This window comes from Bombus affinis, unplaced genomic scaffold (assembly GCF_024516045.1).
Source record: "Bombus affinis isolate iyBomAffi1 unplaced genomic scaffold, iyBomAffi1.2 ctg00000085.1, whole genome shotgun sequence".
In the NCBI taxonomy this organism is placed as follows: Eukaryota; Metazoa; Arthropoda; class Insecta; order Hymenoptera; family Apidae; genus Bombus; species Bombus affinis.
The window spans coordinates 739,254-883,432 of NW_026108833.1; positions in this window are offsets into that span (position 1 = coordinate 739,254).

A 144,179-nucleotide genomic window follows, 5' to 3' on the forward strand; every position below is an offset into this window, starting at 1 on the left:
GGAAGTATTTATCCTATTGCCTACCGACACATGTTTACAGCTTATGAATAGTTTCACATAAATAGTACTATTTCCACATAGTACAGTGCAATGTGATGTCCGAAATGGCTGACAAAATTAGGTAATAACACGAAATATATGCAAAGCAATATATGGTATATGTATAGCTTGGAAGTTGTGACCGTTGCTCGCTCGCTCCGCTCGCTCGTAAAAATCTAGTCCAACCTCACAACCGATCCGACACGTTCGCAAATTTGAAATATGTCGCCACCATATCGAATAATGAACGTAAGATGGATTGGTTTTAGGTTAGGCTATAGCTTTCGTGCGAGCGCAGCGAGCCAGAGGCGCTTAAAGGTGTGTCACAAACCAACGGTTTGGCACATACGGACATTGAAATAATCGCAACAGCCCGAGCAGCCGGAAGTCTTTATCCTGTTGCCTACCGACACATGTTTACAGTTTATGAATAGTTTCTACGTAAATAGTACTATTTCCACATAGTACAGTGCAATGTGATGTCCGAAATGGATGACAAAATTAGGTACTAGCACGAAATATATGCAAGGCAATATATGGTATATGTATAGCTTGGAATTTGTGACCGTTGCTCGCTCGTTCCGCTCGCTCGTAAAAATCTAGTCCACCCTCACAACCGATCCGACACGTTCGCAAATTTGAAATATGTCGCCACCATATCGAATAATGAACGGAAGATGGATTGGTTTTAGGTTAGGCTATAGCTTTCGTGCGAGCGCAGCGAGCGAGAGACGCGTAAAGGTGTGTCACAAACCAACGGTTTGGCACATACGGACATTGAAATAATCGCACCAGCCCGAGCAGCCGGAAGTCTTTATCCTGTTGCCTACCGACACATGTTTACAGTTTATGAATAGTTTCTACATAAATAGTACTATTTCCACATAGTACAGTGCAATGTGATGTCCGAAATGGATGACAAAATTAGGTACTAGCACGAAATATATGCAAGGCAATATATGGTATATGTATAGCTTGGAAATTGTGACCGTTGCTCGCTCGCTCCGCTCGCTCGTAAAAATCTAGTCCAACCTCACAACCGATCGGACACGTTCGCAAATTTGAAATATGTCGCCATCATATCGAATAATGAACGCAAGGTGGCTTGGTTTTTGGTTAGGCTATAGTTTTCGAGCGAGCGCAGCGAGCGAGAGACGCGTAAAGGTGTGTCACAAACCAACGGTTTGGCACATACGGACATTGAAATATTCGCACCAGCCCGATGAGCCGGAAGTATTTATCATATTGCCTACCGACACATGTTTACAGTTTATGAATAGTTTCTACATAAATAGTACTATTTCCACATAGTACAGTGCAATGTGATGTCCGAAATGGCTGACAAAATTATGTAATAACACGAAATATATGCAAGGCAATATATGGTATATGCATAGCTTGGAATTTGTGACCGTTGCTCGCTCGTTCCGCTCGCTCGTAAAAATCTAGTCCACCCTCACAACCGATCCGACACGTTCGCAAATTTGAAATATGTCGCCACCATATCGAATAATGAACGGAAGATGGATTGGTTTTAGGTTAGGCTATAGCTTTCGTGCGAGCGCAGCGAGCGAGAGACGCGTAAAGGTGTGTCACAAACCAACGGTTTGGCACATACGGACATTGAAATAATCGCACCAGCCCGAGCAGCCGGAAGTCTTTATCCTGTTGCCTACCGACACATGTTTACAGTTTATGAATAGTTTCTACATAAATAGTACTATTTCCACATAGTACAGTGCAATGTGATGTCCGAAATGGATGACAAAATTAGGTACTAGCACGAAATATATGCAAGGCAATATATGGTATATGTATAGCTTGGAATTTGTGACCGTTGCTCGCTCGTTCCGCTCGCTCGTAAAAATCTAGTCCACCCTCACAACCGATCCGACACGTTCGCAAATTTGAAATATGTCGCCACCATATCGAATAATGAACGGAAGATGGATTGGTTTTAGGTTAGGCTATAGCTTTCGTGCGAGCGCAGCGAGCGAGAGACGCGTAAAGGTGTGTCACAAACCAACGGTTTGGCACATACGGACATTTATATATACGCACCAGCCCGATGAGCCGGAAGTCTTTATCCTGTTGCCTACCGACACATGTTTACAGTTTATGAATAGTTTCAATTAAATAGTACTATTTCCACATAGTACAGTGCAATGTGATGTCCGAAATGGCTGACAAAATTAGGTAATAACACGAAATATATGCAAAGCAATATATGGTATATGTATAGCTTGGAAGTTGTGACCGTTGCTCGCTCGCTCCGCTCGCTCGTAAAAATCTAGTCCAACCTCACAACCGATCGGACACGTTCGCAAATTTGAAATATGTCGCCATGATATGAAATACTGAACGCAATATGGATTGGTTTTAGGTTAGGCTATAGCTTTCGTGCGAGCGCAGCGAGCGAGAGACGCGTAAAGGTGTGTCACAAACCAACGGTTTGGCACATACGGACATTGAAATATTCGCACCAGCCCGAGGAGCCGGAAGTATTTATCCTGTTGCCTACCGACACATGTTTACAGTTTATGAATAGTTTCACTTAAATAGTACTATTTCCACATAGTACAGTGCAATGTGATGTCCGAAATGGATGACAAAATTAGGTACTAGCACGAAATATATGCAAAGCAATATATGGTATATGTATAGCTTGGAAGTTGTGACCGTTGCTCGCTCGCTCCGCTCGCTCGTAAAAATCTAGTCCAACCTCACAACCGATCCGACACGTTCGCAAATTTGAAATATGTCGCCATCATATCGAATAATGAACGCAAGGTGGCTTGGTTTTTGGTTAGGCTATAGCTTTCGTGCGAGCGCAGCGAGCGAGAGACGCGTAAAGGTGTGTCACAAACCAACGGTTTGGCACATACGGACATTGAAATAATCGCACCAGCCCGAGCAGCCGGAAGTCTTTATCCTGTTGCCTACCGACACATGTTTACAGTTTATGAATAGTTTCTACATAAATAGTACTATTTCCACATAGTACAGTGCAATGTGATGTCCGAAATGGATGACAAAATTAGGTACTAGCACGAAATATATGCAAGGCAATATATGGTATATGTATAGCTTGGAATTTGTGACCGTTGCTCGCTCGTTCCGCTCGCTCGTAAAAATCTAGTCCACCCTCACAACCGATCCGACACGTTCGCAAATTTGAAATATGTCGCCACCATATCGAATAATGAACGGAAGATGGATTGGTTTTAGGTTAGGCTATAGCTTTCGTGCGAGCGCAGCGAGCGAGAGACTCGTAAAGGTGTGTCACAAACCAACGGTTTGGCACATACGGACATTTATATATACGCACCAGCCCGATGAGCCGGAAGTCTTTATCCTGTTGCCTACCGACACATGTTTACAGTTTATGAATAGTTTCAATTAAATAGTACTATTTCCACATAGTACAGTGCAATGTGATGTCCGAAATGGCTGACAAAATTAGGTAATAACACGAAATATATGCAAAGCAATATATGGTATATGTATAGCTTGGAAGTTGTGACCGTTGCTCGCTCGCTCCGCTCGCTCGTAAAAATCTAGTCCAACCTCACAACCGATCGGACACGTTCGCAAATTTGAAATATGTCGCCATGATATGAAATACTGAACGCAATATGGATTGGTTTTAGGTTAGGCTATAGCTTTCGTGCGAGCGCAGCGAGCGAGAGACGCGTAAAGGTGTGTCACAAACCAACGGTTTGGCACATACGGACATTGAAATATTCGCACCAGCCCGAGGAGCCGGAAGTATTTATCCTGTTGCCTACCGACACATGTTTACAGCTTATGAATAGTTTCACTTAAATAGTACTATTTCCACATAGTACAGTGCAATGTGATGTCCGAAATGGATGACAAAATTAGGTACTAGCACGAAATATATGCAGGGCAATATATGGTATACGTATAGCTTGGAAATTGTGACCGTTGCTCGCTCGCTCCGCTCGCTCGTAAAAATCTAGTCCAACCTCACAACCGATCGGACACGTTCGCAAATTTGAAATATGTCGCCATGATATGAAATACTGAACGCAATATGGATTGGTTTTAGGTTAGGCTATAGCTTTCGTGCGAGCGCAGCGAGCAAGAGACGCGTAAAGGTGTGTCACAAACCAACGGTTTGGCACATACGGACATTGAAATATTCGCACCAGCCCGCGGAGCCGGAAGTATTTATCCTATTGCCTACCGACACATGTTTACAGCTTATGAATAGTTTCACATAAATAGTACTATTTCCACATAGTACAGTGCAATGTGATGTCCGAAATGGCTGACAAAATTAGGTAATAACACGAAATATATGCAAAGCAATATATGGTATATGTATAGCTTGGAAGTTGTGACCGTTGCTCGCTCGCTCCGCTCGCTCGTAAAAATCTAGTCCACCCTCACAACCGATCCGACACGTTCGCAAATTAGAAATATGTCGCCACCAAATCGAATAATAAACGGAAGATGGATTTGTTTTAGGTTAGGCTATAGCTTTCGTGCGACCGCAGCGAGCGAGAGACGCATAAAGGTGTGTCACAAACCAAGGGTTTGGCACATACGGACATTGAAATATTCGCACCAGCCCGAGGAGCCGGAAGTATTTATCCTATTGCTACTGACAAATGCTTACAGTTTACCAATAGTTTCACATAAATAGTACTATTTCCACATAGTACAGTGCAATGTGATGTCCGAAATTGCTGACAAAATTAGGTAATAACACGAAATATATGCAAGGCAATATTTTGTATATGTATAGCTTGGAAATTGTGACCGTTTCTCGCTCGCTCCGCGCGCTCGTAAAAATCTAGTCCAACCTCACAACCGATCCGACACGTTCGCAAATTTGAAATATGTCGCCATCATATCGAATAATGAACGCAAGGTGGATTGGTTTTAGGTTAGGCTATAGTTTTCGAGCGAGCGCAGCGAGCGAGAGACGCGTAAAGGTGTGTCATAAACCAACGGTTTGGCACATACGGACATTGAAATATTCGCACCAGCCCGATGAGCCGGAAGTATTTATCATATTGCCTACCGACACATGTTTACAGTTTATGAATAGTTTCTACATAAATAGTACTATTTCCACATAGTACAGTGCAATGTGATGTCCGAAATGGATGACAAAATTAGGTACTAGCACGAAATATATGCAGGGCAATATATGGTATACGTATAGCTTGGAAATTGTGACCGTTGCTCGCTCGCTCCGCTCGCTCGTAAAAATCTAGTCCAACCTCACAACCGATCGGACACGTTCGCAAATTTGAAATATGTCGCCATGATATGAAATACTGAACGCAATATGGATTGGTTTTAGGTTAGGCTATAGCTTTCGTGCGAGCGCAGCGAGCAAGAGACGCGTAAAGGTGTGTCACAAACCAACGGTTTGGCACATACGGACATTGAAATATTCGCACCAGCCCGCGGAGCCGGAAGTATTTATCCTATTGCCTACCGACACATGTTTACAGCTTATGAATAGTTTCACATAAATAGTACTATTTCCACATAGTACAGTGCAATGTGATGTCCGAAATGGCTGACAAAATTAGGTAATAACACGAAATATATGCAAAGCAATATATGGTATATGTATAGCTTGGAAGTTGTGACCGTTGCTCGCTCGCTCCGCTCGCTCGTAAAAATCTAGTCCACCCTCACAACCGATCCGACACGTTCGCAAATTAGAAATATGTCGCCACCAAATCGAATAATAAACGGAAGATGGATTTGTTTTAGGTTAGGCTACAGCTTTCGTGCGACCGCAGCGAGCGAGAGACGCATAAAGGTGTGTCACAAACCAAGGGTTTGGCACATACGGACATTGAAATATTCGCACCAGCCCGAGGAGCCGGAAGTATTTATCATATTGCCTACCGACACATGTTTACAGTTTATGAATAGTTTCTACATAAATAGTACTATTTCCACATAGTACAGTGCAATGTGATGTCCGAAATGGATGACAAAATTAGGTACTAGCACGAAATATATGCAGGGCAATATATGGTATACGTATAGCTTGGAAATTGTGACCGTTGCTCGCTCGCTCCGCTCGCTCGTAAAAATCTAGTCCAACCTCACAACCGATCCGACACGTTTGCAAATTTGAAATATATCGCCATCATATCGAATAATGAACGCAAGATGGATTGGTTTTAGGTTAGGCTATAGTTTTCGAGCGAGCGCAGCGAGCGAGAGACGCGTAAAGGTGTGTCATAAACCAACGGTTTGGCACATAAGGACATTGAAATATTCGCACCAGCCCGATGAGCCGGAAGTATTTATCCTATTGCCTACCGACACATGTTTACAGTTTATGAATAGTTTCACATAAATAGTACTATTTCCACATTGTACAGTGCAATGTGATGTCCGAAATGGATGACAAAATTAGGTACTAGCACGAAATATATGCGAGGCAATATATGGTATATGTATAGCTTGGAAATTGTGACCGTTGCTCGCTCGCTCCGCTCGCTCGTAAAAATCTAGTCCAACCTCACAACCGATCGGACACGTTCGCAAATTTGAAATATGTCGCCATGATATGAAATACTGAACGCAATATGGATTGGTTTTAGGTTAGGCTATAGCTTTCGTGCGAGCGCAGCGAGCAAGAGACGCGTAAAGGTGTGTCACAAACCAACGGTTTGGCACATACGGACATTGAAATATTCGCACCAGCCCGCGGAGCCGGAAGTATTTATCCTGTTGCCTACCGACACATGTTTACAGCTTATGAATAGTTTCACATAAATAGTACTATTTCCACATAGTACAGTGCAATGTGATGTCCGAAATGGCTGACAAAATTAGGTAATAAAACGAAATATATGCAAAGCAATATATGGTATATGTATAGCTTGGAAGTTGTGACCGTTGCTCGCTCGCTCCGCTCGCTCGTAAAAATCTAGTCCACCCTCACAACCGATCCGACACGTTCGCAAATTAGAAATATGTCGCCACCAAATCGAATAATAAACGGAAGATGGATTTGTTTTAGGTTAGGCTATAGCTTTCGTGCGACCGCAGCGAGCGAGAGACGCATAAAGGTGTGTCACAAACCAAGGGTTTGGCACATACGGACATTGAAATATTCGCACCAGCCCGAGGAGCCGGAAGTATTTATCCTATTGCTACTGACAAATGCTTACAGTTTACCAATAGTTTCACATAAATAGTACTATTTCCACATAGTACAGTGCAATGTGATGTCCGAAATTGCTGACAAAATTAGGTAATAACACGAAATATATGCAAGGCAATATTTGGTATATGTATAGCTTGGAAATTGTGACCGTTTCTCGCTCGCTCCGCGCGCTCGTAAAAATCTAGTCCAACCTCACAACCGATCCGACACGTTCGCAAATTTGAAATATGTCGCCATCATATCGAATAATGAACGCAAGGTGGATTGGTTTTAGGTTAGGCTATAGTTTTCGAGCGAGCGCAGCGAGCGAGAGACGCGTAAAGGTGTGTCATAAACCAACGGTTTGGCACATACGGACATTGAAATATTCGCACCAGCCCGATGAGCCGGAAGTATTTATCATATTGCCTACCGACACATGTTTACAGTTTATGAATAGTTTCTACATAAATAGTACTATTTCCACATAGTACAGTGCAATGTGATGTCCGAAATGGATGACAAAATTAGGTACTAGCACGAAATATATGCAGGGCAATATATGGTATACGTATAGCTTGGAAATTGTGACCGTTGCTCGCTCGCTCCGCTCGCTCGTAAAAATCTAGTCCAACCTCACAACCGATCCGACACGTTTGCAAATTTGAAATATATCGCCATCATATCGAATAATGAACGCAAGATTGATTGGTTTTAGGTTAGGCTATAGTTTTCGAGCGAGCGCAGCGAGCGAGAGACGCGTAAAGGTGTGTCATAAACCAACGGTTTGGCACATACGGACATTGAAATATTCGCACCAGCCCGATGAGCCGGAAGTATTTATCCTATTGCCTACCGACACATGTTTACAGTTTATGAATAGCTTCACATAAATAGTACTATTTCCACATTGTACAGTGCAATGTGATGTCCGAAATGGATGACAAAATTAGGTACTAGCACGAAATATATGCGAGGCAATATATGGTATAGGTATAGCTTGGAAATTGTGACCGTTGCTCGCTCGCTCCGCTCGCTCGTAAAAATCTAGTCCAACCTCACAACCGATCGGACACGTTCGCAAATTTGAAATATGTCGCCATCATATGAAATACTGAACGCAATATGGGTTGGTTTTAGGTTAGGCTATAGTTTTCGAGCGAGCGCAGCGAGCGAGAGACTCGTAAAGGTGTGTCACAAACCAACGGTTTGGCACATACGGACATTTATATATACGCACCAGCCCGAGGAGCCGGAAGTCTTTATCCTGTTGCCTACCGGCAAATGTTTACAGTTTATGAATAGTTTCAGTTAAATAGTACTATTTCCACATAGTACAGTGCAATGTGATGTCCGAAATGGATGACAAAATTAGGTACTAGCACGAAATATATGCAGGGCAATATATGGTATACGTATAGCTTGGAAATTGTGACCGTTGCTCGCTCGCTCCGCTCGCTCGTAAAAATCTAGTCCAACCTCACAACCGATCGGACACGTTCGCAAATTTGAAATATGTCGCCATCATATGAAATACTGAACGCAATATGGGTTGGTTTTAGGTTAGGCTATAGTTTTCGAGCGAGCGCAGCGAGCGAGAGACGCGTAAATGTGTGTCATAAACCAACGGTTTGGCACATACGGACATTGAAATATTCGCACCAGCCCGAGGAGCCGGCAGTCTTTATCCTATTGCTACTGACAAATGTTTACAGTTTACCAATTGTTTCACATAAATAGTACTATTTCCACATAGTACAGTGCAATGTGATGTCCGAAATGGCTGACAAAATTATGTAATAACACGAAATATATGCAAGGCAATATTTTGTATATGTATAGCTTGGAAATTGTGACCGTTTCTCGCTCGCTCCGCGCGCTCGTAAAAATCTAGTCCAACCTCACAACCGATCCGACACGTTCGCAAATTTGAAATATGTCGCCATCATATCGAATAATGAACGCAAGGTGGATTGGTTTTAGGTTAGGCTATAGTTTTCGAGCGAGCGCAGCGAGCGAGAGACGCGTAAAGGTGTGTCATAAACCAACGGTTTGGCACATACGGACATTGAAATATTCGCACCAGCCCGATGAGCCGGAAGTATTTATCATATTGCCTACCGACACATGTTTACAGTTTATGAATAGTTTCTACATAAATAGTACTATTTCCACATAGTACAGTGCAATGTGATGTCCGAAATGGATGACAAAATTAGGTACTAGCACGAAATATATGCAGGGCAATATATGGTATACGTATAGCTTGGAAATTGTGACCGTTGCTCGCTCGCTCCGCTCGCTCGTAAAAATCTAGTCCAACCTCACAACCGATCGGACACGTTCGCAAATTTGAAATATGTCGCCATGATATGAAATACTGAACGCAATATGGATTGGTTTTAGGTTAGGCTATAGCTTTCGTGCGAGCGCAGCGAGCAAGAGACGCGTAAAGGTGTGTCACAAACCAACGGTTTGGCACATACGGACATTGAAATATTCGCACCAGCCCGCGGAGCCGGAAGTATTTATCCTGTTGCCTACCGACACATGTTTACAGCTTATGAATAGTTTCACATAAATAGTACTATTTCCACATAGTACAGTGCAATGTGATGTCCGAAATGGCTGACAAAATTAGGTAATAAAACGAAATATATGCAAAGCAATATATGGTATATGTATAGCTTGGAAGTTGTGACCGTTGCTCGCTCGCTCCGCTCGCTCGTAAAAATCTAGTCCACCCTCACAACCGATCCGACACGTTCGCAAATTAGAAATATGTCGCCACCAAATCGAATAATAAACGGAAGATGGATTTGTTTTAGGTTAGGCTATAGCTTTCGTGCGACCGCAGCGAGCGAGAGACGCATAAAGGTGTGTCACAAACCAAGGGTTTGGCACATACGGACATTGAAATATTCGCACCAGCCCGAGGAGCCGGAAGTATTTATCCTATTGCTACTGACAAATGCTTACAGTTTACCAATAGTTTCACATAAATAGTACTATTTCCACATAGTACAGTGCAATGTGATGTCCGAAATTGCTGACAAAATTAGGTAATAACACGAAATATATGCAAGGCAATATTTGGTATATGTATAGCTTGGAAATTGTGACCGTTTCTCGCTCGCTCCGCGCGCTCGTAAAAATCTAGTCCAACCTCACAACCGATCCGACACGTTCGCAAATTTGAAATATGTCGCCATCATATCGAATAATGAACGCAAGGTGGATTGGTTTTAGGTTAGGCTATAGTTTTCGAGCGAGCGCAGCGAGCGAGAGACGCGTAAAGGTGTGTCATAAACCAACGGTTTGGCACATACGGACATTGAAATATTCGCACCAGCCCGATGAGCCGGAAGTATTTATCATATTGCCTACCGACACATGTTTACAGTTTATGAATAGTTTCTACATAAATAGTACTATTTCCACATAGTACAGTGCAATGTGATGTCCGAAATGGATGACAAAATTAGGTACTAGCACGAAATATATGCAGGGCAATATATGGTATACGTATAGCTTGGAAATTGTGACCGTTGCTCGCTCGCTCCGCTCGCTCGTAAAAATCTAGTCCAACCTCACAACCGATCCGACACGTTTGCAAATTTGAAATATATCGCCATCATATCGAATAATGAACGCAAGATGGATTGGTTTTAGGTTAGGCTATAGTTTTCGAGCGAGCGCAGCGAGCGAGAGACGCGTAAAGGTGTGTCATAAACCAACGGTTTGGCACATACGGACATTGAAATATTCGCACCAGCCCGATGAGCCGGAAGTATTTATCCTATTGCCTACCGACACATGTTTACAGTTTATGAATAGTTTCACATAAATAGTACTATTTCCACATTGTACAGTGCAATGTGATGTCCGAAATGGATGACAAAATTAGGTACTAGCACGAAATATATGCGAGGCAATATATGGTATATGTATAGCTTGGAAATTGTGACCGTTGCTCGCTCGCTCCGCTCGCTCGTAAAAATCTAGTCCAACCTCACAACCGATCGGACACGTTCGCAAATTTGAAATATGTCGCCATCATATGAAATACTGAACGCAATATGGGTTGGTTTTAGGTTAGGCTATAGTTTTCGAGCGAGCGCAGCGAGCGAGAGACTCGTAAAGGTGTGTCACAAACCAACGGTTTGGCACATACGGACATTTATATATACGCACCAGCCCGAGGAGCCGGAAGTCTTTATCCTGTTGCCTACCGGCAAATGTTTACAGTTTATGAGTAGTTTCACATAAATAGTACTATTTCCACATAGTACAGTGCAATGTGATGTCCGAAATGGATGACAAAATTAGGTACTAGCACGAAATATATGCAGGGCAATATATGGTATACGTATAGCTTGGAAATTGTGACCGTTGCTCGCTCGCTCCGCTCGCTCGTAAAAATCTAGTCCAACCTCACAACCGATCGGACACGTTCGCAAATTTGAAATATGTCGCCATCATATGAAATACTGAACGCAATATGGGTTGGTTTTAGGTTAGGCTATAGTTTTCGAGCGAGCGCAGCGAGCGAGAGACGCGTAAATGTGTGTCATAAACCAACGGTTTGGCACATACGGACATTGAAATATTCGCACCAGCCCGAGGAGCCGGCAGTCTTTATCCTATTGCTACTGACAAATGTTTACAGTTTACCAATTGTTTCACATAAATAGTACTATTTCCACATAGTACAGTGCAATGTGATGTCCGAAATGGCTGACAAAATTATGTAATAACACGAAATATATGCAAGGCAATATATGGTATATGCATAGCTTGGAATTTGTGACCGTTGCTCGCTCGTTCCGCTCGCTCGTAAAAATCTAGTCCACCCTCACAACCGATCCGACACGTTCGCAAATTAGAAATATGTCGCCACCAAATCGAATAATAAACGGAAGATGGATTTGTTTTAGGTTAGGCTATAGCTTTCGTGCGACCGCAGCGAGCGAGAGACGCGTAAAGGTGTGTCACAAACCAAGGGTTTGGCACATACGGACATTGAAATATTCGCACCAGCCCGAGGAGCCGGAAGTATTTATCCTATTGCTACTGACAAATGTTTACAGTTTATGAATAGTTTCACTTAAATAGTACTATTTCCACATAGTACAGTGCAATGTGATGTCCGAAATTGCTGACAAAATTAGGTAATAACACGAAATATATGCAAGGCAATATTTGGTATATGTATAGCTTGGAAATTGTGACCGATGCTCGCTCGCTCCGCTCGCTCGTAAAAATCTAGTCCAACCTCACAACCGATCGGACACGTTCGCAAATTTGAAATATGTCGCCATGATATGAAATACTGAACGCAATATGGATTGGTTTTAGGTTAGGCTATAGCTTTCGTGCGAGCGCAGCGAGCGAGAGACGCGTAAAGGTGTGTCACAAACCAACGGTTTGGCACATACGGACATTGAAATATTCGCACCAGCCCGCGGAGCCGGAAGTATTTATCCTATTGCCTACCGACACATGTTTACAGCTTATGAATAGTTTCACATAAATAGTGCTATTTCCACATAGTACAGTGCAATGTGATGTCCGAAATGGCTGACAAAATTAGGTAATAACACGAAATATATGCAAAGCAATATATGGTATATGTATAGCTTGGAAGTTGTGACCGTTGCTCGCTCGCTCCGCTCGCTCGTAAAAATCTAGTCCAACCTCACAACCGATCCGACACGTTCGCAAATTAGAAATATGTCGCCACCAAATCGAATAATAAACGGAAGATGGATTTGTTTTAGGTTAGGCTATAGCTTTCGTGCGACCGCAGCGAGCGAGAGACGCGTAAAGGTGTGTCACAAACCAAGGGTTTGGCACATACGGACATTGAAATATTCGCACCAGCCCGAGGAGCCGGAAGTATTTATCCTATTGCTACTGACAAATGTTTACAGTTTATGAATAGTTTCACTTAAATAGTACTATTTCTATATAGTACAGTGCAATGTGATGTCCGAAATTGCTGACAAAATTAGGTAATAACACGAAATATATGCAAGGCAATATTTGGTATATGTATAGCTTGGAAATTGTGACCGTTGCTCGCTCGCTCCGCTCGCTCGTAAAAATCTAGTCCAACCTCACAACCGATCCGACACGTTCGCAAATTTGAAATATGTCGCCATCATATCGAATAATGAACGCAAGGTGGATTGGTTTTAGGTTAGGCTATAGTTTTCGAGCGAGCGCAGCGAGCGAGAGACGCGTAAAGGTGTGTCATAAACCAACGGTTTGGCACATACGGACATTGAAATATTCGCACCAGCCCGAGGAGCCGGAAGTATTTATCCTGTTGCCTACCGACACATGTTTACAGTTTATGAATAGTTTCACTTAAATAGTACTATTTCCACATAGTACAGTGCAATGTGATGTCCGAAATGGATGACAAAATTAGGTACTAGCACGAAATATATGCAGGGCAATATATGGTATACGTATAGCTTGGAAATTGTGACCGTTGCTCGCTCGCTCCGCTCGCTCGTAAAAATCTAGTCCAACCTCACAACCGATCGGACACGTTCGCAAATTTGAAATATGTCGCCATCATATGAAATACTGAACGCAATATGGGTTGGTTTTAGGTTAGGCTATAGTTTTCGAGCGAGCGCAGCGAGCGAGAGACTCGTAAAGGTGTGTCACAAACCAACGGTTTGGCACATACGGACATTTATATATACGCACCAGCCCGAGGAGCCGGAAGTCTTTATCCTGTTGCCTACCGACACATGTTTACAGTTTATGAATAGTTTCAGTTAAATAGTACTATTTCCACATAGTACAGTGCAATGTGATGTCCGAAATGGCTGACAAAATTAGGTAATAACACGAAATATATGCAAAGCAATATATGGTATATGTATAGCTTGGAAGTTGTGACCGTTGCTCGCTCGCTCCGCTCGCTCGTAAAAATCTAGTCCAACCTCACAACCGATCGGACACGTTCGCAAATTTGAAATATGTCGCCATGATATGAAATACTGAACGCAATATGGATTGGTTTTAGGTTAGGCTATAGCTTTCGTGCGAGCGCAGCGAGCGAGAGACGCGTAAAGGTGTGTCACAAACCAACGGTTTGGCACATACGGACATTGAAATATTCGCACCAGCCCGAGGAGCCGGAAGTATTTATCCTGTTGCCTACCGACACATGTTTACAGTTTATGAATAGTTTCACTTAAATAGTACTATTTCCACATAGTACAGTGCAATGTGATGTCCGAAATGGATGACAAAATTAGGTACTAGCACGAAATATATGCAGGGCAATATATGGTATACGTATAGCTTGGAAATTGTGACCGTTGCTCGCTCGCTCCGCTCGCTCGTAAAAATCTAGTCCAACCTCACAACCGATCGGACACGTTCGCAAATTTGAAATATGTCGCCATGATATGAAATACTGAACGCAATATGGATTGGTTTTAGGTTAGGCTATAGCTTTCGTGCGAGCGCAGCGAGCGAGAGACGCGTAAAGGTGTGTCACAAACCAACGGTTTGGCACATACGGACATTGAAATATTCGCACCAGCCCGCGGAGCCGGAAGTATTTATCCTATTGCCTACCGACACATGTTTACAGCTTATGAATAGTTTCACATAAATAGTGCTATTTCCACATAGTACAGTGCAATGTGATGTCCGAAATGGCTGACAAAATTAGGTAATAACACGAAATATATGCAAAGCAATATATGGTATATGTATAGCTTGGAAGTTGTGACCGTTGCTCGCTCGCTCCGCTCGCTCGTAAAAATCTAGTCCAACCTCACAACCGATCCGACACGTTCGCAAATTAGAAATATGTCGCCACCAAATCGAATAATAAACGGAAGATGGATTCGTTTTAGGTTAGGCTATAGCTTTCGTGCGACCGCAGCGAGCGAGAGACGCGTAAAGGTGTGTCACAAACCAAGGGTTTGGCACATACGGACATTGAAATATTCGCACCAGCCCGAGGAGCCGGAAGTATTTATCCTATTGCTACTGACAAATGTTTACAGTTTATGAATAGTTTCACTTAAATAGTACTATTTCTATATAGTACAGTGCAATGTGATGTCCGAAATTGCTGACAAAATTAGGTAATAACACGAAATATATGCAAGGCAATATTTGGTATATGTATAGCTTGGAAATTGTGACCGTTGCTCGCTCGCTCCGCTCGCTCGTAAAAATCTAGTCCAACCTCACAACCGATCCGACACGTTCGCAAATTTGAAATATGTCGCCATCATATCGAATAATGAACGCAAGGTGGATTGGTTTTAGGTTAGGCTATAGTTTTCGAGCGAGCGCAGCGAGCGAGAGACGCGTAAAGGTGTGTCATAAACCAACGGTTTGGCACATACGGACATTGAAATATTCGCACCAGCCCGAGGAGCCGGAAGTATTTATCCTGTTGCCTACCGACACATGTTTACAGTTTATGAATAGTTTCACTTAAATAGTACTATTTCCACATAGTACAGTGCAATGTGATGTCCGAAATGGATGACAAAATTAGGTACTAGCACGAAATATATGCAGGGCAATATATGGTATACGTATAGCTTGGAAATTGTGACCGTTGCTCGCTCGCTCCGCTCGCTCGTAAAAATCTAGTCCATCCTCACAACCGATCGGACACGTTCGCAAATTTGAAATATGTCGCCATCATATGAAATACTGAACGCAATATGGGTTGGTTTTAGGTTAGGCTATAGTTTTCGAGCGAGCGCAGCGAGCGAGAGACTCGTAAAGGTGTGTCACAAACCAACGGTTTGGCACATACGGACATTTATATATACGCACCAGCCCGAGGAGCCGGAAGTCTTTATCCAGTTGCCTACCGACACATGTTTACAGTTTATGAATAGTTTCAATTAAATAGTACTATTTCCACATAGTACAGTGCAATGTGATGTCCGAAATGGCTGACAAAATTAGGTAATAACACGAAATATATGCAAAGCAATATATGGTATATGTATAGCTTGGAAGTTGTGACCGTTGCTCGCTCGCTCCGCTCGCTCCGCTCGCTCGTAAAAATCTAGTCCAACCTCACAACCGATCGGACACGTTCGCAAATTTGAAATATGTCGCCATGATATGAAATACTGAACGCAATATGGATTGGTTTTAGGTTAGGCTATAGCTTTCGTGCGAGCGCAGCGAGCGAGAGACGCGTAAAGGTGTGTCACAAACCAACGGTTTGGCACATACGGACATTGAAATATTCGCACCAGCCCGAGGAGCCGGAAGTATTTATCCTGTTGCCTACCGACACATGTTTACAGTTTATGAATAGTTTCACTTAAATAGTACTATTTCCACATAGTACAGTGCAATGTGATGTCCGAAATGGATGACAAAATTAGGTACTAGCACGAAATATATGCAGGGCAATATATGGTATACGTATAGCTTGGAAATTGTGACCGTTGCTCGCTCGCTCCGCTCGCTCGTAAAAATCTAGTCCAACCTCACAACCGATCGGACACGTTCGCAAATTTGAAATATGTCGCCATCACATGAAATACTGAACGCAATATGGGTTGGTTTTAGGTTAGGCTATAGTTTTCGAGCGAGCGCAGCGAGCGAGAGACGCGTAAATGTGTGTCATAAACCAACGGTTTGGCACATACGGACATTGAAATATTCGCACCAGCCCGAGGAGCCGGAAGTATTTATCCTATTGCCTACCGACACATGTTTACAGCTTATGAATAGTTTCACATAAATAGTACTATTTCCACATAGTACAGTGCAATGTGATGTCCGAAATGGCTGACAAAATTAGGTAATAACACGAAATATATGCAAAGCAATATATGGTATATGTATAGCTTGGAAGTTGTGACCGTTGCTCGCTCGCTCCGCTCGCTCGTAAAAATCTAGTCCAACCTCACAACCGATCCGACACGTTCGCAAATTAGAAATATGTCGCCACCATATCGAATAATGAACGGAAGATGGATTGGTTTTAGGTTAGGCTATAGCTTTCGTGCGAGCGCAGCGAGCGAGAGACGCGTAAAGGTGTGTCACAAACCAACAGTTTGGCACATACGGACATTGAAATATTCGCACCAGCCCGAGGAGCCGGAAGTATTTATCCTGTTGCCTACCGACACATGTTTACAGTTTATGAATAGTTTCACTTAAATAGTACTATTTCCACATAGTACAGTGCAATGTGATGTCCGAAATGGATGACAAAATTAGGTACTAGCACGAAATATATGCAAGGCAATATTTGGTATATGTATAGCTTGGAAATTGTGACCGTTGCTCGCTCGCTCCGCTCGCTCGTAAAAATCTAGTCCAACCTCACAACCGATCCGACACGTTCGCAAATTTGAAATATGTCGCCATCACATGAAATACTGAACGCAATATGGGTTGGTTTTAGGTTAGGCTATAGTTTTCGAGCGAGCGCAGCGAGCGAGAGACGCGTAAATGTGTGTCATAAACCAACGGTTTGGCACATACGGACATTGAAATATTCGCACCAGCCCGATGAGCCGGAAGTATTTATCATATTGCCTACCGACACATGTTTACAGTTTATGAATAGTTTCTACATAAATAGTACTATTTCCACATAGTACAGTGCAATGTGATGTCCGAAATGGATGACAAAATTAGGTACTAGCACGAAATATATGCAGGGCAATATATGGTATACGTATAGCTTGGAAATTGTGACCGTTGCTCGCTCGCTCCGCTCGCTCGTAAAAATCTAGTCCAACCTCACAACCGATCCGACACGTTTGCAAATTTGAAATATATCGCCATCATATCGAATAATGAACGCAAGATGGATTGGTTTTAGGTTAGGCTATAGTTTTCGAGCGAGCGCAGCGAGCGAGAGACGCGTAAAGGTGTGTCATAAACCAACGGTTTGGCACATACGGACATTGAAATATTCGCACCAGCCCGATGAGCCGGAAGTATTTATCCTATTGCCTACCGACACATGTTTACAGTTTATGAATAGTTTCACATAAATAGTACTATTTCCACATTGTACAGTGCAATGTGATGTCCGAAATGGATGACAAAATTAGGTACTAGCACGAAATATATGCGAGGCAATATATGGTATATGTATAGCTTGGAAATTGTGACCGTTGCTCGCTCGCTCCGCTCGCTCGTAAAAATCTAGTCCAACCTCACAACCGATCGGACACGTTCGCAAATTTGAAATATGTCGCCATCATATGAAATACTGAACGCAATATGGGTTGGTTTTAGGTTAGGCTATAGTTTTCGAGCGAGCGCAGCGAGCGAGAGACGCGAAAATGTGTGTCATAAACCAACGGTTTGGCACATACGGACATTGAAATATTCGCACCAGCCCGAGGAGCCGGAAGTCTTTATCCTATTGCTACTGACAAATGTTTACAGTTTACCAATAGTTTCACATAAATAGTACTATTTCCACATAGTACAGTGCAATGTGATGTCCGAAATGGCTGACAAAATTAGGTAATAACACGAAATATATGCAAGGCAATATATGGTATATGTATAGCTTGGAATTTGTGACCGTTGCTCGCTCGCTCCGCTCGCTCGTAAAAATCTAGTCCACCCTCACAACTGATCCGACACGTTCGCAAATTTGAAATATGTCGCCACCATATCGAATAATGAACGGAAGATGGATTGGTTTTAGGTTAGGCTATAGCTTTCGTGCGAGCGCAGCGAGCGAGAGACGCGTAAAGGTGTGTCACAAACCAACGGTTTGGCACATACGGACATTGAAATATTCGCACCAGCCCGAGGAGCCGGAAGTATTTATCCTGTTGCCTACCGACACATGTTTACAGTTTATGAATAGTTTCACTTAAATAGTACTATTTCCACATAGTACAGTGCAATGTGATGTCCGAAATGGATGACAAAATTAGGTACTAGCACGAAATATATGCAGGGCAATATATGGTATACGTATAGCTTGGAAATTGTGACCGTTGCTCGCTCGCTCCGCTCGCTCGTAAAAATCTAGTCCAACCTCACAACCGATCGGACACGTTCGCAAATTTGAAATATGTCGCCATCACATGAAATACTGAACGCAATATGGGTTGGTTTTAGGTTAGGCTATAGTTTTCGAGCGAGCGCAGCGAGCGAGAGACGCGTAAATGTGTGTCATAAACCAACGGTTTGGCACATACGGACATTGAAATATTCGCACCAGCCCGAGGAGCCGGAAGTATTTATCCTGTTGCCTACCGACACATGTTTACAGTTTATGAATAGTTTCACTTAAATAGTACTATTTCCACATAGTACAGTGCAATGTGATGTCCGAAATGGATGACAAAATTAGGTACTAGCACGAAATATATGCAGGGCAATATATGGTATACGTATAGCTTGGAAATTGTGACCGTTGCTCGCTCGCTCCGCTCGCTCGTAAAAATCTAGTCCAACCTCACAACCGATCCGACACGTTTGCAAATTTGAAATATATCGCCATCATATCGAATAATGAACGCAAGATGGATTGGTTTTAGGTTAGGCTATAGTTTTCGAGCGAGCGCAGCGAGCGAGAGACGCGTAAAGGTGTGTCAGAAACCAACGGTTTGGCACATACGGACATTGAAATATTCGCACCAGCCCGATGAGCCGGAAGTATTTATCCTATTGCCTACCGACACATGTTTACAGTTTATGAATAGTTTCACATAAATAGTACTATTTCCACATTGTACAGTGCAATGTGATGTCCGAAATGGATGACAAAATTAGGTACTAGCACGAAATATATGCGAGGCAATATATGGTATATGTATAGCTTGGAAATTGTGACCGTTGCTCGCTCGCTCCGCTCGCTCGTAAAAATCTAGTCCAACCTCACAACCGATCGGACACGTTCGCAAATTTGAAATATGTCGCCATCATATGAAATACTGAACGCAATATGGGTTGGTTTTAGGTTAGGCTATAGTTTTCGAGCGAGCGCAGCGAGCGAGAGACGCGAAAATGTGTGTCATAAACCAACGGTTTGGCACATACGGACATTGAAATATTCGCACCAGCCCGAGGAGCCGGAAGTCTTTATCCTATTGCTACTGACAAATGTTTACAGTTTACCAATAGTTTCACATAAATAGTACTATTTCCACATAGTACAGTGCAATGTGATGTCCGAAATGGCTGACAAAATTAGGTAATAACACGAAATATATGCAAGGCAATATATGGTATATGTATAGCTTGGAATTTGTGACCGTTGCTCGCTCGCTCCGCTCGCTCGTAAAAATCTAGTCCACCCTCACAACTGATCCGACACGTTCGCAAATTTGAAATATGTCGCCACCATATCGAATAATGAACGGAAGATGGATTGGTTTTAGGTTAGGCTATAGCTTTCGTGCGAGCGCAGCGAGCGAGAGACGCGTAAAGGTGTGTCACAAACCAACAGTTTGGCACATACGGACATTGAAATATTCGCACCAGCCCGAGGAGCCGGAAGTATTTATCCTGTTGCCTACCGACACATGTTTACAGTTTATGAATAGTTTCACTTAAATAGTACTATTTCCACATAGTACAGTGCAATGTGATGTCCGAAATGGATGACAAAATTAGGTACTAGCACGAAATATATGCAGGGCAATATATGGTATACGTATAGCTTGGAAATTGTGACCGTTGCTCGCTCGCTCCGCTCGCTCGTAAAAATCTAGTCCAACCTCACAACCGATCCGACACGTTCGCAAATTTGAAATATGTCGCCACCATATCGAATAATGAACGGAAGATGGATTGGTTTTAGGTTAGGCTATAGCTTTCGTGCGAGCGCAGCGAGCGAGAGACGCGTAAAGGTGTGTCACAAACCAACGGTTTGGCACATACGGACATTGAAATAATCGCACCAGCCCGAGCAGCCGGAAGTCTTTATCCTGTTGCCTACCGACACATGTTTACAGTTTACCAATAGTTTCACATAAATAGTACTATTTCCACATAGTACAGTGCAATGTGATGTCCGAAATGGCTGACAAAATTAGGTAATAACACGAAATATATGCAAGGCAATATATGGTATATGTATAGCTTGGAAGTTGTGACCGTTGCTCGCTCGCTCCGCTCGCTCGTAAAAATCTAGTCCAACCTCACAACCGATCCGACACGTTCGCAAATTAGAAATATGTCGCCACCATATCGAATAATGAACGGAAGATGGATTGGTTTTAGGTTAGGCTATAGCTTTCGTGCGAGCGCAGCGAGCGAGAGACGCGTAAAGGTGTGTCACAAACCAACAGTTTGGCACATACGGACATTGAAATATTCGCACCAGCCCGAGGAGCCGGAAGTATTTATCCTGTTGCCTACCGACACATGTTTACAGTTTATGAATAGTTTCACTTAAATAGTACTATTTCCACATAGTACAGTGCAATGTGATGTCCGAAATGGATGACAAAATTAGGTACTAGCACGAAATGTATGCAAGGCAATATTTGGTATATGTATAGCTTGGAAATTGTGACCGTTGCTCGCTCGCTCCGCTCGCTCGTAAAAATCTAGTCCAACCTCACAACCGATCCGACACGTTCGCAAATTTGAAATATGTCGCCATCATATCGAATAATGAACGCAAGGTGGATTGGTTTTAGGTTAGGCTATAGTTTTCGAGCGAGCGCAGCGAGCGAGAGACGCGTAAAGGTGTGTCATAAACCAACGGTTTGGCACATACGGACATTGAAATATTCGCACCAGCCCGATGAGCCGGAAGTATTTATCATATTGCCTACCGACACATGTTTACAGTTTATGAATAGTTTCTACATAAATAGTACTATTTCCACATAGTACAGTGCAATGTGATGTCCGAAATGGATGACAAAATTAGGTACTAGCACGAAATATATGCAGGGCAATATATGGTATACGTATAGCTTGGAAATTGTGACCGTTGCTCGCTCGCTCCGCTCGCTCGTAAAAATCTAGTCCAACCTCACAACCGATCCGACACGTTTGCAAATTTGAAATATATCGCCATCATATCGAATAATGAACGCAAGATGGATTGGTTTTAGGTTAGGCTATAGTTTTCGAGCGAGCGCAGCGAGCGAGAGACGCGTAAAGGTGTGTCATAAACCAACGGTTTGGCACATACGGACATTGAAATATTCGCACCAGCCCGATGAGCCGGAAGTATTTATCCTATTGCCTACCGACACATGTTTACAGTTTATGAATAGTTTCACATAAATAGTACTATTTCCACATTGTACAGTGCAATGTGATGTCCGAAATGGATGACAAAATTAGGTACTAGCACGAAATATATGCGAGGCAATATATGGTATATGTATAGCTTGGAAATTGTGACCGTTGCTCGCTCGCTCCGCTCGCTCGTAAAAATCTAGTCCAACCTCACAACCGATCGGACACGTTCGCAAATTTGAAATATGTCGCCATCATATGAAATACTGAACGCAATATGGGTTGGTTTTAGGTTAGGCTATAGTTTTCGAGCGAGCGCAGCGAGCGAGAGACGCGAAAATGTGTGTCATAAACCAACGGTTTGGCACATACGGACATTGAAATATTCGCACCAGCCCGAGGAGCCGGCAGTCTTTATCCTATTGCTACTGACAAATGTTTACAGTTTACCAATAGTTTCACATAAATAGTACTATTTCCACATAGTACAGTGCAATGTGATGTCCGAAATGGCTGACAAAATTAGGTAATAACACGAAATATATGCAAGGCAATATATGGTATATGTATAGCTTGGAATTTGTGACCGTTGCTCGCTCGCTCCGCTCGCTCGTAAAAATCTAGTCCACCCTCACAACTGATCCGACACGTTCGCAAATTTGAAATATGTCGCCACCATATCGAATAATGAACGGAAGATGGATTGGTTTTAGGTTAGGCTATAGCTTTCGTGCGAGCGCAGCGAGCGAGAGACGCGTAAAGGTGTGTCACAAACCAACAGTTTGGCACATACGGACATTGAAATATTCGCACCAGCCCGAGGAGCCGGAAGTATTTATCCTGTTGCCTACCGACACATGTTTACAGTTTATGAATAGTTTCACTTAAATAGTACTATTTCCACATAGTACAGTGCAATGTGATGTCCGAAATGGATGACAAAATTAGGTACTAGCACGAAATATATGCAGGGCAATATATGGTATACGTATAGCTTGGAAATTGTGACCGTTGCTCGCTCGCTCCGCTCGCTCGTAAAAATCTAGTCCAACCTCACAACCGATCCGACACGTTTGCAAATTTGAAATATATCGCCATCATATCGAATAATGAACGCAAGATGGATTGGTTTTAGGTTAGGCTATAGTTTTCGAGCGAGCGCAGCGAGCGAGAGACGCGTAAAGGTGTGTCAGAAACCAACGGTTTGGCACATACGGACATTGAAATATTCGCACCAGCCCGATGAGCCGGAAGTATTTATCCTATTGCCTACCGACACATGTTTACAGTTTATGAATAGTTTCACATAAATAGTACTATTTCCACATTGTACAGTGCAATGTGATGTCCGAAATGGATGACAAAATTAGGTACTAGCACGAAATATATGCGAGGCAATATATGGTATATGTATAGCTTGGAAATTGTGACCGTTGCTCGCTCGCTCCGCTCGCTCGTAAAAATCTAGTCCAACCTCACAACCGATCGGACACGTTCGCAAATTTGAAATATGTCGCCATCATATGAAATACTGAACGCAATATGGGTTGGTTTTAGGTTAGGCTATAGTTTTCGAGCGAGCGCAGCGAGCGAGAGACGCGAAAATGTGTGTCATAAACCAACGGTTTGGCACATACGGACATTGAAATATTCGCACCAGCCCGAGGAGCCGGAAGTCTTTATCCTATTGCTACTGACAAATGTTTACAGTTTACCAATAGTTTCACATAAATAGTACTATTTCCACATAGTACAGTGCAATGTGATGTCCGAAATGGCTGACAAAATTAGGTAATAACACGAAATATATGCAAGGCAATATATGGTATATGTATAGCTGGGAATTTGTGACCGTTGCTCGCTCGCTCCGCTCGCTCGTAAAAATCTAGTCCACCCTCACAACTGATCCGACACGTTCGCAAATTTGAAATATGTCGCCACCATATCGAATAATGAACGGAAGATGGATTGGTTTTAGGTTAGGCTATAGCTTTCGTGCGAGCGCAGCGAGCGAGAGACGCGTAAAGGTGTGTCACAAACCAACAGTTTGGCACATACGGACATTGAAATATTCGCACCAGCCCGAGGAGCCGGAAGTATTTATCCTGTTGCCTACCGACACATGTTTACAGTTTATGAATAGTTTCACTTAAATAGTACTATTTCCACATAGTACAGTGCAATGTGATGTCCGAAATGGATGACAAAATTAGGTACTAGCACGAAATATATGCAGGGCAATATATGGTATACGTATAGCTTGGAAATTGTGACCGTTGCTCGCTCGCTCCGCTCGCTCGTAAAAATCTAGTCCAACCTCACAACCGATCCGACACGTTCGCAAATTTGAAATATGTCGCCACCATATCGAATAATGAACGGAAGATGGATTGGTTTTAGGTTAGGCTATAGCTTTCGTGCGAGCGCAGCGAGCGAGAGACGCGTAAAGGTGTGTCACAAACCAACGGTTTGGCACATACGGACATTGAAATAATCGCACCAGCCCGAGCAGCCGGAAGTCTTTATCCTGTTGCCTACCGACACATGTTTACAGTTTATGAATAGTTTCTACATAAATAGTACTATTTCCACATAGTACAGTGCAATGTGATGTCCGAAATGGATGACAAAATTAGGTACTAGCACGAAATATATGCAAGGCAATATATGGTATATGTATAGCTTGGAAATTGTGACCGTTGCTCGCTCGCTCCGCTCGCTCGTAAAAATCTAGTCCAACCTCACAACCGATCGGACACGTTCGCAAATTTGAAATATGTCGCCATGATATGAAATACTGAACGCAATATGGATTGGTTTTAGGTTAGGCTATAGCTTTCGTGCGAGCGCAGCGAGCGAGAGACGCGTAAAGGTGTGTTACAAACCAACGGTTTGGCACATACGGACATTGAAATATTCGCACCAGCCCGCGGAGCCGGAAGTATTTATCCTATTGCCTACCGACACATGTTTACAGCTTATGAATAGTTTCACTTAAATAGTACTATTTCCACATAGTACAGTGCAATGTGATGTCCGAAATGGATGACAAAATTAGGTACTAGCACGAAATATATGCAAAGCAATATATGGTATATGTATAGCTTGGAAGTTGTGACCGTTGCTCGCTCGCTCCGCTCGCTCGTAAAAATCTAGTCCAACCTCACAACCGATCCGACACGTTCGCAAATTAGAAATATGTCGCCACCAAATCGAATAATAAACGGAAGATGGATTTGTTTTAGGTTAGGCTATAGCTTAAGTGCGACCGCAGCGAGCGAGAGACGCGTAAAGGTGTGTCACAAACCAAGGGTTTGGCACATACGGACATTGAAATATTCGCACCAGCCCGAGGAGCCGGAAGTATTTATCCTATTGCTACTGACAAATGTTTACAGTTTACCAATAGTTTCACATAAATAGTACTATTTCCACATAGTACAGTGCAATGTGATGTCCGAAATTGCTGACAAAATTAGGTAATAACACGAAATATATGCAAGGCAATATTTGGTATATGTATAGCTTGGAAATTGTGACCGTTGCTCGCTCGCTCCGCTCGCTCGTAAAAATCTAGTCCAACCTCACAACCGATCCGACACGTTCGCAAATTTGAAATATGTCGCCATCATATCGAATAATGAACGCAAGGTGGCTTGGTTTTTGGTTAGGCTATAGTTTTCGAGCGAGCGCAGCGAGCGAGAGACGCGTAAAGGTGTGTCACAAACCAACGGTTTGGCACATACGGACATTGAAATATTCGCACCAGCCCGATGAGCCGGAAGTATTTATCATATTGCCTACCGACACATGTTTACAGTTTATGAATAGTTTCTACATAAATAGTACTATTTCCACATAGTACAGTGCAATGTGATGTCCGAAATGGATGACAAAATTAGGTACTAGCACGAAATATATGCAGGGCAATATATGGTATACGTATAGCTTGGAAATTGTGACCGTTGCTCGCTCGCTCCGCTCGCTCGTAAAAATCTAGTCCAACCTCACAACCGATCCGACACGTTCGCAAATTTGAAATATGTCGCCATCATATCGAATAATGAACGCAAGGTGGATTGGTTTTAGGTTAGGCTATAGTTTTCGAGCGAGCGCAGCGAGCGAGAGACGCGTAAAGGTGTGTCACAAACCAACGGTTTGGCACATACGGACATTTATATATACGCACCAGCCCGAGGAGCCGGAAGTCTTTATCCTGTTGCCTACCGACACATGTTTACAGTTTATGAATAGTTTCACTTAAATAGTACTATTTCCACATAGTACAGTGCAATGTGATGTCCGAAATGGCTGACAAAATTATGTAATAACACGAAATATATGCAAGGCAATATATGGTATATGTATAGCTTGGAATTTGTGACCGTTGCTCGCTCGTTCCGCTCGCTCGTAAAAATCTAGTCCACCCTCACAACCGATCCGACACGTTCGCAAATTTGAAATATGTCGCCATGATATGAAATACTGAACGCAATATGGATTGGTTTTAGGTTAGGCTATAGCTTTCGTGCGAGCGCAGCGAGCGAGAGACGCGTAAAGATGTGTCACAAACCAACGGTTTGGCACATACGGACATTGAAATATTCGCACCAGCGCGCGGAGCCGGAAGTATTTATCCTATTGCCTACCGACACATGTTTACAGCTTATGAATAGTTTCACATAAATAGTACTATTTCCACATAGTACAGTGCAATGTGATGTCCGAAATGGCTGACAAAATTAGGTAATAACACGAAATATATGCAAAGCAATATATGGTATATGTATAGCTTGGAAGTTGTGACCGTTGCTCGCTCGCTCCGCTCGCTCGTAAAAATCTAGTCCAACCTCACAACCGATCCGACACGTTCGCAAATTAGAAATATGTCGCCACCATATCGAATAATGAACGGAAGATGGATTGGTTTTAGGTTAGGCTATAGCTTTCGTGCGAGCGCAGCGAGCGAGAGACGCGTAAAGGTGTGTCACAAACCAACAGTTTGGCACATACGGACATTGAAATATTCGCACCAGCCCGAGGAGCCGGAAGTATTTATCCTGTTGCCTACCGACACATGTTTACAGTTTATGAATAGTTTCACTTAAATAGTACTATTTCCACATAGTACAGTGCAATGTGATGTCCGAAATGGATGACAAAATTAGGTACTAGCACGAAATATATGCAAGGCAATATTTGGTATATGTATAGCTTGGAAATTGTGACCGTTGCTCGCTCGCTCCGCTCGCTCGTAAAAATCTAGTCCAACCTCACAACCGATCCGACACGTTCGCAAATTTGAAATATGTCGCCATCATATCGAATAATGAACGCAAGGTGGATTGGTTTTAGGTTAGGCTATAGTTTTCGAGCGAGCGCAGCGAGCGAGAGACGCGTAAAGGTGTGTCATAAACCAACGGTTTGGCACATACGGACATTGAAATATTCGCACCAGCCCGATGAGCCGGAAGTATTTATCCTGTTGCCTACCGACACATGTTTACAGTTTATGAATAGTTTCACTTAAATAGTACTATTTCCACATAGTACAGTGCAATGTGATGTCCGAAATGGATGACAAAATTAGGTACTAGCACGAAATATATGCGAGGCAATATATGGTATATGTATAGCTTGGAAATTGTGACCGTTGCTCGCTCGCTCCGCTCGCTCGTAAAAATCTAGTCCAACCTCACAACCGATCGGACACGTTCGCAAATTTGAAATATGTCGCCATCATATGAAATACTGAACGCAATATGGGTTGGTTTTAGGTTAGGCTATAGTTTTCGAGCGAGCGCAGCGAGCGAGAGACGCGAAAATGTGTGTCATAAACCAACGGTTTGGCACATACGGACATTGAAATATTCGCACCAGCCCGAGGAGCCGGCAGTCTTTATCCTATTGCTACTGACAAATGTTTACAGTTTACCAATAGTTTCACATAAATAGTACTATTTCCACATAGTACAGTGCAATGTGATGTCCGAAATGGCTGACAAAATTAGGTAATAACACGAAATATATGCAAGGCAATATATGGTATATGTATAGCTTGGAATTTGTGACCGTTGCTCGCTCGCTCCGCTCGCTCGTAAAAATCTAGTCCACCCTCACAACTGATCCGACACGTTCGCAAATTTGAAATATGTCGCCACCATATCGAATAATGAACGGAAGATGGATTGGTTTTAGGTTAGGCTATAGCTTTCGTGCGAGCGCAGCGAGCGAGAGACGCGTAAAGGTGTGTCACAAACCAACAGTTTGGCACATACGGACATTGAAATATTCGCACCAGCCCGAGGAGCCGGAAGTATTTATCCTGTTGCCTACCGACACATGTTTACAGTTTATGAATAGTTTCACTTAAATAGTACTATTTCCACATAGTACAGTGCAATGTGATGTCCGAAATGGATGACAAAATTAGGTACTAGCACGAAATATATGCAGGGCAATATATGGTATACGTATAGCTTGGAAATTGTGACCGTTGCTCGCTCGCTCCGCTCGCTCGTAAAAATCTAGTCCAACCTCACAACCGATCCGACACGTTTGCAAATTTGAAATATATCGCCATCATATCGAATAATGAACGCAAGATGGATTGGTTTTAGGTTAGGCTATAGTTTTCGAGCGAGCGCAGCGAGCGAGAGACGCGTAAAGGTGTGTCAGAAACCAACGGTTTGGCACATACGGACATTGAAATATTCGCACCAGCCCGATGAGCCGGAAGTATTTATCCTATTGCCTACCGACACATGTTTACAGTTTATGAATAGTTTCACATAAATAGTACTATTTCCACATTGTACAGTGCAATGTGATGTCCGAAATGGATGACAAAATTAGGTACTAGCACGAAATATATGCGAGGCAATATATGGTATATGTATAGCTTGGAAATTGTGACCGTTGCTCGCTCGCTCCGCTCGCTCGTAAAAATCTAGTCCAACCTCACAACCGATCGGACACGTTCGCAAATTTGAAATATGTCGCCATCATATGAAATACTGAACGCAATATGGGTTGGTTTTAGGTTAGGCTATAGTTTTCGAGCGAGCGCAGCGAGCGAGAGACGCGAAAATGTGTGTCATAAACCAACGGTTTGGCACATACGGACATTGAAATATTCGCACCAGCCCGAGGAGCCGGAAGTCTTTATCCTATTGCTACTGACAAATGTTTACAGTTTACCAATAGTTTCACATAAATAGTACTATTTCCACATAGTACAGTGCAATGTGATGTCCGAAATGGCTGACAAAATTAGGTAATAACACGAAATATATGCAAGGCAATATATGGTATATGTATAGCTGGGAATTTGTGACCGTTGCTCGCTCGCTCCGCTCGCTCGTAAAAATCTAGTCCACCCTCACAACTGATCCGACACGTTCGCAAATTTGAAATATGTCGCCACCATATCGAATAATGAACGGAAGATGGATTGGTTTTAGGTTAGGCTATAGCTTTCGTGCGAGCGCAGCGAGCGAGAGACGCGTAAAGGTGTGTCACAAACCAACAGTTTGGCACATACGGACATTGAAATATTCGCACCAGCCCGAGGAGCCGGAAGTATTTATCCTGTTGCCTACCGACACATGTTTACAGTTTATGAATAGTTTCACTTAAATAGTACTATTTCCACATAGTACAGTGCAATGTGATGTCCGAAATGGATGACAAAATTAGGTACTAGCACGAAATATATGCAGGGCAATATATGGTATACGTATAGCTTGGAAATTGTGACCGTTGCTCGCTCGCTCCGCTCGCTCGTAAAAATCTAGTCCAACCTCACAACCGATCCGACACGTTCGCAAATTTGAAATATGTCGCCACCATATCGAATAATGAACGGAAGATGGATTGGTTTTAGGTTAGGCTATAGCTTTCGTGCGAGCGCAGCGAGCGAGAGACGCGTAAAGGTGTGTCACAAACCAACGGTTTGGCACATACGGACATTGAAATAATCGCACCAGCCCGAGCAGCCGGAAGTCTTTATCCTGTTGCCTACCGACACATGTTTACAGTTTATGAATAGTTTCTACATAAATAGTACTATTTCCACATAGTACAGTGCAATGTGATGTCCGAAATGGATGACAAAATTAGGTACTAGCACGAAATATATGCAAGGCAATATATGGTATATGTATAGCTTGGAAATTGTGACCGTTGCTCGCTCGCTCCGCTCGCTCGTAAAAATCTAGTCCAACCTCACAACCGATCGGACACGTTCGCAAATTTGAAATATGTCGCCATGATATGAAATACTGAACGCAATATGGATTGGTTTTAGGTTAGGCTATAGCTTTCGTGCGAGCGCAGCGAGCGAGAGACGCGTAAAGGTGTGTTACAAACCAACGGTTTGGCACATACGGACATTGAAATATTCGCACCAGCCCGCGGAGCCGGAAGTATTTATCCTATTGCCTACCGACACATGTTTACAGCTTATGAATAGTTTCACTTAAATAGTACTATTTCCACATAGTACAGTGCAATGTGATGTCCGAAATGGATGACAAAATTAGGTACTAGCACGAAATATATGCAAAGCAATATATGGTATATGTATAGCTTGGAAGTTGTGACCGTTGCTCGCTCGCTCCGCTCGCTCGTAAAAATCTAGTCCAACCTCACAACCGATCCGACACGTTCGCAAATTAGAAATATGTCGCCACCAAATCGAATAATAAACGGCAGATGGATTTGTTTTAGGTTAGGCTATAGCTTAAGTGCGACCGCAGCGAGCGAGAGACGCGTAAAGGTGTGTCACAAACCAAGGGTTTGGCACATACGGACATTGAAATATTCGCACCAGCCCGAGGAGCCGGAAGTATTTATCCTATTGCTACTGACAAATGTTTACAGTTTACCAATAGTTTCACATAAATAGTACTATTTCCACATAGTACAGTGCAATGTGATGTCCGAAATTGCTGACAAAATTAGGTAATAACACGAAATATATGCAAGGCAATATTTGGTATATGTATAGCTTGGAAATTGTGACCGTTGCTCGCTCGCTCCGCTCGCTCGTAAAAATCTAGTCCAACCTCACAACCGATCCGACACGTTCGCAAATTTGAAATATGTCGCCATCATATCGAATAATGAACGCAAGGTGGCTTGGTTTTTGGTTAGGCTATAGTTTTCGAGCGAGCGCAGCGAGCGAGAGACGCGTAAAGGTGTGTCACAAACCAACGGTTTGGCACATACGGACATTGAAATATTCGCACCAGCCCGATGAGCCGGAAGTATTTATCATATTGCCTACCGACACATGTTTACAGTTTATGAATAGTTTCTACATAAATAGTACTATTTCCACATAGTACAGTGCAATGTGATGTCCGAAATGGATGACAAAATTAGGTACTAGCACGAAATATATGCAGGGCAATATATGGTATACGTATAGCTTGGAAATTGTGACCGTTGCTCGCTCGCTCCGCTCGCTCGTAAAAATCTAGTCCAACCTCACAACCGATCCGACACGTTCGCAAATTTGAAATATGTCGCCATCATATCGAATAATGAACGCAAGGTGGATTGGTTTTAGGTTAGGCTATAGTTTTCGAGCGAGCGCAGCGAGCGAGAGACGCGTAAAGGTGTGTCACAAACCAACGGTTTGGCACATACGGACATTTATATATACGCACCAGCCCGAGGAGCCGGAAGTCTTTATCCTGTTGCCTACCGACACATGTTTACAGTTTATGAATAGTTTCACTTAAATAGTACTATTTCCACATAGTACAGTGCAATGTGATGTCCGAAATGGCTGACAAAATTATGTAATAACACGAAATATATGCAAGGCAATATATGGTATATGTATAGCTTGGAATTTGTGACCGTTGCTCGCTCGTTCCGCTCGCTCGTAAAAATCTAGTCCACCCTCACAACCGATCCGACACGTTCGCAAATTTGAAATATGTCGCCATGATATGAAATACTGAACGCAATATGGATTGGTTTTAGGTTAGGCTATAGCTTTCGTGCGAGCGCAGCGAGCGAGAGACGCGTAAAGATGTGTCACAAACCAACGGTTTGGCACATACGGACATTGAAATATTCGCACCAGCGCGCGGAGCCGGAAGTATTTATCCTATTGCCTACCGACACATGTTTACAGCTTATGAATAGTTTCACATAAATAGTACTATTTCCACATAGTACAGTGCAATGTGATGTCCGAAATGGCTGACAAAATTAGGTAATAACACGAAATATATGCAAAGCAATATATGGTATATGTATAGCTTGGAAGTTGTGACCGTTGCTCGCTCGCTCCGCTCGCTCGTAAAAATCTAGTCCAACCTCACAACCGATCCGACACGTTCGCAAATTAGAAATATGTCGCCACCATATCGAATAATGAACGGAAGATGGATTGGTTTTAGGTTAGGCTATAGCTTTCGTGCGAGCGCAGCGAGCGAGAGACGCGTAAAGGTGTGTCACAAACCAACAGTTTGGCACATACGGACATTGAAATATTCGCACCAGCCCGAGGAGCCGGAAGTATTTATCCTGTTGCCTACCGACACATGTTTACAGTTTATGAATAGTTTCACTTAAATAGTACTATTTCCACATAGTACAGTGCAATGTGATGTCCGAAATGGATGACAAAATTAGGTACTAGCACGAAATATATGCAAGGCAATATTTGGTATATGTATAGCTTGGAAATTGTGACCGTTGCTCGCTCGCTCCGCTCGCTCGTAAAAATCTAGTCCAACCTCACAACCGATCCGACACGTTCGCAAATTTGAAATATGTCGCCATCATATCGAATAATGAACGCAAGGTGGATTGGTTTTAGGTTAGGCTATAGTTTTCGAGCGAGCGCAGCGAGCGAGAGACGCGTAAAGGTGTGTCATAAACCAACGGTTTGGCACATACGGACATTGAAATATTCGCACCAGCCCGATGAGCCGGAAGTATTTATCATATTGCCTACCGACACATGTTTACAGTTTATGAATAGTTTCTACATAAATAGTACTATTTCCACATAGTACAGTGCAATGTGATGTCCGAAATGGATGACAAAATTAGGTACTAGCACGAAATATATGCAGGGCAATATATGGTATACGTATAGCTTGGAAATTGTGACCGTTGCTCGCTCGCTCCGCTCGCTCGTAAAAATCTAGTCCAACCTCACAACCGATCCGACACGTTTGCAAATTTGAAATATATCGCCATCATATCGAATAATGAACGCAAGATGGATTGGTTTTAGGTTAGGCTATAGTTTTCGAGCGAGCGCAGCGAGCGAGAGACGCGTAAAGGTGTGTCATAAACCAACGGTTTGGCACATACGGACATTGAAATATTCGCACCAGCCCGATGAGCCGGAAGTATTTATCCTATTGCCTACCGACACATGTTTACAGTTTATGAATAGTTTCACATAAATAGTACTATTTCCACATTGTACAGTGCAATGTGATGTCCGAAATGGATGACAAAATTAGGTACTAGCACGAAATATATGCGAGGCAATATATGGTATATGTATAGCTTGGAAATTGTGACCGTTGCTCGCTCGCTCCGCTCGCTCGTAAAAATCTAGTCCAACCTCACAACCGATCGGACACGTTCGCAAATTTGAAATATGTCGCCATCATATGAAATACTGAACGCAATATGGGTTGGTTTTAGGTTAGGCTATAGTTTTCGAGCGAGCGCAGCGAGCGAGAGACGCGAAAATGTGTGTCATAAACCAACGGTTTGGCACATACGGACATTGAAATATTCGCACCAGCCCGAGGAGCCGGAAGTCTTTATCCTATTGCTACTGACAAATGTTTACAGTTTACCAATAGTTTCACATAAATAGTACTATTTCCACATAGTACAGTGCAATGTGATGTCCGAAATGGCTGACAAAATTAGGTAATAACACGAAATATATGCAAGGCAATATATGGTATATGTATAGCTTGGAATTTGTGACCGTTGCTCGCTCGCTCCGCTCGCTCGTAAAAATCTAGTCCACCCTCACAACTGATCCGACACGTTCGCAAATTTGAAATATGTCGCCACCATATCGAATAATGAACGGAAGATGGATTGGTTTTAGGTTAGGCTATAGCTTTCGTGCGAGCGCAGCGAGCGAGAGACGCGTAAAGGTGTGTCACAAACCAACAGTTTGGCACATACGGACATTGAAATATTCGCACCAGCCCGAGGAGCCGGAAGTATTTATCCTGTTGCCTACCGACACATGTTTACAGTTTATGAATAGTTTCACTTAAATAGTACTATTTCCACATAGTACAGTGCAATGTGATGTCCGAAATGGATGACAAAATTAGGTACTAGCACGAAATATATGCAGGGCAATATATGGTATACGTATAGCTTGGAAATTGTGACCGTTGCTCGCTCGCTCCGCTCGCTCGTAAAAATCTAGTCCAACCTCACAACCGATCCGACACGTTTGCAAATTTGAAATATATCGCCATCATATCGAATAATGAACGCAAGATGGATTGGTTTTAGGTTAGGCTATAGTTTTCGAGCGAGCGCAGCGAGCGAGAGACGCGAAAATGTGTGTCATAAACCAACGGTTTGGCACATACGGACATTGAAATATTCGCACCAGCCCGAGGAGCCGGAAGTCTTTATCCTATTGCTACTGACAAATGTTTACAGTTTACCAATAGTTTCACATAAATAGTACTATTTCCACATAGTACAGTGCAATGTGATGTCCGAAATGGCTGACAAAATTAGGTAATAACACGAAATATATGCAAGGCAATATATGGTATATGTATAGCTTGGAATTTGTGACCGTTGCTCGCTCGCTCCGCTCGCTCGTAAAAATCTAGTCCACCCTCACAACTGATCCGACACGTTCGCAAATTTGAAATATGTCGCCACCATATCGAATAATGAACGGAAGATGGATTGGTTTTAGGTTAGGCTATAGCTTTCGTGCGAGCGCAGCGAGCGAGAGACGCGTAAAGGTGTGTCACAAACCAACAGTTTGGCACATACGGACATTGAAATATTCGCACCAGCCCGAGGAGCCGGAAGTATTTATCCTGTTGCCTACCGACACATGTTTACAGTTTATGAATAGTTTCACTTAAATAGTACTATTTCCACATAGTACAGTGCAATGTGATGTCCGAAATGGATGACAAAATTAGGTACTAGCACGAAATATATGCAGGGCAATATATGGTATACGTATAGCTTGGAAATTGTGACCGTTGCTCGCTCGCTCCGCTCGCTCGTAAAAATCTAGTCCAACCTCACAACCGATCGGACACGTTCGCAAATTTGAAATATGTCGCCATCATATGAAATACTGAACGCAATATGGGTTGGTTTTAGGTTAGGCTATAGTTTTCGAGCGAGCGCAGCGAGCGAGAGACTCGTAAAGGTGTGTCACAAACCAACGGTTTGGCACATACGGACATTTATATATACGCACCAGCCCGAGGAGCGGGAAGTCTTTATCCTGTTGCCTACCGACACATGTTTACAGCTTATGAATAGTTTCACATAAATAGTACTATTTCCACATAGTACAGTGCAATGTGATGTCCGAAATTGCTGACAAAATTAGGTAATAACACGAAATATATGCAAGGCAATATTTGGTATATGTATAGCTTGGAAATTGTGACCGTTGCTCGCTCGCTCCGCTCGCTCGTAAAAATCTAGTCCAACCTCACAACCGATCCGACACGTTCGCAAATTTGAAATATGTCGCCATCATATCGAATAATGAACGCAAGGTGGATTGGTTTTAGGTTAGGCTATAGTTTTCGAGCGAGCGCAGCGAGCGAGAGACGCGTAAAGGTGTGTCATAAACCAACGGTTTGGCACATACGGACATTGAAATATTCGCACCAGCCCGATGAGCCGGAAGTATTTATCATATTGCCTACCGACACATGTTTACAGTTTATGAATAGTTTCTACATAAATAGTACTATTTCCACATAGTACAGTGCAATGTGATGTCCGAAATGGTTGACAAAATTAGGTACTAGCACGAAATATATGCAGGGCAATATATGGTATACGTATAGCTTGGAAATTGTGACCGTTGCTCGCTCGCTCCGCTCGCTCGTAAAAATCTAGTCCAACCTCACAACCGATCCGACACGTTGGCAAATTTGAAATATGTCGCCATCATATCGAATAATGAACGCAAGATGGGTTGGTTTTAGGTTAGGCTATAGTTTTCGAGCGAGCGCAGCGAGCGAGAGACGCGAAAATGTGTGTCATAAACCAACGGTTTGGCACATACGGACATTGAAATATTCGCACCAGCCCGAGGAGCCGGAAGTCTTTATCCTATTGCTACTGACAAATGTTTACAGTTTACCAATAGTTTCACATAAATAGTACTATTTCCACATAGTACAGTGCAATGTGATGTCCGAAATGGCTGACAAAATTAGGTAATAACACGAAATATATGCAAGGCAATATATGGTATATGTATAGCTTGGAAATTGTGACCGTTGCTCGCTCGCTCCGCTCGCTCGTAAAAATCTAGTCCAACCTCACAACCGATCTGACACGTTCGCAAATTTGAAATATGTCGCCATCATATCGAATAATGAACGCAAGGTGGATTGGTTTTAGGTTAGGCTATAGTTTTCGAGCGAGCGCAGCGAGCGAGAGACGCGTAAAGGTGTGTCATAAACCAACGGTTTGGCACATACGGACATTGAAATATTCGCACCAGCCCGATGAGCCGGAAGTATTTATCATATTGCCTACCGACACATGTTTACAGTTTATGAATAGTTTCTACATAAATAGTACTATTTCCACATAGTACAGTGCAATGTGATGTCCGAAATGGATGACAAAATTAGGTACTAGCACGAAATATATGCAGGGCAATATATGGTATACGTATAGTTTGGAAATTGTGACCGTTGCTCGCTCGCTCCGCTCGCTCGTAAAAATCTAGTCCAACCTCACAACCGATCCGACACGTTTGCAAATTTGAAATATATCGCCATCATATCGAATAATGAACGCAAGATGGATTGGTTTTAGGTTAGGCTATAGTTTTCGAGCGAGCGCAGCGAGCGAGAGACGCGTAAAGGTGTGTCATAAACCAACGGTTTGGCACATACGGACATTGAAATATTCGCACCAGCCCGATGAGCCGGAAGTATTTATCCTATTGCCTACCGACACATGTTTACAGTTTATGAATAGTTTCACATAAATAGTACTATTTCCACATTGTACAGTGCAATGTGATGTCCGAAATGTATGACAAAATTAGGTACTAGCACGAAATATATGCGAGGCAATATATGGTATATGTATAGCTTGGAAATTGTGACCGTTGCTCGCTCGCTCCGCTCGCTCGTAAAAATCTAGTCCAACCTCACAACCGATCGGACACGTTCGCAAATTTGAAATATGTCGCCATGATATGAAATACTGAACGCAATATGGATTGGTTTTAGGTTAGGCTATAGCTTTCGTGCGAGCGAAGCGAGCGAGAGACGCGTAAAGGTGTGTCACAAACCAACGGTTTGGCACATACGGACATTGAAATATTCGCACCAGCCCGAGGAGCCGGAAGTATTTATCCTGTTGCCTACCGACACATGTTTACAGTTTATGAATAGTTTCACTTAAATAGTACTATTTCCACATAGTACAGTGCAATGTGATGTCCGAAATGGATGACAAAATTAGGTACTAGCACGAAATATATGCAGGGCAATATATGGTATACGTATAGCTTGGAAATTGTGACCGTTGCTCGCTCGCTCCGCTCGCTCGTAAAAATCTAGTCCAACCTCACAACCGATCGGACACGTTCGCAAATTTGAAATATGTCGCCATCATATGAAATACTGAACGCAATATGGGTTGGTTTTAGGTTAGGCTATAGTTTTCGAGCGAGCGCAGCGAGCGAGAGACGCGTAAATGTGTGTCATAAACCAACGGTTTGGCACATACGAACATTGAAATATTCGCACCAGCCCGAGGAGCCGGAAGTCTTTATCCTATTGCTACTGACAAATGTTTACAGTTTACCAATTGTTTCACATAAATAGTACTATTTCCACATAGTACAGTGCAATGTGATGTCCGAAATGGCTGACAAAATTATGTAATAACACGAAATATATGCAAGGCAATATATGGTATATGTATAGCTTGGAATTTGTGACCGTTGCTCGCTCGTTCCGCTCTCTCGTAAAAATCTAGTCCACCCTCACAACCGATCCGACACGTTCGCAAATTTGAAATATGTCGCCACCATATCGAATAATGAACGGAAGATGGATTGGTTTTAGGTTAGGCTATAGCTTTCGTGCGAGCGCAGCGAGCGAGAGACGCGTAAAGGTGTGTCACAAACCAACGGTTTGGCACATACGGACATTGAAATAATCGCACCAGCCCGAGCAGCCGGAAGTCTTTATCCTGTTGCCTACCGACACATGTTTACAGTTTATGAATAGTTTCTACATAAATAGTACAATTTCCACATAGTACAGTGCAATGTGATGTCCGAAATGGCTGACAAAATTATGTAATAACACGAAATATATGCAAGGCAATATATGGTATATGTATAGCTTGGAATTTGTGACCGTTGCTCGCTCGTTCCGCTCTCTCGTAAAAATCTAGTCCACCCTCACAACCGATCCGACACGTTCGCAAATTTGAAATATGTCGCCACCATATCGAATAATGAACGGAAGATGGATTGGTTTTAGGTTAGGCTATAGCTTTCGTGCGAGCGCAGCGAGCGAGAGACGCGTAAAGGTGTGTCACAAACCAACGGTTTGGCACATACGGACATTGAAATAATCGCACCAGCCCGAGCAGCCGGAAGTCTTTATCCTGTTGCCTACCGACACATGTTTACAGTTTATGAATAGTTTCTACATAAATAGTACAATTTCCACATAGTACAGTGCAATGTGATGTCCGAAATGGATGACAAAATTAGGTACTAGCACGAAATATATGCAAGGCAATATATGGTATATGTATAGCTTGGAAATTGTGACCGTTGCTCGCTCGCTCCGCTCGCTTGTAAAAATCTAGTCCAACCTCACAACCGATCGGACACGTTCGCAAATTTGAAATATGTCGCCATGATATGAAATACTGAACGCAATATGGATTGGTTTTAGGTTAGGCTATAGCTTTCGTGCGAGCGCAGCGAGCGAGAGACGCGTAAAGGTGTGTCACAAACCAACGGTTTGGCACATACGGACATTGAAATATTCGCACCAGCCCGCGGAGCCGGAAGTATTTATCCTATTGCCTACCGACACATGTTTACAGCTTATGAATAGTTTCACATAAATAGTACTATTTCCACATAGTACAGTGCAATGTGATGTCCGAAATGGCTGACAAAATTAGGTAATAACACGAAATATATGCAAAGCAATATATGGTATATGTATAGCTTGGAAGTTGTGACCGTTGCTCGCTCGCTCCGCTCGCTCGTAAAAATCTAGTCCAACCTCACAACCGATCCGACACGTTCGCAAATTAGAAATATGTCGCCACCAAATCGAATAATAAACGGAAGATGGATTTGTTTTAGGTTAGGCTATAGCTTTCGTGCGACCGCAGCGAGCGAGAGACGCGTAAAGGTGTGTCACAAACCAAGGGTTTGGAACATACGGACATTGAAATATTCGCACCAGCCCGAGGAGCCGGAAGTATTTATCCTGTTGCCTACCGACACATGTTTACAGTTTATGAATAGTTTCACTTAAATAGTACTATTTCCACATAGTACAGTGCAATGTGATGTCCGAAATGGATGACAAAATTATGTACTAGCACGAAATATATGCAGGGCAATATATGGTATACGTATAGCTTGGAAATTGTGACCGTTGCTCGCTCGCTCCGCTCGCTCGTAAAAATCTAGTCCACCCTCACAACTGATCCGACACGTTCGCAAATTTGAAATATGTCGCCACCATATCGAATAATGAACGGAAGATGGATTGGTTTTAGGTTAGGCTATAGCTTTCGTGCGAGCGCAGCGAGCGAGAGACGCGTAAAGGTGTGTCACAAACCAACGGTTTGGCACATACGGACATTGAAATATTCGCACCAGCCCGAGGAGCCGGAAGTATTTATCCTATTGCTACTGACAAATGTTTACAGTTTACCAATAGTTTCACATAAATAGTACTATTTCCACATAGTACAGTGCAATGTGATGTCCGAAATTGCTGACAAAATTAGGTAATAACACGAAATATATGCAAGGCAATATTTGGTATATGTATAGCTTGGAAATTGTGACCGTTGCTCGCTCGCTCCTCTCGCTCGTCAAAATCTAGTCCAACCTCACAACCGATCCGACACGTTCGCAAATTTGAAATATGTCGCCATCATATCGAATAATGAACGCAAGGTGGATTGGTTTTAGGTTAGGCTATAGTTTTCGAGCGAGCGCAGCGAGCGAGAGACGCGTAAAGGTGTGTCATAAACCAACGGTTTGGCACATACGGACATTGAAATATTCGCACCAGCCCGATGAGCCGGGAGTATTTATCATATTGCCTACCGACACATGTTTACAGTTTATGAATAGTTTCTACATAAATAGTACTATTTCCACATAGTACAGTGCAATGTGATGTCCGAAATGGATGACAAAATTAGGTACTAGCACGAAATATATGCAGGCCAATATATGGTAAACGTATAGCTTGGAAATTGTGACCGTTGCTCGCTCGCTCCGCTCGCCCGTAAAAATCTAGTCCAACCTCACAACCGATCCGACACGTTTGCAAATTTGAAATATATCGCCATCATATCGAATAATGAACGCAAGATGGATTGGTGATAGGCTATAGTTTTCGAGCGAGCGCAGCGAGCGAGAGACGCGTAAAGGTGTGTCATAAACCAACGGTTTGGCACATACGGACATTGAAATATTCGCACCAGCCCGATGAGCCGGAAGTATTTATCCTATTGCCTACCGACACATGTTTACAGTTTATGAATAGTTTCACATAAATAGTACTATTTCCACATTGTACAGTGCAATGTGATGTCCGAAATGGATGACAAAATTAGGTACTAGCACGAAATATATGCGAGGCAATATATGGTACATGTATAGCTTGGAAATTGTGACCGTTGCTCGCTCGATCCGCTCGCTCGTAAAAATCTAGTCCAACCTCACAACCGATCGGACACGTTCGCAAATTTGAAATATGTCGCCATCATATGAAATACTGAACGCAATATGGGTTGGTTTTAGGTTAGGCTATAGTTTTCGAGCGAGCGCAGCGAGCGAGAGACGCGAAAATGTGTGTCATAAACCAACGGTTTGGCACATACGGACATTGAAATATTCGCACCAGCCCGAGGAGCCGGAAGTCTTTATCCTATTGCTACTGACAAATGTTTACAGTTTACCAATAGTTTCACATAAATAGTACTATTTCCACATAGTACAGTGCAATGTGATGTCCGAAATGGCTGACAAAATTAGGTAATAACACGAAATATATGCAAGGCAATATATGGTATATGTATAGCTTGGAATTTGTGACCGTTGCTCGCTCGCTCCGCCCGCTCGTAAAAATCTAGTCCACCCTCACAACTGATCCGACACGTTCGCAAATTTGAAATATGTCGCCACCATATCGAATAATGAACGGAAGATGGATTGGTTTTAGGTTAGGCTATAGCTTTCGTGCGAGCGCAGCGAGCGAGAGACGCGTAAAGGTGTGTCACAAACCAACAGTTTGGCACATACGGACATTGAAATATTCGCACCAGCCCGAGGAGCCGGAAGTATTTATCCTGTTGCCTACCGACACATGTTTACAGTTTATGAATAGTTCCACATAAATAGTACTATTTCCACATAGTACAGTGCAATGTGATGTCCGAAATTGCTGACAAAATTAGGTAATAACACGAAATATATGCAAGGCAATATTTGGTATATGTATAGCTTGGAAATTGTGACCGTTGCTCGCTCGCTCCGCTCGCTCGTAAAAATCTAGTCCAACCTCACAACCGATCCGACACGTTCGCAAATTTGAAATATGTCGCCATCATATCGAATAATGAACGCAAGGTGGATTGGTTTTAGGTTAGGCTATAGTTTTCGAGCGAGCGCAGCGAGCGAGAGACGCGTAAAGGTGTGTCATAAACCAACGGTTTGGCACATACGGACATTGAAATATTCGCACCAACCCGATGAGCCGGAAGTATTTATCATATTGCCTACCGACACATGTTTACAGTTTATGAATAGTTTCTACATAAATAGTACTATTTCCACATAGTACAGTGCAATGTGATGTCCGAAATGGTTGACAAAATTAGGTACTAGCACGAAATATATGCAGGGCAATATATGGTATACGTATAGCTTGGAAATTGTGACCGTTGCTCGCTCGCTCCGCTCGCTCGTAAAAATCTAGTCCAACCTCACAACCGATCCGACACGTTCGCAAATTTGAAATATGTCGCCATCATATCGAATAATGAACGCAAGGTGGATTGGTTTTAGGTTAGGCTATAGTTTTCGAGCGAGCGCAGCGAGCGAGAGACGCGTAAAGGTGTGTCATAAACCAACGGTTTGGCACATACGGACATTGAAATATTCGCACCAGCCCGATGAGCCGGAAGTATTTATCATATTGCCTACCGACACATGTTTACAGTTTATGAATTGTTTCTACATAAATAGTACTATTTCCACATAGTACAGTGCAATGTGATGTCCGAAATGGTTGACAAAATTAGGTACTAGCACGAAATATATGCAGGGCAATATATGGTATACGTATAGCTTGGAAATTGTGACCGTTGCTCGCTCGCTCCGCTCGCTCGTAAAAATCTAGTCCAACCTCACAACCGATCCGACACGTTTGCAAATTTGAAATATATCGCCATCATATCGAATAATGAACGCAAGATGGGTTGGTTTTAGGTTAGGCTATAGTTTTCGAGCGAGCGCAGCGAGCGAGAGACGCGAAAATGTGTGTCATAAACCAACGGTTTGGCACATACGGACATTGAAATATTCGCACCAGCCCGAGGAGCCGGAAGCCTTTATCCTATTGCTACTGACAAATGTTTACAGTTTACCAATAGTTTCACATAAATAGTACTATTTCCACATAGTACAGTGCAATGTGATGTCCGAAATGGCTGACAAAATTAGGTAATAACACGAAATATATGCAAGGCAATATATGGTATATGTATAGCTTGGAAATTGTGACCGTTGCTCGCTCGCTCCGCTCGCTCGTAAAAATCTAGTCCAACCTCACAACCGATCCGACACGTTTGCAAATTTGAAATATATCGCCATCATATCGAATAATGAACGCAAGATGGATTGGTTTTAGGTTAGGCTATAGTTTTCGAGCGAGCGCAGCGAGCGAGAGACGCGTAAAGGTGTGTCATAAACCAACGGTTTGGCACATACGGACATTGAAATATTCGCACCAGCCCGATGAGCCGGAAGTATTTATCCTATTGCCTACCGACACATGTTTACAGTTTATGAATAGTTTCACATAAATAGTACTATTTCCACATTGTACAGTGCAATGTGATGTCCGAAATGGATGACAAAATTAGGTACTAGCACGAAATATATGCGAGGCAATATATGGTATATGCATAGCTTGGAAATTGTGACCGTTGCTCGCTCGCTCCGCTCGCTCGTAAAAATCTAGTCCAACCTCACAACCGATCCGACACGTTCGCAAATTTGAAATATGTCGCCATCATATCGAATAATGAACGCAAGGTGGATTGGTTTTAGGTTAGGCTATAGTTTTCGAGCGAGCGCAGCGAGCGAGAGACGCGTAAAGGTGTGTCACAAACCAACGGTTTGGCACATACGGACATTTATATATACGCACCAGCCCGAGGAGCCGGAAGTCTTTATCCTGTTGCCTACCGACACATGTTTACAGTTTATGAATAGTTTCACTTAAATAGTACTATTTCCACATAGTACAGTGCAATGTGATGTCCGAAATGGCTGACAAAATTATGTAATAACACGAAATATATGCAAGGCAATATATGGTATATGTATAGCTTGGAATTTGTGACCGTTGCTCGCTCGTTCCGCTCGCTCGTAAAAATCTAGTCCACCCTCACAACCGATCCGACACGTTCGCAAATTTGAAATATGTCGCCATGATATGAAATACTGAACGCAATATGGATTGGTTTTAGGTTAGGCTATAGCTTTCGTGCGAGCGCAGCGAGCGAGAGACGCGTAAAGATGTGTCACAAACCAACGGTTTGGCACATACGGACATTGAAATATTCGCACCAGCGCGCGGAGCCGGAAGTATTTATCCTATTGCCTACCGACACATGTTTACAGCTTATGAATAGTTTCACATAAATAGTACTATTTCCACATAGTACAGTGCAATGTGATGTCCGAAATGGCTGACAAAATTAGGTAATAACACGAAATATATGCAAAGCAATATATGGTATATGTATAGCTTGGAAGTTGTGACCGTTGCTCGCTCGCTCCGCTCGCTCGTAAAAATCTAGTCCAACCTCACAACCGATCCGACACGTTCGCAAATTAGAAATATGTCGCCACCATATCGAATAATGAACGGAAGATGGATTGGTTTTAGGTTAGGCTATAGCTTTCGTGCGAGCGCAGCGAGCGAGAGACGCGTAAAGGTGTGTCACAAACCAACAGTTTGGCACATACGGACATTGAAATATTCGCACCAGCCCGAGGAGCCGGAAGTATTTATCCTGTTGCCTACCGACACATGTTTACAGTTTATGAATAGTTTCACTTAAATAGTACTATTTCCACATAGTACAGTGCAATGTGATGTCCGAAATGGATGACAAAATTAGGTACTAGCACGAAATATATGCAAGGCAATATTTGGTATATGTATAGCTTGGAAATTGTGACCGTTGCTCGCTCGCTCCGCTCGCTCGTAAAAATCTAGTCCAACCTCACAACCGATCCGACACGTTCGCAAATTTGAAATATGTCGCCATCATATCGAATAATGAACGCAAGGTGGATTGGTTTTAGGTTAGGCTATAGTTTTCGAGCGAGCGCAGCGAGCGAGAGACGCGTAAAGGTGTGTCATAAACCAACGGTTTGGCACATACGGACATTGAAATATTCGCACCAGCCCGATGAGCCGGATGTATTTATCATATTGCCTACCGACACATGTTTACAGTTTATGAATAGTTTCTACATAAATAGTACTATTTCCACATAGTACAGTGCAATGTGATGTCCGAAATGGATGACAAAATTAGGTACTAGCACGAAATATATGCAGGGCAATATATGGTATACGTATAGCTTGGAAATTGTGACCGTTGCTCGCTCGCTCCGCTCGCTCGTAAAAATCTAGTCCAACCTCACAACCGATCCGACACGTTTGCAAATTTGAAATATATCGCCATCATATCGAATAATGAACGCAAGATGGATTGGTTTTAGGTTAGGCTATAGTTTTCGAGCGAGCGCAGCGAGCGAGAGACGCGTAAAGGTGTGTCATAAACCAACGGTTTGGCACATACGGACATTGAAATATTCGCACCAGCCCGATGAGCCGGAAGTATTTATCCTATTGCCTACCGACACATGTTTACAGTTTATGAATAGTTTCACATAAATAGTACTATTTCCACATTGTACAGTGCAATGTGATGTCCGAAATGGATGACAAAATTAGGTACTAGCACGAAATATATGCGAGGCAATATATGGTATATGTATAGCTTGGAAATTGTGACCGTTGCTCGCTCGCTCCGCTCGCTCGTAAAAATCTAGTCCAACCTCACAACCGATCGGACACGTTCGCAAATTTGAAATATGTCGCCATCATATGAAATACTGAACGCAATATGGGTTGGTTTTAGGTTAGGCTATAGTTTTCGAGCGAGCGCAGCGAGCGAGAGACGCGAAAATGTGTGTCATAAACCAACGGTTTGGCACATACGGACATTGAAATATTCGCACCAGCCCGAGGAGCCGGAAGTCTTTATCCTATTGCTACTGACAAATGTTTACAGTTTACCAATAGTTTCACATAAATAGTACTATTTCCACATAGTACAGTGCAATGTGATGTCCGAAATGGCTGACAAAATTAGGTAATAACACGAAATATATGCAAGGCAATATATGGTATATGTATAGCTTGGAATTTGTGACCGTTGCTCGCTCGCTCCGCTCGCTCGTAAAAATCTAGTCCACCCTCACAACTGATCCGACACGTTCGCAAATTTGAAATATGTCGCCACCATATCGAATAATGAACGGAAGATGGATTGGTTTTAGGTTAGGCTATAGCTTTCGTGCGAGCGCAGCGAGCGAGAGACGCGTAAAGGTGTGTCACAAACCAACAGTTTGGCACATACGGACATTGAAATATTCGCACCAGCCCGAGGAGCCGGAAGTATTTATCCTGTTGCCTACCGACACATGTTTACAGTTTATGAATAGTTTCACTTAAATAGTACTATTTCCACATAGTACAGTGCAATGTGATGTCCGAAATGGATGACAAAATTAGGTACTAGCACGAAATATATGCAGGGCAATATATGGTATACGTATAGCTTGGAAATTGTGACCGTTGCTCGCTCGCTCCGCTCGCTCGTAAAAATCTAGTCCAACCTCACAACCGATCCGACACGTTTGCAAATTTGAAATATATCGCCATCATATCGAATAATGAACGCAAGATGGATTGGTTTTAGGTTAGGCTATAGTTTTCGAGCGAGCGCAGCGAGCGAGAGACGCGAAAATGTGTGTCATAAACCAACGGTTTGGCACATACGGACATTGAAATATTCGCACCAGCCCGAGGAGCCGGAAGTCTTTATCCTATTGCTACTGACAAATGTTTACAGTTTACCAATAGTTTCACATAAATAGTACTATTTCCACATAGTACAGTGCAATGTGATGTCCGAAATGGCTGACAAAATTAGGTAATAACACGAAATATATGCAAGGCAATATATGGTATATGTATAGCTTGGAATTTGTGACCGTTGCTCGCTCGCTCCGCTCGCTCGTAAAAATCTAGTCCACCCTCACAACTGATCCGACACGTTCGCAAATTTGAAATATGTCGCCACCATATCGAATAATGAACGGAAGATGGATTGGTTTTAGGTTAGGCTATAGCTTTCGTGCGAGCGCAGCGAGCGAGAGACGCGTAAAGGTGTGTCACAAACCAACAGTTTGGCACATACGGACATTGAAATATTCGCACCAGCCCGAGGAGCCGGAAGTATTTATCCTGTTGCCTACCGACACATGTTTACAGTTTATGAATAGTTTCACTTAAATAGTACTATTTCCACATAGTACAGTGCAATGTGATGTCCGAAATGGATGACAAAATTAGGTACTAGCACGAAATATATGCAGGGCAATATATGGTATACGTATAGCTTGGAAATTGTGACCGTTGCTCGCTCGCTCCGCTCGCTCGTAAAAATCTAGTCCAACCTCACAACCGATCGGACACGTTCGCAAATTTGAAATATGTCGCCATCATATGAAATACTGAACGCAATATGGGTTGGTTTTAGGTTAGGCTATAGTTTTCGAGCGAGCGCAGCGAGCGAGAGACTCGTAAAGGTGTGTCACAAACCAACGGTTTGGCACATACGGACATTTATATATACGCACCAGCCCGAGGAGCGGGAAGTCTTTATCCTGTTGCCTACCGACACATGTTTACAGCTTATGAATAGTTTCACATAAATAGTACTATTTCCACATAGTACAGTGCAATGTGATGTCCGAAATTGCTGACAAAATTAGGTAATAACACGAAATATATGCAAGGCAATATTTGGTATATGTATAGCTTGGAAATTGTGACCGTTGCTCGCTCGCTCCGCTCGCTCGTAAAAATCTAGTCCAACCTCACAACCGATCCGACACGTTCGCAAATTTGAAATATGTCGCCATCATATCGAATAATGAACGCAAGGTGGATTGGTTTTAGGTTAGGCTATAGTTTTCGAGCGAGCGCAGCGAGCGAGAGACGCGTAAAGGTGTGTCATAAACCAACGGTTTGGCACATACGGACATTGAAATATTCGCACCAGCCCGATGAGCCGGAAGTATTTATCATATTGCCTACCGACACATGTTTACAGTTTATGAATAGTTTCTACATAAATAGTACTATTTCCACATAGTACAGTGCAATGTGATGTCCGAAATGGTTGACAAAATTAGGTACTAGCACGAAATATATGCAGGGCAATATATGGTATACGTATAGCTTGGAAATTGTGACCGTTGCTCGCTCGCTCCGCTCGCTCGTAAAAATCTAGTCCAACCTCACAACCGATCCGACACGTTTGCAAATTTGAAATATGTCGCCATCATATCGAATAATGAACGCAAGATGGGTTGGTTTTAGGTTAGGCTATAGTTTTCGAGCGAGCGCAGCGAGCGAGAGACGCGAAAATGTGTGTCATAAACCAACGGTTTGGCACATACGGACATTGAAATATTCGCACCAGCCCGAGGAGCCGGAAGTCTTTATCCTATTGCTACTGACAAATGTTTACAGTTTACCAATAGTTTCACATAAATAGTACTATTTCCACATAGTACAGTGCAATGTGATGTCCGAAATGGCTGACAAAATTAGGTAATAACACGAAATATATGCAAGGCAATATATGGTATATGTATAGCTTGGAAATTGTGACCGTTGCTCGCTCGCTCCGCTCGCTCGTAAAAATCTAGTCCAACCTCACAACCGATCTGACACGTTCGCAAATTTGAAATATGTCGCCATCATATCGAATAATGAACGCAAGGTGGATTGGTTTTAGGTTAGGCTATAGTTTTCGAGCGAGCGCAGCGAGCGAGAGACGCGTAAAGGTGTGTCATAAACCAACGGTTTGGCACATACGGACATTGAAATATTCGCACCAGCCCGATGAGCCGGAAGTATTTATCATATTGCCTACCGACACATGTTTACAGTTTATGAATAGTTTCTACATAAATAGTACTATTTCCACATAGTACAGTGCAATGTGATGTCCGAAATGGATGACAAAATTAGGTACTAGCACGAAATATATGCAGGGCAATATATGGTATACGTATAGTTTGGAAATTGTGACCGTTGCTCGCTCGCTCCGCTCGCTCGTAAAAATCTAGTCCAACCTCACAACCGATCCGACACGTTTGCAAATTTGAAATATATCGCCATCATATCGAATAATGAACGCAAGATGGATTGGTTTTAGGTTAGGCTATAGTTTTCGAGCGAGCGCAGCGAGCGAGAGACGCGTAAAGGTGTGTCATAAACCAACGGTTTGGCACATACGGACATTGAAATATTCGCACCAGCCCGATGAGCCGGAAGTATTTATCCTATTGCCTACCGACACATGTTTACAGTTTATGAATAGTTTCACATAAATAGTACTATTTCCACATTGTACAGTGCAATGTGATGTCCGAAATGTATGACAAAATTAGGTACTAGCACGAAATATATGCGAGGCAATATATGGTATATGTATAGCTTGGAAATTGTGACCGTTGCTCGCTCGCTCCGCTCGCTCGTAAAAATCTAGTCCAACCTCACAACCGATCGGACACGTTCGCAAATTTGAAATATGTCGCCATGATATGAAATACTGAACGCAATATGGATTGGTTTTAGGTTAGGCTATAGCTTTCGTGCGAGCGAAGCGAGCGAGAGACGCGTAAAGGTGTGTCACAAACCAACGGTTTGGCACATACGGACATTGAAATATTCGCACCAGCCCGAGGAGCCGGAAGTATTTATCCTGTTGCCTACCGACACATGTTTACAGTTTATGAATAGTTTCACTTAAATAGAACTATTTCCACATAGTACAGTGCAATGTGATGTCCGAAATGGATGACAAAATTAGGTACTAGCACGAAATATATGCAGGGCAATATATGGTATACGTATAGCTTGGAAATTGTGACCGTTGCTCGCTCGCTCCGCTCGCTCGTAAAAATCTAGTCCAACCTCACAACCGATCGGACACGTTCGCAAATTTGAAATATGTCGCCATCATATGAAATACTGAACGCAATATGGGTTGGTTTTAGGTTAGGCTATAGTTTTCGAGCGAGCGCAGCGAGCGAGAGACGCGTAAATGTGTGTCATAAACCAACGGTTTGGCACATACGAACATTGAAATATTCGCACCAGCCCGAGGAGCCGGAAGTCTTTATCCTATTGCTACTGACAAATGTTTACAGTTTACCAATTGTTTCACATAAATAGTACTATTTCCACATAGTACAGTGCAATGTGATGTCCGAAATGGCTGACAAAATTATGTAATAACACGAAATATATGCAAGGCAATATATGGTATATGTATAGCTTGGAATTTGTGACCGTTGCTCGCTCGTTCCGCTCTCTCGTAAAAATCTAGTCCACCCTCACAACCGATCCGACACGTTCGCAAATTTGAAATATGTCGCCACCATATCGAATAATGAACGGAAGATGGATTGGTTTTAGGTTAGGCTATAGCTTTCGTGCGAGCGCAGCGAGCGAGAGACGCGTAAAGGTGTGTCACAAACCAACGGTTTGGCACATACGGACATTGAAATAATCGCACCAGCCCGAGCAGCCGGAAGTCTTTATCCTGTTGCCTACCGACACATGTTTACAGTTTATGAATAGTTTCTACATAAATAGTACAATTTCCACATAGTACAGTGCAATGTGATGTCCGAAATGGCTGACAAAATTATGTAATAACACGAAATATATGCAAGGCAATATATGGTATATGTATAGCTTGGAATTTGTGACCGTTGCTCGCTCGTTCCGCTCTCTCGTAAAAATCTAGTCCACCCTCACAACCGATCCGACACGTTCGCAAATTTGAAATATGTCGCCACCATATCGAATAATGAACGGAAGATGGATTGGTTTTAGGTTAGGCTATAGCTTTCGTGCGAGCGCAGCGAGCGAGAGACGCGTAAAGGTGTGTCACAAACCAACGGTTTGGCACATACGGACATTGAAATAATCGCACCAGCCCGAGCAGCCGGAAGTCTTTATCCTGTTGCCTACCGACACATGTTTACAGTTTATGAATAGTTTCTACATAAATAGTACAATTTCCACATAGTACAGTGCAATGTGATGTCCGAAATGGATGACAAAATTAGGTACTAGCACGAAATATATGCAAGGCAATATATGGTATATGTATAGCTTGGAAATTGTGACCGTTGCTCGCTCGCTCCGCTCGCTTGTAAAAATCTAGTCCAACCTCACAACCGATCGGACACGTTCGCAAATTTGAAATATGTCGCCATGATATGAAATACTGAACGCAATATGGATTGGTTTTAGGTTAGGCTATAGCTTTCGTGCGAGCGCAGCGAGCGAGAGACGCGTAAAGGTGTGTCACAAACCAACGGTTTGGCACATACGGACATTGAAATATTCGCACCAGCCCGCGGAGCCGGAAGTATTTATCCTATTGCCTACCGACACATGTTTACAGCTTATGAATAGTTTCACATAAATAGTACTATTTCCACATAGTACAGTGCAATGTGATGTCCGAAATGGCTGACAAAATTAGGTAATAACACGAAATATATGCAAAGCAATATATGGTATATGTATAGCTTGGAAGTTGTGACCGTTGCTCGCTCGCTCCGCTCGCTCGTAAAAATCTAGTCCAACCTCACAACCGATCCGACACGTTCGCAAATTAGAAATATGTCGCCACCAAATCGAATAATAAACGGAAGATGGATTTGTTTTAGGTTAGGCTATAGCTTTCGTGCGACCGCAGCGAGCGAGAGACGCGTAAAGGTGTGTCACAAACCAAGGGTTTGGAACATACGGACATTGAAATATTCGCACCAGCCCGAGGAGCCGGAAGTATTTATCCTGTTGCCTACCGACACATGTTTACAGTTTATGAATAGTTTCACTTAAATAGTACTATTTCCACATAGTACAGTGCAATGTGATGTCCGAAATGGATGACAAAATTATGTACTAGCACGAAATATATGCAGGGCAATATATGGTATACGTATAGCTTGGAAATTGTGACCGTTGCTCGCTCGCTCCGCTCGCTCGTAAAAATCTAGTCCACCCTCACAACTGATCCGACACGTTCGCAAATTTGAAATATGTCGCCACCATATCGAATAATGAACGGAAGATGGATTGGTTTTAGGTTAGGCTATAGCTTTCGTGCGAGCGCAGCGAGCGAGAGACGCGTAAAGGTGTGTCACAAACCAACGGTTTGGCACATACGGACATTGAAATATTCGCACCAGCCCGAGGAGCCGGAAGTATTTATCCTATTGCTACTGACAAATGTTTACAGTTTACCAATAGTTTCACATAAATAGTACTATTTCCACATAGTACAGTGCAATGTGATGTCCGAAATTGCTGACAAAATTAGGTAATAACACGAAATATATGCAAGGCAATATTTGGTATATGTATAGCTTGGAAATTGTGACCGTTGCTCGCTCGCTCCTCTCGCTCGTCAAAATCTAGTCCAACCTCACAACCGATCCGACACGTTCGCAAATTTGAAATATGTCGCCATCATATCGAATAATGAACGCAAGGTGGATTGGTTTTAGGTTAGGCTATAGTTTTCGAGCGAGCGCAGCGAGCGAGAGACGCGTAAAGGTGTGTCATAAACCAACGGTTTGGCACATACGGACATTGAAATATTCGCACCAGCCCGATGAGCCGGGAGTATTTATCATATTGCCTACCGACACATGTTTACAGTTTATGAATAGTTTCTACATAAATAGTACTATTTCCACATAGTACAGTGCAATGTGATGTCCGAAATGGATGACAAAATTAGGTACTAGCACGAAATATATGCAGGCCAATATATGGTAAACGTATAGCTTGGAAATTGTGACCGTTGCTCGCTCGCTCCGCTCGCCCGTAAAAATCTAGTCCAACCTCACAACCGATCCGACACGTTTGCAAATTTGAAATATATCGCCATCATATCGAATAATGAACGCAAGATGGATTGGTTTTAGGTTAGGCTATAGTTTTCGAGCGAGCGCAGCGAGCGAGAGACGCGTAAAGGTGTGTCATAAACCAACGGTTTGGCACATACGGACATTGAAATATTCGCACCAGCCCGATGAGCCGGAAGTATTTATCCTATTGCCTACCGACACATGTTTACAGTTTATGAATAGTTTCACATAAATAGTACTATTTCCACATTGTACAGTGCAATGTGATGTCCGAAATGGATGACAAAATTAGGTACTAGCACGAAATATATGCGAGGCAATATATGGTATATGTATAGCTTGGAAATTGTGACCGTTGCTCGCTCGATCCGCTCGCTCGTAAAAATCTAGTCCAACCTCACAACCGATCGGACACGTTCGCAAATTTGAAATATGTCGCCATCATATGAAATACTGAACGCAATATGGGTTGGTTTTAGGTTAGGCTATAGTTTTCGAGCGAGCGCAGCGAGCGAGAGACGCGAAAATGTGTGTCATAAACCAACGGTTTGGCACATACGGACATTGAAATATTCGCACCAGCCCGAGGAGCCGGAAGTCTTTATCCTATTGCTACTGACAAATGTTTACAGTTTACCAATAGTTTCACATAAATAGTACTATTTCCACATAGTACAGTGCAATGTGATGTCCGAAATGGCTGACAAAATTAGGTAATAACACGAAATATATGCAAGGCAATATATGGTATATGTATAGCTTGGAATTTGTGACCGTTGCTCGCTCGCTCCGCCCGCTCGTAAAAATCTAGTCCACCCTCACAACTGATCCGACACGTTCGCAAATTTGAAATATGTCGCCACCATATCGAATAATGAACGGAAGATGGATTGGTTTTAGGTTAGGCTATAGCTTTCGTGCGAGCGCAGCGAGCGAGAGACGCGTAAAGGTGTGTCACAAACCAACAGTTTGGCACATACGGACATTGAAATATTCGCACCAGCCCGAGGAGCCGGAAGTATTTATCCTGTTGCCTACCGACACATGTTTACAGTTTATGAATAGTTTCACATAAATAGTACTATTTCCACATAGTACAGTGCAATGTGATGTCCGAAATTGCTGACAAAATTAGGTAATAACACGAAATATATGCAAGGCAATATTTGGTATATGTATAGCTTGGAAATTGTGACCGTTGCTCGCTCGCTCCGCTCGCTCGTAAAAATCTAGTCCAACCTCACAACCGATCCGACACGTTCGCAAATTTGAAATATGTCGCCATCATATCGAATAATGAACGCAAGGTGGATTGGTTTTAGGTTAGGCTATAGTTTTCGAGCGAGCGCAGCGAGCGAGAGACGCGTAAAGGTGTGTCATAAACCAACGGTTTGGCACATACGGACATTGAAATATTCGCACCAACCCGATGAGCCGGAAGTATTTATCATATTGCCTACCGACACATGTTTACAGTTTATGAATAGTTTCTACATAAATAGTACTATTTCCACATAGTACAGTGCAATGTGATGTCCGAAATGGTTGACAAAATTAGGTACTAGCACGAAATATATGCAGGGCAATATATGGTATACGTATAGCTTGGAAATTGTGACCGTTGCTCGCTCGCTCCGCTCGCTCGTAAAAATCTAGTCCAACCTCACAACCGATCCGACACGTTCGCAAATTTGAAATATGTCGCCATCATATCGAATAATGAACGCAAGGTGGATTGGTTTTAGGTTAGGCTATAGTTTTCGAGCGAGCGCAGCGAGCGAGAGACGCGTAAAGGTGTGTCATAAACCAACGGTTTGGCACATACGGACATTGAAATATTCGCACCAGCCCGATGAGCCGGAAGTATTTATCATATTGCCTACCGACACATGTTTACAGTTTATGAATTGTTTCTACATAAATAGTACTATTTCCACATAGTACAGTGCAATGTGATGTCCGAAATGGTTGACAAAATTAGGTACTAGCACGAAATATATGCAGGGCAATATATGGTATACGTATAGCTTGGAAATTGTGACCGTTGCTCGCTCGCTCCGCTCGCTCGTAAAAATCTAGTCCAACCTCACAACCGATCCGACACGTTTGCAAATTTGAAATATATCGCCATCATATCGAATAATGAACGCAAGATGGGTTGGTTTTAGGTTAGGCTATAGTTTTCGAGCGAGCGCAGCGAGCGAGAGACGCGAAAATGTGTGTCATAAACCAACGGTTTGGCACATACGGACATTGAAATATTCGCACCAGCCCGAGGAGCCGGAAGTCTTTATCCTATTGCTACTGACAAATGTTTACAGTTTACCAATAGTTTCACATAAATAGTACTATTTCCACATAGTACAGTGCAATGTGATGTCCGAAATGGCTGACAAAATTAGGTAATAACACGAAATATATGCAAGGCAATATATGGTATATGTATAGCTTGGAAATTGTGACCGTTGCTCGCTCGCTCCGCTCGCTCGTAAAAATCTAGTCCAACCTCACAACCGATCCGACACGTTCGCAAATTTGAAATATGTCGCCATCATATCGAATAATGAACGCAAGGTGGATTGGTTTTAGGTTAGGCTATAGTTTTCGAGCGAGCGCAGCGAGCGAGAGACGCGTAAAGGTGTGTCATAAACCAACGGTTTGGCACATACGGACATTGAAATATTCGCACCAGCCCGATGAGCCGGAAGTATTTATCCTATTGCCTACCGACACATGTTTACAGTTTATGAATAGTTTCACATAAATAGTACTATTTCCACATTGTACAGTGCAATGTGATGTCCGAAATGGATGACAAAATTAGGTACTAGCACGAAATATATGCGAGGCAATATATGGTATATGCATAGCTTGGAAATTGTGACCGTTGCTCGCTCGCTCCGCTCGCTCGTAAAAATCTAGTCCAACCTCACAACCGATCGGACACGTTCGCAAATTTGAAATATGTCGCCATGATATGAAATACTGAACGCAATATGGATTGGTTTTAGGTTAGGCTATAGCTTTCGTGCGAGCGAAGCGAGCGAGAGACGCGTAAAGTTGTGTCACAAACCAACGGTTTGGCACATACGGACATTGAAATATTCGCACCAGCCCGAGGAGCCGGAAGTATTTATCCTGTTGCCTACCGACACATGTTTACAGTTTATGAATAGTTTCACTTAAATAGTACTATTTCCACATAGTACAGTGCAATGTGATGTCCGAAATGGATGACAAAATTAGGTACTAGCACGAAATATATGCAGGGCAATATATGGTATACGTATAGCTTGGAAATTGTGACCGGTGCTCGCTCGCTCCGCTCGCTCGTAAAAATCTAGTCCACCCTCACAACCGATCCGACACGTTCGCAAATTTGAAATATGTCGCCACCATATCGAATAATGAACGGAAGATGGATTGGTTTTAGGTTAGGCTATAGCTTTCATGCGAGCGCAGCGAGCGAGAGACGCGTAAAGGTGTGTCACAAACCAACGGTTTGGCACATACGGACATTGAAATAATCGCACCAGCCCGAGCAGCCGGAAGTCTTTATCCTGTTGCCTACCGACACATGTTTACAGTTTATGAATAGTTTCTACATAAATAGTACAATTTCCACATAGTACAGTGCAATGTGATGTCCGAAATGGCTGACAAAATTATGTAATAACACGAAATATATGCAAGGCAATATATGGTATATGTATAGCTTGGAATTTGTGACCGTTGCTCGCTCGTTCCGCTCTCTCGTAAAAATCTAGTCCACCCTCACAACCGATCCGACTCGTTCGCAAATTTGAAATATGTCGCCACCATATCGAATAATGAACGGAAGATGGATTGGTTTTAGGTTAGGCTATAGCTTTCGTGCGAGCGCAGCGAGCGAGAGACGCGTAAAGGTGTGTCACAAACCAACGGTTTGGCACATACGGACATTGAAATAATCGCACCAGCCCGAGCAGCCGGAAGTCTTTATCCTGTTGCCTACCGACACATGTTTACAGTTTATGAATAGTTTCTACATAAATAGTACAATTTCCACATAGTACAGTGCAATGTGATGTCCGAAATGGATGACAAAATTAGGTACTAGCACGAAATATATGCAAGGCAATATATGGTATATGTATAGCTTGGAAATTGTGACCGTTGCTCGCTCGCTCCGCTCGCTTGTAAAAATCTAGTCCAACCTCACAACCGATCGGACACGTTCGCAAATTTGAAATATGTCGCCATGATATGAAATACTGAACGCAATATGGATTGGTTTTAGGTTAGGCTATAGCTTTCGTGCGAGCGCAGCGAGCGAGAGACGCGTAAAGGTGTGTCACAAACCAACGGTTTGGCACATACGGACATTGAAATATTCGCACCAGCCCGCGGAGCCGGAAGTATTTATCCTATTGCCTACCGACACATGTTTACAGCTTATGAATAGTTTCACATAAATAGTACTATTTCCACATAGTACAGTGCAATGTGATGTCCGAAATGGCTGACAAAATTAGGTAATAACACGAAATATATGCAAAGCAATATATGGTATATGTATAGCTTGGAAGTTGTGACCGTTGCTCGCTCGCTCCGCTCGCTCGTAAAAATCTAGTCCAACCTCACAACCGATCCGACACGTTCGCAAATTAGAAATATGTCGCCACCAAATCGAATAATAAACGGAAGATGGATTTGTTTTAGGTTAGGCTATAGCTTTCGTGCGACCGCAGCGAGCGAGAGACGCGTAAAGGTGTGTCACAAACCAAGGGTTTGGCACATACGGACATTGAAATATTCGCACCAGCCCGAGGAGCCGGAAGTATTTATCCTGTTGCCTATCGACACATGTTTACAGTTTATGAATAGTTTCACTTAAATAGTACTATTTCCACATAGTACAGTGCAATGTGATGTCCGAAATGGATGACAAAATTATGTACTAGCACGAAATATATGCAGGGCAATATATGGTATACGTATAGCTTGGAAATTGTGACCGTTGCTCGCTCGCTCCGCTCGCTCGTAAAAATCTAGTCCACCCTCACAACTGATCCGACACGTTCGCAAATTTGAAATATGTCGCCACCATATCGAATAATGAACGGAAGATGGATTGGTTTTAGGTTAGGCTATAGCTTTCGTGCGAGCGCAGCGAGCGAGAGACGCGTAAAGGTGTGTCACAAACCAACGGTTTGGCACATACGGACATTGAAATATTCGCACCAGCCCGAGGAGCCGGAAGTATTTATCCTATTGCTACTGACAAATGTTTACAGTTTACCAATAGTTTCACATAAATAGTACTATTTCCACATAGTACAGTGCAATGTGATGTCCGAAATTGCTGACAAAATTAGGTAATAACACGAAATATATGCAAGGCAATATTTGGTATATGTATAGCTTGGAAATTGTGACCGTTGCTCGCTCGCTCCTCTCGCTCGTCAAAATCTAGTCCAACCTCACAACCGATCCGACACGTTCGCAAATTTGAAATATGTCGCCATCATATCGAATAATGAACGCAAGGTGGATTGGTTTTAGGTTAGGCTATAGTTTTCGAGCGAGCGCAGCGAGCGAGAGACGCGTAAAGGTGTGTCATAAACCAACGGTTTGGCACATACGGACATTGAAATATTCGCACCAGCCCGATGAGCCGGGAGTATTTATCATATTGCCTACCGACACATGTTTACAGTTTATGAATAGTTTCTACATAAATAGTACTATTTCCACATAGTACAGTGCAATGTGATGTCCGAAATGGATGACAAAATTAGGTACTAGCACGAAATATATGCAGGCCAATATATGGTAAACGTATAGCTTGGAAATTGTGACCGTTGCTCGCTCGCTCCGCTCGCCCGTAAAAATCTAGTCCAACCTCACAACCGATCCGACACGTTTGCAAATTTGAAATATATCGCCATCATATCGAATAATGAACGCAAGATGGATTGGTTTTAGGTTAGGCTATAGTTTTCGAGCGAGCGCAGCGAGCGAGAGACGCGTAAAGGTGTGTCATAAACCAACGGTTTGGCACATACGGACATTGAAATATTCGCACCAGCCCGATGAGCCGGAAGTATTTATCCTATTGCCTACCGACACATGTTTACAGTTTATGAATAGTTTCACATAAATAGTACTATTTCCACATTGTACAGTGCAATGTGATGTCCGAAATGGATGACAAAATTAGGTACTAGCACGAAATATATGCGAGGCAATATATGGTATATGTATAGCTTGGAAATTGTGACCGTTGCTCGCTCGATCCGCTCGCTCGTAAAAATCTAGTCCAACCTCACAACCGATCGGACACGTTCGCAAATTTGAAATATGTCGCCATCATATGAAATACTGAACGCAATATGGGTTGGTTTTAGGTTAGGCTATAGTTTTCGAGCGAGCGCAGCGAGCGAGAGACGCGAAAATGTGTGTCATAAACCAACGGTTTGGCACATACGGACATTGAAATATTCGCACCAGCCCGAGGAGCCGGAAGTCTTTATCCTATTGCTACTGACAAATGTTTACAGTTTACCAATAGTTTCACATAAATAGTACTATTTCCACATAGTACAGTGCAATGTGATGTCCGAAATGGCTGACAAAATTAGGTAATAACACGAAATATATGCAAGGCAATATATGGTATATGTATAGCTTGGAATTTGTGACCGTTGCTCGCTCGCTCCGCCCGCTCGTAAAAATCTAGTCCACCCTCACAACTGATCCGACACGTTCGCAAATTTGAAATATGTCGCCACCATATCGAATAATGAACGGAAGATGGATTGGTTTTAGGTTAGGCTATAGCTTTCGTGCGAGCGCAGCGAGCGAGAGACGCGTAAAGGTGTGTCACAAACCAACAGTTTGGCACATACGGACATTGAAATATTCGCACCAGCCCGAGGAGCCGGAAGTATTTATCCTGTTGCCTACCGACACATGTTTACAGTTTATGAATAGTTTCACTTAAATAGTACTATTTCCACATAGTACCGTGCAATGTGATGTCCGAAATGGATGACAAAATTAGGTACTAGCACGAAATATATGCAGGGCAATATATGGTATACGTATAGCTTGGAAATTGTGACCGTTGCTCGCTCGCTCCGCTCGCTCGTAAAAATCTAGTCCAACCTCACAACCGATCGGACACGTTCGCAAATTTGAAATATGTCGCCATCATATGAAATACTGAACGCAATATGGGTTGGTTTTAGGTTAGGCTATAGTTTTCGAGCGAGCGCAGCGAGCGAGAGACGCGTAAAGGTGTGTCATAAACCAACGGTTTGGCACATACGGACATTGAAATATTCGCACCAGCCCGATGAGCCGGAAGTATTTATCCTATTGCTACTGACAAATGTTTACAGTTTACCAATAGTTTCACATAAATAGTACTACTTCCACATTGTACAGTGCAATGTGATGTCCGAAATGGATGACAAAATTAGGTACTAGCACGAAATATATGCGAGGCAATATATGGTATATGTATAGCTTGGAAATTGTGACCGTTGCTCGCTCGCTCCGCTCGCTCGTAAAAATCAAGTCCAACCTCACAACCGATCGGACACGTTCGCAAATTTGAAATATGTCGCCATCATATGAAATACTGAACGCAATATGGGTTGGTTTTAGGTTAGGCTATAGTTTTCGAGCGAGCGCAGCGAGCGAGAGACGCGAAAATGTGTGTCATAAACCAACGGTTTGGCACATACGGACATTGAAATATTCGCACCAGCCCGAGGAGCCGGAAGTCTTTATCCTATTGCCTACCGACACATGTTTACAGCTTATGAATAGTTTCACATAAATAGTACTATTTCCACATAGTACAGTGCAATGTGATGTCCGAAATGGCTGACAAAATTAGGTAATAACACGAAATATATGCAAAGCAATATATGGTATATGTATAGCTTGGAAGTTGTGACCGTTGCTCGCTCGCTCCGCTCGCTCGTAAAAATCTAGTCCAACCTCACAACCGATCCGACACGTTCGCAAATTAGAAATATGTCGCCACCAAATCGAATAATAAACGGAAGATGGATTTGTTTTAGGTTAGGCTATAGCTTTCGTGCGACCGCAGCGAGCGAGAGACGCGTAAAGGTGTGTCACAAACCAAGGGTTTGGCACATACGGACATTGAAATATTCGCACCAGCCCGAGGAGCCGGAAGTATTTATCCTATTGCTACTGACAAATGTTTACAGTTTACCAATAGTTTCACATAAATAGTACTATTTCCACATAGTACAGTGCAATGTGATGTCCGAAATGGCTGACAAAATTATGTAATAACACGAAATATATGCAAGGCAATATATGGTATACGTATAGCTTGGAAATTGTGACCGTTGCTCGCTCGCTCCGCTCGCTCGTAAAAATCTAGTCCAACCTCACAACCGATCCGACACGTTTGCAAGTTTGAAATATGTCGCCACCATATCGAATAATGAACGGAAGATGGATTGGTTTTAGGTTAGGCTATAGCTTTCGTGCGAGCGCAGCGAGCGAGAGACGCGTAAAGGTGTGTCACAAACCAACGGTTTGGCACATACGGACATTGAAATATTCGCACCAGCCCGAGCAGCCGGAAGTCTTTATCCTGTTGCCTACCGACACATGTTTACAGTTTATGAATAGTTTCTACATAAATAGTACTATTTCCACATAGTACAGTGCAATGTGATGTCCGAAATGGATGACAAAATTAGGTACTAGCACGAAATATATGCAAGGCAATATATGGTATATGTATAGCTTGGAATTTGTGACCGTTGCTCGCTCGTTCCGCTCGCTCGTAAAAATCTAGTCCACCCTCACAACCGATCCGACACGTTCGCAAATTTGAAATATGTCGCCACCATATCGAATAATGAACGGAAGATGGATTGGATTTAGGTTAGGCTATAGCTTTCGTGCGAGCGCAGCGAGCGAGAGACGCGTAAAGGTGTGTCACAAACCAACGGTTTGGCACATACGGACATTGAAATAATCGCACCAGCCCGAGCAGCCGGAAGTCTTTATCCTATTGCTACTGACAAATGTTTACAGTTTACCAATTGTTTCACATAAATAGTACTATTTCCACATAGTACAGTGCAATGTGATGTCCGAAATGGCTGACAAAATTATGTAATAACACGAAATATATGCAAGGCAATATATGGTATATGTATAGCTTGGAATTTGTGACCGTTGCTCGCTCGTTCCGCTCGCTCGTAAAAATCTAGTCCACCCTCACAACCGATCCGACACGTTCGCAAATTTGAAATATGTCGCCACCATATCGAATAATGAACGGAAGATGGATTGGTTTTAGGTTAGGCTATAGCTTTCGTGCGAGCGCAGCGAGCGAGAGACGCGTAAAGGTGTGTCACAAACCAACGGTTTGGCACATACGGACATTGAAATAATCGCACCAGCCCGAGCAGCCGGAAGTCTTTATCCTGTTGCCTACCGACACATGTTTACAGTTTATGAATAGTTTCTACATAAATAGTACTATTTCCACATAGTACAGTGTAATGTGATGTCCGAAATGGATGACAAAATTAGGTACTAGCACGAAATATATGCAAGGCAATATATGCTATATGTATAGCTTTGAAATTGTGACCGTTGCTCGCTCGCTCCGCTCGCTCGTAAAAATCTAGTCCAACCTCACAACCGATCGGACACGTTCGCAAATTTGAAATATGTCGCCATGATATGAAATACTGAACGCAATATGGATTGGTTTTAGGTTAGGCTATAGCTTTCGTGCGAGCGCAGCGAGCGAGAGACGCGTAAAGGTGTGTCACAAACCAACGGTTTGGCACATACGGACATTGAAATATTCGCACCAGCCCGCGGAGCCGGAAGTATTTATCCTATTGCCTACCGACACATGTTTACAGCTTATGAATAGTTTCACATAAATAGTACTATTTCCACATAGTACAGTGCAATGTGATGTCCGAAATGGCTGACAAAATTAGGTAATAACACGAAATATATGCAAAGCAATATATGGTATATGTATAGCTTGGAAGTTGTGACCGTTGCTCGCTCGCTCCGCTCGCTCGTAAAAATCTAGTCCAACCTCACAACCGATCCGACACGTTCGCAAATTAGAAATATGTCGCCACCAAATCGAATAATAAACGGAAGATAGATTTGTTTTAGGTTAGGCTATAGCTTTCGTGCGACCGCAGCGAGCGAGAGACGCGTAAAGGTGTGTCACAAACCAAGGGTTTGGCACATACGGACATTGAAATATTCGCACCAGCCCGAGGAGCCGGAAGTATTTATCCTATTGCTACTGACAAATGTTTACAGTTTACCAATAGTTTCACATAAATAGTACTATTTCCACATAGTACAGTGCAATGTGATGTCCGAAATTGCTGACAAAATTAGGTAATAACACGAAATATATGCAAGGCAATATTTGGTATATGTATAGTTTGGAAATTGTGACCGTTGCTCGCTCGCTCCGCTCGCTCGTAAAAATCTAGTCCAACCTCACAACCGATCGGACACGTTCGCAAATTTGAAATATGTCGCCATGATATGAAATACTGAACGCAATATGGATTGGTTTTAGGTTAGGCTATAGCTTTCGTGCGAGCGCAGCGAGCGAGAGACGCGTAAAGGTGTGTCACAAACCAACGGTTTGGCACATACGGACATTGAAATATTCGCACCAGCCCGCGGAGACGGAAGTATTTATCCTATTGCCTACCGACACATGTTTACAGCTTATGAATAGTTTCTACATAAATAGTACTATTTCCACATAGTACAGTGCAATGTGATGTCCGAAATGGATGACAAAATTAGGTACTAGCACGAAATATATGCAGGGCAATATATGGTATACGTATAGCTTGGAAATTGTGACCGTTGCTCGCTCGCTCCGCTCGCTCGTAAAAATCTAGTCCAACCTCACAACCGATCCGACACGTTTGCAAATTTGAAATATATCGCCATCATATCGAATAATGAACGCAAGATGGATTGGTTTTAGGTTAGGCTATAGTTTTCGAGCGAGCGCAGCGAGCGAGAGACGCGTAAAGGTGTGTCATAAACCAACGGTTTGGCACATACGGACATTGAAATATTCGCACCAGCCAGATGAGCCGGAAGTATTTATCCTATTGCCTACCGACACATGTTTACAGTTTATGAATAGTTTCACATAAATAGTACTATTTCCACATTGTACAGTGCAATGTGATGTCCGAAATGGATGACAAAATTAGGTACTAGCACGAAATATATGCAGGGCAATATATGGTATACGTATAGCTTGGAAATTGTGACCGTTGCTCGCTCGCTCCGCTCGCTCGTAAAAATCGAGTCCAACCTCACAACCGATCGGACACGTTCGCAAATTTGAAATATGGCGCCATCATATGAAATACTGAACGCAATATGGGTTGGTTTTAGGTTAGGCTATAGTTTTCGAGCGAGCGCAGCGAGCGAGAGACTCGTAAAGGTGTGTCACAAACCAACGGTTTGGCACATACGGACATTTATATATACGCACCAGCCCGAGGAGCCGGAAGTCTTTATCCTGTTGCCTACCGACACATGTTTACAGTTTATGAATAGTTTCACTTAAATAGTACTATTTCCACATAGTACAGTGCAATGTGATGTCCGAAATGGCTGACAAAATTAGGTAATAACACGAAATATATGCAAAGCAATATATGGTATATGTATAGCTTGGAAGTTGTGACCGTTGCTCGCTCGCTCCGCTCGCTCGTAAAAATCTAGTCCAACCTCACAACCGATCCGACACGTTCGCAAATTAGAAATATGTCGCCACCATATCGAATAATAAACGGAAGATGGATTTGTTTTAGGTTAGGCTATAGCTTTCGTGCGACCGCAGCGAGCGAGAGACGCGTAAAGGTGTGTCACAAACCAACGGTTTGGCACATACGGACATTGAAATAATCGCACCAGCCCGAGCAGCCGGAAGTCTTTATCCTATTGCTACTGACAAATGTTTACAGTTTACCAATTGTTTCACATAAATAGTACTATTTCCACATAGTACAGTGCAATGTGATGTCCGAAATGGCTGACAAAATTATGTAATAACACGAAATATATGCAAGGCAATATATGGTATATGTATAGCTTGGAATTTGTGACCGTTGCTCGCTCGTTCCGCTCGCTCGTAAAAATCTAGTCCACCCTCACAACCGATCCGACACGTTCGCAAATTTGAAATATGTCGCCACCATATCGAATAAGGAACGGAAGATGGATTGGTTTTAGGTTAGGCTATAGCTCTCGTGCGAGCGCAGCGAGCGAGAGACGCGTAAAGGTGTGTCACAAACCAACGGTTTGGCACATACGGACATTGAAATAATCGCACCAGCCCGAGCAGCCGGAAGTCTTTATCCTGTTGCCTACCGACACATGTTTACAGCTTATAAATAGTTTCACATAAATAGTACTATTTCCACATAGTACAGTGCAATGTGATGTCCGAAATGGCTGACAAAATTAGGTAATAACACGAAATATATGCAAAGCAATATATGGTATATGTATAGCTTGGAAGTTGTGACCGTTGCTCGCTCGCTCCGCTCGCTCGTAAAAATCTAGTCCAACCTCACAACCGATCCGACACGTTCGCAAATTAGAAATATGTCGCCACCAAATCGAATAATAAACGGAAGATGGATTTGTTTTAGGTTAGGCTATAGCTTTCGTGCAACCGCAGCGAGCGAGAGACGCGTAAAGGTGTGTCACAAACCAAGGGGTTGGCACATACGGACATTGAAATATTCGCACCAGCCCGAGGAGCCGGAAGTATTTATCCCATTGCTACTGACAAATGTTTACAGTTTACCAATAGTTTCACATAAATAGTACTATTTCCACATAGTACAGTGCAATGTGATGTCCGAAATTGCTGACAAAATTAGGTAATATCAAGAAATATATGCAAGGCAATATTTGGTATATGTATAGCTTGGAAATTGTGACCGTTGCTCGCTCGCTCCGCTCGCTCGTAAAAATCTAGTCCAACCTCACAACCGATCCGACACGTTCGCAAATTTGAAATATGTCGCCATCATATCGAATAATGAACGCAAGGTGGATTGGTTTTAGGTTAGGCTATAGTTTTCGAGCGAGCGCAGCGAGCGAGAGACGCGTAAAGGTGTGTCATAAACCAACGGTTTGGCACGTACGGACATTGAAATATTCGCACCAGCCCGATGAGCCGGAAGTATTTATCATATTGCCTACCGACACATGTTTACAGTTTATGAATAGTTTCTACATAAATAGTACTATTTCCACATAGTACAGTGCAATGTGATGTCCGAAATGGATGACAAAATTAGGTACTAGCACGAAATATATGCAGGGCAATATATGGTATACGTATAGCTTGGAAATTGTGACCGTTGCTCGCTCGCCCCGCTCGCTCGTAAAAATCTAGTCCAACCTCACAACCGATCCGACACGTTTGCAAATTTGAAATATATCGCCATCATATCGAATAATGAACGCAAGATGGATTGGTTTTAGGTTAGGCTATAGTTTTCGAGCGAGCGCAGCGAGCGAGAGACGCGTAAAGGTGTGTCATAAACCAACGGTTTGGCACATACGGACATTGAAATATTCGCACCAGCCCGATGAGCCGGAAGTATTTATCCTATTGCCTACCGACACATGTTTACAGTTTATGAATAGTTTCACATAAATAGTACTATTTCCACATTGTACAGTGCAATGTGATGTCCGAAATGGATGACAAAATTAGGTACTAGCACGAAATATATGCGAGGCAATATATGGTATATGTATAGCTTGGAAATTGTGACCGTTGCTCGCTCGCTCCGCTCGCTCGTAAAAATCTAGTCCAACCTCACAACCGATCGGACACGTTCGCAAATTTGAAATATGTCGCCATCATATGAAATACTGAACGCAATATGGGTTGGTTTTAGGTTAGGCTATAGTTTTCGAGCGAGCGCAGCGATCGAGAGACGCGAAAATGTGTGTCATAAACCAACGGTTTGGCACATACGGACATTGAAATATTCGCACCAGCCCGAGGAGCCGGCAGTCTTTATCCTATTGCTACTGACAAATGTTTACAGTTTACCAATAGTTTCACATAAATAGTACTATTTCCACATAGTACAGTGCAATGTGATGTCCGAAATGGCTGACAAAATTAGGTAATAACACGAAATATATGCAAGGCAATATATGGTATATGTATAGCTTGGAATTTGTGACCGTTGCTCGCTCGCTCCGCTCCCTCGTAAAAATCTAGTCCACCCTCACAACTGATCCGACACGTTCGCAAATTTGAAATATGTCGCCACCATATCGAATAATGAACGGAAGATGGATTGGTTTTAGGTTAGGCTATAGCTTTCGTGCGAGCGCAGCGAGCGAGAGACGCGTAAAGGTGTGTCACAAACCAACAGTTTGGCACATACGGACATTGAAATATTCGCACCAGCCCGAGGAGCCGGAAGTATTTATCCTGTTGCCTACCGACACATGTTTACAGTTTATGAATAGTTTCACTTAAATAGTACTATTTCCACATAGTACAGTGCAATGTGATGTCCGAAATGGATGACAAAATTAGGTACTAGCACGAAATATATGCAGGGCAATATTTGGTATACGTATAGCTTGGAAATTGTGACCGTTGCTCGCTCGCTCCGCTCGCTCGTAAAAATCTAGTCCAACCTCACAACCGATCGGACACGTTCGCAAATTTGAAATATGTCGCCATCATATGAAATACTGAACGCAATATGGGTTGGTTTTAGGTTAGGCTATAGTTTTCGAGCGAGCGCAGCGAGCGAGAGACTCGTAAAGGTGTGTCACAAACCAACGGTTTGGCACATACGGACATTGAAATATTCGCACCAGCCCGCGGAGCCGGAAGTATTTATCCTATTGCCTACCGACACATGTTTACAGCTTATGAATAGTTTCACATAAATAGTACTATTTCCACATAGTACAGTGCAATGTGATGTCCGAAATGGCTGACAAAATTAGGTAATAACACGAAACATATGCAAAGCAATATATGGTATATGTATAGCTTGGAAGTTGTGACCGTTGCTCGCTCGCTCCGCTCGCTCGTAAAAATGTAGTCCAACCTCACAACCGATCGGACACGTTCGCAAATTTGAAATATGTCGCCATCATATGAAATACTGAACGCAATATGGGTTGGTTTTAGGTTAGGCTATAGTTTTCAAGCGAGCGCAGCGAGCGAGAGACTCGTAAAGGTGTGTCACAAACCAACGGTTTGGCACATACGGACATTGAAATATTCGCACCAGCCCGCGGAGCCGGAAGTATTTATCCTATTGCCTACCGACACATGTTTACAGCTTATGAATAGTTTCACATAAATAGTACTATTTCCACATAGTACAGTGCAATGTGATGTCCGAAATGGCTGACAAAATTAGGTAATAACACGAAACATATGCAAAGCAATATATGGTATATGTATAGCTTGGAAGTTGTGACCGTTGCTCGCTCGCTCCGCTCGCTCGTAAAAATCTAGTCCAACCTCACAACCGATCGGACACGTTCGCAAATTTGAAATATGTCGCCATGATATGAAATACTGAACGCAATATGGATTGGTTTTAGGTTAGGCTATAGCTTTCGTGCGAGCGCAGCGAGCGAGAGACGCGTAAAGGTGTGTCACAAACCAACGGTTTGGCACATACGGACATTGAAATGTTCGCACCAGCCCGAGGAGCCGGAAGTATTTATCCTGTTGCCTACCGACACATGTTTACAGTTTATGAATAGTTTCACTTAAATAGTACTATTTCCACATAGTACAGTGCAATGTGATGTCCGAAATGGATGACAAAATTAGGTACTAGCACGAAATATATGCAGGGCAATATATGGTATACGTATAGCTTGGAAATTGTGACCGTTGCTCGCTCGCTCCGCTCGCTCGTAAAAATCTAGTCCAACCTCACAACCGATCGGACACGTTCGCAAATTTGAAATATGTCGCCATCATATGAAATACTGAACGCAATATGGGTTGGTTTTAGGTTAGGCTATAGTTTTCGAGCGAGCGCAGCGAGCGAGAGACTCGTAAAGGTGTGTCACAAACCAACGGTTTGGCACATACGGACATTTATATATACGCACCAGCCCGAGGAGCCGGAAGTCTTTATCCTGTTGCCTACCGACACATGTTTACAGCTTATGAATAGTTTCACATAAATAGTACTATTTCCACATAGTACAGTGCAATGTGATGTCCGAAATGGCTGACAAAATTAGGTAATAACACGAAATATATGCAAAGCAATATATGGTATATGTATAGCTTGGAAGTTGTGACCGTTGCTCGCTCGCTCCGCTCGCTCGTAAAAATCTAGTCCAACCTCACAATCGATCCGACACGTTCGCAAATTAGAAATATGTCGCCACCAAATCGAATAATAAACGGAAGATGGATTTGTTTTAGGTTAGGCTATAGCTTTCGTGCGACCGCAGCGAGCGAGAGACGCGTAAAGGTGTGTCACAAACCAACAGTTTGGCACATACGGACATTGAAATATTCGCACCAGCCCGAGGAGCCGGAAGTATTTATCCTGTTGCCTACCGACACATGTTTACAGTTTATGAATAGTTTCACTTAAATAGTACTATTTCCACATAGTACAGTGCAATGTGATGTCCGAAATGGATGACAAAATTAGGTACTAGCACGAAATATATGCAGGGCAATATATGGTATACGTATAGCTTGGAAATTGTGACCGTTGCTCGCTCGCTCCGCTCGCTCGTAAAAATCTAGTCCAACCTCACAACCGATCGGACACGTTCGCAAATTTGAAATATGTCGCCATCATATGAAATACTGAACGCAATATGGGTTGGTTTTAGGTTAGGCTATAGTTTTCGAGCGAGCGCAGCGAGCGAGAGACTCGTAAAGGTGTGTCACAAACCAACGGTTTGGCACATACGGACATTGAAATATTCGCACCAGCCCGCGGAGCCGGAAGTATTTATCCGATTGCCTACCGACACATGTTTACAGCTTATGAATAGTTTCACATAAATAGTACTATTTCCACATAGTACAGTGCAATGTGATGTCCGAAATGGCTGACAAAATTAGGTAATAACACGAAACATATGCAAAGCAATATATGGTATATGTATAGCTTGGAAGTTGTGACCGTTGCTCGCTCGCTCCGCTCGCTCGTAAAAATCTAGTCCAACCTCACAACCGATCGGACACGTTCGCAAATTTGAAATATGTCGCCATCATATGAAATACTGAACGCAATATGGGTTGGTTTTAGGTTAGGCTATAGTTTTCAAGCGAGCGCAGCGAGCGAGAGACTCGTAAAGGTGTGTCACAAACCAACGGTTTGGCACATACGGACATTGAAATATTCGCACCAGCCCGCGGAGCCGGAAGTATTTATCCTATTGCCTACCGACACATGTTTACAGCTTATGAATAGTTTCACATAAATAGTACTATTTCCACATAGTACAGTGCAATGTGATGTCCGAAATGGCTGACAAAATTAGGTAATAACACGAAACATATGCAAAGCAATATATGGTATATGTATAGCTTGGAAGTTGTGACCGTTGCTCGCTCGCTCCGCTCGCTCGTAAAAATCTAGTCCAACCTCACAACCGATCGGACACGTTCGCAAATTTGAAATATGTCGCCATGATATGAAATACTGAACGCAATATGGATTGGTTTTAGGTTAGGCTATAGCTTTCGTGCGAGCGCAGCGAGCGAGAGACGCGTAAAGGTGTGTCACAAACCAACGGTTTGGCACATACGGACATTGAAATGTTCGCACCAGCCCGAGGAGCCGGAAGTATTTATCCTGTTGCCTACCGACACATGTTTACAGTTTATGAATAGTTTCACTTAAATAGTACTATTTCCACATAGTACAGTGCAATGTGATGTCCGAAATGGATGACAAAATTAGGTACTAGCACGAAATATATGCCGGGCAATATATGGTATACGTATAGCTTGGAAATTGTGACCGTTGCTCGCTCGCTCCGCTCGCTCGTAAAAATCTAGTCCAACCTCACAACCGATCGGACACGTTCGCAAATTTGAAATATGTCGCCATCATATGAAATACTGAACGCAATATGGGTTGGTTTTAGGTTAGGCTATAGTTTTCGAGCGAGCGCAGCGAGCGAGAGACTCGTAAAGGTGTGTCACAAACCAACGGTTTGGCACATACGGACATTTATATATACGCACCAGCCCGAGGAGCCGGAAGTCTTTATACTGTTGCCTACCGACACATGTTTACAGCTTATGAATAGTTTCACATAAATAGTACTATTTCCACATAGTACAGTGCAATGTGATGTCCGAAATGGCTGACAAAATTAGGTAATAACACGAAATATATGCAAAGCAATATATGGTATATGTATAGCTTGGAAGTTGTGACCGTTGCTCGCTCGCTCCGCTCGCTCGTAAAAATCTAGTCCAACCTCACAATCGATCCGACACGTTCGCAAATTAGAAATATGTCGCCACCAAATCGAATAATAAACGGAAGATGGATTTGTTTTAGGTTAGGCTATAGCTTTCGTGCGACCGCAGCGAGCGAGAGACGCGTAAAGGTGTGTCACAAACCAAGGGTTTGGCACATACGGACATTGAAATATTCGCACCAGCCCGAGGAGCCGGAAGTATTTATCCTATTGCTACTGACAAATGTTTACAGTTTACCAATAGTTTCACATAAATAGTACTATTTCCACATAGTACAGTGCAATGTGATGTCCGAAATGGATGACAAAATTAGGTAATAACACGAAATATATGCAAGGCAATATATGGTATATGTATAGCTTGGTATTTGTGACCGTTGCTCGCTCGCTCCGCTCGCTCGTAAAAATCTAGTCCACCCTCACAACTGATCCGACACGTTCGCAAATTTGAAATATGTCGCCACCATATCGAATAATGAACGGAAGATGGATTGGTTTTAGGTTAGGCTATAGCTTTCGTGCGAGCGCAGCGAGCGAGAGACGCGTAAAGGTGTGTCACAAACCAACAGTTTGGCACATACGGACATTGAAATATTCGCACCAGCCCGAGGAGCCGGAAGTATTTATCCTGTTGCCTACCGACACATGTTTACAGTTTATGAATAGTTTCACTTAAATAGTACTATTTCCACATAGTACAGTGCAATGTGATGTCCGAAATGGATGACAAAATTAGGTACTAGCACGAAATATATGCAGGGCAATATATGGTATACGTATAGCTTGGAAATTGTGACCGTTGCTCGCTCGCTCCGCTCGCTCGTAAAAATCTAGTCCAACCTCACAACCGATCGGACACGTTCGCAAATTTGAAATATGTCGCCATCATATGAAATACTGAACGCAATATGGGTTGGTTTTAGGTTAGGCTATAGTTTTCGAGCGAGCGCAGCGAGCGAGAGACTCGTAAAGGTGTGTCACAAACCAACGGTTTGGCACATACGGACATTGAAATATTCGCACCAGCCCGCGGAGCCGGAAGTATTTATCCTATTGCCTACCGACACATGTTTACAGCTTATGAATAGTTTCACATAAATAGTAGTATTTCCACATAGTACAGTGCAATGTGATGTCCGAAATGGCTGACAAAATTAGGTAATAACACGAAACATATGCAAAGCAATATATGGTATATGTATAGCTTGGAAGTTGTGACCGTTGCTCGCTCGCTCCGCTCGCTCGTAAAAATCTAGTCCAACCTCACAACCGATCGGACACGTTCGCAAATTTGAAATATGTCGCCATCATATGAAATACTGAACGCAATATGGGTTGGTTTTAGGTTAGGCTATAGTTTTCAAGCGAGCGCAGCGAGCGAGAGACTCGTAAAGGTGTGTCACAAACCAACGGTTTGGCACATACGGACATTGAAATATTCGCACCAGCCCGCGGAGCCGGAAGTATTTATCCTATTGCCTACCGACACATGTTTACAGCTTATGAATAGTTTCACATAAATAGTACTATTTCCACATAGTACAGTGCAATGTGATGTCCGAAATGGCTGACAAAATTAGGTAATAACACGAAACATATGCAAAGCAATATATGGTATATGTATAGCTTGGAAGTTGTGACCGTTGCTCGCTCGCTCCGCTCGCTCGTAAAAATCTAGTCCAACCTCACAACCGATCGGACACGTTCGCAAATTTGAAATATGTCGCCATGATATGAAATACTGAACGCAATATGGATTGGTTTTAGGTTAGGCTATAGCTTTCGTGCGAGCGCAGCGAGCGAGAGACGCGTAAAGGTGTGTCACAAACCAACGGTTTGGCACATACGGACATTGAAATGTTCGCACCAGCCCGAGGAGCCGGAAGTATTTATCCTGTTGCCTACCGACACATGTTTACAGTTTATGAATAGTTTCACTTAAATAGTACTATTTCCACATAGTACAGTGCAATGTGATGTCCGAAATGGATGACAAAATTAGGTACTAGCACGAAATATATGCAGGGCAATATATGGTATACGTATAGCTTGGAAATTGTGACCGTTGCTCGCTCGCTCCGCTCGCTCGTAAAAATCTAGTCCAACCTCACAACCGATCGGACACGTTCGCAAATTTGAAATATGTCGCCATCATATGAAATACTGAACGCAATATGGGTTGGTTTTAGGTTAGGCTATAGTTTTCGAGCGAGCGCAGCGAGCGAGAGACTCGTAAAGGTGTGTCACAAACCAACGGTTTGGCACATACGGACATTTATATATACGCACCAGCCCGAGGAGCCGGAAGTCTTTATCCTGTTGCCTACCGACACATGTTTACAGCTTATGAATAGTTTCACATAAATAGTACTATTTCCACATAGTACAGTGCAATGTGATGTCCGAAATGGCTGACAAAATTAGGTAATAACACGAAATATATGCAAAGCAATATATGGTATATGTATAGCTTGGAAGTTGTGACCGTTGCTCGCTCGCTCCGCTCGCTCGTAAAAATCTAGTCCAACCTCACAATCGATCCGACACGTTCGCAAATTAGAAATATGTCGCCACCAAATCGAATAATAAACGGAAGATGGATTTGTTTTAGGTTAGGCTATAGCTTTCGTGCGACCGCAGCGAGCGAGAGACGCGTAAAGGTGTGTCACAAACCAAGGGTTTGGCACATACGGACATTGAAATATTCGCACCAGCCCGAGGAGCCGGAAGTATTTATCCTATTGCTACTGACAAATGTTTACAGTTTACCAATAGTTTCACATAAATAGTACTATTTCCACATAGTACAGTGCAATGTGATGTCCGAAATGGATGACAAAATTAGGTACTAGCACGAAATATATGCAGGGCAATATATGGTATACGTATAGCTTGGAAATTGTGACCGTTGCTCGCTCGCTCCGCTCGCTCGTAAAAATCTAGTCCATCCTCACAACCGATCGGACACGTTCGCAAATTTGAAATATGTCGCCATCATATGAAATACTGAACGCAATATGGGTTGGTTTTAGGTTAGGCTATAGTTTTCGAGCGAGCGCAGCGAGCGAGAGACTCGTAAAGGTGTGTCACATACAAACGGTTTGGCACATACGGACATTTATATATACGCACCAGCCCGAGGAGCCGGAAGTCTTTATCCTGTTGCCTACCGACACATGTTTACAGTTTATGAATAGTTTCACTTAAATAGTACTATTTCCACATAGTACAGTGCAATGTGATGTCCGAAATGGCTGACAAAATTAGGTAATAACACGAAATATATGCAAAGCAATATATGGTATATGTATAGCTTGGATGTTGTGACCGTTGCTCGCTCGCTCCGCTCGCTCGTAAAAATCTAGTCCAACCTCACAACCGATCCGACACGTTCGCAAATTAGAAATATGTCGCCACCATATCGAATAATGAACGGAAGATGGATTGGTTTTAGGTTAGGCTATAGCTTTCGTGCAAGCGCAGCGAGCGAGAGACGCGTAAAGGTGTGTCACAAACCAACGGTTTGGCACACACGGACATTGAAATAATCGCACCAGCCCGAGCAGCCGGAAGTCTTTATCCTGTTGCCTACCGACACATGTTTACAGCTTATGAATAGTTTCACATAAATAGTACTATTTCCACATAGTACAGTGCAATGTGATGTCCGAAATGGCTGACAAAATTAGGTAATAACACGAAATATATGCAAAGCAATATATGGTATATGTATAGCTTGGAAGTTGTGACCGTTGCTCGCTCGCACCGCTCGCTCGTAAAAATCTAGTCCAACCTCACAACCGATCCGACACGTTCGCAAATTAGAAATATGTCGCCACCATATCGAATAATAAACGGAAGATGGATTTGTTTTAGGTTAGGCTATAGCTTTCGTGCGACCGCAGCGAGCGAGAGACGCGTAAAGGTGTGTCACAAACCAAGGGTTTGGCACATACGGACATTGAAATATTCGCACCAGCCCGAGGAGCCGGAAGTCTTTATCCTATTGCCTTCTGACAAATGTTTACGGTTAACCAATAGTTTCACATAATTAGTACCGTTTCCTCATAGTACAGTGCAATGTGATGTCCGAAATGGCTGACAAAATTAGGTACTAGCACGAAATATATGCAAGGCAATATATGGTATATGTATAGCTTGGAAGTTGTGACCGTTGCTCGCTCGCTCCGCTCGCTCGTAAAAATCTAGTCCAACCTCACAACCGATCCGACACGTTCGCAAATTAGAAATATGTCGCCACCATATCTAATAATAAACGGAAGATGGATTTGCTTTAGGTTAGGCTATAGCTTTCGTGCGACCGCAGCGAGCGAGAGACGCGTAATGGTGTGCCACAAACCAAGGGTTTGGCACATACGGACATTGAAATATTCGCATCAGCCCGAGGAGCCGGAAGTCTTTATCCTATTGCCTTCTGACAAATGTTTACGGTTAACCAATAGTTTCACATAACTAGTACCGTTTCCTCATAGTACAGTGCAATGTGATGTCCGAAATGGCTGACAAAATTAGGTACTAGCACGAAATACATGCAAGGCGATATATGGTATATGTATAGCTTGGAAATTGTGACCGTAGCTCGCTCGCTCCGCTCGCTCGTAAAAATCTAGTCCAACCTCACAACCGATCCGACACGTTCGCAAATTTGAAATATATCGCCATCATATCGAATAATGAACGCAAGATGGATTGGTTTTAGGTTAGGCTACAGCTTTCGTGCGAGCGCAGCGAGCGAGAGACTCGTAAAGGTGTGTCACAAACCAACGGTTTGGCACATACGGACATTTATATATACGCACCAGCCCGAGGAGCCGGAAGTATTTATCCTGTTGCCTACCGACACATGTTTACAGTTTATGAATAGTTTCACTTAAATAGTACTATTTCCACATAGTACAGTGCAATGTGATGTCCGAAATGGATGACAAAATTAGGTACTAGCACGAAATATATGCAGGGCTATATATGGTATACGTATAGCTTGGAAATTGTGACCGTTGCTCGCTCGCTCCGCTCGCTCGTAAAAATCTAGTCCAACCTCACAACCGATCGGACACGTTCGCAAATTTGAAATATGTCGCCATCATATGAAATACTGAACGCAATATGGGTTGGTTTTAGGTTAGGCTATAGTTTTCGAGCGAGCGCAGCGAGCGAGAGACTCGTAAAGGTGTGTCACAAACCAACGGTTTGGCACATACGGACATTTATATATACGCACCAGCCCGAGGAGCCGGAAGTCTTTATCCTGTTGCCTACCGACACATGTTTACAGTTTATGAATAGTTTCACTTAAATAGTACTATTTCCACATAGTACAGTGCAATGTGATGTCCGAAATGGCTGACAAAATTAGGTAATAACACGAAATATATGCAAAGCAATATATGGTATATGTATAGCTTGGAAGTTGTGACCGTTGCTCGCTCGCTCCGCTCGCTCGTAAAAATCTAGTCCAACCTCACAACCGATCCGACACGTTCGCAAATTAGAAATATGTCGCCACCAAATCGAATAATAAACGGAAGATGGATTTGTTTTAGGTTAGGCTATAGCTTTCGTGCGACCGCAGCGAGCGAGAGATGCGTAAAGGTGTGTCACAAACCAAGGGTTTGGCACATACGGACATTGAAATATTCGCACCAGCCCGAGGAGCCGGAAGTATTTATCCTATTGCTACTGACAAATGTTTACAGTTTACCAATAGTTTCACATAAATAGTTCTATTTCCACATAGTACAGTGCAATGTGATGTCCGAAATTGCTGAAAAATTAGGTAATAACACGAAATATATGCAAGGCAATATTTGGTATATGTATAGCTTGGAAATTGTGACCGTTGCTCGCTCGCTCCGCTCGCTCGTAAAAATCTAGTCCAACCTCACAACCGATCCGACACGTTCGCAAATTTGAAATATGTCGCCATCATATCGAATAATGAACGCAAGGTGGATTGGTTTTAGGTTAGGCTATAGTTTTCGAGCGAGCGCAGCGAGCGAGATACGCGTAAAGGTGTGTCATAAACCAACGGTTTGGCACATACGGACATTGAAATATTCGCACCAGCCCGATGAGCCGGAAGTATTTATCATATTGCCTACCGACACATGTTTACAGTTTATGAATAGTTTCTACATAAATAGTACTATTTCCACATAGTACAGTGCAATGTGATGTCCGAAATGGATGACAAAATTAGGTACTAGCACGAAATATATGCAGGCCAATATATGGTATACGTATAGCTTGGAAATTGTGACCGTTGCTCGCTCGCTCCGCTCGCTCGTAAAAATCTAGTCCAACCTCACAACCGATCCGACACGTTTGCAAATTTGAAATATATCGCCATCATATCGAATAATGAACGCAAGATGGATTGGTTTTAGGTTAGGCTATAGTTTTCGAGCGAGCGCAGCGAGCGAGAGACGCGTAAAGGTGTGTCATAAACCAACGGTTTGGCACATACGGACATTGAAATATTCGCACCAGCCCGATGAGCCGGAAGTATTTATCCTATTGCCTACCGACACATGTTTACAGTTTATGAATAGTTTCACATAAATAGTACTATTTCCACATAGTACAGTGCAATGTGATGTCCGAAATGGCTGACAAAATTAGGTAATAACACGAAATATATGCAAAGCAATATATGGTATATGTATAGCTTGGAAGTTGTGACCGTTGCTCGCTCGCACCGCTCGCTCGTAAAAATCTAGTCCAACCTCACAACCGATCCGACACGTTCGCAAATTAGAAATATGTCGCCACCATATCGAATAATAAACGGAAGATGGATTTGTTTTAGGTTAGGCTATAGCTTTCGTGCGACCGCAGCGAGCGAGAGACGCGTAAAGGTGTGTCACAAACCAAGGGTTTGGCACATACGGACATTGAAATATTCGCACCAGCCCGAGGAGCCGGAAGTCTTTATCCTATTGCCTTCTGACAAATGTTTACGGTTAACCAATAGTTTCACATAATTAGTACCGTTTCCTCATAGTACAGTGCAATGTGATGTCCGAAATGGCTGACAAAATTAGGTACTAGCACGAAATATATGCAAGGCAATATATGGTATATGTATAGCTTGGAAGTTGTGACCGTTGCTCGCTCGCTCCGCTCGCTCGTAAAAATCTAGTTCAACCTCACAACCGATCCGACACGTTCGCAAATTAGAAATATGTCGCCACCATATCTAATAATAAACGGAAGATGGATTTGCTTTAGGTTAGGCTATAGCTTTCGTGCGACCGCAGCGAGCGAGAGACGCGTAATGGTGTGCCACAAACCAAGGGTTTGGCACATACGGACATTGAAATATTCGCATCAGCCCGAGGAGCCGGAAGTCTTTATCCTATTGCCTTCTGACAAATGTTTACGGTTAACCAATAGTTTCACATAACTAGTACCGTTTCCTCATAGTACAGTGCAATGTGATGTCCGAAATGGCTGACAAAATTAGGTACTAGCACGAAATACATGCAAGGCGATATATGGTATATGTATAGCTTGGAAATTGTGACCGTAGCTCGCTCGCTCCGCTCGCTCGTAAAAATCTAGTCCAACCTCACAACCGATCCGACACGTTCGCAAATTTGAAATATATCGCCATCATATCGAATAATGAACGCAAGATGGATTGGTTTTAGGTTAGGCTACAGCTTTCGTGCGAGCGCAGCGAGCGAGAGACTCGTAAAGGTGTGTCACAAACCAACGGTTTGGCACATACGGACATTTATATATACGCACCAGCCCGAGGAGCCGGAAGTATTTATCCTGTTGCCTACCGACACATGTTTACAGTTTATGAATAGTTTCACTTAAATAGTACTATTTCCACATAGTACAGTGCAATGTGATGTCCGAAATGGATGACAAAATTAGGTACTAGCACGAAATATATGCAGGGCTATATATGGTATACGTATAGCTTGGAAATTGTGACCGTTGCTCGCTCGCTCCGCTCGCTCGTAAAAATCTAGTCCAACCTCACAACCGATCGGACACGTTCGCAAATTTGAAATATGTCGCCATCATATGAAATACTGAACGCAATATGGGTTGGTTTTAGGTTAGGCTATAGTTTTCGAGCGAGCGCAGCGAGCGAGAGACTCGTAAAGGTGTGTCACAAACCAACGGTTTGGCACATACGGACATTTATATATACGCACCAGCCCGAGGAGCCGGAAGTCTTTATCCTGTTGCCTACCGACACATGTTTACAGTTTATGAATAGTTTCACTTAAATAGTACTATTTCCACATAGTACAGTGCAATGTGATGTCCGAAATGGCTGACAAAATTAGGTAATAACACGAAATATATGCAAAGCAATATATGGTATATGTATAGCTTGGAAGTTGTGACCGTTGCTCGCTCGCTCCGCTCGCTCGTAAAAATCTAGTCCAACCTCACAACCGATCCGACACGTTCGCAAATTAGAAATATGTCGCCACCAAATCGAATAATAAACGGAAGATGGATTTGTTTTAGGTTAGGCTATAGCTTTCGTGCGACCGCAGCGAGCGAGAGATGCGTAAAGGTGTGTCACAAACCAAGGGTTTGGCACATACGGACATTGAAATATTCGCACCAGCCCGAGGAGCCGGAAGTATTTATCCTATTGCTACTGACAAATGTTTACAGTTTACCAATAGTTTCACATAAATAGTTCTATTTCCACATAGTACAGTGCAATGTGATGTCCGAAATTGCTGAAAAATTAGGTAATAACACGAAATATATGCAAGGCAATATTTGGTATATGTATAGCTTGGAAATTGTGACCGTTGCTCGCTCGCTCCGCTCGCTCGTAAAAATCTAGTCCAACCTCACAACCGATCCGACACGTTCGCAAATTTGAAATATGTCGCCATCATATCGAATAATGAACGCAAGGTGGATTGGTTTTAGGTTAGGCTATAGTTTTCGAGCGAGCGCAGCGAGCGAGATACGCGTAAAGGTGTGTCATAAACCAACGGTTTGGCACATACGGACATTGAAATATTCGCACCAGCCCGATGAGCCGGAAGTATTTATCATATTGCCTACCGACACATGTTTACAGTTTATGAATAGTTTCTACATAAATAGTACTATTTCCACATAGTACAGTGCAATGTGATGTCCGAAATGGATGACAAAATTAGGTACTAGCACGAAATATATGCAGGCCAATATATGGTATACGTATAGCTTGGAAATTGTGACCGTTGCTCGCTCGCTCCGCTCGCTCGTAAAAATCTAGTCCAACCTCACAACCGATCCGACACGTTTGCAAATTTGAAATATATCGCCATCATATCGAATAATGAACGCAAGATGGATTGGTTTTAGGTTAGGCTATAGTTTTCGAGCGAGCGCAGCGAGCGAGAGACGCGTAAAGGTGTGTCATAAACCAACGGTTTGGCACATACGGACATTGAAATATTCGCACCAGCCCGATGAGCCGGAAGTATTTATCCTATTGCCTACCGACACATGTTTACAGTTTATGAATAGTTTCACATAAATAGTACTATTTCCACATAGTACAGTGCAATGTGATGTCCGAAATGGCTGACAAAATTAGGTAATAACACGAAATATATGCAAAGCAATATATGGTATATGTATAGCTTGGAAGTTGTGACCGTTGCTCGCTCGCACCGCTCGCTCGTAAAAATCTAGTCCAACCTCACAACCGATCCGACACGTTCGCAAATTAGAAATATGTCGCCACCATATCTAATAATAAACGGAAGATGGATTTGCTTTAGGTTAGGCTATAGCTTTCGTGCGACCGCAGCGAGCGAGAGACGCGTAATGGTGTGCCACAAACCAAGGGTTTGGCACATACGGACATTGAAATATTCGCATCAGCCCGAGGAGCCGGAAGTCTTTATCCTATTGCCTTCTGACAAATGTTTACGGTTAACCAATAGTTTCACATAACTAGTACCGTTTCCTCATAGTACAGTGCAATGTGATGTCCGAAATGGCTGACAAAATTAGGTACTAGCACGAAATACATGCAAGGCGATATATGGTATATGTATAGCTTGGAAATTGTGACCGTAGCTCGCTCGCTCCGCTCGCTCGTAAAAATCTAGTCCAACCTCACAACCGATCCGACACGTTCGCAAATTTGAAATATATCGCCATCATATCGAATAATGAACGCAAGATGGATTGGTTTTAGGTTAGGCTACAGCTTTCGTGCGAGCGCAGCGAGCGAGAGACTCGTAAAGGTGTGTCACAAACCAACGGTTTGGCACATACGGACATTTATATATACGCACCAGCCCGAGGAGCCGGAAGTATTTATCCTGTTGCCTACCGACACATGTTTACAGTTTATGAATAGTTTCACTTAAATAGTACTATTTCCACATAGTACAGTGCAATGTGATGTCCGAAATGGATGACAAAATTAGGTACTAGCACGAAATATATGCAGGGCTATATATGGTATACGTATAGCTTGGAAATTGTGACCGTTGCTCGCTCGCTCCGCTCGCTCGTAAAAATCTAGTCCAACCTCACAACCGATCGGACACGTTCGCAAATTTGAAATATGTCGCCATCATATGAAATACTGAACGCAATATGGGTTGGTTTTAGGTTAGGCTATAGTTTTCGAGCGAGCGCAGCGAGCGAGAGACTCGTAAAGGTGTGTCACAAACCAACGGTTTGGCACATACGGACATTTATATATACGCACCAGCCCGAGGAGCCGGAAGTCTTTATCCTGTTGCCTACAGACACATGTTTACAGTTTATGAATAGTTTCACTTAAATAGTACTATTTCCACATAGTACAGTGCAATGTGATGTCCGAAATGGCTGACAAAATTAGGTAATAACACGAAATATATGCAAAGCAATATATGGTATATGTATAGCTTGGAAGTTGTGACCGTTGCTCGCTCGCTCCGCTCGCTCGTAAAAATCTAGTCCAACCTCACAACCGATCCGACACGTTTGCAAATTTGAAATATATCGCCATCATATCGAATAATGAACGCAAGATGGATTGGTTTTAGGTTAGGCTATAGTTTTCGAGCGAGCGCAGCGAGCGAGAGACGCGTAAAGGTGTGTCATAAACCAACGGTTTAGCACATACGGACATTGAAATATTCGCACCAGCCCGATGAGCCGGAAGTATTTATCCTATTGCCTACCGACACATGTTTACAGTTTATGAATAGTTTCACATAAATAGTACTATTTCCACATAGTACAGTGCAATGTGATGTCCGAAATGGCTGACAAAATTAGGTAATAACACGAAATATATGCAAAGCAATATATGGTATATGTATAGCTTGGAAGTTGTGACCGTTGCTCGCTCGCACCGCTCGCTCGTAAAAATCTAGTCCAACCTCACAACCGATCCGACACGTTCGCAAATTAGAAATATGTCGCCACCATATCGAATAATAAACGGAAGATGGATTTGTTTTAGGTTAGGCTATAGCTTTCGTGCGACCGCAGCGAGCGAGAGACGCGTAAAGGTGTGTCACAAACCAAGGGTTTGGCACATACGGACATTGAAATATTCGCACCAGCCCGAGGAGCCGGAAGTCTTTATCCTATTGCCTTCTGACAAATGTTTACGGTTAACCAATAGTTTCACATAATTAGTACCGTTTCCTCATAGTACAGTGCAATGTGATGTCCGAAATGGCTGACAAAATTAGGTACTAGCACGAAATATATGCAAGGCAATATATGGTATATGTATAGCTTGGAAGTTGTGACCGTTGCTCGCTCGCTCCGCTCGCTCGTAAAAATCTAGTTCAACCTCACAACCGATCCGACACGTTCGCAAATTAGAAATATGTCGCCACCATATCTAATAATAAACGGAAGATGGATTTGCTTTAGGTTAGGCTATAGCTTTCGTGCGACCGCAGCGAGCGAGAGACGCGTAATGGTGTGCCACAAACCAAGGGTTTGGCACATACGGACATTGAAATATTCGCATCAGCCCGAGGAGCCGGAAGTCTTTATCCTATTGCCTTCTGACAAATGTTTACGGTTAACCAATAGTTTCACATAACTAGTACCGTTTCCTCATAGTACAGTGCAATGTGATGTCCGAAATGGCTGACAAAATTAGGTACTAGCACGAAATACATGCAAGGCGATATATGGTATATGTATAGCTTGGAAATTGTGACCGTAGCTCGCTCGCTCCGCTCGCTCGTAAAAATCTAGTCCAACCTCACAACCGATCCGACACGTTCGCAAATTTGAAATATATCGCCATCATATCGAATAATGAACGCAAGATGGATTGGTTTTAGGTTAGGCTACAGCTTTCGTGCGAGCGCAGCGAGCGAGAGACTCGTAAAGGTGTGTCACAAACCAACGGTTTGGCACATACGGACATTTATATATACGCACCAGCCCGAGGAGCCGGAAGTATTTATCCTGTTGCCTACCGACACATGTTTACAGTTTATGAATAGTTTCACTTAAATAGTACTATTTCCACATAGTACAGTGCAATGTGATGTCCGAAATGGATGACAAAATTAGGTACTAGCACGAAATATATGCAGGGCTATATATGGTATACGTATAGCTTGGAAATTGTGACCGTTGCTCGCTCGCTCCGCTCGCTCGTAAAAATCTAGTCCAACCTCTCAACCGATCGGACACGTTCGCAAATTTGAAATATGTCGCCATCATATGAAATACTGAACGCAATATGGGTTGGTTTTAGGTTAGGCTATAGTTTTCGAGCGAGCGCAGCGAGCGAGAGACTCGTAAAGGTGTGTCACAAACCAACGGTTTGGCACATACGGACATTTATATATACGCACCAGCCCGAGGAGCCGGAAGTCTTTATCCTGTTGCCTACCGACACATGTTTACAGTTTATGAATAGTTTCACTTAAATAGTACTATTTCCACATAGTACAGTGCAATGTGATGTCCGAAATGGCTGACAAAATTAGGTAATAACACGAAATATATGCAAAGCAATATATGGTATATGTATAGCTTGGAAGTTGTGACCGTTGCTCGCTCGCTCCGCTCGCTCGTAAAAATCTAGTCCAACCTCACAACCGATCCGACACGTTCGCAAATTAGAAATATGTCGCCACCAAATCGAATAATAAACGGAAGATGGATTTGTTTTAGGTTAGGCTATAGCTTTCGTGCGACCGCAGCGAGCGAGAGATGCGTAAAGGTGTGTCACAAACCAAGGGTTTGGCACATACGGACATTGAAATATTCGCACCAGCCCGAGGAGCCGGAAGTATTTATCCTATTGCTACTGACAAATGTTTACAGTTTACCAATAGTTTCACATAAATAGTTCTATTTCCACATAGTACAGTGCAATGTGATGTCCGAAATTGCTGAAAAATTAGGTAATAACACGAAATATATGCAAGGCAATATTTGGTATATGTATAGCTTGGAAATTGTGACCGTTGCTCGCTCGCTCCGCTCGCTCGTAAAAATCTAGTCCAACCTCACAACCGATCCGACACGTTCGCAAATTTGAAATATGTCGCCATCATATCGAATAATGAACGCAAGGTGGATTGGTTTTAGGTTAGGCTATAGTTTTCGAGCGAGCGCAGCGAGCGAGATACGCGTAAAGGTGTGTCATAAACCAACGGTTTGGCACATACGGACATTGAAATATTCGCACCAGCCCGATGAGCCGGAAGTATTTATCATATTGCCTACCGACACATGTTTACAGTTTATGAATAGTTTCTACATAAATAGTACTATTTCCACATAGTACAGTGCAATGTGATGTCCGAAATGGATGACAAAATTAGGTACTAGCACGAAATATATGCAGGCCAATATATGGTATACGTATAGCTTGGAAATTGTGACCGTTGCTCGCTCGCTCCGCTCGCTCGTAAAAATCTAGTCCAACCTCACAACCGATCCGACACGTTTGCAAATTTGAAATATATCGCCATCATATCGAATAATGAACGCAAGATGGATTGGTTTTAGGTTAGGCTATAGTTTTCGAGCGAGCGCAGCGAGCGAGAGACGCGTAAAGGTGTGTCATAAACCAACGGTTTGGCACATACGGACATTGAAATATTCGCACCAGCCCGATGAGCCGGAAGTATTTATCCTATTGCCTACCGACACATGTTTACAGTTTATGAATAGTTTCACATAAATAGTACTATTTCCACATTGTACAGTGCAATGTGATGTCCGAAATGGATGACAAAATTAGGTACTAGCACGAAATATATGCGAGGCAATATATGGTATATGTATAGCTTGGAAATTGTGACCGTTGCTCGCTCGCTCCGCTCGCTCGTAAAAATCTAGTCCAACCTCACAACCGATCGGACACGTTCGCAAATTTGAAATATGTCGCCATCATATGAAATACTGAACGCAATATGGGTTGGTTTTAGGTTAGGCTATAGTTTTCGAGCGAGCGCACTGAGCGAGAGACGCGAAAATGTGTGTCATAAACCAACGGTTTGGCACATACGGACATTGAAATAATCGCACCAACCCGAGCAGCCGGAAGTCTTTATCCTGTTGCCTACCGACACATGTTTAGAGTTTATGAATAGTTTCTACATAAATAGTACTATTTCCACATAGTACAGTGCAATGTGATGTCCGAAATGGATGACAAAATTAGGTACTAGCACGAAATATATGCAAAGCAATATATGGTATATGTATAGCTTGGAATTTGTGACCGTTGCTCGCTCGTTCCGCTCGCTCGTAAAAATCTAGTCCACCCTCACAACCGATCCGACACGTTCGCAAATTTGAAATATGTCGCCACCATATCGAATAATGAACGGAAGATGGATTGGTTTTAGGTTAGGCTATAGCTTTCGTGCGAGCGCAGCGAGCGAGAGACGCGTAAAGGTGTGTCACAAACCAACGGTTTGGCACATACGGACATTGAAATAATCGCACCAGCCCGAGCAGCCGGAAGTCTTTAACCTATTGCTACTGACAAATGTTTACAGTTTACCAATTGTTTCACATAAATAGTACTATTTCCACATAGTACAGTGCAATGTGATGTCCGAAATGGCTGACAAAATTATGTAATAACACGAAATATATGCAAGGCAATATATGGTATACGTATAGCTTGGAATTTGTGACCGTTGCTCGCTCGTTCCGCTCGCTCGTAAAAATCTAGTCCACCCTCACAACCGATCCGACACGTTCGCAAATTTGAAATATGTCGCCACCATATCGAATAATGAACGGAAGATGGATTGGTTTTAGGTTAGGCTATAGCTTTCGTGCAAGCGCAGCGAGCGAGAGACGCGTAAAGGTGTGTCACAAACCAACGGTTTGGCACATACGGACATTGAAATAATCGCACCAGCCCTAGCAGCCGGAAGTCTTTATCCTGTTGCCTACCGACACATGTTTACAGCTTATGAATAGTTTCACATAAATAGTACTATTTCCACATAGTACAGTGCAATGTGATGTCCGAAATGGCTGACAAAATTAGGTAATAACACGAAATATATGCAAAGCAATATATGGTATATGTATAGCTTGGAAGTTGTGACCGTTGCTCGCTCGCACCGCTCGCTCGTAAAAATCTAGTCCAACCTCACAACCGATCCGACACGTTCGCAAATTAGAAATATGTCGCCACCATATCGAATAATAAACGGAAGATGGATTTGTTTTAGGTTAGGCTATAGCTTTCGTGCGACCGCAGCGAGCGAGAGACGCGTAAAGGTGTGTCACAAACCAAGGGTTTGGCACATACGGACATTGAAATATTCGCACCAGCCCGAGGAGCCGGAAGTCTTTATCCTATTGCCTTCTGACAAATGTTTACGGTTAACCAATAGTTTCACATAATTAGTACCGTTTCCTCATAGTACAGTGCAATGTGATGTCCGAAATGGCTGACAAAATTAGGTACTAGCACGAAATATATGCAAGGCAGTATATGGTATATGTATAGCTTGGAAGTTGTGACCGTTGCTCGCTCGCTCCGCTCGCTCGTAAAAATCTAGTCCAACCTCACAACCGATCCGACACGTTCGCAAATTAGAAATATGTCGCCACCATATCTAATAATAAACGGAAGATGGATTTGCTTTAGGTTAGGCTATAGCTTTCGTGCGACCGCAGCGAGCGAGAGACGCGTAATGGTGTGCCACAAACCAAGGGTTTCGCACATACGGACATTGAAATATTCGCATCAGCCCGAGGAGCCGGAAGTCTTTATCCTATTGCCTTCTGACAAATGTTTACGGTTAACCAATAGTTTCACATAACTAGTACCGTTTCCTCATAGTACAGTGCAATGTGATGTCCGAAATGGCTGACAAAATTAGGTACTAGCACGAAATATATGCAAGGCAATATATGGTATATGTATAGCTTGGAAATTGTGACCGTAGCTCGCTCGCTCCGCTCGCTCGTAAAAATCTAGTCCAACCTCACAACCGATCCGACACGTTCGCAAATTTGAAATATATCGCCATCATATCGAATAATGAATGCAAGATGGATTGGTTTTAGGTTAGGCTACAGCTTTCGTGCGAGCGCAGCGAGCGAGAGACTCGTAAAGGTGTGTCACAAACCAACGGTTTGGCACATACGGACATTTATATATACGCACCAGCCCGAGGAGCCGGAAGTCTTTATCCTGTTGCCTACCGGCACATGTTTACAGTTTATGAATAGTTTCACATAAATAGTACTATTTCCACATAGTACAGTGCAATGTGATGTCCGAAATGGATGACAAAATTAGGTACTAGCACGAAATATATGCAAGGCCATATATGGTATATGTATAGCTTGGAAATTGTGACCGTTGCTCGCTCGCTCCGCTCGCTCGTAAAAATCTAGTCCAACCTCACAACCGATCGGACACGTTCGCAAATTTGAAATATGTCGCCATGATATGAAATACTGAACGCAATATGGATTGGTTTTAGGTTAGGCTATAGCTTTCGTGCGAACGCAGCGAGCGAGAGACGCGTAAAGGTGTGTCACAAACCAACGGTTTGGCACATACGGACATTGAAACATTCGCACCAGCCCGAGGAGCCGGAAGTATTTATCCTGTTGCCTACCGACACATGTTTACAGTTTATGAATAGTTTCACTTAAATAGTACTATTTCCACATAGTACAGTGCAATGTGATGTCCGAAATGGATGACAAAATTAGGTACTAGCACGAAATATATGCAGGGCAATATATGGTATACGTATAGCTTGGAAATTGTGACCGTTGCTCGCTCGCTCCGCTCGCTCGTAAAAATCTAGTCCAACCTCACAACCGATCGGACACGTTCGCAAATTTGAAATATGTCGCCATCATATGAAATACTGAACGCAATATGGGTTGGTTTTAGGTTAGGCTATAGTTTTCGAGCGAGCGCAGCGAGTGAGAGACGCGTAAATGTGTGTCATAAACCAACGGTTTGGCACATACGGACATTGAAATATTCGCACCAGCCCGAGGAGCCGGAAGTCTTTATCCTATTGCTACTGACAAATGTTTACAGTTTACCAATTGTTTCACATAAATAGTACTATTTCCACATAGTACAGTGCAATGTGATGACCGAAATGGCTGACAAAATTATGTAATAACACGAAATATATGCAAGGCAATATATGGTATATGTATAGCTTGGAATTTGTGACCGTTGCTCGCTCGTTCCGCTCGCTCGTAAAAATCTAGTCCACCCTCACAACCGATCCGACACGTTCGCAAATTTGAAATATGTCGCCACCATATCGAGTAATGAACGGAAGATGGATTGGTTTTAGGTTAGGCTATAGCTTTCGTGCGAGCGCAGCGAGCGAGAGACGCGTAAAGGTGTGTCACAAACCAACGGTTTGGCACATACGGACATTGAAATAATCGCACCAGCCCGAGCAGCCGGAAGTCTTTATCCTATTGCTACTGACAAATGTTTACAGTTTACCAATTGTTTCACATAAATAGTACTATTTCCACATAGTACAGTGCAATGTGATGTCCGAAATGGCTGACAAAATTAGGTAATAACACGGAATATATGCAAAGAAATATATGGTATATGTATAGCTTGGAAGTTGTGACCGTTGCTCGCTCGCTCCGCTCGCTCGTAAAAATCTAGTCCAACCTCACAACCGATCCGACACGTTCGCAAATTTGAAATATATCGCCATCATATCGAATAATGAATGCAAGATGGATTGGTTTTAGGTTAGGCTACAGCTTTCGTGCGAGCGCAGCGAGCGAGAGACTCGTAAAGGTGTGTCACAAACCAACGGTTTGGCACATACGGACATTTATATATACGCACCAGCCCGAGGAGCCGGAAGTCTTTATCCTGTTGCCTACCGGCACATGTTTACAGTTTATGAATAGTTTCACATAAATAGTACTATTTCCACATAGTACAGTGCAATGTGATGTCCGAAATGGATGACAAAATTAGGTACTAGCACGAAATATATGCAAGGCCATATATGGTATATGTATAGCTTGGAAATTGTGACCGTTGCTCGCTCGCTCCGCTCGCTCGTAAAAATCTAGTCCAACCTCACAACCGATCGGACACGTTCGCAAATTTGAAATATGTCGCCATGATATGAAATACTGAACGCAATATGGATTGGTTTTAGGTTAGGCTATAGCTTTCGTGCGAACGCAGCGAGCGAGAGACGCGTAAAGGTGTGTCACAAACCAACGGTTTGGCACATACGGACATTGAAACATTCGCACCAGCCCGAGGAGCCGGAAGTATTTATCCTGTTGCCTACCGACACATGTTTACAGTTTATGAATAGTTTCACTTAAATAGTACTATTTCCACATAGTACAGTGCAATGTGATGTCCGAAATGGATGACAAAATTAGGTACTAGCACGAAATATATGCAGGGCAATATATGGTATACGTATAGCTTGGAAATTGTGACCGTTGCTCGCTCGCTCCGCTCGCTCGTAAAAATCTAGTCCAACCTCACAACCGATCGGACACGTTCGCAAATTTGAAATATGTCGCCATCATATGAAATACTGAACGCAATATGGGTTGGTTTTAGGTTAGGCTATAGTTTTCGAGCGAGCGCAGCGAGTGAGAGACGCGTAAATGTGTGTCATAAACCAACGGTTTGGCACATACGGACATTGAAATATTCGCACCAGCCCGAGGAGCCGGAAGTCTTTATCCTATTGCTACTGACAAATGTTTACAGTTTACCAATTGTTTCACATAAATAGTACTATTTCCACATAGTACAGTGCAATGTGATGACCGAAATGGCTGACAAAATTATGTAATAACACGAAATATATGCAAGGCAATATATGGTATATGTATAGCTTGGAATTTGTGACCGTTGCTCGCTCGTTCCGCTCGCTCGTAAAAATCTAGTCCACCCTCACAACCGATCCGACACGTTCGCAAATTTGAAATATGTCGCCACCATATCGAGTAATGAACGGAAGATGGATTGGTTTTAGGTTAGGCTATAGCTTTCGTGCGAGCGCAGCGAGCGAGAGACGCGTAAAGGTGTGTCACAAACCAACGGTTTGGCACATACGGACATTGAAATAATCGCACCAGCCCGAGCAGCCGGAAGTCTTTATCCTATTGCTACTGACAAATGTTTACAGTTTACCAATTGTTTCACATAAATAGTACTATTTCCACATAGTACAGTGCAATGTGATGTCCGAAATGGCTGACAAAATTAGGTAATAACACGGAATATATGCAAAGAAATATATGGTATATGTATAGCTTGGAAGTTGTGACCGTTGCTCGCTCGCTCCGCTCGCTCGTAAAAATCTAGTCCAACCTCACAACCGATCCGACACGTTCGCAAATTAGAAACATGTCGCCACCATATCGAATAATAAACGGAAGATGGATTTGTTTTAGGTTAGGCTATAGCTTTCGTGCGAGCGCAGCGAGCGAGAGACGCGTAAAGGTGTGTCACAAACCAACAGTTTGGCACATACGGACATTGAAATATTCGCACCAGCCCGAGGAGCCGGAAGTATTTATCCTGTTGCCTACCGACACATGTTTACAGTTTATGAATAGTTTCACTTAAATAGTACTATTTCCACATAGTACAGTGCAATGTGATGTCCGAAATGGATGACAAAATTAGGTACTAGCACGAAATATATGCAGGGCTATATATGGTATACGTATAGCTTGGAAATTGTGACCGTTGCTCGCTCGCTCCGCTCGCTCGTAAAAATCTAGTCCAACCTCACAACCGATCGGACACGTTCGCAAATTTGAAATATGTCGCCATCATATGAAATACTGAACGCAATGTGGGTTGGTTTTAGGTTAGGCTATAGTTTTCGAGCGAGCGCAGCGAGCGAGAGACTCGTAAAGGTGTGTCACAAACCAACGGTTTGGCACATACGGACATTTATATATACGCACCAGCCCGAGGAGCCGGAAGTCTTTATCCTGTTGCCTACCGACACATGTTTACAGTTTATGAATAGTTTCACTTAAATTGTACTATTTCCACATAGTACAGTGCAATGTGATGTCCGAAATGGCTGACAAAATTAGGTAATAACACGAAATATATGCAAAGCAATATATGGTATATGTATAGCTTGGAAGTTGTGACCGTTGCTCGCTCGCTCCGCTCGCTCGTAAAAATCTAGTCCAACCTCACAACCGATCCGACACGTTCGCAAATTAGAAATATGTCGCCACCATATCGAATAATAAACGGAAGATGGATTTGTTTTAGGTTAGGCTATAGCTTTCGTGCGACCGCAGCGAGCGAGAGATGCGTAAACGTGTGTCACAAACCAAGGGTTTGGCACATACGGACATTGAAATATTCGCACCAGCCCGAGGAGCCGGAAGTCTTTATCCTATTGCTACTGACAAATGTTTACAGTTTACCAATTGTTTCACATAAATAGTACTATTTCCACATAGTACAGTGCAATGTGATGTCCGAAATGGCTGACAAAATTATGTAATAACACGAAATATATGGAAAGCAATATATGGTATATGTATAGCTTGGAAGTTGTGACCGTTGGTCGCTCGCTCCGCTCGCTCGTAAAAATCTAGTCCAACCTCACAACCGATCCGACACGTTCGCAAATTAGAAATATGTCGCCACCAAATCGAATAATAAACGGAAGATGGATTTGTTTTAGGTTAGGCTATAGCTTTCGTGCGACCGCAGCGAGCGAGAGATGCGTAAAGGTGTGTCACAAACCAAGGGTTTGGCACATACGGACATTGAAATATTCGCACCAGCCCGATGAGCCGGAAGTATTTATCATATTGCCTACCGACACATGTTTACAGTTTATGAATAGTTTCTACATAAATAGTACTATTTCCACATAGTACAGTGCAATGTGATGTCCGAAATGGATGACAAAATTAGGTACTAGCACGAAATATATGCAGGCCAATATATGGTATACGTATAGCTTGGAAATTGTGACCGTTGCTCGCTCGCTCCGCTCGCTCGTAAAAATCTAGTCCAACCTCACAACCGATCGGACACGTTCGCAAATTTGAAATATGTCGCCATCATATGAAATACTGAACGCAATATGGGTTGGTTTTAGGTTAGGCTATAGTTTTCGAGCGAGCGCAGCGAGCGAGAGACTCGTAAAGGTGTGTCACAAACAAACGGTTTGGCACATACGGACATTTATATATACGCACCAGCCCGAGGAGCCGGAAGTCTTTATCCTGTTGCCTACCGACACATGTTTACAGTTTATGAATAGTTTCACTTAAATAGTACTATTTCCACATAGTACAGTGCAATGTGATGTCCGAAATGGCTGACAAAATTAGGTAATAACACGAAATATATGCAAAGCAATATATGGTATATGTATAGCTTGGATGTTGTGACCGTTGCTCGCTCGCTCCGCTCGCTCGTAAAAATCTAGTCCAACCTCACAACCGATCCGACACGTTCGCAAATTAGAAATATGTCGCCACCATATCGAATAATAAACGGAAGATGGATTTGTTTTAGGTTAGGCTATAGCTTTCGTGCGAGCGCAGCGAGCGAGAGACGCGTAAAGGTGTGTCACAAACCAACGGTTTGGCACATACGGACATTGAAATAATCGCACCAACCCGAGCAGCCGGAAGTCTTTATCCTGTTGCCTACCGACACATGTTTAGAGTTTATGAATAGTTTCTACATAAATAGTACTATTTCCACATAGTACAGTGCAATGTGATGTCCGAAATGGATGACAAAATTAGGTACTAGCACGAAATATATGCAAGGCAATATATGGTATATGTATAGCTTGGAATTTGTGACCGTTGCTCGCTCGTTCCGCTCGCTCGTAAAAATCTAGTCCACCCTCACAACCGATCCGACACGTTCGCAAATTTGAAATATGTCGCCACCATATCGAATAATGAACGGAAGATGGATTGGTTTTAGGTTAGGCTATAGCTTTCGTGCGAGCGCAGCGAGCGAGAGACGCGTAAAGGTGTGTCACAAACCAACGGTTTGCCACATACGGACATTGAAATAATCGCACCAGCCCGAGCAGCCGGAAGTCTTTAACCTATTGCTACTGACAAATGTTTACAGTTTACCAATTGTTTCACATAAATAGTACTATTTCCACATAGTACAGTGCAATGTGATGTCCGAAATGGCTGACAAAATTATGTAATAGCACGAAATATATGCAAGGCAATATATGGTATACGTATAGCTTGGAATTTGTGACCGTTGCTCGCTCGTTCCGCTCGCTCGTAAAAATCTAGTCCACCCTCACAACCGATCCGACACGTTCGCAAATTTGAAATATGTCGCCACCATATCGAATAATGAACGGAAGATGGATTGGTTTTAGGTTAGGCTATAGCTTTCGTGCAAGCGCAGCGAGCGAGAGACGCGTAAAGGTGTGTCACAAACCAACGGTTTGGCACATACGGACATTGAAATAATCGCACCAGCCCTAGCAGCCGGAAGTCTTTATCCTGTTGCCTACCGACACATGTTTACAGCTTATGAATAGTTTCACATAAATAGTACTATTTCCACATAGTACAGTGCAATGTGATGTCCGAAATGGCTGACAAAATTAGGTAATAACACGAAATATATGCAAAGCAATATATGGTATATGTATAGCTTGGAAGTTGTGACCGTTGCTCGCTCGCACCGCTCGCTCGTAAAAATCTAGTCCAACCTCACAACCGATCCGACACGTTCGCAAATTAGAAATATGTCGCCACCATATCGAATAATAAACGGAAGATGGATTTGTTTTAGGTTAGGCTATAGCTTTCGTGCGACCGCAGCGAGCGAGAGACGCGTAAAGGTGTGTCACAAACCAAGGGTTTGGCACATACGGACATTGAAATATTCGCACCAGCCCGAGGAGCCGGAAGTCTTTATCCTATTGCCTTCTGACAAATGTTTACGGTTAACCAATAGTTTCACATAATTAGTACCGTTTCCTCATAGTACAGTGCAATGTGATGTCCGAAATGGCTGACAAAATTAGGTACTAGCACGAAATATATGCAAGGCAGTATATGGTATATGTATAGCTTGGAAGTTGTGACCGTTGCTCGCTCGCTCCGCTCGCTCGTAAAAATCTAGTCCAACCTCACAACCGATCCGACACGTTCGCAAATTAGAAATATGTCGCCACCATATCTAATAATAAACGGAAGATGGATTTGCTTTAGGTTAGGCTATAGCTTTCGTGCGACCGCAGCGAGCGAGAGACGCGTAATGGTGTGCCACAAACCAAGGGTTTCGCACATACGGACATTGAAATATTCGCATCAGCCCGAGGAGCCGGAAGTCTTTATCCTATTGCCTTCTGACAAATGTTTACGGTTAACCAATAGTTTCACATAACTAGTACCGTTTCCTCATAGTACAGTGCAATGTGATGTCCGAAATGGCTGACAAAATTAGGTACTAGCACGAAATATATGCAAGGCAATATATGGTATATGTATAGCTTGGAAATTGTGACCGTAGCTCGCTCGCTCCGCTCGCTCGTAAAAATCTAGTCCAACCTCACAACCGATCCGACACGTTCGCAAATTTGAAATATATCGCCATCATATCGAATAATGAATGCAAGATGGATTGGTTTTAGGTTAGGCTACAGCTTTCGTGCGAGCGCAGCGAGCGAGAGACTCGTAAAGGTGTGTCACAAACCAACGGTTTGGTATACGCACCAGCCCGAGGAGCCGGGAAAGTCTTTATCCTGTTGCCTACCGGCACATGTTTACAGTTTATGAATAGTTTCACATAAATAGTACTATTTCCACATAGTAACAGTGCAATGTGATGTCCGAAATGGATGACAAAATTAGGTACTAGCACGAAATATATGCAAGGCCATATATGGTATATGTATAGCTTGGAAATTGTGACCGTTGCTCGCTCGCTCCGCTCGCTCGTAAAAATCTAGTCCAACCTCACAACCGATCGGACACGTTCGCAAATTTGAAATATGTCGCCATGATATGAAATACTGAACGCAATATGGATTGGTTTTAGGTTAGGCTATAGCTTTCGTGCGAACGCAGCGAGCGAGAGACGCGTAAAGGTGTGTCACAAACCAACGGTTTGGCACATACGGACATTGAAATATTCGCACCAGCCCGAGGAGCCGGAAGTATTTATCCTGTTGCCTACCGACACATGTTTACAGTTTATGAATAGTTTCACTTAAATAGTACTATTTCCACATAGTACAGTGCAATGTGATGTCCGAAATGGATGACAAAATTAGGTACTAGCACGAAATATATGCAGGGCAATATATGGTATACGTATAGCTTGGAAATTGTGACCGTTGCTCGCTCGCTCCGCTCGCTCGTAAAAATCTAGTCCAACCTCACAACCGATCGGACACGTTCGCAAATTTGAAATATGTCGCCATCATATGAAATACTGAACGCAATATGGGTTGGTTTTAGGTTAGGCTATAGTTTTCGAGCGAGCGCAGCGAGTGAGAGACGCGTAAATGTGTGTCATAAAACCAACGGTTTGGCACATACGGACATTGAAATATTCGCACCAGCCCGAGGAGCCGGAAGTCTTTATCCTATTGCTACTGACAAATGTTTACAGTTTACCAATTGTTTCACATAAATAGTACTATTTCCACATAGTACAGTGCAATGTGATGACCGAAATGGCTGACAAAATTATGTAATAACACGAAATATATGCAAGGCAATATATGGTATATGTATAGCTTGGAATTTGTGACCGTTGCTCGCTCGTTCCGCTCGCTCGTAAAAATCTAGTCCACCCTCACAACCGATCCGACACGTTCGCAAATTTGAAATATGTCGCCACCATATCGAATAATGAACGGAAGATGGATTGGTTTTAGGTTAGGCTATAGCTTTCGTGCGAGCGCAGCGAGCGAGAGACGCGTAAAGGTGTGTCACAAACCAACGGTTTGGCACATACGGACATTGAAATAATCGCACCAGCCCGAGCAGCCGGAAGTCTTTATCCTATTGCTACTGACAAATTGTTTACAGTTTACCAATTGTTTCACATAAATAGTACTATTTCCACATAGTACAGTGCAATGTGATGTCCGAAATGGCTGACAAAATTAGGTAATAACACGGAATATATGCAAAGAAATATATGGTATATGTATAGCTTGGAAGTTGTGACCGTTGCTCGCTCGCTCCGCTCGCTCGTAAAAATCTAGTCCAACCTCACAACCGATCCGACACGTTCGCAAATTAGAAACATGTCGCCACCATATCGAATAATAAACGGAAGATGGATTTGTTTTAGGTTAGGCTATAGCTTTCGTGCGAGCGCAGCGAGCGAGAGACGCGTAAAGGTGTGTCACAAACCAACAGTTTGGCACATACGGACATTGAAATATTCGCACCAGCCCGAGGAGCCGGAAGTATTTATCCTGTTGCCTACCGACACATGTTTACAGTTTATGAATAGTTTCACTTAAATAGTACTATTTCCACATAGTACAGTGCAATGTGATGTCCGAAATGGATGACAAAATTAGGTACTAGCACGAAATATATGCAGGGCTATATATGGTATACGTATAGCTTGGAAATTGTGACCGTTGCTCGCTCGCTCCGCTCGCTCGTAAAAATCTAGTCCAACCTCACAACCGATCGGACACGTTCGCAAATTTGAAATATGTCGCCATCATATGAAATACTGAACGCAATGTGGGTTGGTTTTAGGTTAGGCTATAGTTTTCGAGCGAGCGCAGCGAGCGAGAGACTCGTAAAGGTGTGTCACAAACCAACGGTTTGGCACATACGGACATTTATATATACGCACCAGCCCGAGGAGCCGGAAGTCTTTATCCTGTTGCCTACCGACACATGTTTACAGTTTATGAATAGTTTCACTTAAATTGTACTATTTCCACATAGTACAGTGCAATGTGATGTCCGAAATGGCTGACAAAAATTAGGTAATAACACGAAATATATGCAAAGCAATATATGGTATATGTATAGCTTGGAAGTTGTGACCGTTGCTCGCTCGCTCCGCTCGCTCGTAAAAATCTAGTCCAACCTCACAACCGATCCGACACGTTCGCAAATTAGAAATATGTCGCCACCATATCGAATAATAAACGGAAGATGGATTTGTATTTAGGTTAGGCTATAGCTTTCGTGCGACCGCAGCGAGCGAGAGATGCGTAAACGTGTGTCACAAACCAAGGGTTTGGCACATACGGACATTGAAATATTCGCACCAGCCCGAGGAGCCGGAAGTCTTTATCCTATTGCTACTGACAAATGTTTACAGTTTACCAATTGTTTCACATAAATAGTACTATTTCCACATAGTACAGTGCAATGTGATGTCCGAAATGGCTGACAAAATTATGTAATAACACGAAATATATGGAAAGCAATATATGGTATATGTATAGCTTGGAAGTTGTGACCGTTGGTCGCTCGCTCCGCTCGCTCGTTAAAAATCTAGTCCAACCTCACAACCGATCCGACACGTTCGCAAATTAGAAATATGTCGCCACCAAATCGAATAATAAACGGAAGATGGATTTGTTTTAGGTTAGGCTATAGCTTTCGTGCGACCGCAGCGAGCGAGAGATGTGTAAAGGTGTGTCACAAACCAAGGGTTTGGCACATACGGACATTGAAATATTCGCACCAGCCCGATGAGCCGGAAGTATTTATCATATATGCCTACCGACACATGTTTAGAGTTTATGAATAGTTTCTACATAAATAGTACTATTTCCACATAGTACAGTGCAATGTGATGTCCGAAATGGATGACAAAATTAGGTACTAGCACGAAATATATGCAGGCCAATATATGGTATACGTATAGCTTGGAAATTGTGACCGTTGCTCGCTCGCTCCGCTCGCTCGTAAAAATCTAGTCCAACCTCACAACCGATCCGACACGTTTGCAAATTTGAAATATATCGCCATCATATCGAATAATGAACGCAAGATGGATTGGTTTTAGGTTAGGCTATAGTTTTCGAGCGAGCGCAGCGAGCGAGAAACGCGTAAAGGTGTGTCATAAACCAACGGTTTGGCACATACGGACATTGAAATATTCGCACCAGCCCGATGAGCCGGAAGTATTTATCCTATTGCCTACCGACACATGTTTACAGTTTATGAATAGTTTCACATAAATAGTACTATTTCCACATTGTACAGTGCAATGTGATGTCCGAAATGGATGACAAAATTAGGTACTAGCACGAAATATATGCGAGGCAATATATGGTATATGTATAGCTTGGAAATTGTGACCGTTGCTCGCTCGCTCCGCTCGCTCGTAAAAATCTAGTCCACCCTCACAACTGATCCGACACGTTCGCAAATTTGAAATATGTCGCCACCATATCGAATAATGAACGGAAGATGGATTGGTTTTTAGGTTAGGCTATAGCTTTCGTGCGAGCGCAGCGAGCGAGAGACGCGTAAAGGTGTGTCACAAACCAACAGTTTGGCACATACGGACATTGAAATATTCGCACCAGCCCGAGGAGCCGGAAGTATTTATCCTGTTGCCTACCGACACATGTTTACAGTTTATGAATAGTTTCACTTAAATAGTACTATTTCCACATAGTACAGTGCAATGTGATGTCCGAAATGGATGACAAAATTAGGTACTAGCACGAAATATATGCAGGGCAATATATGGTATACGTATAGCTTGGAAATTGTGACCGTTGCTCGCTCGCTCCGCTCGCTCGTAAAAATCTAGTCCATCCTCACAACCGATCGGACACGTTCGCAAATTTCAAATATGTCGCCATCATATGAAATACTGAACGCAATATGGGTTGGTTTTAGGTTAGGCTATAGTTTTTCGAGCGAGCGCAGCGAGCGAGAGACTCGTAAAGGTGTGTCACAAACAAACGGTTTGGCACATACGGACATTTATATATACGCACCAGCCCGAGGAGCCGGAAGTCTTTATCCTGTTGCCTACCGACACATGTTTACAGTTTATGAATAGTTTCACTTAAATAGTACTATTTCCACATAGTACAGTGCAATGTGATGTCCGAAATGGCTGACAAAATTAGGTAATAACACGAAATATATGCAAAGCAATATATGGTATATGTATAGCTTGGATGTTGTGACCGTTGCTCGCTCGCTCCGCTCGCTCGTAAAAATCTAGTCCAACCTCACAACCGATCCGACACGTTCGCAAATTAGAAATATGTCGCCACCATATCGAATAATAAACGGAAGATGGATTTGTTTTAGGTTAGGCTATAGCTTTCGTGCGAGCGCAGCGAGCGAGAGACGCGTAAAGGTGTGTCACAAACCAACGGTTTGGCACATACGGACATTGAAATAATCGCACCAGCCCGAGCAGCCGGAAGTCTTTATCCTGTTGCCTACCGACACATGTTTACAGTTTATGAATAGTTTCTACATAAATAGTACTATTTCCACATAGTACAGTGCAATGTGATGTCCGAAATGGATGACAAAATTAGGTACTAGCACGAAATATATGCAAGGCAATATATGGTATATGTATAGCTTGGAATTTGTGACCGTTGCTCGCTCGTTCCGCTCGCTCGTAAAAATCTAGTCCAACCTCACAACCGATCCGACACGTTCGCAAATTAGAAATATGTCGCCACCATATCGAATAATAAACGGAAGATGGATTTGTTTTAGGTTAGGCTATAGCTTTCGTGCGACCGCAGCGAGCGAGAGACGCGTAAAGGTGTGTCACAAACCAAGGGTTTGGCACATACGGACATTGAAATATTCGCACCAGCCCGAGGAGCCGGAAGTCTTTATCCTATTGCCTTCTGACAAATGTTTACAGTTTACCAATAGTTTCACATAAATAGTACTATTTCCACATAGTACAGTGCAATGTGATGTCCGAAATGGCTGACAAAATTATGTAATAACACGAAATATATGCAAGGCAATATATGGTATACGTATAGCTTGGAATTTGTGACCGTTGCTCGCTCGTTCCGCTCGCTCGTAAAAATCTAGTCCACCCTCACAACCGATCCGACACGTTCGCAAATTTGAAATATGTCGCCACCATATCGAATAATGAACGGAAGATGGATTGGTTTTAGGTTAGGCTATAGCTTTCGTGCAAGCGCAGCGAGCGAGAGACGCCGTAAAGGTGTGTCACCAAACCAACGGTTTGGCACATACGGACATTGAAATAATCGCACCAGCCCGAGCAGCCGGAAGTCTTTATCCTGTTGCCTACCGACACATGTTTACAGCTTATGAATAGTTTCACATAAATAGTACTATTTCCATTTCCACATAGTACAATGCAATGTGATGTCCGAAATGGCTGACAAAATTAGGTAATAACACGAATTATATGCAAAGCAATATATGGTATATGTATAGCTTAGAAGTTGTGACCGTTGCTCGCTCGCTCCGCTCGCTCGTAAAAATCTAGTCCCAACCTCACAACCGATCCGACACGTTCGCAAATTAGAAATATGTCGCCACCATATCGAATAATAAACGGAAGATGGATTTGTTTTAGGTTAGGCTATAGCTTTCGTGCGACCGCAGCGAGCGAGAGACGCGTAAAGGTGTGTCACAAACCAAGGGTTTGGCACATACGGACATTGAAATATTCGCACCAGCCCGAGGAGCCGGAAGTCTTTATCCTATTGCCTTCTGACAAATGTTTACGGTTAACCAATAGTTTCACATAATTAGTACCGTTTCCTCATAGTACAGTGCAATGTGATGTCCGAAATGGCTGACAAAATTAGGTACTAGCAAGAAATATATGCAAGGCAATATATGGTATATGTATAGCTTGAAGTTGTGACCGTTGCTCGCTCGCTCCGCTCGCTCGTAAAAATCTAGTCCAACCTCACAACCGATCCGACACGTTCGCAAATTAGAAATATGTCGCCACCATATCTAATAATAAACGGAAGATGGATTTGCTTTAGGTTAGGCTATAGCTTTCGTGCGACCGCAGCGAGCGAGAGACGCGTAATGGTGTGCCACAAACCAAGGGTTTGGCACATACGGACATTGAAATATTCGCATCAGCCCGAGGAGCCGGAAGTCTTTATCCTATTGCCTTCTGACAAATGTTTACGGTTAACCAATAGTTTCACATAACTAGTACCGTTTCCTCATAGTACAGTGCAATGTGATGTCCGAAATGGCTGACAAAATTAGGTACTAGCACGAAATATATGCAAGGCAATATATGGTATATGTATAGCTTGGAAATTGTGACCGTAGCTCGCTCGCTCCGCTCGCTCGTAAAAATCTAGTCCAACCTCACAACCGATCCGACACGTTCGCAAATTTGAAATATATCGCCATCATATCGAATAATGAACGCAAGATGGATTGGTTTTAGGTTAGGCTATAGCTTTCGTGCGAGCGCAGCGAGCGAGAGACTCGTAAAGGTGTGTTACAAACCAACGGTTTGGCACATACGGACATTTATATATACGCACCAGCCCGAGGAGCCGGAAGTCTTTATCCTGTTGCCTACCGGCACATGTTTACAGTTTATGAATAGTTTCACATAAATAGTACTATTTCCACATAGTACAGTGCAATGTGATGTCCGAAATGGATGACAAAATTAGGTACTAGCACGAAATATATGCAAGGCAATATATGGTATATGTATAGCTTGGAAATTGTGACCGTTGCTCGCTCGCTCCGCTCGCTCGTAAAAATCTAGTCCAACCTCACAACCGATCGGACACGTTCGCAAATTTGAAATATGTCGCCATGATATGAAATACTGAACGCAATATGGATTGGTTTTAGGTTAGGCTATAGCTTTCGTGCGAGCGCAGCGAGCGAGAGACGCGTAAAGGTGTGTCACAAACCAACGGTTTGGCACATACGGACATTGAAATATTCGCACCAGCCCGAGGAGCCGGAAGTATTTATCCTGTTGCCTACCGACACATGTTTACAGTTTATGAATAGTTTCACTTAAATAGTACTATTTCCACATAGTACAGTGCAATGTGATGTCCGAAATGGATGACAAAATTAGGTACTAGCACGAAATATATGCAGGGCAATATATGGTATACGTATAGCTTGGAAATTGTGACCGTTGCTCGCTCGCTCCGCTCGCTCGTAAAAAATCTAGTCCAACCTCACAACCGATCCGACACGTTCGCAAATTTGAAATATGTCGCCACCATATCGAATAATGAACGGAAGATGGATTGGTTTTAGGTTAGGCTATAGCTTTCGTGCGAGCGCAGCGAGCGAGAGACGCGTAAAGGTGTGTCACAAACCAACGGTTTGGCACATACGGACATTGAAATAATCGCACCAGCCCGATGAGCCGGAAGTATTTATCCTATTGCCTACCGACACATGTTTACAGTTTATGAATAGTTTCACATAAATAGTACTATTTCCACATTGTACAGTGCAATGTGATGTCCGAAATGGATGACAAAATTAGGTACTAGCACGAAATATATGCGAGGCAATATATGGTATATGTATAGCTTGGAAATTGTGACCGTTGCTCGCTCGCTCCGCTCGCTCGTAAAAATCTAGTCCACCCTCACAACTGATCCGACACGTTCGCAAATTTGAAATATGTCGCCACCATATCGAATAATGAACGGAAGATGGATTGGTTTTAGGTTAGGCTATAGCTTTCGTGCGAGCGCAGCGAGCGAGAGACGCGTAAAGGTGTGTCACAAACCAACAGTTTGGCACATACGGACATTGAAATATTCGCACCAGCCCGAGGAGCCGGAAGTATTTATCCTGTTGCCTACCGACACATGTTTACAGTTTATGAATAGTTTCACTTAAATAGTACTATTTCCACATAGTACAGTGCAATGTGATGTCCGAAATGGATGACAAAATTAGGTACTAGCACGAAATATATGCAGGGCAATATATGGTATACGTATAGCTTGGAAATTGTGACCGTTGCTCGCTCGCTCCGCTCGCTCGTAAAAATCTAGTCCATCCTCACAACCGATCGGACACGTTCGCAAATTTCAAATATGTCGCCATCATATGAAATACTGAACGCAATATGGGTTGGTTTTAGGTTAGGCTATAGTTTTCGAGCGAGCGCAGCGAGCGAGAGACTCGTAAAGGTGTGTCACAAACAAACGGTTTGGCACATACGGACATTTATATATACGCACCAGCCCGAGGAGCCGGAAGTCTTTATCCTGTTGCCTACCGACACATGTTTACAGTTTATGAATAGTTTCACTTAAATAGTACTATTTCCACATAGTACAGTGCAATGTGATGTCCGAAATGGCTGACAAAATTAGGTAATAACACGAAATATATGCAAAGCAATATATGGTATATGTATAGCTTGGATGTTGTGACCGTTGCTCGCTCGCTCCGCTCGCTCGTAAAAATCTAGTCCAACCTCACAACCGATCCGACACGTTCGCAAATTAGAAATATGTCGCCACCATATCGAATAATAAACGGAAGATGGATTTGTTTTAGGTTAGGCTATAGCTTTCGTGCGAGCGCAGCGAGCGAGAGACGCGTAAAGGTGTGTCACAAACCAACGGTTTGGCACATACGGACATTGAAATAATCGCACCAGCCCGAGCAGCCGGAAGTCTTTATCCTGTTGCCTACCGACACATGTTTACAGTTTATGAATAGTTTCTACATAAATAGTACTATTTCCACATAGTACAGTGCAATGTGATGTCCGAAATGGATGACAAAATTAGGTACTAGCACGAAATATATGCAAGGCAATATATGGTATATGTATAGCTTGGAATTTGTGACCGTTGCTCGCTCGTTCCGCTCGCTCGTAAAAATCTAGTCCAACCTCACAACCGATCCGACACGTTCGCAAATTAGAAATATGTCGCCACCATATCGAATAATAAACGGAAGATGGATTTGTTTTAGGTTAGGCTATAGCTTTCGTGCGACCGCAGCGAGCGAGAGACGCGTAAAGGTGTGTCACAAACCAAGGGTTTGGCACATACGGACATTGAAATATTCGCACCAGCCCGAGGAGCCGGAAGTCTTTATCCTATTGCCTTCTGACAAATGTTTACAGTTTACCAATAGTTTCACATAAATAGTACTATTTCCACATAGTACAGTGCAATGTGATGTCCGAAATGGCTGACAAAATTATGTAATAACACGAAATATATGCAAGGCAATATATGGTATACGTATAGCTTGGAATTTGTGACCGTTGCTCGCTCGTTCCGCTCGCTCGTAAAAATCTAGTCCACCCTCACAACCGATCCGACACGTTCGCAAATTTGAAATATGTCGCCACCATATCGAATAATGAACGGAAGATGGATTGGTTTTAGGTTAGGCTATAGCTTTCGTGCAAGCGCAGCGAGCGAGAGACGCGTAAAGGTGTGTCACAAACCAACGGTTTGGCACATACGGACATTGAAATAATCGCACCAGCCCGAGCAGCCGGAAGTCTTTATCCTGTTGCCTACCGACACATGTTTACAGCTTATGAATAGTTTCACATAAATAGTACTATTTCCACATAGTACAATGCAATGTGATGTCCGAAATGGCTGACAAAATTAGGTAATAACACGAATTATATGCAAAGCAATATATGGTATATGTATAGCTTAGAAGTTGTGACCGTTGCTCGCTCGCTCCGCTCGCTCGTAAAAATCTAGTCCAACCTCACAACCGATCCGACACGTTCGCAAATTAGAAATATGTCGCCACCATATCGAATAATAAACGGAAGATGGATTTGTTTTAGGTTAGGCTATAGCTTTCGTGCGACCGCAGCGAGCGAGAGACGCGTAAAGGTGTGTCACAAACCAAGGGTTTGGCACATACGGACATTGAAATATTCGCACCAGCCCGAGGAGCCGGAAGTCTTTATCCTATTGCCTTCTGACAAATGTTTACGGTTAACCAATAGTTTCACATAATTAGTACCGTTTCCTCATAGTACAGTGCAATGTGATGTCCGAAATGGCTGACAAAATTAGGTACTAGCAAGAAATATATGCAAGGCAATATATGGTATATGTATAGCTTGAAGTTGTGACCGTTGCTCGCTCGCTCCGCTCGCTCGTAAAAATCTAGTCCAACCTCACAACCGATCCGACACGTTCGCAAATTAGAAATATGTCGCCACCATATCTAATAATAAACGGAAGATGGATTTGCTTTAGGTTAGGCTATAGCTTTCGTGCGACCGCAGCGAGCGAGAGACGCGTAATGGTGTGCCACAAACCAAGGGTTTGGCACATACGGACATTGAAATATTCGCATCAGCCCGAGGAGCCGGAAGTCTTTATCCTATTGCCTTCTGACAAATGTTTACGGTTAACCAATAGTTTCACATAACTAGTACCGTTTCCTCATAGTACAGTGCAATGTGATGTCCGAAATGGCTGACAAAATTAGGTACTAGCACGAAATATATGCAAGGCAATATATGGTATATGTATAGCTTGGAAATTGTGACCGTAGCTCGCTCGCTCCGCTCGCTCGTAAAAATCTAGTCCAACCTCACAACCGATCCGACACGTTCGCAAATTTGAAATATATCGCCATCATATCGAATAATGAACGCAAGATGGATTGGTTTTAGGTTAGGCTATAGCTTTCGTGCGAGCGCAGCGAGCGAGAGACTCGTAAAGGTGTGTTACAAACCAACGGTTTGGCACATACGGACATTTATATATACGCACCAGCCCGAGGAGCCGGAAGTCTTTATCCTGTTGCCTACCGGCACATGTTTACAGTTTATGAATAGTTTCACATAAATAGTACTATTTCCACATAGTACAGTGCAATGTGATGTCCGAAATGGATGACAAAATTAGGTACTAGCACGAAATATATGCAAGGCAATATATGGTATATGTATAGCTTGGAAATTGTGACCGTTGCTCGCTCGCTCCGCTCGCTCGTAAAAATCTAGTCCAACCTCACAACCGATCGGACACGTTCGCAAATTTGAAATATGTCGCCATGATATGAAATACTGAACGCAATATGGATTGGTTTTAGGTTAGGCTATAGCTTTCGTGCGAGCGCAGCGAGCGAGAGACGCGTAAAGGTGTGTCACAAACCAACGGTTTGGCACATACGGACATTGAAATATTCGCACCAGCCCGAGGAGCCGGAAGTATTTATCCTGTTGCCTACCGACACATGTTTACAGTTTATGAATAGTTTCACTTAAATAGTACTATTTCCACATAGTACAGTGCAATGTGATGTCCGAAATGGATGACAAAATTAGGTACTAGCACGAAATATATGCAGGGCAATATATGGTATACGTATAGCTTGGAAATTGTGACCGTTGCTCGCTCGCTCCGCTCGCTCGTAAAAATCTAGTCCAACCTCACAACCGATCCGACACGTTCGCAAATTTGAAATATGTCGCCACCATATCGAATAATGAACGGAAGATGGATTGGTTTTAGGTTAGGCTATAGCTTTCGTGCGAGCGCAGCGAGCGAGAGACGCGTAAAGGTGTGTCACAAACCAACGGTTTGGCACATACGGACATTGAAATAATCGCACCAGCCCGAGCAGCCGGATGTCTTTATCCTGTTGCCTACCGACACATGTTTACAGCTTATGAATAGTTTCACATAAATAGTACTATTTCCACATAGTACAGTGCAATGTGATGTCCGAAATGGCTGACAAAATTAGGTAATAACACGGAATATATGCAAAGCAATATATGGTATATGTATAGCTTGGAAGTTGTGACCGTTGCTCGCTCGCTCCGCTCGCTCGTAAAATCTAGTCCAACCTCACAACCGATCCGACACGTTCGCAAATTAGAAATATGTCGCCACCATATCGAATAATAAACGGAAGATGGATTTGTTTTAGGTTAGGCTATAGCTTTCGTGCGACCGCAGCGAGCGAGAGACGCGTAAAGGTGTGTCACAAACCAAGGGTTTGGCACATACGGACATTGAAAATATTCGCACCAGCCCGAGGAGCCCGGAAGTCTTTATCCTATTGCCTTCTGACAAATGTTTACGGTTAACCAATAGTTTCACATAATTAGTACCGTTTCCTCATAGTACAGTGCAATGTGATGTCCGAAATGGCTGACAAAATTAGGTACTAGCACGAAATATATGCAAGGCAATATATGGTATATGTATAGCTTGGAAGTTGTGACCGTTGCTCGCTCGCTCCGCTCGCTCGTAAAAATCTAGTCCACCCTCACAATCGATCCGACGCGTTCGCAAATTTGAAATATGTCGCCACCAAATCGAATAATAAACGGAAGATGGATTTGTTTTAGGTTAGGCTATAGCTTTCGTGCGAGCGCAGCGAGCGAGGGACGCGTAAAGGTGTGTCACAAACCAACGGTTTGGCACATACGGACATTGAAATATTCGCACCAGCCCGAGGAGCCGGAAGTATTTATCCTATTGCTACTGACAAATGTTTACAGTTTACCAATAGTTTCACATAAATAGTACTATTTCCACATAGTACAGTGCAATGTGATGTCCGAAATTGCTGACAAAATTAGGTAATAACACGAAATATATGCAAGGCAATATTTGGTATATGTATAGCTTGGAAATTGTGACCGTTGCTCGCTCGCTCCGCTCGCTCGTAAAAATCTAGTCCAACCTCACAACCGATCCGACACGTTCGCAAATTTGAAATATGTCGCCATCATATCGAATAATGAACGCAAGGTGGATTGGTTTTAGGTTAGGCTATAGTTTTCGAGCGAGCGCAGCGAGCGAGAGACGCGTAAAGGTGTGTCATAAACCAACGGTTTGGCACATACGGACATTGAAATATTCGCACCAGCCCGATGAGCCGGAAGTATTTATCATATTGCCTACCGACACATGTTTACATTTTATGAATAGTTTCACATAAATAGTACTATTTCCACATAGTACAGTGCAATGTGATGTCCGAAATGGCTGACAAAGTTATGTAATAACACGAAATATATGCAAGGCAATATATGGTATATGTATAGCTTGGAATTTGTGACCGATGCTCGCTCGTTCCGCTCGCTCGTAAAATCTAGTCCACCCTCACAACCGATCCCACACGTTCGCAAATTTGAAATATGTCGCCACCATATCGAATAATGAACGGAAGATGGATTGGTTTTAGGTTAGGCTATAGCTTTCGTGCGAGCGCAGCGAGCGAGAGACGCGTAAAGGTGTGTCACAAACCAACGGTTTGGCACATACGGACAGTGAAATAATCGCACCAGCCCGAGCAGCCGGAAGTCTTTATCCTGTTGCCTACCGACACATGTTTACAGTTTATGAATAGTTTCACTTAAATAGTACTATTTCCACATAGTACAGTGCAATGTGATGTCCGAAATGGCTGACAAAGTTATGTAATAACACGAAATATATGCAGGGCAATATATGGTATACGTATAGCTTGGAAATTGTGACCGTTGCTCGCTCGCTCCGCTCGCTCGTAAAAATCTAGTCCAACCTCACAACCGATCGGACACGTTCGTAAATTTGAAATATGTCGCCATGATATGAAATACTGAACGCAATATGGATTGGTTTTAGGTTAGGCTATAGCTTTCGTGCGAGCGCAGCGAGCGAGAGACGCGTAAAGGTGTGTCACAAACCAACGGTTTGGCACATACGGACATTGAAATAATCGCACCAGCCCGAGCAGCCGGAAGTCTTTATCCTGTTGCCTACCGACACATGTTTACAGTTTATGAATAGTTTCTACATAAATAGTACTATTTCCACATAGTACAGTGCAATGTGATGTCCGAAATGGATGACAAAATTAGGTACTAGCACGAAATATATGCGAGGCAATATATGGTATATGTATAGCTTGGAAATTGTGACCGTTGCTCTTTCGCTCCGCTCGCTCGTAAAAATCTAGTCCAACCTCACAACCGATCGGACACGTTCGCAAATTTGAAATATGTCGCCATCATATGAAATACTGAACGCAATATGGGTTGGTTTTAGGTTAGGCTATAGTTTTCGAGCGAGCGCAGCGAGCGAGAGACGCGAAAATGTGTGTCATAAACCAACGGTTTGGCACATACGGACATTGAAATATTCGCACCAGCCCGAGGAGCCGGAAGTCTTTATCCTATTGCTACTGACAAATGTTTACAGTTTACCAATAGTTTCACATAAATAGTACTATTTCCACATAGTACAGTGCAATGTGATGTCCGAAATGGCTGACAAAATTAGGTAATAACACGAAATATATGCAAGGCAATATATGGTATATGTATAGCTTGGAATTTGTGACCGTTGCTCGCTCGCTCCGCTCGCTCGTAAAAATCTAGTCCACCCTCACAACTGATCCGACACGTTCGCAAATTTGAAATATGTCGCCACCATATCGAATAATGAACGGAAGATGGATTGGTTTTAGGTTAGGCTATAGCTTTCGTGCGAGCGCAGCGAGCGAGAGACGCGTAAAGGTGTGTCACAAACCAACAGTTTGGCACATACGGACATTGAAATATTCGCACCAGCCCGAGCAGCCGGAAGTCTTTATCCTGTTGCCTACCGACACATGTTTACAGTTTATGAATAGTTTCTACATAAATAGTACTATTTCCACATAGTACAGTGCAATGTGATGTCCGAAATTGCTGACAAAATTAGGTAATAACACGAAATATATGCAAGGCGCAATATTTGGTATATGTATAGCTTGGAAATTGTGACCGTTGCTCGCTCACTCCGCTCGCTCGTAAAAATCTAGTCCAACCTCACAACCGATCCGACACGTTCGCAAATTTGAAATATGTCGCCATCATATCGAATAATGAACGCAAGGTGGATTTGTTTTAGGTTAGGCTATAGCTTTCGTGCGACCGCAGCGAGCGAGAGACGCGTAAAGGTGTGTCACAAACCAAGGGTTTGGCACATACGGACATTGAAATATTCGCACCAGCCCGAGGAGCCGGAAGTATTTATCCTGTTGCCTACCGACACATGTTTACAGTTTATGAATAGTTTCACTTAAATAGTACTATTTCCACATAGTACAGTGCAATGTGATGTCCGAAATGGATGACAAAATTAGGTACTAGCACGAAATATATGCAGGGCAATATATGGTATACGTATAGCTTGGAAATTGTGACCGTTGCTCGCTCGCTCCGCTCGCTCGTAAAAATCTACTCCAACCTCACAACCGATCGGACACGTTCGCAAATTTGAAATATGTCGCCATCATATGAAATACTGAACGCAATATGGGTTGGTTTTAGGTTAGGCTATAGTTTTCGAGCGAGCGCAGCGAGCGAGAGACGCGTAAATGTGTATCATAAACCAACGGTTTGGCACATACGGACATTGAAATATTCGCACCAGCCCGAGGAGCCGGAAGTCTTTATCCTATTGCTACTGACAAATGTTTACAGTTTACCAATTGTTTCACATAAATAGTACTATTTCCACATAGTACAGTGCAATGTTATGTCCGAAATGGCTGACAAAATTATTTAATAACACGAAATATATGCAAGGCAATATATGGTATATGTATAGCTTGGAATTTGTGACCGTTGCTCGCTCGTTCCGCTCGCTCGTAAAAATCTAGTCCACCCTCACAACCGATCCGACACGTTCGCAAATTTGAAATATGTCGCCACCATATCGAATAATGAACGGAAGATGGATTGGTTTTAGGTTAGGCTATAGCTTTCGTGCGAGCGCAGCGAGCGAGTGACGCGTAAAGGTGTGTCACAAACCAACGGTTTGGCACATACGGACATTGAAATAATCGCACCAGCCCGAGCAGCCGGAAGTCTTTATCCTGTTGCCTACCGACACATGTTTACAGTTTATGAATAGTTTCTACATAAATAGTACTATTTCCACATAGTACAGTGCAATGTGATGTCCGAAATGGATGACAAAATTAGGTAATAGCACGAAATATATGCAAGGCAATATATGGTATATGTATAGCTTGGAATTTGTGACCGTTGCTCGCTCGTTCCGCTCGCTCGTAAAAATCTAGTCCACCCTCACAACCGATCCGACACGTTCGCAAATTTGAAATATGTCGCCACCATATCGAATAATGAACGGAAGATGGATTGGTTTTAGGTTAGGCTATAGCTTTCGTGCGAGCGCAGCGAGCGAGAGACGCGTAAAGGTGTGTCACAAACCAACGGTTTGGCACATACGGACATTGAAATAATCGCACCAGCCCGAGCAGCCGGAAGTCTTTATCCTGTTGCCTACCGAGACATGTTTACAGTTTATGAATAGTTTCTACATAAATAGTACTATTTCCACATAGTACAGTGCAATGTGATGTCCGAAATAGATGACAAAATTAGGTAATAACACGAAATATATGCAAGGCAATATTTGGTATATGTATAGCTTGGAAATTGTGACCGTTGCTCGCTCACTCCGCTCGCTCGTAAAAATCTAGTCCAACCTCACAACCGATCCGACACGTTCGCAAATTTGAAATATGTCGCCATCATATCGAATAATGAACGCAAGGTGGGTTGGTTTTAGGTTAGGCTATAGTTTTCGAGCGAGCGTAGCGAGCGAGAGACGCGTAAAGGTGTGTCATAAACCAACGGTTTGGCACATACGGACATTGAAATATTCGCACCAGCCCGATGAGCCGGAAGTATTTATCATATTGCCTACCGACACATGTTTACAGTTTATGAATAGTTTCTACATAAATAGTACTATTTCCACATAGTACAGTGCAATGTGATGTCCGAAATGGATGACAAAATTAGGTACTAGCACGAAATATATGCAGGGCAATATATGGTATACGTATAGCTTGGAAATTGTGACCGTTGCTCGCTCGCTCCGCTCGCTCGTAAAAATCTAGTCCAACCTCACAACCGATCCGACACGTTTGCAAATTTGAAATATATCGCCATCATATCGAATAATGAACGCAAGATGGATTGGTTTTAGGTTAGGCTATAGTTTTCGAGCGAGCGCAGCGAGCGAGAGACGCGTAAAGGTGTGTCATAAACCAACGGTTTGGCACATACGGACATTGAAATATTCGCACCAGCCCGATGAGCCGGAAGTATTTATCCTATTGCCTACCGACACATGTTTACATTTTATGAATAGTTTCACATAAATAGTACTATTTCCACATAGTACAGTGCAGTGTGATGTCCGAAATGGCTGACAAAATTAGGTAATAACACGAAATATATGCAAGGCAATATATGGTATATGTATAGCTTGGAATTTGTGACCGCTGCTCGCACGCTCCGCTCGCTCGTAAAAATCTACTCCACCCTCACAACTGATCCGACACGTTCGCAAATTTGAAATATGTCGCCACCATATCGAATAATGAACGGAAGATGGATTGGTTTTAGGTTAGGCTATAGCTTTCGTGCGAGCGCAGCGAGCGAGAGACGCGTAAAGGTGTGTCACAAACCAACAGTTTGGCACATACGGACATTGAAATATTCGCACCAGCCCGAGGAGCCGGAAGTATTTATCCTGTTGCCTACCGACACATGTTTACAGTTTATGAATAGTTTCACTTAAATAGTACTATTTCCACATAGTACAGTGCAATGTGATGTCCGAAATGGATGACAAAATTAGGTACTAGCACGAAATATATGCAGGGCAATATATGGTATACGTATAGCTTGGAAATTGTGACCGTTGCTCGCTCGCTCCGCTCGCTCGTAAAAATCTAGTCCAACCTCACAACCGATCGGACACGTTCGCAAATTTGAAATATGTCGCCATCATATGAAATACTGAACGCAATATGGGTTGGTTTTAGGTTAGGCTATAGTTTTCGAGCGAGCGCAGCGAGCGAGAGACTCGTAAAGGTGTGTCACAAACCAACGGTTTGGCACATACGGACATTTATATATACGCACCAGCCCGAGGAGCCGGAAGTCTTTATCCTGTTGCCTACCGACACATGTTTACAGTTTATGAATAGTTTCACTTAAATAGTACTATTTCCACATAGTACAGTGCAATGTGATGTCCGAAATGGCTGACAAAATTAGGTAATAACACGAAATATATGCAAAGCAATATATGGTATATGTATAGCTTGGAAGTTGTGTCCGTTGCTCGCTCGCTCCGCTCGCTCGTAAAAATCTAGTCCAACCTCACAGCCGATCCGACACGTTCGCAAATTAGAAATATGTCGCCACCATATCGAATAATAAACGGAAGATGGATTTGTTTTAGGTTAGGCTATAGCTTTCGTGCGACCGCAGCGAGCGAGAGACGCGTAAAGGTGTGTCACAAACCAAGGGTTTGGCACATACGGACATTGAAATCTTCGCACCAGCCCGAGGAGCCGGAAGTATTTATCCTGTTGCCTACCGACACATGTTTACAGTTTATGAATAGTTTCACTTAAATAGTACTATTTCCACATAGTACAGTGCAATGTGATGTCCGAAATGGATGACAAAATTAGGTACTAGCAGGAAATATATGCAGGGCAATATATGGTATACGTATAGCTTGGAAATTGTGACCGTTGCTCGCTCGCTCCGCTCGCTCGTAAAAATCTAGTCCAACCTCACAACCGATCGGACAAGTTCGCAAATTTGAAATATGTCGCCATCATATGAAATACTGAACGCAATATGGGTTGGTTTTAGGTTAGGCTATAGTTTTCGAGCGAGCGCAGCGAGCGAGAGACGCGTAAATGTGTATCATAAACCAACGGTTTGGCACATACGGACATTGAAATATTCGCACCAGCCCGAGGAGCCGGAAGTCTTTATCCTATTGCTACTGACAAATGTTTACAGTTTACCAATTGTTTCACATAAATAGTACTATTTCCACATAGTACAGTGCAATGTTATGTCCGAAATGGCTGACAAAATTATTTAATAACACGAAATATATGCAAGGCAATATATGGTATATGTATAGCTTGGAATTTGTGACCGTTGCTCGCTCGTTCCGCTCGCTCGTAAAAATCTAGTCCACCCTCACAACCGATCCGACACGTTCGCAAATTTGAAATATGTCGCCACCATATCGAATAATGAACGGAAGATGGATTGGTTTTAGGTTAGGCTATAGCTTTCGTGCGAGCGCAGCGAGCGAGTGACGCGTAAAGGTGTGTCACAAACCAACGGTTTGGCACATACGGACATTGAAATAATCGCACCAGCCCGAGCAGCCGGAAGTCTTTATCCTGTTGCCTACCGACACATGTTTACAGTTTATGAATAGTTTCTACATAAATAGTACTATTTCCACATAGTACAGTGCAATGTGATGTCCGAAATAGATGACAAAATTAGGTACTAGCAGGAAATATATGCAGGGCAATATATGGTATACGTATAGCTTGGAAATTGTGACCGTTGCTCGCTCGCTCCGCTCGCTCGTAAAATCTAGTCCAACCTCACAACCGATCGGACAAGTTCGCAAATTTGAAATATGTCGCCATCATATGAAATACTGAACGCAATATGGGTTGGTTTTAGGTTAGGCTATAGTTTTCGAGCGAGCGCAGCGAGCGAGAGACGCGTAAATGTGTATCATAAACCAACGGTTTGGCACATACGGACATTGAAATATTCGCACCAGCCCGAGGAGCCGGAAGTCTTTATCCTATTGCTACTGACAAATGTTTACAGTTTACCAATTGTTTCACATAAATAGTACTATTTCCACATAGTACAGTGCAATGTTATGTCCGAAATGGCTGACAAAATTATTTAATAACACGAAATATATGCAAGGCAATATATGGTATATGTATAGCTTGGAATTTGTGACCGTTGCTCGCTCGTTCCGCTCGCTCGTAAAAATCTAGTCCACCCTCACAACCGATCCGACACGTTCGCAAATTTGAAATATGTCGCCACCATATCGAATAATGAACGGAAGATGGATTGGTTTTAGGTTAGGCTATAGCTTTCGTGCGAGCGCAGCGAGCGAGTGACGCGTAAAGGTGTGTCACAAACCAACGGTTTGGCACATACGGACATTGAAATAATCGCACCAGCCCGAGCAGCCGGAAGTCTTTATCCTGTTGCCTACCGACACATGTTTACAGTTTATGAATAGTTTCTACATAAATAGTACTATTTCCACATAGTACAGTGCAATGTGATGTCCGAAATAGATGACAAAATTAGGTAATAGCACGAAATATATGCAAGGCAATATATGGTATATGTATAGCTTGGAATTTGTGACCGTTGCTCGCTCGTTCCGCTCGCTCGTAAAAATCTAGTCCACCCTCACAACCGATCCGACACGTTCGCAAATTTGAAATATGTCGCCACCATATCGAATAATAAACGGAAGATGGATTTGTTTTAGGTTAGGCTATAGCTTTCGTGCGAGCGCAGCGAGCGAGAGACGCGTAAAGGTGTGTCACAAACCAAGGGTTTGGCACATACGGACATTGAAATATTCGCACCAGCCCGAGGAGCCGGAAGTATTTATCCTATTGCTACTGACAAATGTTTACAGTTTACCAATAGTTTCACATAAATAGTACTATTTCCACATAGTACAGTGCAATGTGATGTCCGAAATGGCTGACAAAATTATGTAATAACACGAAATATATGCAAGGCAATATATGGTATATGTATAGCTTGGAATTTGTGACCGTTGCTCGCTCGTTCCGCTCGCTCGTAAAAATCTAGTCCACCCTCACAACCGATCCGACACGTTCGCAAATTTGAAATATGTCGCCACCATATCGAATAATGAACGGAAGATGGATTGGTTTTAGGTTAGGCTATAGCTTTCGTGCGAGCGCAGCGAGCGAGAGACGCGTAAAGGTGTGTCACAAACCAACGGTTTGGCACATACGGACATTGAAATAATCGCACCAGCCCGAGCAGCCGGAAGTCTTTATCCTGTTGCCTACCGACACATGTTTACAGTTTATGAATAGTTTCTACATAAATAGTACTATTTCCACATAGTACAGTGCAATGTGATGTCCGAAATGGATGACAAAATTAGGTACTAGCACGAAATATATGCAAGGCAATATATGGTATATGTATAGCTTGGAAATTGTGACCGTTGCTCGCTCGCTCCGCTCGCTCGTAAAAATCTAGTCCAACCTCACAACCGATCGGACACGTTCGCAAATTTGAAATATGTCGCCATGATATGAAATACTGAACGCAATATGGATTGGTTTTAGGTTAGGCTATAGCTTTCGTGCGAGCGCAGCGAGCGAGAGACGCGTAAAGGTGTGTCACAAACCAACGGTTTGGCACATACGGACATTGAAATATTCGCACCAGCCCGCGGAGCCGGAAGTATTTATCCTATTGCCTACCGACACATGTTTACAGCTTATGAATAGTTTCACATAAATAGTACTATTTCCACATAGTACAGTGCAATGTGATGTCCGAAATGGCTGACAAAATTAGGTAATAACACGAAATATATGCAAAGCAATATATGATATATGTATAGCTTGGAAGTTGTGACCGTTGCTCGCTCGCTCCGCTCGCTCGTAAAAATCTAGTCCAACCTCACAACCGATCCGACACGTTCGCAAATTAGAAATATGTCGCCACCAAATCGAATAATAAACGGAAGATGGATTTGTTTTAGGTTAGGCTATAGCTTTCGTGCGACCGCAGCGAGCGAGAGACGCGTAAAGGTGTGTCACAAACCAAGGGTTTGGCACATACGGACATTGAAATATTCGCACCAGCCCGAGGAGCCGGAAGTATTTATCCCATTGCTACTGACAAATGTTTACAGTTTACCAATAGTTTCACATAAATAGTACTATTTCCACATAGTACAGTGCAATGTGATGTCCGAAATTGCTGACAAAATTAGGTAATAACACGAAATATATGCAAGGCAATATATGGTATATGTATAGCTTGGAATTTGTGACCGTTGCTCGCTCGCTCCGCTCGCTCGTAAAAATCTAGTCCACCCTCACAACTGATCCGACACGTTCGCAAATTTGAAATATGTCGCCACCATATCGAATAATGAACGGAAGATGGATTGGTTTTAGGTTAGGCTATAGCTTTCGTGCGAGCGCGGCGAGCGAGAGACGCGTAAAGGTGTGTCACAAACCAACAGTTTGGCACATACGGACATTGAAATATTCGCACCAGCCCGAGGAGCCGGAAGTATTTATCCTGTTGCCTACCGACACATGTTTACAGTTTATGAATAGTTTCACTTAAATAGTACTATTTCCACATAGTACAGTGCAATGTGATGTCCGAAATGGATGACAAAATTAGGTACTAGCACGAAATATATGCGAGGCAATATATGGTATATGTATAGCTTGGAAATTGTGACCGTTGCTCTTTCGCTCCGCTCGCTCGTAAAAATCTAGTCCAACCTCACAACCGATCGGACACGTTCGCAAATTTGAAATATGTCGCCATCATATGAAATACTGAACGCAATATGGGTTGGTTTTAGGTTAGGCTATAGTTTTCGAGCGAGCGCAGCGAGCGAGAGACGCGAAAATGTGTGTCATAAACCAACGGTTTGGCACATACGGACATTGAAATATTCGCACCAGCCCGAGGAGCCGGAAGTCTTTATCCTATTGCTACTGACAAATGTTTACAGTTTACCAATAGTTTCACATAAATAGTACTATTTCCACATAGTACAGTGCAATGTGATGTCCGAAATGGCTGACAAAATTAGGTAATAACACGAAATATATGCAAGGCAATATATGGTATATGTATAGCTTGGAAATTGTGACCGTTGCTCGCTCGCTCCGCTCGCTCGTAAAAATCTAGTCCAACCTCACAACCGATCGGACACGTTCGCAAATTTGAAATATGTCGCCATGATATGAAATACTGAACGCAATATGGATTGGTTTTAGGTTAGGCTATAGCTTTCGTGCGAGCGCAGCGAGCGAGAGACGCGTAAAGGTGTGTCACAAACCAACGGTTTGGCACATACGGACATTGAAATATTCGCACCAGCCCGAGGAGCCGGAAGTATTTATCCTGTTGCCTACCGACACACGTTTACAGTTTATGAATAGTTTCACTTAAATAGTACTATTTCCACATAGTACAGTGCAATGTGATGTCCGAAATGGATGACAAAATTAGGTACTAGCACGAAATATATGCAAGGCAATATATGGTATATGTATAGCTTGGAATTTGTGACCGTTGCTCGCTCGTTCCGCTCGCTCGTAAAAATCTAGTCCACCCTCACAACCGATCCGACACGTTCGCAAATTTGAAATATGTCGCCACCATATCGAATAATAAACGGAAGATGGATTTGTTTTAGGTTAGGCTATAGCTTTCGTGCGAGCGCAGCGAGCGAGAGACGCGTAAAGGTGTGTCACAAACCAAGGGTTTGGCACATACGGACATTGAAATATTCGCACCAGCCCGAGGAGCCGGAAGTATTTATCCTATTGCTACTGACAAATGTTTACAGTTTACCAATAGTTTCACATAAATAGTACTATTTCCACATAGTACAGTGCAATGTGATGTCCGAAATTGCTGACAAAATTAGGTAATAACACGAAATATATGCAAGGCAATATTTGGTATATGTATAGCTTGGAAATTGTGACCGTTGCTCGCTCGCTCCGCTCGCTCGTAAAAATCTAGTCCAACCTCACAACCGATCCGACACGTAGCAAATTTGAAATATGTCGCCACCATATCGAATAATGAACGGAAGATGGATTGGTTTTAGGTTAGGCTATAGCTTTCGTGCGAGCGCAGCGAGCGAGAGACGCGTAAAGGTGTGTCACAAACCAACGGTTTGGCACATACGGACATTGAAATAATCGCACCAGCCCGAGCAGCCGGAAGTCTTTATCCTGTTGCCTACCGACACATGTTTACAGTTTATGAATAGTTTCTACATAAATAGTACTATTTCCACATAGTACAGTGCAATGTGATGTCCGAAATGGATGACAAAATTAGGTACCAGCACGAAATATATGCAAGGCAATATATGGTATATGTATAGCTTGGAAATTGTGACCGTTGCTCGCTCGCTCCGCTCGCTCGTAAAAATCTAGTCCAACCTCACAACCGATCGGACACGTTCGCAAATTTGAAATATGTCGCCATGATATGAAATACTGAACGCAATATGGATTGGTTTTAGGTTAGGCTATAGCTTTCGTGCGAGCGCAGCGAGCGAGAGACGCGTAAAGGTGTGTCACAAACTAACGGTTTGGCACATACGGACATTGAAATATTCGCACCAGCCCGCGGAGCCGGAAGTATTTATCCTATTGCCTACCGACACATGTTTACAGCTTATGAATAGTTTCACATAAATAGTACTATTTCCACATAGTACAGTGCAATGTGATGTCCGAAATGGCTGACAAAATTAGGTAATAACACGAAATATATGCAAAGCAATATATGGTATATGTATAGCTTGGAAGTTGTGACCGTTGCTCGCTCGCTCCGCTCGCTCGTAAAAATCTAGTCCAACCTCACAACCGGTCCGACACGTTCGCAAATTAGAAATATGTCGCCACCAAATCGAATAATAAACGGAAGATGGATTTGTTTTAGGTTAGGCTATAGCTTTCGTGCGACCGCAGCGAGCGAGAGACGCGTAAAGGTGTGTCACAAACCAAGGGTTTGGCACATACGGACATTGAAATATTCGCACCAGCCCGAGGAGCCGGAAGTATTTATCCCATTGCTACTGACAAATGTTTACAGTTTACCAATAGTTTCACATAAATAGTACTATTTCCACATAGTACAGTGCAATGTGATGTCCGAAATTGCTGACAAAATTAGGTAATAACACGAAATATATGCAAGGCAATATATGGTATATGTATAGCTTGGAATTTGTGACCGTTGCTCGCTCGCTCCGCTCGCTCGTAAAAATCTAGTCCACCCTCACAACTGATCCGACACGTTCGCAAATTTGAAATATGTCGCCACCATATCGAATAATGAAGGGAAGATGGATTGGTTTTAGGTTAGGCCATAGCTTTCGTGCGAGCGCAGCGAGCGAGAAACGCGTAAAGGTGTGTCACAAACCAACGGTTTGGCACATACGGACATTGAAATATTCGCACCAGCCCGAGGAGCCGGAAGTCTTTATCCTATTGCTACTGACAAATGTTTACAGTTTACCAATAGTTTCACATAAATAGTACTATTTCCACATAGTACAGTGCAATGTGATGTCCGAAATGGCTGACAAAATTAGGTAATAACACGAAATATATGCAAGGCAATATATGGTATATGTATAGCTTGGAATTTGTGACCGTTGCTCGCTCGCTCCGCTCGCTCGTAAAAATCTAGTCCACCCTCACAACTGATCCGACACGTTCGCAAATTTGAAATATGTCGCCACCATATCGAATAATGAACGGAAGATGGATTGGTTTTAGGTTAGGCTATAGCTTTCGTGCGAGCGCAGCGAGCGAGAGACGCGTAAAGGTGTGTCACAAACCAACAGTTTGGCACATACGGACATTGAAATATTCGCACCAGCCCGAGGAGCCGGAAGTATTTATCCTGTTGCCTACCGACACATGTTTACAGTTTATGAATAGTTTCACTTAAAGAGTACTATTTCCACATAGTACAGTGCAATGTGATGTCCGAAATGGATGACAAAATTAGGTACTAGCACGAAATATATGCAGGGCAATATATGGTATACGTATAGCTTGGAAATTGTGACCGTTGCTCGCTCGCTCCGCTCGCTCGTAAAAATCTAGTCCAACCTCACAACCGATCGGACACGTTCGCAAATTTGAAATATGTCGCCATCATATGAAATACTGAACGCAATATGGGTTGGTTTTAGGTTAGGCTATAGTTTTCGAGCGAGCGCAGCGAGCGAGAGACTCGTAAAGGTGTGTCACAAACCAACGGTTTGGCACATACGGACATTTATATATACGCACCAGCCCGAGGAGCCGGAAGTCTTTATCCTGTTGCCTACCGACACATGTTTACAGTTTATGAATAGTATCACTTAAATAGTACTATTTCCACATAGTACAGTGCAATGTGATGTCCGAAATGGCTGACAAAATTAGGTAATAACACGAAATATATGCAAAGCAATATATGGTATATGTATAGCTTGGAAGTTGTGTCCGTTGCTCGCTCGCTCCGCTCGCTCGTAAAAATCTAGTCCAACCTCACAGCCGATCCGACACGTTCGCAAATTAGAAATATGTCGCCACCATATCGAATAATAAACGGAAGATGGATTTGTTTTAGGTTAGGCTATAGCTTTCGTGCGACCGCAGCGAGCGAGAGACTCGTAAAGGTGTGTCACAAACCAACGGTTTGGCACATACGGACATTTATATATACGCACCAGCCCGAGGAGCCGGAAGTCTTTATCCTGTTGCCTACCGGCACATGTTTACAGTTTATGAATAGTTTCACTTAAATAGTACTATTTCCACATAGTACAGTGCAATGTGATGTCCGAAATGGATGACAAAATTAGGTACTAGCACGAAATATATGCAGGGCAATATATGGTATACGTATAGCTTGGAAATTGTGACCGTTGCTCGCTCGCTCCGCTCGCTCGTAAAAATCTAGTCCAACCTCACAACCGATCGGACACGTTCGCAAATTTGAAATATGTCGCCATCATATGAAATACTGAACGCAATATGGGTTGGTTTTAGGTTAGGCTATAGTTTTCGAGCGAGCGCAGCGAGCGAGAGACTCGTAAAGGTGTGTCACAAACCAACGGTTTGGCACATACGGACATTTATATATACGCACCAGCCCGAGGAGCCGGAAGTCTTTATCCTGTTGCCTACCGACACATGTTTACAGTTTATGAATAGTTTCACTTAAATAGTACTATTTCCACATAGTACAGTGCAATGTGATGTCCGAAATGGCTGACAAAATTAGGTAATAACACGAAATATATGCAAAGCAATATATGGTATATGTATAGCTTGGAAGTTGTGACCGTTGCTCGCTCGCTCCGCTCGCTCGTAAAAATCTAGTCCAACCTCACAACCGATCCGACACGTTCGCAAATTAGAAATATGTCGCCACCATATCGAATAATAAACGGAAGATGGATTTGTTTTAGGTTAGGCTATAGCTTTCGTGCTACCGCAGCGAGCGAGAGACGCGTAGAGGTGTGTCACAAACCAAGGGTTTGGCACATACGGACATTGAAATATTCGCACCAGCCCGAGGAGCCGGAAGTATTTATCCTGTTGCCTACCGACACATGTTTACAGTTTATGAATAGTTTCACTTAAATAGTACTATTTCCACATAGTACAGTGCAATGTGATGTCCGAAATGGATGACAAAATTAGGTACTAGCACGAAATATATGCAGGGCAATATATGGTATACGTATAGCTTGGAAATTGTGACCGTTGCTCGCTCGCTCCGCTCGCTCGTAAAAATCTAGTCCAACCTCACAACCGATCGGACACGTTCGCAAATTTGAAATATGTCGCCATCATATGAAATACTGAACGCAATATGGGTTGGTTTTAGGTTAGGCTATAGTTATCGAGCGAGCGCAGCGAGCGAGAGACGCGTAAATGTGTGTCATAAACCAACGGTTTGGCACATACGGACATTGAAATATTCGCACCAGCCCGAGGAGCCGGAAGTCTTTATCCTATTGCTACTGACAAATGTTTACAGTTTACCAATTGTTTCACATAAATAGTACTATTTCCACATAGTACAGTGCAATGTTATGTCCGAAATGGCTGACAAAATTATGTAATAACACGAAATATATGCAAGGCAATATATGGTATATGTATAGCTTGGAATTTGTGACCGTTGCTCCCTCGTTCCGCTCGCTCGTAAAAATCTAGTCCACCCTCACAACCGATCCGACACGTTCGCAAATTTGAAATATGTCGCCACCATATCGAATAATGAACGGAAGATGGATTGGTTTTAGGTTAGGCTATAGCTTTCGTGCGAGCGCAGCGAGCCAGAGACGCGTAAAGGTGTGTCACAAACCAACGGTTTGGCACATACGGACATTGAAATAATCGCACCAGCCCGAGCAGCCGGAAGTCTTTATCCTGTTGCCTACCGACACATGTTTACAGTTTATGAATAGTTTCTACATAAATAGTACTATTTCCACATAGTACAGTGCAATGTGATGTCCGAAATGGATGACAAAATTAGGTAATAGCACGAAATATATGCAAGGCAATATATGGTATATGTATAGCTTGGAATTTGTGACCGTTGCTCGCTCGTTCCGCTCGCTCGTAAAAATCTAGTCCACCCTCACAACCGATCCGACACGTTCGCAAATTTGAAATATGTCGCCACCATATCGAATAATGAACGGAAGATGGATTGGTTTTAGGTTAGGCTATAGTTTTCGTGCGAGCGCAGCGAGCGAGAGACGCGTAAAGGTGTGTCACAAACCAACGGTTTGGCACATACGGTCATTGAAATAATCGCACCAGCCCGAGCAGCCGGAAGTCTTTATCCTGTTGCCTACCGACACATGTTTACAGTTTATGAATAGTTTCTACATAAATAGTACTATTTCCACATAGTACAGTGCAATGTGATGTCCGAAATAGATGACAAAATTAGGTAATAGCACGAAATATATGCAAGGCAATATATGGTATATGTATAGCTTGGAATTTGTGACCGTTGCTCGCGCGTTCCGCTCGCTCGTAAAAATCTAGTCCACCCTCACAACCGATCCGACACGTTCGCAAATTTGAAATATGTCGCCACCATATCGAATAATGAACGGAAGATGGATTGGTTTTAGGTTAGGCTATAGCTTTCGTGCGAGCGCAGCGAGCGAGAGACGCGTAAAGGTGTGTCACAAACCAACGGTTTGGCACATACGGACATTGAAATAATCGCACCAGCCCGAGCAGCCGGAAGTCTTTATCCTATTGCTACTGACAAATGTTTACAGTTTACCAATTGTTTCACATAAATAGTACTATTTCCACATAGTACAGTGCAATGTGATGTCCGAAATGGCTGACAAAATTATGTAATAACACGAAATATATGCAAGGCAATATATGGTATATGTATAGCTTGGAATTTGTGACCGTTGCTCGCTCGTTCCGCTCGCTCGTAAAAATCTAGTCCACCCTCACAACCGATCCGACACGTTCGCAAATTTGAAATATGTCGCCACCATATCGAATAATGAACGGAAGATGGATTGGTTTTAGGTTAGGCTATAGCTTTCGTGCGAGCGCAGCGAGCGAGAGACGCGTAAAGGTGTGTCACAAACCAACGGTTTGGCACATACGGACATTGAAATAATCGCACCAGCCCGAGCAGCCGGAAGTCTTTATCCTGTTGCCTACCGACACATGTTTACAGTTTATGAATAGTTTCTACATAAATAGTACTATTTCCACATAGTACAGTGCAATGTGATGTCCGAAATGGATGACACAATTAGGTACTAGCACGAAATATATGCAAGGCAATATATGGTATATGTATAGCTTGGAAATTGTGACCGTTGCTCGCTCGCTCCGCTCGCTCGTAAAAATCTAGTCCAACCTCACAACCGATCGGACACGTTCGCAAATTTGAAATATGTCGCCATGATATGAAATACTGAACGCAATATGGATTGGATTTAGGTTAGGCTATAGCTTTCGTGCGAGCGCAGCGAGCGAGAGACGCGTAAAGGTGTGTCACAAACCAACGGTTTGGCACATACGGACATTGAAATAATCGCACCAGCCCGAGCAGCCGGAAGTCTTTATCCTGTTGCCTACCGACACATGTTTACAGTTTATGAATAGTTTCTACATAAATAGTACTATTTCCACATAGTACAGTGCAATGTGATGTCCGAAATGGATGACAAAATTAGGTAATAGCACGAAATATATGCAATGCAGTATATGGTATATGTATAGCTTGGAATTTGTGACCGTTGCTCGCTCGTTCCGCTCGCTCGTAAAAATCTAGTCCACCCTCACAACCGATCCGACACGTTCGCAAATTTGAAATATGTCGCCACCATATCGAATAATGAACGGAAGATGGATTGGTTTTAGGTTAGGCTATAGCTTTCGTGCGAGCGCAGCGAGCGAGAGACGCGTAAAGGTGTGTCACAAACCAACGGTTTGGCACATACGGACATTGAAATAATCGCACCAGCCCGAGCAGCCGGAAGTCTTTATCCTGTTGCCTACCGACACATGTTTACAGTTTATGAATAGTTTCTACATAAATAGTACTATTTCCACATAGTACAGTGCAATGTGATGTCCGAAATAGATGACAAAATTAGGTAATAGCACGAAATATATGCAAGGCAATATATGGTATATGTATAGCTTGGAATTTGTGACCGTTGCTCGCTCGTTCCGCTCGCTCGTAAAAATCTAGTCCACCCTCACAACCGATCCGACACGTTCGCAAATTTGAAATATGTCGCCACCATATCGAATAATGAACGGAAGATGGATTGGTTTTAGGTTAGGCTATAGCTTTCGTGCGAGCGCAGCGAGCGAGAGACGCGTAAAGGTGTGTCACAAACCAACGGTTTGGCACATACGGACATTGAAATAATCGCACCAGCCCGAGCAGCCGGAAGTCTTTATCCTATTGCTACTGACAAATGTTTACAGTTTACCAATTGTTTCACGTAAATAGTACTATTTCCACATAGTACAGTGCAATGTGATGTCCGAAATGGCTGACAAAATTATGTAATAACACGAAATATATGCAAGGCAATATATGGTATATGTATAGCTTGGAATTTGTGAACGTTGCTCGCTCGTTCCGCTCGCTCGTAAAAATCTAGTCCACTCTCACAACCGATCCGACACGTTCGCAAATTTGAAATATGTCGCCACCATATCGAATAATGAACGGAAGATGGATTGGTTTTAGGTTAGGCTATAGCTTTCGTGCGAGCGCAGCGAGCGAGAGACGCGTAAAGGTGTGTCACAAACCAACGGTTTGGCACATACGGACATTGAAATAATCGCACCAGCCCGAGCAGCCGGAAGTCTTTATCCTGTTGCCTACCGACACATGTTTACAGTTTATGAATAGTTTCTACATAAATAGTACTATTTCCACATAGTACAGTGCAATGTGATGTCCGAAATGGATGACAAAATTAGGTACTAGCACGAAATATATGCAAGGCAATATATGGTATATGTATAGCTTGGAAATTGTGACCGTTGCTCGCTCGCTCCGCTCGCTCGTAAAAATCTAGTCCAACCTCACAACCGATCGGACACGTTCGCAAATTTGAAATATGTCGCCACCATATCGAATAATAAACGCAATATGGATTGGTTTTAGGTTAGGCTATAGCTTTCGTGCGAACGCAGCGAGCGAGAGACGCGTAAAGGTGTGTCACAAACCAACGGTTTGGCACATACGGACATTGAAATATTCGCACCAGCCCGCGGAGCCGGAAGTATTTATCCTATTGCCTACCGACACATGTTTACAGCTTATGAATAGTTTCACATAAATAGTACTATTTCCACATAGTACAGTGCAATGTGATGTCCGAAATGGCTGACAAAATTAGGTAATAACACGAAATATATGCAAAGCAATATATGGTATATGTATAGCTTGGAAGTTGTGACCGTTGCTCGCTCGCTCCGCTCGCTCGTAAAAATCTAGTCCAACCTCACAACCGATCCGACACGTTCGCAAATTAGAAATATGTCGCCACCAAATCGAATAATAAACGGAAGATGGATTTGTTTTAGGTTAGGCTATAGCTTTCGTGCGACCGCAGCGAGCGAGAGACGCGTAAAGGTGTGTCACAAACCAAGGGTTTGGCACATACGGACATTGAAATATTCGCACCAGCCCGAGGAGCCGGAAGTATTTATCCCATTGCTACTGACAAATGTTTACAGTTTACCAATAGTTTCACATAAATAGTACTATTTCCACATAGTACAGTGCAATGTGATGTCCGAAATTGCTGACAAAATTAGGTAATAACACGAAATATATGCAAGGCAATATATGGTATATGTATAGCTTGGAATTTGTGACCGTTGCTCGCTCGCTCCGCTCGCTCGTAAAAATCTAGTCCAACCTCACAACCGATCCGACACGTTTGCAAATTTGAAATATATCGCCATCATATCGAATAATGAACGCAAGATGGATTGGTTTTAGGTTAGGCTATAGTTTTCGATCGAGCGCAGCGAGCGAGAGACGCGTAAAGGTGTGTCACAAACCAACAGTTTGGCACATACGGACATTGAAATATTCGCACCAGCCCGAGGAGCCGGAAGTATTTATCCTGTTGCCTACCGACACATGTTTACAGTTTATGAATAGTTTCACTTAAAGAGTACTATTTCCACATAGTACAGTGCAATGTGATGTCCGAAATGGATGACAAAATTAGGTACTAGCACGAAATATATGCAGGGCAATATATGGTATACGTATAGCTTGGAAATTGTGACCGTTGCTCGCTCGCTCCGCTCGCTCGTAAAAATCTAGTCCAACCTCACAACCGATCGGACACGTTCGCAAATTTGAAATATGTCGCCATCATATGAAATACTGAACGCAATATGGGTTGGTTTTAGGTTAGGCTATAGTTTTCGAGCGAGCGCAGCGAGCGAGAGACTCGTAAAGGTGTGTCACAAACCAACGGTTTGGCAGATACGGACATTTATATATACGCACCAGCCCGAGGAGCCGGAAGTCTTTATCCTGTTGCCTACCGGCACATGTTTACAGTTTATGAATAGTTTCACATAAATAGTACTATTTCCACATAGTACAGTGCAATGTGATGTCCGAAATGGATGACAAAATTAGGTACTAGCACGAAATATATGCAAGGCAATATATGGTATATGTATAGCTTGGAAATTGTGACCGTTGCTCGCTCGCTCCGCTCGCTCGTAAAAATCTAGTCCAACCTCACATCCGATCGGACACGTTCGCAAATTTGAAATATGTCGCCATGATATGAAATACTGAACGCAATATGGATTGGTTTTAGGTTAGGCTATAGCCTTCGTGCGAGCGCAGCGAGCGAGAGACGCGTAAAGGTGTGTCACAAACCAACGGTTTGGCACATACGGACATTGAAATATTCGCACCAGCCCGAGGAGCCGGAAGTATTTATCCTGTTGCCTACCGACACATGTTTACAGTTTATGAATAGTTTCACTTAAATAGTACTATTTCCACATAGTACAGTGCAATGTGATGTCCGAAATGGATGACAAAATTAGGTACTAGCACGAAATATATGCAAGGCAATATATGGTATATGTATAGCTTGGAATTTGTGACCGTTGCTCGCTCGTTCCGCTCGCTCGTAAAAATCTAGTCCACCCTCACAACCGATCCGACACGTTCGCAAATTTGAAATATGTCGCCACCATATCGAATAATAAACGGAAGATGGATTTGTTTTAGGTTAGGCTATAGCTTTCGTGCGAGCGCAGCGAGCGAGAGACGCGTAAAGGTGTGTCACAAACCAAGGGTTTGGCACATACGGACATTGAAATATTCGCACCAGCCCGAGGAGCCGGAAGTATTTATCCTATTGCTACTGACAAATGTTTACAGTTTACCAATAGTTTCACATAAATAGTACTATTTCCACATAGTACAGTGCAATGTGATGTCCGAAATTGCTGACAAAATTAGGTAATAACACGAAATATATGCAAGGCAATATTTGGTATATGTATAGCTTGGAAATTGTGACCGTTGCTCGCTCGCTCCGCTCGCTCGTAAAAATCTAGTCCAACCTCACAACCGATCCGACACGTTCGCAAATTAGAAATATGTCGCCACCAAATCGAATAATAAACGGAAGATGGATTTGTTTTAGGTTAGGCTATAGCTTTCGTGCGACCGCAGCGAGCGAGAGACGCGTAAAAGTGTGTCACAAACCAAGGGTTTGGCACATACGGACATTGAAATATTCGCACCAGCCCGAGGAGCCGGAAGTATTAATCCCATTGCTACTGACAAATGTTTACAGTTTACCAATAGTTTCACATAGATAGTACTATTTCCACATAGTACAGTGCAATGTGATGTCCGAAATGGCTGACAAAATTATGTAATAACACGAAATATATGCAAGGCAATATATGGTATATGTATAGCTTGGAATTTGTGACCGTTGCTCGCTCGTTCCGCTCGCTCGTAAAAATCTAGTCCACCCTCACAACCGATCCGACACGTTCGCAAATTTGAAATATGTCGCCACCATATCGAATAATGAACGGAAGATGGATTGGTTTTAGGTTAGGCTATAGCTTTCGTGCGAGCGCAGCGAGCGAGAGACGCGTAAAGGTGTGTCACAAACCAACGGTTTGGCACATACGGACATTGAAATAATCGCACCAGCCCGAGCAGCCGGAAGTCTTTATCCTGTTGCCTACCGACACATGTTTGCATTTTATGAATAGTTTCTACATAAATAGTACTATTTCCACATAGTACAGTGCAATGTGATGTCCGAAATGGATGACAAAATTAGGTACTAGCACGAAATATATGCAAGGCAATATATGGTATATGTATAGCTTGGAAATTGTGACCGTTGCTCGCTCGCTCCGCTCGCTCGTAAAAATCTAGTCCAACCTCACAACCGATCGGACACGTTCGCAAATTTGAAATATGTCGCCATGATATGAAATACTGAACGCAATATGGATTGGTTTTAGGTTAGGCTATAGCTTTCGTGCGAGCGCAGCGAGCGAGAGACGCGTAAAGGTGTGTCACAAACCAACGGTTTGGCACATACGGACATTGAAATAATCGCACCAGCCCGAGCAGCCGGAAGTCTTTATCCTGTTGCCTACCGACACATGTTTACAGTTTATGAATAGTTTCTACATAAATAGTACTATTTCCACATAGTACAGTGCAATGTGATGTCCGAAATGGATGACAAAATTAGGTAATAGCACGAAATATATGCAAGGCAGTATATGGTATATGTATAGCTTGGAATTTGTGACCGTTGCTCGCTCGTTCCGCTCGCTCGTAAAAATCTAGTCCACCCTCACAACCGATCCGACACGTTCGCAAATTTGAAATATGTCGCCACCATATCGAATAATGAACGGAAGATGGATTGGTTTTAGGTTAGGCTATAGCTTTCGTGCGAGCGCAGCGAGCGAGAGACGCGTAAAGGTGTGTCACAAACCAACGGTTTGGCACATACGGACATTGAAATAATCGCACCAGCCCGAGCAGCCGGAAGTCTTTATCCTGTTGCCTACCGACACATGTTTACAGTTTATGAATAGTTTCTACATAAATAGTACTATTTCCACATAGTACAGTGCAATGTGATGTCCGAAATAGATGACAAAATTAGGTAATAGCACGAAATATATGCAAGGCAATATATGGTATATGTATAGCTTGGAATTTGTGACCGTTGCTCGCTCGTTCCGCTCGCTCGTAAAAATCTAGTCCACCCTCACAACCGATCCGACACGCTCGCAAATTTGAAATATGTCGCCACCATATCGAATAATGAACGGAAGATGGATTGGTTTTAGGTTAGGCTATAGCTTTCGTGCGAGCGCAGCGAGCGAGAGACGCGTAAAGGTGTGTCACAAACCAACGGTTTGGCACATACGGACATTGAAATAATCGCACCAGCCCGAGCAGCCGGAAGTCTTTATCCTATTGCTACTGACAAATGTTTACAGTTTACCAATTGTTTCACATAAATAGTACTATTTCCACATAGTGCAGTGCAATGTGATGTCCGAAATGGCTGACAAAATTATGTAATAACACGAAATATATGCAAGGCAATATATGGTATATGTATAGCTTGGAATTTGTGACCGTTGCTCGCTCGTTCCGCTCGCTCGTAAAAATCTAGTCCACCCTCACAACCGATCCGACACGTTCGCAAATTTGAAATATGTCGCCACCATATCGAATAATGAACGGAAGATGGATTGGTTTTAGGTTAGGCTATAGCTTTCGTGCGAGCGCAGCGAGCGAGAGACGCGTAAAGGTGTGTCACAAACCAACGGTTTGGCACATACGGACATTGAAATAATCGCACCAGCCCGAGCAGCCGGAAGTCTTTATCCTGTTGCCTACCGACACATGTTTACAGTTTATGAATAGTTTCTACATAAATAGTACTATTTCCACATAGTACAGTGCAATGTGATGTCCGAAATGGATGACAAAATTAGGTACTAGCACGAAATATATGCAAGGCAATATATGGTATATGTATAGCTTGGAAATTGTGACCGTTGCTCGCTCGCTCCGCTCGCTCGTAAAAATCTAGTCCAACCTCACAACCGATCGGACACGTTCGCAAATTTGAAATATGTCGCCATGATATGAAATACTGAACGCAATATGGATTGGATTTAGGTTAGGCTATAGCTTTCGTGCGAGCGCAGCGAGCGAGAGACGCGTAAAGGTGTGTCACAAACCAACGGTTTGGCACATACGGACATTGAAATAATCGCACCAGCCCGAGCAGCCGGAAGTCTTTATCCTGTTGCCTACCGACACATGTTTACAGTTTATGAATAGTTTCTACATAAATAGTACTATTTCCACATAGTACAGTGCAATGTGATGTCCGAAATGGATGACAAAATTAGGTAATAGCACGAAATATATGCAATGCAGTATATGGTATATGTATAGCTTGGAATTTGTGACCGTTGCTCGCTCGTTCCGCTCGCTCGTAAAAATCTAGTCCACCCTCACAACCGATCCGACACGTTCGCAAATTTGAAATATGTCGCCACCATATCGAATAATGAACGGAAGATGGATTGGTTTTAGGTTAGGCTATAGCTTTCGTGCGAGCGCAGCGAGCGAGAGACGCGTAAAGGTGTGTCACAAACCAACGGTTTGGCACATACGGACATTGAAATAATCGCACCAGCCCGAGCAGCCGGAAGTCTTTATCCTGTTGCCTACCGACACATGTTTACAGTTTATGAATAGTTTCTACATAAATAGTACTATTTCCACATAGTACAGTGCAATGTGATGTCCGAAATAGATGACAAAATTAGGTAATAGCACGAAATATATGCAAGGCAATATATGGTATATGTATAGCTTGGAATTTGTGACCGTTGCTCGCTCGTTCCGCTCGCTCGTAAAAATCTAGTCCACCCTCACAACCGATCCGACACGTTCGCAAATTTGAAATATGTCGCCACCATATCGAATAATGAACGGAAGATGGATTGGTTTTAGGTTAGGCTATAGCTTTCGTGCGAGCGCAGCGAGCGAGAGACGCGTAAAGGTGTGTCACAAACCAACGGTTTGGCACATACGGACATTGAAATAATCGCACCAGCCCGAGCAGCCGGAAGTCTTTATCCTATTGCTACTGACAAATGTTTACAGTTTACCAATTGTTTCACGTAAATAGTACTATTTCCACATAGTACAGTGCAATGTGATGTCCGAAATGGCTGACAAAATTATGTAATAACACGAAATATATGCAAGGCAATATATGGTATATGTATAGCTTGGAATTTGTGAACGTTGCTCGCTCGTTCCGCTCGCTCGTAAAAATCTAGTCCACTCTCACAACCGATCCGACACGTTCGCAAATTTGAAATATGTCGCCACCATATCGAATAATGAACGGAAGATGGATTGGTTTTAGGTTAGGCTATAGCTTTCGTGCGAGCGCAGCGAGCGAGAGACGCGTAAAGGTGTGTCACAAACCAACGGTTTGGCACATACGGACATTGAAATAATCGCACCAGCCCGAGCAGCCGGAAGTCTTTATCCTGTTGCCTACCGACACATGTTTACAGTTTATGAATAGTTTCACATAAATAGTACTATTTCCACATAGTACAGTGCAATGTGATGTCCGAAATGGATGACAAAATTAGGTACTAGCACGAAATATATGCAAGGCAATATATGGTATATGTATAGCTTGGAATTTGTGACCGTTGCTCGCTCGTTCCGCTCGCTCGTAAAAATCTAGTCCACCCTCACAACCGATCCGACACGTTCGCAAATTTGAAATATGTCGCCACCATATCGAATAATAAACGGAAGATGGATTTGTTTTAGGTTAGGCTATAGCTTTCGTGCGAGCGCAGCGAGCGAGAGACGCGTAAAGGTGTGTCACAAACCAAGGGTTTGGCACATACGGACATTGAAATATTCGCACCAGCCCGAGGAGCCGGAAGTATTTATCCTATTGCTACTGACAAATGTTTACAGTTTACCAATAGTTTCACATAAATAGTACTATTTCCACATAGTACAGTGCAATGTGATGTCCGAAATTGCTGACAAAATTAGGTAATAACACGAAATATATGCAAGGCAATATTTGGTATATGTATAGCTTGGAAATTGTGACCGTTGCTCGCTCGCTCCGCTCGCTCGTAAAAATCTAGTCCAACCTCACAACCGATCCGACACGTAGCAAATTTGAAATATGTCGCCACCATATCGAATAATGAACGGAAGATGCATTGGTTTTAGGTTAGGCTATAGCTTTCGTGCGAGCGCAGCGAGCGAGAGACGCGTAAAGGTGTGTCACAAACCAACGGTTTGGCACATACGGACATTGAAATAATCGCACCAGCCCGAGCAGCCGGAAGTCTTTATCCTGTTGCCTACCGACACATGTTTACAGTTTATGAATAGTTTCTACATAAATAGTACTATTTCCACATAGTACAGTGCAATGTGATGTCCGAAATGGATGACAAAATTAGGTACTAGCACGAAATATATGCAAGGCAATATATGGTATATGTATAGTTTGGAAATTGTGACCGTTGCTCGCTCGCTCCGCTCGCTCGTAAAAATCTAGTCCAACCTCACAACCGATCGGACACGTTCGCAAATTTGAAATATGTCGCCATGATATGAAATACTGAACGCAATATGGATTGGTTTTAGGTTAGGCTATAGCTTTCGTGCGAGCGCAGCGAGCGAGAGACGCGTAAAGGTGTGTCACAAACCAACGGTTTGGCACATACGGACATTGAAATATTCGCACCAGCCCGCGGAGCCGGAAGTATTTATCCTATTGCCTACCGACACATGTTTACAGCTTATGAATAGTTTCACATAAATAGTACTATTTCCACATAGTACAGTGCAATGTGATGTCCGAAATGGCTGACAAAATTAGGTAATAACACGAAATATATGCAAAGCAATATATGGTATATGTATAGCTTGGAAGTTGTGACCGTTGCTCACTCGCTCCGCTCGCTCGTAAAAATCTAGTCCAACCTCACAACCGATCCGACACGTTCGCAAATTAGAAATATGTCGCCACCAAATCGAATAATAAACGGAAGATGGATTTGTTTTAGGTTAGGCTATAGCTTTCGTGCGACCGCAGCGAGCGAGAGACGCGTAAAGGTGTGTCACAAACCAAGGGTTTGGCACATACGGACATTGAAATATTCGCACCAGCCCGAGGAGCCGGAAGTATTTATCCCATTGCTACTGACAAATGTTTACAGTTTACCAATAGTTTCACATAAATAGTACTATTTCCACATAGTACAGTGCAATGTGATGTCCGAAATTGCTGACAAAATTAGGTAATAACACGAAATATATGCAAGGCAATATATGGTATATGTATAGCTTGGAATTTGTGACCGTTGCTCGCTCGCTCCGCTCGCTCGTAAAAATCTAGTCCACCCTCACAACTGATCCGACACGTTCGCAAATTTGAAATATGTCGCCACCATATCGAATAATGAACGGAAGATGGATTGGTTTTAGGTTAGGCTATAGCTTTCGTGCGAGCGCAGCGAGCGAGAGACGCGTAAAGGTGTGTCACAAACCAACAGTTTGGCACATACGGACATTGAAATATTCGCACCTGCCCGAGGAGCCGGAAGTATTTATCCTGTTGCCTACCGACACATGTTTACAGTTTATGAATAGTTTCACTTAAATAGTACTATTTCCACATAGTGCAGTGCAATGTGATGTCCGAAATGGCTGACAAAATTATGTAATAACACGAAATATATGCAAGGCAATATATGGTATATGTATAGCTTGGAATTTGTGACCGTTGCTCGCTCGTTCCGCTCGCTCGTAAAAATCTAGTCCACCCTCACAACCGATCCGACACGTTCGCAAATTTGAAATATGTCGCCACCATATCGAATAATGAACGGAAGATGGATTGGTTTTAGGTTAGGCTATAGCTTTCGTGCGAGCGCAGCGAGCGAGAGACGCGTAAAGGTGTGTCACAAACCAACGGTTTGGCACATACGGACATTGAAATAATCGCACCAGCCCGAGCAGCCGGAAGTCTTTATCCTGTTGCCTACCGACACATGTTTACAGTTTATGAATAGTTTCTACATAAATAGTACTATTTCCACATAGTACAGTGCAATGTGATGTCCGAAATGGATGACAAAATTAGGTACTAGCACGAAATATATGCAAGGCAATATATGGTATATGTATAGCTTGGAAATTGTGACCGTTGCTCGCTCGCTCCGCTCGCTCGTAAAAATCTAGTCCAACCTCACAACCGATCGGACACGTTCGCAAATTTGAAATATGTCGCCATGATATGAAATACTGAACGCAATATGGATTGGATTTAGGTTAGGCTATAGCTTTCGTGCGAGCGCAGCGAGCGAGAGACGCGTAAAGGTGTGTCACAAACCAACGGTTTGGCACATACGGACATTGAAATAATCGCACCAGCCCGAGCAGCCGGAAGTCTTTATCCTGTTGCCTACCGACACATGTTTACAGTTTATGAATAGTTTCTACATAAATAGTACTATTTCCACATAGTACAGTGCAATGTGATGTCCGAAATGGATGACAAAATTAGGTAATAGCACGAAATATATGCAATGCAGTATATGGTATATGTATAGCTTGGAATTTGTGACCGTTGCTCGCTCGTTCCGCTCGCTCGTAAAAATCTAGTCCACCCTCACAACCGATCCGACACGTTCGCAAATTTGAAATATGTCGCCACCATATCGAATAATGAACGGAAGATGGATTGGTTTTAGGTTAGGCTATAGCTTTCGTGCGAGCGCAGCGAGCGAGAGACGCGTAAAGGTGTGTCACAAACCAACGGTTTGGCACATACGGACATTGAAATAATCGCACCAGCCCGAGCAGCCGGAAGTCTTTATCCTGTTGCCTACCGACACATGTTTACAGTTTATGAATAGTTTCTACATAAATAGTACTATTTCCACATAGTACAGTGCAATGTGATGTCCGAAATAGATGACAAAATTAGGTAATAGCACGAAATATATGCAAGGCAATATATGGTATATGTATAGCTTGGAATTTGTGACCGTTGCTCGCTCGTTCCGCTCGCTCGTAAAAATCTAGTCCACCCTCACAACCGATCCGACACGTTCGCAAATTTGAAATATGTCGCCACCATATCGAATAATGAACGGAAGATGGATTGGTTTTAGGTTAGGCTATAGCTTTCGTGCGAGCGCAGCGAGCGAGAGACGCGTAAAGGTGTGTCACAAACCAACGGTTTGGCACATACGGACATTGAAATAATCGCACCAGCCCGAGCAGCCGGAAGTCTTTATCCTATTGCTACTGACAAATGTTTACAGTTTACCAATTGTTTCACGTAAATAGTACTATTTCCACATAGTACAGTGCAATGTGATGTCCGAAATGGCTGACAAAATTATGTAATAACACGAAATATATGCAAGGCAATATATGGTATATGTATAGCTTGGAATTTGTGAACGTTGCTCGCTCGTTCCGCTCGCTCGTAAAAATCTAGTCCACTCTCACAACCGATCCGACACGTTCGCAAATTTGAAATATGTCGCCACCATATCGAATAATGAACGGAAGATGGATTGGTTTTAGGTTAGGCTATAGCTTTCGTGCGAGCGCAGCGAGCGAGAGACGCGTAAAGGTGTGTCACAAACCAACGGTTTGGCACATACGGACATTGAAATAATCGCACCAGCCCGAGCAGCCGGAAGTCTTTATCCTGTTGCCTACCGACACATGTTTACAGTTTATGAATAGTTTCACATAAATAGTACTATTTCCACATAGTACAGTGCAATGTGATGTCCGAAATGGATGACAAAATTAGGTACTAGCACGAAATATATGCAAGGCAATATATGGTATATGTATAGCTTGGAATTTGTGACCGTTGCTCGCTCGTTCCGCTCGCTCGTAAAAATCTAGTCCACCCTCACAACCGATCCGACACGTTCGCAAATTTGAAATATGTCGCCACCATATCGAATAATAAACGGAAGATGGATTTGTTTTAGGTTAGGCTATAGCTTTCGTGCGAGCGCAGCGAGCGAGAGACGCGTAAAGGTGTGTCACAAACCAAGGGTTTGGCACATACGGACATTGAAATATTCGCACCAGCCCGAGGAGCCGGAAGTATTTATCCTATTGCTACTGACAAATGTTTACAGTTTACCAATAGTTTCACATAAATAGTACTATTTCCACATAGTACAGTGCAATGTGATGTCCGAAATTGCTGACAAAATTAGGTAATAACACGAAATATATGCAAGGCAATATTTGGTATATGTATAGCTTGGAAATTGTGACCGTTGCTCGCTCGCTCCGCTCGCTCGTAAAAATCTAGTCCAACCTCACAACCGATCCGACACGTAGCAAATTTGAAATATGTCGCCACCATATCGAATAATGAACGGAAGATGCATTGGTTTTAGGTTAGGCTATAGCTTTCGTGCGAGCGCAGCGAGCGAGAGACGCGTAAAGGTGTGTCACAAACCAACGGTTTGGCACATACGGACATTGAAATAATCGCACCAGCCCGAGCAGCCGGAAGTCTTTATCCTGTTGCCTACCGACACATGTTTACAGTTTATGAATAGTTTCTACATAAATAGTACTATTTCCACATAGTACAGTGCAATGTGATGTCCGAAATGGATGACAAAATTAGGTACTAGCACGAAATATATGCAAGGCAATATATGGTATATGTATAGTTTGGAAATTGTGACCGTTGCTCGCTCGCTCCGCTCGCTCGTAAAAATCTAGTCCAACCTCACAACCGATCGGACACGTTCGCAAATTTGAAATATGTCGCCATGATATGAAATACTGAACGCAATATGGATTGGTTTTAGGTTAGGCTATAGCTTTCGTGCGAGCGCAGCGAGCGAGAGACGCGTAAAGGTGTGTCACAAACCAACGGTTTGGCACATACGGACATTGAAATATTCGCACCAGCCCGCGGAGCCGGAAGTATTTATCCTATTGCCTACCGACACATGTTTACAGCTTATGAATAGTTTCACATAAATAGTACTATTTCCACATAGTACAGTGCAATGTGATGTCCGAAATGGCTGACAAAATTAGGTAATAACACGAAATATATGCAAAGCAATATATGGTATATGTATAGCTTGGAAGTTGTGACCGTTGCTCACTCGCTCCGCTCGCTCGTAAAAATCTAGTCCAACCTCACAACCGATCCGACACGTTCGCAAATTAGAAATATGTCGCCACCAAATCGAATAATAAACGGAAGATGGATTTGTTTTAGGTTAGGCTATAGCTTTCGTGCGACCGCAGCGAGCGAGAGACGCGTAAAGGTGTGTCACAAACCAAGGGTTTGGCACATACGGACATTGAAATATTCGCACCAGCCCGAGGAGCCGGAAGTATTTATCCCATTGCTACTGACAAATGTTTACAGTTTACCAATAGTTTCACATAAATAGTACTATTTCCACATAGTACAGTGCAATGTGATGTCCGAAATTGCTGACAAAATTAGGTAATAACACGAAATATATGCAAGGCAATATATGGTATATGTATAGCTTGGAATTTGTGACCGTTGCTCGCTCGCTCCGCTCGCTCGTAAAAATCTAGTCCACCCTCACAACTGATCCGACACGTTCGCAAATTTGAAATATGTCGCCACCATATCGAATAATGAACGGAAGATGGATTGGTTTTAGGTTAGGCTATAGCTTTCGTGCGAGCGCAGCGAGCGAGAGACGCGTAAAGGTGTGTCACAAACCAACAGTTTGGCACATACGGACATTGAAATATTCGCACCTGCCCGAGGAGCCGGAAGTATTTATCCTGTTGCCTACCGACACATGTTTACAGTTTATGAATAGTTTCACTTAAATAGTACTATTTCCACATAGTACAGTGCAATGTGATGTCCGAAATGGATGACAAAATTAGGTACTAGCACGAAATATATGCGAGGCAATATATGGTATATGTATAGCTTGGAAATTGTGACCGTTGCTCTTTCGCTCCGCTCGCTCGTAAAAATCTAGTCCAACCTCACAACCGATCGGACACGTTCGCAAATTTGAAATATGTCGCCATCATATGAAATACTGAACGCAATATGGGTTGGTTTTAGGTTAGGCTATAGTTTTCGAGCGAGCGCAGCGAGCGAGAGACGCGAAAATGTGTGTCATAAACCAACGGTTTGGCACATACGGACATTGAAATATTCGCACCAGCCCGAGGAGCCGGAAGTCTTTATCCTATTGCTACTGACAAATGTTTACAGTTTACCAATAGTTTCACATAAATAGTACTATTTCCACATAGTACAGTGCAATGTGATGTCCGAAATGGCTGACAAAATTAGGTAATAACACGAAATATATGCAAGGCAATATATGGTATATGTATAGCTTGGAATTTGTGACCGTTGCTCGCTCGCTCCGCTCGCTCGTAAAAATCTAGTCCACCCTCACAACTGATCCGACACGTTCGCAAATTTGAAATATGTCGCCACCATATCGAATAATGAACGGAAGATGGATTGGTTTTAGGTTAGGCTATAGCTTTCGTGCGAGCGCAGCGAGCTAGAGACGCGTAAAGGTGTGTCACAAACCAACAGTTTGGCACATACGGACATTGAAATATTCGCACCAGCCCGAGGAGCCGGAAGTATTTATCCTGTTGCCTACCGACACATGTTTACAGTTTATGAATAGTTTCACTTAAAGAGTACTATTTCCACATAGTACAGTGCAATGTGATGTCCGAAATGGATGACAAAATTAGGTACTAGCACGAAATATATGCAGGGCAATATATGGTATACGTATAGCTTGGAAATTGTGACCGTTGCTCGCTCGCTCCGCTCGCTCGTAAAAATCTAGTCCAACCTCACAACCGATCGGACACGTTCGCAAATTTGAAATATGTCGCCATCATATGAAATACTGAACGCAATATGGGTTGGTTTTAGGTTAGGCTATAGTTTTCGAGCGAGCGCAGCGAGCGAGAGACTCGTAAAGGTGTGTCACAAACCAACGGTTTGGCACATACGGACATTTATATATACGCACCAGCCCGAGGAGCCGGAAGTCTTTATCCTGTTGCCTACCGGCACATGTTTACAGTTTATGAATAGTTTCACATAAATAGTACTATTTCCACATAGTACAGTGCAATGTGATGTCCGAAATGGATGACAAAATTAGGTACTAGCACGAAATATATGCAAGGCAATATATGGTATATGTATAGCTTGGAAATTGTGACCGTTGCTCGCTCGCTCCGCTCGCTCGTAAAAATCTAGTCCAACCTCACAACCGATCGGACACGTTCGCAAATTTGAAATATGTCGCCATCATATGAAATACTGAACGCAATATGGGTTGGTTTTAGGTTAGGCTATAGTTGTCGAGCGAGCGCAGCGAGCGAGAGACGCGTAAAGGTGTGTCATAAACCAACGGTTTGGCACATACGGACATTTATATATACGCACCAGCCCGAGGAGCCGGGAGTCTTTATCCTGTTGCCTACCGACACATGTTTACAGCTTATGAATAGTTTCACATAAATAGTACTATTTCCACATAGTACAGTGCAATGTGATGTCCGAAATGGCTGACAAAATTAGGTAATAACACGAAATATATGCAAAGCAATATATGGTATATGTATAGCTTGGAAGTTGTGACCGTTGCTCGCTCGCTCCGCTCGCTCGTAAAAATCTAGTCCAACCTCACAACCGATCCGACACGTTCGCAAATTAGAAATATGTCGCCACCAAATCGAATAATAAACGGAAGATGGATTTGTTTTAGGTTAGGCTATAGCTTTCGTGCGACCGCAGCGAGCGAGAGACGCGTAAAGGTGTGTCACAAACCAAGGGTTTGGCACATACGGACATTGAAATTTTCGCACCAGCCCGAGGAGCCGGAAGTATTTATCCTATTGCTACTGACAAATGTTTACAGTTTACCAATAGTTTCACATAAATAGTACTATTTCCACATAGTACAGTGCAATGTGATGTCCGAAATTGCTGACAAAATTAGGTAATAACACGAAATATATGCAAGGCAATATATGGTATATGTATAGCTTGGAATTTGTGACCGTTGCTCGCTCGCTCCGCTCGCTCGTAAAAATCTAGTCCACCCTCACAACTGATCCGACACGTTCGCAAATTTGAAATATGTCGCCACCATATCGAATAATGAACGGAAGATGGATTGGTTTTAGGTTAGGCTATAGCTTTCGTGCGAGCGCAGCGAGCGAGAGACGCGTAAAGGTGTGTCACAAACCAACAGTTTGGCACATACGGACATTGAAATATTCGCACCAGCCCGAGGAGCCGGAAGTATTTATCCTGTTGCCTACCGACACATGTTTACAGTTTATGAATAGTTTCACGTAAATAGTACTATTTCCACATAGTACAGTGCAATGTGATGTCCGAAATGGATGACAAAATTAGGTACTAGCACGAAATATATGCGAGGCAATATATGGTATATGTATAGCTTGGAAATTGTGACCGTTGCTCGCTCGCTCCGCTCGCTCGTAAAAATCTAGTCCAACCTCACAACCGATCGGACACGTTCGCAAATTTGAAATATGTCGCCATCATATGAAATACTGAACGCAATATGGGTTGGTTTTAGGTTAGGCTATAGTTTTCGAGCGAGCGCAGCGAGCGAGAGACGCGAAAATGTGTGTCATAAACCAACGGTTTGGCACATACGGACATTGAAATATTCGCACCAGCCCGAGGAGCCGGAAGTCTTTATCCTATTGCTACTGACAAATGTTTACAGTTTACCAATAGTTTCACATAAATAGTACTATTTCCACATAGTACAGTGCAATGTGATGTCCGAAATGGCTGACAAAATTAGGTAATAACACGAAATATATGCAAGGCAATATATGGTATATGTATAGCTTGGAATTTGTGACCGTTGCTCGCTCGCTCCGCTCGCTCGTAAAAATCTAGTCCACCCTCACAACTGATCCGACACGTTCGCAAATTTGAAATATGTCGCCACCATATCGAATAATGAACGGAAGATGGATTGGTTTTAGGTTAGGCTATAGCTTTCGTGCGAGCGCAGCGAGCGAGAGACGCGTAAAGGTGTGTCACAAACCAACGGTTTGGCACATACGGACATTTATATATACGCACCAGCCCGAGGAGCCGGAAGTCTTTATCCTGTTGCCTACCGGCACATGTTTACAGTTTATGAATAGTTTCACATAAATAGTACTATTTCCACATAGTACAGTGCAATGTGATGTCCGAAATGGATGACAAAATTAGGTACTAGCACGAAATATATGCAGGGCAATATATGGTATACGTATAGCTTGGAAATTGTGACCGTTGCTCGCTCGCTCCGCTCGCTCGTAAAAATCTAGTCCAACCTCACAACCGATCGGACACGTTCGCAAATTTGAAATATGTCGCCATCATATGAAATACT